General features: G+C 40.3%; 3 protein-coding genes, 1 long non-coding RNA gene and 12 other non-coding genes across 21 annotated transcripts in view; 1 reads left to right on the top strand and 15 right to left on the bottom strand.

The window, feature by feature from the left end:
* Nucleotides 1-46028, bottom strand: part of jcada (junctional cadherin 5 associated a) — a 47070-nt gene extending 1042 nt beyond the window's left edge. Inside the window, exons 1-5 of one of the 5 annotated variants that reach the window (XM_084747492.1) lie at nt 45878-46028; nt 11229-11777; nt 7504-8445; nt 3437-7146; nt 1-445 (exon numbers count right to left, since the gene is read on the bottom strand). The exon at nt 1-445 is cut by the window's left edge and continues 1042 nt beyond it. In XM_084747492.1, the coding sequence (XP_084603618.1) occupies nt 411-445; nt 3437-7146; nt 7504-8445; nt 11229-11602 (5061 nt within the window). In that variant the 5' untranslated portion in view covers nt 11603-11777; nt 45878-46028 and the 3' untranslated portion in view covers nt 1-410. The other 4 variants (XM_084747489.1, XM_084747491.1, XM_084747493.1 and 1 more) reach the window with 4 other exon arrangements.
* A 37216-nt stretch (nt 46029-83244) lies between these two features.
* mtpap (mitochondrial poly(A) polymerase) lies at nt 83245-103410 on the bottom strand. Its single transcript, XM_084710378.1, has 10 exons — nt 103401-103410; nt 103107-103274; nt 101595-101761; nt 101238-101471; nt 100867-101091; nt 98449-98660; nt 96117-96343; nt 90774-90866; nt 90595-90668; nt 83245-83946 (listed from the first exon to the last, which is right to left on the bottom strand). Exons 1-10 carry the CDS (start codon nt 103408-103410, stop codon nt 83614-83616), a joined length of 1743 nt encoding a protein of 580 aa, XP_084566504.1. The 3' UTR covers nt 83245-83613.
* On the top strand, nt 103151-112213 carry map3k8 (mitogen-activated protein kinase kinase kinase 8). Of its 2 annotated transcripts, none has more exons than XM_084747027.1 (8): nt 103151-103287; nt 104142-104516; nt 104625-104795; nt 106379-106640; nt 107986-108092; nt 108979-109131; nt 111022-111268; nt 111363-112213. In XM_084747027.1, exons 2-8 carry the CDS (start codon nt 104169-104171, stop codon nt 111485-111487), a joined length of 1413 nt encoding a protein of 470 aa, XP_084603153.1. In that variant the 5' UTR covers nt 103151-103287; nt 104142-104168; the 3' UTR covers nt 111488-112213. The 2 variants fall into 2 exon arrangements, with proteins under 2 accessions (XP_084603153.1, XP_084603155.1); XM_084747029.1 differs by having other exon boundaries at nt 103163-103291.
* A 2918-nt stretch (nt 112214-115131) lies between these two features.
* On the bottom strand, nt 115132-115203 carry trnag-ucc (transfer RNA glycine (anticodon UCC)). The gene has a single exon. It is a non-coding gene; the product is annotated as a tRNA-Gly (tRNA).
* A 2501-nt stretch (nt 115204-117704) lies between these two features.
* Nucleotides 117705-117786, bottom strand: trnas-aga (transfer RNA serine (anticodon AGA)). The gene has a single exon. It is a non-coding gene; the product is annotated as a tRNA-Ser (tRNA).
* A 58-nt stretch (nt 117787-117844) lies between these two features.
* On the bottom strand, nt 117845-137695 carry LOC146307242 (uncharacterized). The gene is made up of 3 exons (XR_014772687.1): nt 137548-137695; nt 136304-136427; nt 117845-118418 (listed from the first exon to the last, which is right to left on the bottom strand). It is a non-coding gene; the product is annotated as an uncharacterized LOC146307242 (long non-coding RNA).
* Nucleotides 119629-119710, bottom strand: trnas-aga (transfer RNA serine (anticodon AGA)). The gene has a single exon. It is a non-coding gene; the product is annotated as a tRNA-Ser (tRNA).
* On the bottom strand, nt 121276-121357 carry trnas-aga (transfer RNA serine (anticodon AGA)). Its single transcript has one exon. It is a non-coding gene; the product is annotated as a tRNA-Ser (tRNA).
* Nucleotides 122887-122958, bottom strand: trnag-ucc (transfer RNA glycine (anticodon UCC)). Its single transcript has one exon. It is a non-coding gene; the product is annotated as a tRNA-Gly (tRNA).
* trnag-ucc (transfer RNA glycine (anticodon UCC)) lies at nt 125486-125557 on the bottom strand. The gene has a single exon. It is a non-coding gene; the product is annotated as a tRNA-Gly (tRNA).
* trnas-aga (transfer RNA serine (anticodon AGA)) lies at nt 128794-128875 on the bottom strand. The gene has a single exon. It is a non-coding gene; the product is annotated as a tRNA-Ser (tRNA).
* On the bottom strand, nt 129976-130047 carry trnaa-ugc (transfer RNA alanine (anticodon UGC)). Its single transcript has one exon. It is a non-coding gene; the product is annotated as a tRNA-Ala (tRNA).
* trnag-ucc (transfer RNA glycine (anticodon UCC)) lies at nt 131683-131754 on the bottom strand. Its single transcript has one exon. It is a non-coding gene; the product is annotated as a tRNA-Gly (tRNA).
* On the bottom strand, nt 132217-132298 carry trnas-aga (transfer RNA serine (anticodon AGA)). The gene has a single exon. It is a non-coding gene; the product is annotated as a tRNA-Ser (tRNA).
* On the bottom strand, nt 133485-133556 carry trnaa-ugc (transfer RNA alanine (anticodon UGC)). Its single transcript has one exon. It is a non-coding gene; the product is annotated as a tRNA-Ala (tRNA).
* trnas-aga (transfer RNA serine (anticodon AGA)) lies at nt 134314-134395 on the bottom strand. The gene has a single exon. It is a non-coding gene; the product is annotated as a tRNA-Ser (tRNA).
* Nucleotides 137696-144179: the final 6484 nt, after the last annotated feature.

Genomic DNA, 144179 nt, shown 5'->3' with positions numbered 1-144179 from the left:
AGAAGCACTTTTACATTCATATTTCAACACCCAAGCTCGAGAAGGAGCCCAAGTGCAGACGGGAATAATGACATGCATTTTTCCAAAAGCAAAATAAGACGACTTCAAAAGGAGGAAGTCCGCTTGCTCGAGCAAATTAACTTTTGGAGAGGTGGAGAGAATGGAAGGGCGAGGATGCCGAGGTTGAAAAAAGGCCTGGAGAATTGGGCACCGGCGGTGCCTTTTATTTGGCTGTAAAAACGCTCTCGCAGCACCAGGACAGTCAGTTCTGTGACAAGTAATGTGTAACGATATTGGAGGGGGGGTCACAGCTGACTGAGCCGTGAGGTGAGATGAAAGCCTTTGTTGCTGGAAAAAGCTGTTAGCTCGAGAGAGACAGATTTCCACAGTGGTGAAGGCAGTGTCAGAGGTCACACTCTCTCCACTCGACTGGGGTCGTAGGAGTCTGATGAGAAAAGCAGAAAGAAAAGATGAGACGACGCAATCGAAAACAAGTCAGAACAGTATTATTTGCCCTTATAAAGGTGGAAATTAAAAGTTCACTGTGGAGTTTTTGACTACTAGCAAAACTATAGGGCTGTCAGTGGTTTAACACTATTCCAGTGATGAAAATAAACCAAAAAATACAACGATGCACCAGCAAAGGTGGACAAGAAGACTGTTAACAAGTAAACATGGATGGAAACAATGTAGGAGTAAAATACTTTCAAAAAAGGGCATTCAATTACACCTGTTGACAGTGGTGGACGAAGTATTTAAAGTAAATTCAAAGTAAACTAATATCACAATGTAAAAATACTCCATTCCAAGTAAAAGTCCTGCATTTCATTACTGTCAGCAAAGCATACTTAAAGTAAAAGTACTGTTTGTGAAGTAAGATGAGATATGAAAATACAAAGAGTATCAAATGAATGAAAATATGAAGTGTATGAGGAAATGTAAACTGGTTCCTGTCAGTGTTTCACTATTATATATGATGTTTTTGGGCTAATATTACTGCTACAATCATGTGTATGTTGCATCTTACTGTTGTAGTCCATTTAACTACTTTATTATATTTGGTTGTTTAATCTACAGCAATGCATCATGTTCTTTAAGATCATCATATGTTTGCAGCAACGATGTCCTGTGAGAACCATGAGCTCAGAAAAACTGCCTTTCTTCACCTTGTGACAATGCATTTTCCAGCTAATCCGAGAGGGAAAGAGTTGGTTTATCTTAAGAAGAAAGAAAATGATCTGAAAGAGGACAACTAATCCTTCAGTTTATCCCCCTCTGATGTACCTCTAGGCTTTTTGTATTCTATCGTTTTGTAACTGTCTTGCTGAAAAAACAAAATCTCCCTTAGAGGAAAAGTAAAGTTTAAAGTGAAGTGAAGTGACATTCAAAATCACCAAATCTGGTGTAATATGGTTTTCACTGGACAGGGAGGTTATGAAGAATTGTAATCTGAAAAGTAACTAGTAACTAAAGCTGTCAGACAAATGTCATGGAGTAAAAACTACAATATTAGTTTTTATTAGGCAGAAGTATAAGGAAATACTCAGTAAAGAAACTCCACAGAGCACCTTTATAGGAATGTGTTGGGAAATAGTCTGACGGTTTGTTTTTTTTAAGAATATGATGAGAAAGTTGATATCAGTCCCTTGTCTGTCCTTCAAGTACAGAGCTGGAGTTCAAATAATTAGCTTAGCTTAGCATAAAGACTGGAAACGGAAAAAACGGCTCAGTCCAAAGCCATCTGCTAACTTAAAATCTCCTAATACGTCTAAACTTTAATAATGATCCTGTTTAATCCTAGTTGTTTAACACATATGTACGCAAAAATCTAAAAACAAAATAGCAATTTGTAGATACACAGACATGAGTTTGATATCAGTCTTATCAAATCATACTAAAGAAAGCAAATAATAATATTTCCCAAAAAGTTCATCTATGTCAACAGATTATCAAAAAAGTATACATGAAACAATGTATAATTAGTAAACTTATATTATACTAAGATAAGCTGCTTCACTTTGGTGGCAAAACAAGCAGTAGTCCAGGTAATGTAAGGAACCCGATGAGGTGTCCATTATCAGGAATGAATGGATGACACAGAGGCCAAAAAGGCCTTTTGGCATCAATTTTACTCTCCACCACGACCGATACGTATTTTGTGTCATATCTCCTGAACCAAACATGAGAATAAGAACTAAGAATTACAGTGATACCTAATACAACATCATAAAATCTTCTGACGAAAAATTTAAAAGCAAATTCAGTGTTGTGAGACGGAAATCACACGGTGCTTTCCATCTGAACTGAGAACTTCCAGGTTCTCAGTTGGAAGTTTCAACTGGAATGCCCAAATCAGAAAGTCCAAGGATCCTCACAAACCCCGACCTCAAAATCAGACATGACTGCTCCTCACATCAACAGTAGTAAACCTGTTTTCAGTACTTGTGTCTCATTAAATCAACTCTACACGCGGTACTGTCAGTGGACAAGTTGCTTTGGTGTTTATTAGTGCAGTGATATTGAGCTCAAAAAAGGAATGCAGTCAACTTGGGTGTGACATCATTTGAAGCTCTGACTTAAAACCTCATAGGTAAATAAAATGCATCAACAGTATCTGAGAAACTAGGTTAGACTTTAAAATATCATGCCTGTTGCATGCATGTTTTGTATTGTTTTAAAAGTTTAATTTTTTCTTTTGTTCATTAAGCCTGACAATAAACCTTTTTCACAGCAGCCATATTGATATGAAATAGTAGAGTAAAACCAGGTTTTGCCAATAATACCAGTTAGTGCTGCACAATTAATGGAAATGTATCAAAATTGAAATATGGCAACATCCAAATTGCAAACCCTGCTGATAAAATAAAATAAAATAATGAAATAGCGCTGCAGAGATGCCCTGGCACAAAATCCTGTACTCCTGATTTTACGAAAACATAGCACAGACCCCAACAAATGTCACATCATCATGGTTTTAATTGGGTTTTTTTCAGTGAAAATAAAAACTGTGATGCAAAAATGAGCATTCCCACTAATTATATTGTATATCGCAACATCTGTCAAAGTAATCCCAGTATGATTTCTTTTACCATGTCATGCAGCCCTAATTCTAATAAAGGACCTGAATGGAACGGAACACCTGAACAGTTTATGATGTTGTGTATCAATGTAGTCTTTGACCATTAAAACATAAACGTAGACATCACCTTGTATGTGTTATGTTTGTTTCAGGAGATAAGATGCAAAATCCATAATTCAGTTATGATGGAATGTAAAAAAAAGCTGCAACAGGCCCATCTGAAAATGTTAAGGGCCCCAAAGTGTTGAAGTGTGTTAAGTTTTGTGCTTTTATGAAAAAGTGAACATTTCAACTCAAATTTGGCACATACCACGTGGACTATATAAAAGGTTAATGACTGAATTCCTTTGTACCCACCTGAGACAGAGAGCATCTCCTCATCCTCCATATTTGAGGGGCCACAGGTCCCAGTGCTGAAGCTAAGTGGCAGCGTTATCTCTCTCTTGGGAACACTGCGAGGTTTAGGAAGCAGAGGAGGCTTCTGGAGCCTGGTGCGCTGCTTTGGTTTGGGCAACTTTTTTCCCTCAGCGCCTTGTGTTACCTCAGCTCTACCGACATCCTCTGTACTCTGTCCATCTGTCACCTTCTCCACAGCCTTCTCTTTGTCATCCTCCACGATTTTCAGCTCCACCTCTCCTTCTGGCTCTTCTGTTTTTAATTCAGTTTCCACATCTTTACTCCCTTCATTGTCTGCTTGTAGTGCAATCTCAACATTTGCCTCTTCTTGTAGCTCTTGTCTTTTCTCTTCCTCACACATCTGTTCATTCGCTTCATCTTTAGCTTCTTCATTTGTTTCATCTTTAATGTCTTCATTCGCTTCTTCATCCATTTCTCTAGCTTGTTCATTCTCATCATTTGCTTCTTCTTTAGTTTCCTCATTCTCCTCATTTGCTTCTTTAGCTTCTACATTTGCTTCTCCTTTAAATTTAGCAAGGATAGGGGAAGCTTCTTCAGGATCTCCCAATATGTCATGTGTTTCATGTGCATTCTCAAATTCATCTGTGTTTTCCTCCTCCATCCCTCCTTCCTCCCCAAGTTTATTATCCTCTTCCTCTTCTCGTTGCTCCACAACTTCCTCCTTTGTCTCCTCCTGAACTTCACTCTCGTCTCTGCCACCATCCTTCTCCTCAGACTCCTCACCTTTGAGGCTGAGGCGTCTTATTCGAGACACAGAGTCCAGCTCTTTCAGACGGGCCATTCTGTCCGGGGTTGACCTGCCCAGAGATGTGGCAGATGAAGAAGCGGATGAGTTTAGCTTATCTTGCAGGGATTCGATGAGTTTACACGCTCCGCCACGCCCCTTCTTCTCCACGATGCACATGCTGAGTGCTAGCTTCTCGTTGGGGGTGACGGGCAGGGATAGGGGAAGTTTACTGGGTGGGAACTCGGGCAGGTCTAGTACCACCAGGGACTGAGGCTCAGTGTCCTTGTTGTCCTCACCATCACTGTGGTTGCTGCTGTGCTTTTGTTCATCTCTTTCTTCATGGTCCACTCCCAATTCTGTCTCCTTGACCTCCTCTGGCTCTGCTCCCTGGACAACCAGGGTCTCTTCTTTGACTTGCTCACACTCTCCAGTCACCTGCTGTGTCTCTTCACATTGACTTTGTAGTGTCTCACTTACAGGCATATCCTCATCGTCCTGGTTATCGTCTTGTTTGTCAGCTACACCCAAGGCTTCCACTGGAACAGATATACCCAGGATTCTGGCAGCCCTCTGCTCAATGGACTCATTCTCAGGAATACCTTTTGCACATTTGACCTCGTACAGGTTGCTGAGGTCCTCCGCAGGTAAAGAGTTGGCTTTCTCCTGAATCAGTAAGTTCTCCAGGTGCTTATCTGCTATGGTTGACTCGTTCTTATAGGTCAGAGGCTCAGAGATGGCATATCTCGCATCACCATCATCATTCACAAACACAAAAGAAACCTCCCTCATCAACCTGGTGACATGTGGCAAACTCTCTTTCTGAGGCGATCTGCTGTTTTCACTCCTGCTTCTACAGATGCTTAAATTCACGCCACCCCTGACTGGTGAAACATTGTCTGATTTAGACTTTCTCTCAGCTTCTATCTCTGCTTGAAGCTCTGTATATGAATTGTGCTCGAGGCTAACACTATTTTTAACAAGTGCTGTCCTGCTCTCCAACGACAGCTGACTAAGCTCCTTATGATCGAGTGGAGATGGGACTGAAAGTGAGCGCTGCATCGGCTCCCCAGGACCACCAGGAGTCTCTGTGTAGACTGTTAACCCCACGTCCCGCAGCAGGGACTCTTGAGGGACTGGGATGTCTTGTCTATAGAGCCGGTTTGGCTCATTGTGGTGGGGCAGCCCTGGGTTGAGAAGTGTGGATAGCTCATTTGTTGGTGGTATGTTGTTGGCTTGTGGCCTGGAGAAAGCATTTTTTATGTCCATGGAGTCTAGATCAGCGGTGGACGCCAAGGACTTTGATCTGACTTTGATATTGTTGGGTTTTACTGTGTGCATTGGAGGAAGACTGATTGCTTCCCTGCCTGGTTCTGGACCAGCAGTGAAATGTGCTCCTGATTTAAACTGGTCTAGTCTCTTACTCGTCCCATCTAGACCATCAATGGATTGACTGACATTGGGTCTCTTGCTGATTGTGTCTTCCATCTCCTTATTAATGCTCTCCAGTTCACCAATGGCGTCACAGGGTCGTCGGTTCACTGGCTTCAAGAGAAACTGACCAAAGGCCACTTGCTCTGCGCTCTCAGGGGGACTGGAGTTGCTCTTCCTGGGAGATGATGGCTGCTGCTCCCCCTGATCCCGAGCCTTTGATGGAGAGGATGGGTCTTTTGGTGAGGGCTGAAGTGATGATGTTTGTGTTGGGCTGAGGCTGAGACGGGAGAAGGCGCTGTTGCTAGAGAGATGAAGGTTTTTCTGGCCTGCCATGGGGTAACCATAAGAGGAGTTACTGTCTGTCCCCAGACCACTGTCTGTGGTTGTGTCTGAGACTGACTGAACAGGCTCTTGTCTCCCAGGAGGACTCTGGGGTTCTGGACTTTTCACAACTGTCAAAGGTGAGCCAGTCTGGGTTTCCTGGTTACGGTACTGGTTTCCAGGCCAGGACCCAGCATAGCACAACTCTTTGTCTTCGCTGGCTTGAAGGGCCCAAGCATCTATTATCTCCTTCCTTAGAGGAGCCCTCTTGTAGTTCCTCATTGAGGATGTGCTGCTGGTGTGAAAGTGTGAGTAGTGGGATCTGATGGGCATCTCGTTCACCGACTTGCTCCGCACATTCGGGCTCTCTCTGAGGCCCACAGCAAAAGTGTCTGAGGTGACAGTCAGACTTGGCATTGTCTCGTTGTTGTTCTGATCTGCCGCTAAGTCTTTGTTAACGTTAGTCGGTGTGTGAACAGGGACAGACACAAGGCAGAAGATGGTTTCACTCACTCTTCTCTTGGTATTCCTGTTGTTTTCTGGCCCTGAATCTGGGACAATTTTCTTCACTTGGGTGATGGTTTCTGCAAAGACCTGATCTGAGCTGGACCCCTGGTGAGAAGAAGTCCTTGCTAATGGGGCCTGGAAGGCCGAAGAGGGAGATGGAGGAGGACGTTGGTTTTTGGGATATCTGTTGTTGCAGTTTTGGTCAGTTGCTGGGAAGTTATCGACAGTCTCTTTGTGCAAATCACTGTGCCACCTGTTATTGTCATTGTCGAAGTCGCTAGAAGACGTCTGGTTAGCATCATCGGCCAATTTGGCAGCGATGAAAGGCCCCAATGGTGGGGGCAAAAAGGCACTGTCGTCGGGTGCAGGTTCCGACACGGTGACGCTGGGAAGCTCATTTCGGATGTGGCGGATCTTGTCAGCGTCCGTCAGAGAGTTGCCACCCAGGGCTGAGGAAATATGGCGGATGCGGGGGTCATCAAAGGGGATATATTGGATCCCTCCACCGGGGTGCTGCTGGGTAGTGTACACAGGGTAAAGCTGCTTCTGGCCGGACATGCTCCTCTCTCTCTGGGGATCAGGCCAGGAGCCAGCTGGATGTCTGGCGAACCAGTGAGATCCATCTGGAGCCACTTGTATCTGCTGGTACACATCTCCTCTGTACCTAAGAGTAAAAACAACACAGTTGCACTTCATTTAAGCAACAATGACTTAAAAAATGAACGGGACAGATACATTTATAAATATCAATAAATATCACCAGAGAATTTGCCTACAAGCCAAATATTATTAGAATTCTCACTGTCCATTAAGGCACTCTTACACACTCTTTTTTTTTAATTCTTTAAATGTTTGGTATGTGGATCATCTGTACTTTTTGAACTGCCCAAGCTATACATTTCTTAGACTAAATTAAAGACTTATTTTGTCTCGTGTTTCCACTACAGAACATTACAGTATCTTGGGGAAGTCCAATAGAAAATTAATAACAATAAAAAATAAAAGAAAATCAGTACTTTACCTGTAGTCAACAGCAATTTCACCATATCCCCGACGCCCCCCACCCATTATAGGAGCTCTCTTATATGATGGGGGAGGGATGTATCCTGGAGGTCCAGAGTCCTGTGCAAAATAGTCCAGTTGGGGGTCAGCTGTCCTTGACATGGGAATTGGTGTTCTGTCCCTGGCCTGGGGAATCACTGAGTCTCTCCCAGACAACACCTCACAGCTTCCCCTGATCTGCTGGTGCATCTCATAGGAGGGAGGTCTGGGGGGTCGGGTGAAGCGGGGCTTTGGTGTCATTGAGAGTTGGTTGGCACTAGCTGGCCTGCCATTCTCCGGCCAGCGGGGTGCCCTATAAAAGTCGTGGTGTGACAGTGGGTGGCCGTTGACCCGCCTGTACAGTTCCTGACCAGACGAGGCAATGTCCACATATTGCAGGCTCTCAGGCTGCAGCATCCTAGGCAGGGACTGGGATTTGGCTTTGGTCCTGGGGTGGACTACCATGCCCTCTGGTGTCCTGGCATGGAGCCGCTGCTGCTCCTGTGCCCAGCGCTCACCCTCACTCTGTGACAGCTGGCGGCCAAAGCTAACAGCTGGACGCCACTCATCTGTCCCCAGGCTCTGGCACTTCCTCTCAGCCACCATCCTCCACTGATGGAGAGCAGCTTCCCTCTCTCTAGAGCGTGCCTGAGCCTGGACCTGGGCCTGAGCCTGCGCCTGAGCCTGGGCCTGGGCTGCCCAGCGCTGCCTCTCCTGAGCTAACCTCTGACGCTCCTCTGCAGACAATTCTTGGCCTCTTGCTTGTTGAGGCCCCTCCGGCCTGCCATAACCCCCCTGCCCTCCTCCATGGGGCTCTCTGAAGTCAGCATAGTCCAGCAGCACAGTGAAGTCCTGGCCTCTCCTCCTCCAGTAGGACACGTCCTTGGACTGTGGCTGAGGACCTCTGGTGCCATCACAGAACCTGTGAGGAAATATACACAAAAAAAGGCATCAGTATGCTTCAACGGACATGCTTGTTGGAGGGTCAAATAGTGTACTAAACACCCTTCCTCAACACCTCTCTGACATGAGAAGTGGGTTTTTGTAACTCTCCAAACCAGACAGTCTGACAAGCAAGCCCAGTTTACATAGCAATTGCCCAAGTGTGAAGAAGTAAGAGGGGTTTGAACTTCTCTTTAAAGCTTGTTTAAAAAAAAAAAAAGAAAGAAAAACTACTAACTTCTGTCTAAATATGGCCCACACAATCTTCCCCTTCCCAATATCGATTCTGATACCTCAATTTTACGCATTGATCCGATACCAGTGTATACAAATATTTTACCTATTTTACAGCTGTACACCACTAACCCTGTATGAATGTGATAGGATTCAGGGTTAAACCCTTTATAATACACGAAAAAATACATGCACGGAATGAATGCCATAAAGTAGGACTTGGCCATACTGTGGAAAAATGGTACACGGGATGCTGGTGGAGAGTACCATGGTCCCATTTAAGATGAATAAATGCAAAAAACTTATGCACTTGCTGATAAACCACACCACATTTTAGGCTGTATTGGGGACATTTTTTGATGCTGTTATTGATCTCGGAACAACCCTACTTCTGTTCTTTTTTACATTCAACATTATGAATCCCTTCCATGAAAAAAGACAGCCCAAAAGTATCTGCCACTATCCCACTATTCAACTGGCCTAGGAGTATGGTCATTCAGAACAGCTATAAAAATTTTTGCTTTCAGACATGCTCAGACTATGTTTCATACAAACTAGTCTGTTTAAAGCATGACCTGACTTTTAAAATCTTTGGTTTATAGCAGATTTAAAGACAAACTAATGCAATGTGGTAAGCTAAGCACTTATAGCAATCAAAATACTGAAATATAATTGTTCAGAGCCAATAAATGTCAATAAATACATCCCATCCTAAGGATAAGAGGCAAAAAAACACAGTTTACAATGTGGACGGATTAAAAAAGGAGAGCATCTCCCACTAGATGGAGACAGATGACCATGAGTAGCAGCGCAGTGTCTGGTGATTGTGATTTTCTATGGGACATAATGAACACATTACACAATGACACACTGTGGCTGTTAGTCCCGGATGTCCTCCAAGACAGATCAACAATTTAGAGGACGTTTCATTGACAGTCTCTCTATTGCACTGTTCTTTAGCTTCTAATCTGAGAAAATGAGCAGTATTTCTCTGAACCAGTGTCAGGAAAGCTCTTACTATGTCGCCCAGAAGATGTTTGATGGCAGACCTGATGGGATACAACAAGACGCGATGGGTCTCTGCATACAGCCTGATCATTTCAGGCTATTTGTGGAGTGAGTGACTGACAGACAATGCAAACAAGACGCAAGCACATGTGTACAGCCCCTCGAGGCCGAGGCCACTGAGCGTCCTTGACATTTCCCTCCGTGATCATCACTGGCCAGAGATGTTTGCTGGGGGAAGGGGGGGCTACCCATGCCAATCTGCTAAATTTGAGGCCATCTCATGTAAGATGAGTTACCATCATTAGTCTAATTGGGTCTAAGTAGCACTGCCTAATGGGAGTGCCAAGATAGGCCTGTTCCTTATCTAAACTAAAGCTGCCAGGCAAAACGGATTTGGATGAGAGAAAAAAAAGAGGGATGAACAAACAACAGACTGAAATCGCAGAACATATGTCTTAGCAATTCCCACATTCCCAATAGAATGCTCTGATAGCACTGGCAGAGCAGCGACATGAAAATGCGGATTACTGGTCTCAAAGAATAAAACCGAAAAGTGAAAAAAAAAACACTAACACATCCACTGACATTATTCAAGGTCATTTGACTATTTTCAGATGCTCTGTCACTGGCTGGTGGCAAAGGGGATTAGAAGAGAAAAAAAAGAAAGTCAGCCAAACAAAATGTAAGGAAAAAGAGGAAAAAAAATCTGACAAGCCTGCCTAATTGTGTGGACATGAGAACAGCTGTATTGACTTTGTCTCTGTTACAGCAAACTAACCCCCTGAACTGGTGCAAATAGGCAAACTAAACAATCCTGTTTTCAGGAAAAAACAGATTGGCTGCATCCTGGCAATATCTCTGGAAAAATCACATGCTCTAACAGTCCCTACCCGAGAGGGTTTCAATTGCATAAATCCAGACAAAGCTAAATATAGCCTCCCCTCTGTATACATATTTAAATAAACCCTATATGAATCCTGTATTATTGATGGGGCATGCATTATATAAGTATAATGCTTGTGAAACAGTGGAGGCCAGTGGGAATGGAATGGGGAAGGGGGTATCCTCACAAACCTGGCAACCTGTGTGTGTAAGACTGGGCATGCTCAAATGGGGCACATAGGTTTGCCCAAAAGCTGTTTTGATTACAACTCCAAGGTCCCATGAGGCAGATTAAGACTCCAGCATACATTATCCCTCCTCCCCTGCCTGAGACTTGATTGGGAAGAGGAGGATGGAGGGAAACAGCGATGAAATGAGAGGAAGTTATACACAAGGAGGAAAGAAAGAAACAAGAGAGCAGCAGCGTTAGGTAGTTTCATTTAAGATGCAATGCAAAATCGCCGTCCAAAACTCCTTGATGAGTTATTTAATTTCATTAATCAGCTCCAAAAAAGTGCCATTTTAATGACTGATTGTGTCACTTATCAATGAAGGTTAGAGGAGGATAGAGCATGCTGAAGGGTCAATCAGACAGGAGGACATCACTGGACTCCAGGTCCATCACAGATTATGTCTTACCCGCTGTCTGAGGTCAGCGACTCTCCCAAGGAGTGGGTGTCAATTTGGCTCCTGCTCTCACCCTCCCGCCTGGACTGGCTCCTGTCCCTGGTTTCGTTGTTGTTGTTGTTGGGACAGCCGCCACCATACGCTTGGGGCTGTCTACTTCCGCCACCGTTCCCATAGGGCACCCCGGGCCCTCTTTCGTAGCCGTTCACTGTCCTGGGGCCAGGCATGTTCTCCAGGATTTCATGGTGCTTGCTGTAGGATGGCGGTGAGGACGAGGGAGCCTGGCGGGATGAGGACGCGGGGGCCGGGGTAGGGGTGGAGGAGGAGGTGGTATGCTTGGGCAGCTTGTATCCATGAGAGATGAGGAGGTCCTCCACGCTGTACATGGTCGCATTTGTTTATGCTGGTGTGTTTTCTTTTTTTCCTTTCTCTGCGTGTTTTTTCTTTTTTTTTTCTTTTTTTTTGAGAGAGAGGAAGGTAGGTCGGTTGTCAAGGCGTCTCTGCTTCTTCCCTACGTGCAGCGGCAGGATCACCGGCACAGCTGCGCAGCTGAGGCCATCACTGGGAAAAAAAGAGAAAGAGGGGAATGACATGAGGAGCCAGGAAGAGAGACAGAGAAAGGGAGGTGACGGTAAAACCATTATCCCCACTATACCCATGTCCAATTTTTGTCAAGGGTCCCAACCCATGTGGACAGTTGAGGGGACGAAACAAAAACAGACCCCTGAACCCAAATTCTAAGCCGCCACGACAAAACCGAGATCACCCGCCTTCCCAAGCAGCCTGTCCCTCCCTCCTCTCTCCTCTAGTCCTCCTAGCAACAACCCTCTTTCCATCTCACTCGGTGATTACCAGCACCAAAAACCCTGTCCACGTCCAGAACTGAGGAGGACGGGGACGGTAAACAAAACAGCCTCAAAAACAAGCATGGTGATCAGTGGCGACAAGAGTTTGAGAGGGCTGCTGGTGCTGCAGTGAAATGTCACTGTTTGCTGTGGCTCTCCCTGTAGACTTCCATACTGTGGCTGTAAGGTAGCTGTTAGCAGCCACTGCTCATGTTTTGCATCAGTGGGGCGACTGGGGGATTGTGTTCCTCCACATCCTCTCTCCTGACATCTTTTCCTCATCGCAAAAGTATTTTCTGGTTACAGACTAAAAGGATGAGAACATTTTTTTCAGCTATATGCCCTAAAAAAATTTCCGGCTCGGATAAGGGTTTGCATATTCCAAAACTACTACCTTCACTTCTGAATACTTGAGAAAGTTAGAGAATTGAAATCAATATAAAAAGTAGAGAATATCAGAATTGAGAGTGTTGGACTGTTGGTTGGACAAAAGACTGAGGCTGAAACAAATGATTATTTTCATTATTCATTAATCTTTTGATTTCTTGATTGATTAATTAGTTCTATGGTCTATAAACTGTCTAAAAATGGTGACAAATGTCTCCAAAAGCCCAAGATGATGTCTTCTTTTGTCCACAACCCAAAGATACAAAGGACACTAAAGAAACCAGAAAATATTCAGATTTAAATGAGAAATCTGTAAAATTATCATGAAATGTCATCAGATATTACACAAATTTGCTATGTTGAAATAATCACTTCTCTGACAATAGCAATACAGCTAATTTAATTAGAGTTGAAATGAATGATGAATGCTACAGCGTGAGTAAGTGTCTGTTTTTGAGTTGTGAGAAATCATTAATAATCTTTTAGAAGGAGTAGATGTTTATAACTCTTAAACAGAGCAATATGTTAATGGACTCTGGCAGCCACTGAACTCCAACTCCTGAGTGTGTATTTTCCGAGCAGTTGACTTTTGTTTTCAGGATAATGAGTTTAGCTTTTCCACGAATGACATACAATTGACAGTTAAAAATGGCTGATCAACTTACAGTGTAGAACTTGCTTGTTACTGTCAAATTACAATGTTGAGCTTGTCTTGCACTCCTGCAGTGTTCCTGCAGCCTGCAGCCTCAAGTCTGGGAAAGAGGAGGCGAGGGAAACAACTGGCTTCAACCATAGAGTGTATATTAAATAGGGATTAAAATCTATGGCTCCAACTCACTATTTGGACTGATTTTTGGATGTGCACATTGCAATTGCTAAATATTGCACCATTAAGAAGCTGGAAGCTGAGATTTCTTTATTTTATAGACCACACATCTGCTCATTTAATCAAGAATGGTGAGGAACATTGCAGTTACACTGAGTAAACCCTAATAATCTACAAAGGTTGGAAAGGCAAAATAGCTTTATGACGTTTGCTTTCTGCCCAAAAAATGACTGTAAGTATTAGTATCAAGGGCCGGTGAGGAATTGAATTGATGATACCCAGGGTGCATCTGCTTGTGATGTAATGCCCTTGATGAAGTCATGCTTGCTGCCTTGTCAACAGGACAGATGCTGCTGCGGCCCACTCATTCAATACTCTCCACTGGAACAGACTGCCAACAACCTGGCTGTCCTTAATAAGAAATGGCATTCAGGAACAGCAGCGTTGAGCCCCGTTGCCAGAATCAAATGCTGTTCAGACAGTTTAAAAGCCAATCACACTATGATTGTTTAATGGCAGAGCCAAATTGCTTGTTTTCAGTTCTGAAAAACAGACGGCCGACACAGCCTCGCCGAAATGTATTCAGCAGCAAACAGATTAGCATTTGTTTTGCTTCTTAGCATTTGTTTAGCCATGATAGTCCCATGGAGATGAAAAAAATCCATCTATGAAAGGAGTCCTGACTCAGAGGGCAGAATCACTACCCCACTCTTATTCCTCCTGCTCCTTCCCTCCCTCCCTGTACCTGAACCCTAGGATAGCCTACTAGGTGATTAACAGGATCCAAGACCGTGAAATGCCGCTCTCTTTGTATGTCTGGCTCTCTAATACGATTATCTTTTTCATTTAAAACCTTAAACCTGTTAGTTTTGGAGGATTGACTCTTGGCGCTTACCCAGTTAATACTTTTGTTGAGTTTAACTATTTCCATTTTTTCGTTTTGAGTAATCTCCTCATGGAGAGGCCAGCTCTGAGATTGATAGGGAGGTTCTTGTGAACAATAGTGAAACTGAAAAGATGGGTGGTGGTTTGCTTTGTTTGCTTACAGATGCGCATGCAGATCTGGGACGTACACATTTTTTATTGACTGTTATTTCATGAACTGTGGTTGAACTTGCGCTGGGCAGCAGGCCAGAGACTATGTTCAATAAGTCACGTAGCGCCGCTGAAATACTGTAAATGCCAGCAAAATGGAATCCAAGATGGTAATATGTGTGGCCATTTGTCACTACAGAGTATTCAACTCATCTAATGAACAAGACTTTTATCTAACATGTAAATATTTTTGTTCTATACTTTAAAGTAAAGGATAGTATGGATTATTTGAAGTGTGGTTGTTATATGAGGTACTTATACATAGTCAATGTATTACCTAACGTAGGTGACAGTCAATATAACCTCTGCTACGGTGACTGGGTTGACATTTGGGCTGCAACTAACAATAATTTTCACTGTTAATTAATCAATTCATAGTTTACTGTTTTAAAATGTCAGTAAATGGTGTCCTCACGTCTTTTATCTACAACAAAAAAATAGTCATTTTCCAGTCATTGAGGAGTAAAGAATCCAAAAATATTAACACTTAAGAAGATGATATATGAGAATATTGACTTTTTTCTAAGAAAATTACCCAAACTGATTAATCAATTAACAAAATAGTTGGCGATTAATTTAATAATCAATCATTGTTGCAGCCCTAGTTAGCATCAGAACATATTTTAGCCACCTACTGTAAAAAAAGGCTCAAGCTTTTCTTTCTTTTTCAGTTATAAAAGCCACATATTGCTCTCTATAAACCAGCCAGACTCTAGGATTATGTATTGGCAAGAACCTGATGATACGATATTGTGATACAATGGTTATATGATTCAGCATAATCTATTGCAATATATTGCGACAGTGTGAGCAAGATGATTTATTGCTATATTTTAAATGTAATTTGAGGAAAACTGACATACTATAAAGAACATATAATCATATGTATTTGGATTAAAAACATTAACTTTTTTTATGCAATCACAACAGTTAGATAAGAACACTGCTCTTTAAGCGTTGTGGGTTTAAACACAACACAAAATCAACCACTGCTACAAATCTCTACATGCATGAAAATATCCTGTTACAGTGTTTTGAGAATATATAATATTGTAATACTCTTCTTTTTTTTTTACATCCCTACCAGACTCCATTGGAAAAATCAGCAATTTTAGCTCACAGAACACAGGTGTTGCTGGTCTACTGGTGCCTCAGACTGGTTAGTTTGTGTTATTGTGTGATTTAAGTGTTTTAAAGGGTTAATTCAGATTTACCTAAGTCCCACAAACAAACTAATAGATCAAGGCAGCAGTAGACCACCAGCACCCATGTTCTGTGGAGTAAAATTGTTGATTTTTCCAATGGAGTTTGGCTGAGTGAGGTAGAGCGACATTTAGGTTATATAATGAAGTTTCCATCTGTCTGGCGGCACAGTAATTGGAGAAAGTATTGTAAATACGGGGTACACTTAAAGTGATATTGATTTTTTCATGTGGGCCTTTTTCTGGGTGGTTAAAATAGCCTACATTTTGCTTCTAACCAAGTCCACAGCAGTGCATTGCTTAGTTTCCCTGCTGGTACTACTCTCTGCTTTCCAAACTGGGGGCGTGTTGGCCACCATCTGAGTATCAGCAAGTACATCATACGACCCCACTTCAAAAATTCAGAACTTTCCCTTTAAGACCCAACAGTGCTGCAGAACCCTATATCAGATCAAGATCAGAGTCAGATTGCTATCTTTCCCCTTTCCTTCCTGTAGATCAAGCCTATCCCTCCAGCCAGGGAAAGACTTAATTAAGTGAGCCTGAGGTCAGGAGCTCTATTTATTAATATGATAATTCACTTTTGTTATGATATCTGCACATTAACCTGTCTTAACTGCACATCCATATGCTGTCTAATCTAGCTAAACCCCTTAATCTGAGGCAATTTCTCTTGGTGTCATCACTAAATGAGGATTATCTCCATCATCGGTAAAAGTGAGGATTTCCTCCTGTGAAGTGACCCGCCCTCATTCAGTTCCCCCCACCAACACCCCACCCCCAGTCCTCCCTTCCCATGACAAGCTCAGTTTAAATACTGCTAATGCTGTTACGCAATGGAATTACCCATTTTATATCAAATAAAACCTCGGATTCAAGCAACGGTATGCAACAATGGCCGGCTTTCATCCCCCCAAACACAACAACATTGTGTTTCCCCACAATGCCTTCTTGTGTGAAAAAGACTGGCATTAGTGGCTCTTGAATTTGAAAAAAAAGTGCAGATCTGCTGCATTTTAATGGCACGGCTCACTCATAGAGAGAAATTAATGATACAGTTTATGGATAACATATGCTGCAAAGTAAGCTAAAAATAAATAGAACCACATGAGGCCTGGCATTTCCCTACAGACAACCCACCTTCACACCAGCCTCTGCATTCTCTCTAATCAGCCACTGTACCCCACTACTGTTACATCATTTACATTTACTACACAGTCAAATATGTAAGACCTCCGCCTCTGAGGTCAAGTGAACTTTTGTCAAGGCCAAAGCTTGTTTATTAAAAACAGATACAAGCATTTTTTAGCTGCGTGAGGGGGGGGGGGTTGTGCCCTCACTGGTGGCTACACCCACGGCAGGCTGCAGGGGCATGACGGCTTGCAGGTTGACAGTTTGGTGTCAGCTCCTTATTCATGGCCCAGCTGAGATGAGGGCATAGTGGAGAGGTGGGGAGGAAGGGGAGCAGAGGGACAGTATGGGAAGGCAGACAATGCAGGACAGAGACCCAGATCAGGCCTGGGGGAGGACAGAACCGCAGAGTTAGAAGTCCAGGATGCAGGTATGGGTTACAGACTGTGTCAATAAACTTTATAGATAGTGAGCAGTCGCCAAAGTCTACACTCCTAGAAATAAGGGGGTTGAGAAGGTTCTTCCTGAAGGGCTGAGGTTCCACCCAGAACCATTTTATTTTGACGATAATCAAGGATTCTTTGTAAGGACTTTTTTCATCCAAAGAACCCGTTCTGGGAGAAAATGATTGTTGAAATCCTTGAAGTACTCTTTCATCAAAGGTTCTTTGTATCATAATACAGAAAGGGTTCCTGGAAGAACCCCCTCTAGATGAAACCCTTGGACTATTAAATAATTCCCAGTAGAATCCACTTGGTGGGTTCCACATACAGTAAACCCCCTAAAATGAAAAAAAGGGTGGTTTCTAAATAAAATCCTTACAATTTAAGAAGGTTCTCAGCAAAATCCCCAGGCTGGGCTCTAGAGAAAACCCTTGAAATATAAATGGGTTCTCAGTAGAACCACCTGGATGGGTTCTACATAGACTCCCTGGAATATAAAAGCATTCTCTGCTGGGTGGGTTCTAATTAAACCCTTGCAAAGTTTTTTCCCCCTAGGTGGGTTTCGGATAAAACCCCTGGAATATTGAAGGATTCTAGGTGGAACCCCCTATGTGGATTCTAGATAAACCCCCTTGAATATAAAAGGGTTCTATGTAGAAATCCTTGGATGGATCTTAGATGAAATCCTCGGAATGTAGAAAGTTTCTTGGCAGAACCCCATGGGTGGGTTCTTGTTAACACCCTTAGAGGATGGATAGGTTCTGGATAGAACCCCCAGAGAGTGCTGGAACCATTACACCATAGAAGGGTTATCTGTAGAACCTCTCATAAGGGTTCTGGGTGGAATATTTCACATATTGTTCTAGGTATAACCCTTTATAGTGGGTTCTAGGGTTGAACTCTCTGAAAGGGCACCAAATGGAACCTTCACAAAAGGTACTTCCAGGAACCAAAAAGGGTCCTTCTATGGGAACAAGCAGAAGAACACTTTATGGTTCTAGTTAGCACTTGTATTTCTATGAGTGTCTGAAAATATAGTGTATGACAAGCATAAAGTGGAAGAACAGATTTTCTGCCCTGTGGTCAAAACAAATTGAGTAACAGTGATGAATGTTGTCCTGAAGAAGACACAGAGATGTGTTAAAATAGCACATCCCTGCTAAAAGTGAAGACAAAAACAAATCTGGATTTAACAGGCTCCGGCATTAAAACACCACAACAAAAGAAATCTCATACAGCAGAGTCTGGAACCAAAAAGACGATTAGCCTGCTTCCTAAAATATTCCACAAGAGCCGCACCTCTCCAACACATTGTTCCCAGTCTCCTTGGATCTACAACAACTGACCCAAGTGGGCGTGTGCTTGGCTAGGCTCTGGCCTGCATCTGTTAGGACTGTGCACGCACAGGGGTTTCTCAGGGATGACAGCCCATCACATTCAGCAAACAGCAACGCTCCGCAGATTGTTTATCTATGTGACATCACTGTGTCCACCAGAGGAGCCGTCTCTCTTCCTGAGGAAGTGCGTCGTTGTGGGGACGGAGGAGAGCCGACGGTGTCGCAAATGTTTCCAATCAGGCGCTCGGCGGGCTCCTGTTTGTCCCGGGGAAAAAAGTCGGAGGCCTGTTTTTGGCTGGGGCCAGAGGAATAAACAGCCAAACAACCTCAGGCCATATTTTACCCTACACTGACCTCTAGAAAGCACAATGTTCTCCACTTCAGGTAGACTGTAACTCAGCAACATAAAGTGTAGGCATGCTATCTGGGGAGCTATCTGCCCCCTGGACACTCACCATTCATCAGAAATATCCCACTGGGTACAGGAGCCATGCAACTTTAGTTTAGAGTGGTGGTTCTCAACCTGAGGGTTGGGACCCACAAGGGGGTCACAAGATAATTTCTGGGGGTCAGCAGATGGTTGTGAAGAATTAAATAAAATATTGTTGCAAGCTGCACAGAATGACAACCAGGAAGCAGTTCTCAACATCATCTCCTTAAAGTCACTCAGCACAAAAGACAAGCACTCAAATATATGCACAATTCTGCTGGCCTCAAGGAATAAAACAACCACCTCACTGATGGTTAAAACTATAAACCAGCACAAAAATGACATTTACCAACATAAACCGCCATGTTCTAAACAGACAGAAACACTAACAAAAAGTAACATTTGTATTTTGTAAAATAAAATAGCAAACAGATTACTCCGTCTAGCACTAGGCATGATGGGAAATGAGGGTCATATTTTAGACTGAGGAATGCTTTTACAGTTCATTGCTTGCAGTAGTGATGTAATTTACCTTAGAATAGTGCTTGTGATAGTCAAAGTGTGCGTGCACATGAGTTCTGATTGGAAACACACACCTAAAAAACTTAATTAATTTTCGCAGTTTTGTTGCATAGTTTCATGGTTAACCACACTGCAACAGAGAGTTTTGTTAGCTATCACATGGAATGACTACTATGAAGTGATGGCTTCTCAGAAAAACTGCTGCAGCTCAAGACTCTGGCCAAACAGAGACTGAACAAACGGGCGTTTCTAGAGGGGAGGCACTGGCCACCCCTGAAATCCGATTGGCCACCCCAAGTGACAACCCCATCATCCTCAAGTATGACTGGTTATCTGTCCAGTGAGTCTGAACCAAATGTTTGACAATTATTTATTTCCTTTTAATTTTTGACAAGGTTAATTTATTGAAAGTTTTTCATGACAGAGTGTGAAGGATATATTTAAGAGTGTCGCAGCCTGAGGAAAGAGGCACATTGGAGGTACAATTCCTATTTGAGGACTTAAAAAATAAAGTATTGAAGCTTTATTTTACATCTGTATGGTGCTACTCTGGTGTGTGTGACTGGTAGGACAATTTATCTTTTAAATAAAAATTTAAACACAAGAATGTAAGAAATTGTAAGTTATCGTAATGTTAATAATTAAAGTAGATATGGAAATGGTACTTTAACGTGTGCGTGTGAGTAATTCATACCACCCCAGTAGAAGTCAGTGCCCCACTTAGGCCCCCTTGTCAAAAGATTCTGTAAACGCCCCTGTGAACGAGAACTGGAGACTGTGTCTGAAGGTGGATCACCTGAGAGCAGCACCATCAAATGAAAATGGCGAGATACCAACATTTCTAACAGAGCCCTGAGCTCCCACCAAGCTTCAGAAATATCACCCTGAAATTTTGTAATGTTGTAAGGGTCTTAACAATAACCTGATGATTGTTGAGGGTCATGATTCGGAAAGGTTGAGAAGCACTGGTTCAGAGCAATTATTGCCTATTACAGTAATGAAAAATGAAGGTTTAGAAACTATTAAGTGAGCATCTGTTTAAATGACAGTAACAACAAAAAGATTTCACTGGTGATTACAAAAGAGAGCTAATCACCACGTTGCAAACCATGTGCGTTCCCCCAGCATCCACGCCCTCCTGGTAAAGAGAGTAGCAACAGGCAGGGCCCGTGCATTGTGACTCAATTAGCTCATGCGGAAAGGTTTAGCCAAAAAACACCCACTTACGTTATTTTGTTGAGCATATCCCATGGCAACAGTTGTTTTGCTTTTGTGAATGGCAGCTCACAGACAATAGCATGTGGGCTGCTAAGATATTCCCGCTGCATTGCCTCAGTCCAAAACTTATTACAGTCAGACTCGCCTGGCAGCGAAATCAAAGGCAGGATGGGATGAGGGTCGGGGGGGAGGGAGTGGGGGGGGTGTTGTTTTTATTCCACCATATTCCAACACATCACAGTCTCAAACAGTATGGTCTGGTTCTGATTCATTTCAGACTGTCAAAAAGTAGTCCAGCCAAACATTTGTCTAATGCAGCATCAGTGTTTCAATCCAGAGCTGAAAATGTTCAATAACAACCGGTTTATGCATGAGAACGGTATAGCTAATAGCTCATTAATGCAGCAACCAGTAAGAAACTGACGATGTGAGGGTAATTATATCAATGGACTCATTTTCCATTGTATAGCAGGCTTAGCTCAGTTCAGCTGAAATGTAGCGATTTGACGTCATGAGATTTCCTTCAACTGAATGCATCCAACTCTCATATTTGGAGGAAGATTCACATTTGCTCCAGAACACCACAGCTCCTGCCAGCATTTGAAAATTATCATTTCATATGAGGGGGGGAAAAAAAACAAAACATAAAGGAGAGGGTTATTAGGCACGCTAATCCACCGAGGCACTGTTCTGAAGCACAGTAGGCTTCACCTGCACTGAACTATTCCCAACCCATGCTGTTTCCGAGCATGCCAAACTGGCTTCATGGTAATTAGTGTCTGTCAAGGTCCAGGGCTTGCTAGAGATGACAGTGGCATGGTTTATCAGCCAGAAACACAGTGATCAAAGGGTTAGCACGCTCTGGCTTTCTGCTAATCAGATGGACTCTGCATGCCTCTTGCACAGTATTATATAGGGAAAGGTACAATCCAACATAAACATAATAACATGATCACATGGCACTATGCTTTGTCAAGAAAGCTTTAGCATATTATATATAATATTATATACACTCAACAAAAACTGAAATGCAACACTTTTATTTTCGCTCCCATTTTTCATGAGTTGAAGTGAAAGATCTGAGAATTCTTCTGTGCACACAAAAGATTTATTTCTCCAAAATTTTGTTCACAGATTTGTTAAAATCCGTGTTAGTGAGGGCCTCTTTGCCAAGATAATCCATCAAACTGACAAGTGTGTCATATTGAGATAAAATGCCGTGATTATTGGAGAGGTGTGCCTTGGACTGGTCACAATAAAAGGTCACTCTAAAATGTGCATTTTCATCTTTTGAAGGGCACTGAAATATGGATATTTCACATACAGCTACAGATACCAATAGTTTTTCCCAGGACAGCAAGGTCATGATCTGCAGTACTACACCTCTGATTGGCTTACCCCGATATCATTACCCTAACTAGAGCTGAGACAGATCCGATCCAATATTGGTATCAGGTGTGCTGATACTGACGTAATTCACTTATCGGATATAGGACTGGTCAATAATTCACGTACCGATCCAGATGCATGGTCTGATATTTTTGAGTTATATATACATGCATTAATGCAATTTTAAGCACATAGCCAAAATGCTGTGACACAGACTGATTACTTCATTAGATTTAAACAGTTCTATAAAGATATCCATCATTTCCATGTTGTTGTTGTTTCCCAGATTTCTGAGTTTTGAGTTACACGTACAAGTGGAGCTTACGCTGGACCATGAACCTGCTGTGACATAACATCAGACAGTCTGTAACTAAGCAAGCTAGCAACAGTTGGCTAAATCAATATGTCCTTAATTTGAAGATACTTCAGTTTTGAAAGAAAAGCAAGTTGCAATGTTTTATTACGAGAAGATGTATCTCTATGGACAAATATCTAACTTCAGGTATCAGATTTGGATCAGAGCTGAAAAAAAGCCAATCACCAATCACTCCTGATGTCTAAACCTAACCAACCCAAACAATGAGTACAAGCAAAGAAGGGGCAGAGTAGGGCGGAATATGTCTTTACACTTCTGGGAAAAAAGTGGCATTTGTATCTCTGACACAGATTTGAACAAATTTGTGGACAAAATTTGAGAGAAATGAACCTTTTGTGTGTACAGAAAATGTCTTTGACTTTTACTTCAACTCATGAAAAATAGGTACCAAAACAAAAGTGTTGTGTTTATATTTTTGTGGAGTGTATAAGTATCATACCTAACAACATGAAACTAGAGCCCCTACATCGACACTATATTGACTTTCAACTCAGGGAACATGATCCCCAAACTACAGACACAAAATACAGCTGGGATGATGAAATGTACAAACCACTACACTTATGGTTAAAACTAGAAACCAGAACAACAATGACAATTACCAACATAAACCACTATGTTCAGAATAAACACATTACGAACTTAACTACTCAATAATGCATCATGGGAAATGAGGCCCTCTTTCAGCACTATTTTCAGCACATGTGAACATTGCGTCACAGTCCCACAGCGCCCTGATGATTAATTTTTAAAAAGTAATAAGATCTAATAAAACAAAGACACTTTCTTCACTTATCTGACCTATTTTAACAGATGTTAGACTGGATTTGGTGACCTGTCACATCAACACTGCAAAGTGTCTTATATCTCATCATTGGTACAATTAGTCTTGTGTGTTGATCAGAGTTGTGATTAAAGATTTGGGTGGGCTGCAGAAGATTTTTAAACATGGCATTCTTATGTTTGGTAATGGCTGGACTAGATGGTCCAGACTTTTTTTCTGGGGAAGTGTTGCTTGAAAATTGCAATTTATGTTATTGCAATACTCATCATTAGGGATGTCACGATTTCAACTCTGAAAATCGATCAAAAGGAGCTAAATCGAGAATGAATCAAAATCGAAAGCAGGATCAGCAATTCTCCCAATTCTTTTTTTCTCTCTACCCCACCTTCTTGCACATGTCTGGCAGGTGTCCCAAGGAAAAAAACAACACTTTCAAGATGACACAGCATAACTTACTACTACCCTGCACCTGCACTTTCCACTGATGGAGCTGGAGATATATCCAGTCATTTGATTGATTTTTGTTCTAAATCCTTGCTATCTTTTTAAAGAAGAATTTGAAAATGTAAATGATAAGGCATGAAACCAGACAGATGTAAAAAGACTCCTTGGCTGACTCAAAGAGTTAGCATTAGCTTACATTAGCCAGCTACATTTATGAAATCTGCTTGTGAGAGTCATCCTCTCAGTTGACAAAATCCACAGTTGTCAGCTAGAAATGAGAAGCTGCTTTTGTTTATTTCTCTAAGGAATCAAAATCCTAGTGTTTCAACAATTACTCCCGATTTCAATGTTAAATCTGCCACCATAAACTGCATATGTGTGATTGTGCAAAGCTTGACAGGCATAGCAACAGTAACTAAGGAGGGTAAACAGTGACATCTCTACTCATCATATCACATAATACTTTATTGTAGATTAAGTGTCATAATAATATCATATTGTGGGGCCTTTGGATGATTCCCACTATATGATATAAGACAGCTGAGAGGATGTGGCAACAGCATAATGAACTGTGCTGACAGACTGTGATGCAGATTACAGGTGGGATCAAAAGGCTCTCCCACACAATATAACTTAAGTGTTGTCATGATGGACGGTCTGATGAATGTGGAAAACTGCTATGTAAACACATGAAAATGAATAGTCAGGGTTATCTCAAGGGCTTCATCAGAGCACTGGCATAAAACTGACACGCTCAAATCACAAAGCAGGCAGCCCGACCATCTGCCAAACATATGAGCGTCCACCGGCCAGCATCCAGCCTGGACATAAAGATATATAACACGAACGTGCATTTCAGGCCTCAGACTCGCTGGGCTGCATTCTCCCTCCGAGAGGCACACTGGCAGATGTCAGTAGCTTTCACACGTTTCTGGCTGGCTTCATCCACCAGCCTCCTTCCTCCTGCCTGCCTGCGTCACCTCTGCTCTGACATCACATGTGACATCAGGCAGGAGCTCCGAGGGGATCCCTGTAGCCAGGCAAACATCAAATGACTTTCAAAGGTTTCAGCAATAGCTACCCAATGGCAGAAATACTCATTTTCTTGATGCGCTTGGCCTAGAAATAAAGCCGAAGACAGACTGAGAGTGGACAGAGAGGAGAGAGGCTGTCAATCGTGCTCAAACAACTAGTACACGCACACACATGATTACTGGAAAGGGAAATTCTAGCCCCGGGATAAGCAGACTGCCTGCAACACCAGGAAGCCATCCCAACCCACACTTATCGCTGGCTGTTTGGACCACTCCTGAAAGTTGAACTGGTCTGCTATGACTCATCTCACGGCCGTGGAGGGCCCCTCCAGTTTCGCTGACCAACCCTTTCCTCCGCTGCTGGAAGGAATTAATGAGCTGCTTCCCCTCTTAATACGCTCCCCGGCCCACCATACCCTGCCCCCCCCCCCTCAGGGCATCTAGCAGGGCCTTGTGTTCACACACCATCCCAGTCTCAAGGATGTGTGAAAGACCTACCACATAACACACATGCACCCACGCCTCAGATTTTTCTTACCTTTTCCTGTGAAAATGCACATTAGCTCTTGCAGTATTTTGTCGTTTTAACCCGTCAGCTGCTGCTTTCTACAAATCTGCTGCTCACTGTTGAGAAAATGCTTCTTTACTGACATTTACTGACAGCTTCTGATGCAAGTTCAGTGAGCTATGAAAGGTCTTGGCAAGAAAGAAGAAACTGCTCCTGGACAAGGCTGGGTATCTTTTAAAAAATTATGATACCAGTACCAGGTTTCGACATTAAACTATGGTCCATGGCCACAAAAGGTTACTCTGTGGCCACCAAATATTCCATGTATGTGGCCCCCTGTGGCCACTAAGTTTCATCTCCACACCAACATATTACAGTTCTACAAACATTCCTCTGCACTTCTTAGTTCAACAGTCTACAAAAACAGGAAACAGTACTCATTGCCTGGCTAGCTGCTGATATGTCGGGGCTACTGAAGTATGGGTTAACTAATCCTACTCAAGGTGCTGATGCGATTCTTACAGAAGAACCAGCAACACAAAAGGTGGACAATGAAAAAACAAAACTGCAATGAATTTTTTTTTCCTCAACAAGCTGAGACGTCTAGCTCAGTTTTCATCAGAATCGATGCCTTCAGGAAACAGCACGTCGCAATTCACTGGAAACGTGGACCACACATTTAAGGATAATTGTGTTAAGTTGTCTATTTCTGTATTATTTTTACATAAGTTTACATTTGGACCACCAAAAAGGTACTTTGGCCAACAAATTTAGGGACCTGGTGGGATGTGGGACCAATGCTTTAAAATATTGAATGTCTTTCCTTGAGTACCAATAGCAACACAGTTAATGTGATACTTATACGAGAGCCAGACAGATATATTGGTCGGCCAACACTGTCTGCCTGATATCGGCCTAGTACAGCTATACCCAGTCTACACTAGTATTGGAGCATGAATTGTCCAATATATTGTTTTACAGCACAAAGTGCAGATTGATTTTATTTATTTTTAGTTTTACAGGCAGCATTTTATGTGTATTTGAACCTATTTCTTCATTCAAGTTGTTCTGTTTGTGTTTCGTTGATTTATAGTTAATTGTAGATAATAACAGCTAAAGTTTACTGTTTCAGTGCCCTGATTTCATTTTGAATTTGATATATACAAATAATAGGGGTGTGAATCACAAGTTTCATCATTATACAAGTTTGTGGTATCTGCAATTATCGTATCGTTGTTCCATGATCTTGGGACAACGATACGATAATTGCCGATACCACAAACTCTGCCACAATATGATTTTGATTCAGTTTGGAGGTCTAAGATTGATATCAGATAATATCATATGGCCAGTTAACATATTCTGTTACATTTATTTAAACTCATAAAACGAAACTGCATTATGATTTGACAATTTTATGACTGATCTCTTACAGATATTTGTGACAGACATGACATTACAATTCCAAAATAAGGATTTATCTTAAAGATGACAATATAGATTGATATTCTCCCTTTGCATCGATTATTTTGGATCACTGAACACTGAATAAATATATCAGTCCAGATCAATGTCTCATTAGACTGCTAATAAATAAACAACATATCAACACTGATATACCAACATCAGAATTTTTTACTCACTAATATCAGTATCGGCAACAGCCCCAAATATCCAGTTTCAGTTGGGACCTAACCACTGTCAGTGAAGTACTTTATTTGATACATTTGTTTCCTCTTCAGTTGATACTCATCATGTGAACAGAAGCATCCCTGAAATAATCTTTCTGCATTTTAGGCATTTATTTTTATCAGATGCTACAGGCGCGTAGTATCGCCATACTTTAGAATGTTTTGGTGGCATCTCGGCATGTTGAACTACCAACTCCATCAAATACACTGCCCTCGACTTCACTACATCACAGACTATGAATTGTAGCTCTTGTATTTGTGGACAAATCACATGTTACATTAAATCAAAGAATATTTGCAGCAATTTGACTGTGAGGAAAAAATACAAATACTGTTTTTTTCTAGATCTGGGTACAAAAAAGATCTAATGTGGGTATCTTTTGACTGGGGAAGTTCTAAACCTGCTTAGTACTAGGTTATTTAGGTCAATACCTTAAAGGTATTGAGCACCAATACCCAGACCTACTCCTGTAAATGTTACTAACACTCCCATAATAAGCAGCATCACCAAAATAATCAGACCTGGGGGCATAACAGACCAGCCCAAACAGGAGTGAGCTGATCAAATCTTGAGGAATAAAAAACTACACAAACACCTACAGCTGAGATGATGGTGCTCCATTTGTTGTAGCATATTCTTGAACTTGAACATATCAGGTGAAATCTTGGCTTTGACAATGTGGCCTCTAGAGGTCCCTAAGTGACAGTAACAATTTATGAACAAGACCTTCTAAAATTAAAGCCATTAGGCAATTGCTAACACTGTGACATAATTTGAGGTATGAGTAAAGAGCAGAGCAGCAGCGAGTGTTTTATCCATCCAGTCTTGTAGGCTATTAAATATTACAACGCTGTAAAAATCTTTTTAGGTCCAGCATTCAATATTAAACATAAATCTTAATGCACATAACATTATTTACCCATTTCAGCAAACTGACAGCAGGAGAGCTGTTCTCTGACTGTATAGTCATGCAAGGTTATGAGGCAGCAGCATGCAGGAGGCTGCATGAGGGAAGGAGAGGAGAGGTCAAGCAGCAGCCATCATCATGCAAACAGAGCAGGTGTGACAAAGTGACAACATGCAAACATCAAAGCAATCTAAACTTGGCATACCATTTGCCAAGGGCTGTTTGCAGCTCATTTCCATCGCCATTTGGTGCTCCTGAGCGCCCGACCAGGTCTGTAAGCTACACAGTACTGGACCCGACTGTTGTCATCATGTCGTTATGAAATGATTGACAGGCTTGGTATGAAGCTAGCCCTGCTGGTTCTGATGCAGGTTGCTGCTGTAGCATACTAGCCTAGCTCCAATGCGCGCAGAACAGATGCAAGGAGAAAGCACGCCAAATTCCATTAAAACATCTGTCTGTTTAAGATTTCCTTACAGTGAAGGGGAAAAATGCATACCTCACTTAATACTTAAGACCTTTTACGTCTCAGTGGAGGCGCTTAGTTAAATTCGGCTGATGGATGACCCATTATACAGACTGTATTTGAATGATTCCTCTGTTTTGTAACTCCAGCTGCAACTATCGCACATCACAGCACGCTGTAGACGGAATGCCGCTGAGGAAATTAAAGGCAAAGCAATTCAACAACTTGAAATTGTATATAAGTAATAGCTGCTTGTAGTAACACAAAAAGCCTACCGAACACAAGCCATGGTGGCGGTATTTCGCTCAAGTCCTTAATTAGTGTTCTTCCCGATATAAATCTCTGCTCGTAAGCTAGGACATAAAAAACTGCGTAATTTGTACGGAGTTTGGCCTCAGCCCTGAGAACGGCTCATAACGGGGCTAGCGCTAGCCCGGCTAGCTCCATCAGCAATCTTTAACCTTCAGCTGAGAGGAGCGCGTCCGCAAACAGTGGCAGTCGCTTCAAGTTAAAACATTAAGACCGCCATCCTCCTCCACTGCTTCACCTTCTAATGTCGCCTCCACAAAGTGCCACAGTGCGGTCCTAAATCCTCTAATCCCCGGCAGAGGAGGCAGGGACAGCCGGACAGGAGGGAGCCGAGGTGGAGCTGGCTTGCTCGGCTGCAAGTTGAGGGACCGCTGGAAATGTTGAACGCAGAGCAGATGCGACTCTCTCCACCTCTGTCAGCAGCTGCTCTCCCTCAGCCTCCTCTGCCCGCCGACCCGCCGCATGTGTCGGGAAATGGAAAAAGGAAAACACAACTCCGACGAATGCCCGAGTTTACAGACGGTGTGTCGCTCGACTTGGAGCCGCACTTTTTTTTTTACCTGTGAAATGCGTCGTCGCGTTGCCGCCTTAGTCCCCAGCGCTCATCCCCGCCGCTGCTCTGGACGGACTGAGCTGAGGGAACAGCCCCTCTTACAGCACAGCAGCACAGAGCTGAGGAGGAAACATCCCTCTGCTCCAGAGGGGAGGCAGCTGGATGCTGCTCAGCGATAAGGTCACTTCACACTCAGCATTTCAAGACACAGTAATCAAAAACTCATGCTGTCTGTCTGTCGATCTATCTATCTTAACCTTAATTCAATTCTTATATAATCTATATACTGTAATTACCATGATAATCAAATTGATGTCAGCCTATGAAGGGTGATTACTCGCTCATAAATGTGTATAAGCTGACATCACACATCTCTAATCATATGGGCTCGGCAAGAGATCAATATTATAGCAATATCAAAGAAGATATCCTTTTCTTTTGGATATTATTATCATAATATGGGTTGTCTTTGCCTGGTTTTTAAAATTTGAACTGAACTTATCAGACTTGTTCTATTATTTGCCTAATAGTCATCCCTACAATGTTGTTGCAATATTGATAAATATCGATATCAAAATAATTTGGTCAAAAATATTGTGATATTTGATTTTGTCCGTATCACCCAGTCCTATCAGGTATGTTGTGTATCTGTATATGTATGTCATATGCACAGGCAAATTATCTTATGTGTGTTTTGACACTCCACCTATAAGAATATATATAGAGATGTATTATTCTACCCTCCAAAACTGTCTTTCTTTGCATTAACACAGTGGTTCTAAATTAGGAATTCCCCAGGGATCGGTGGCATTCTGCCAAATTATCTTATCTTACTTTAAATTTTTATTAAAGACTACATTTAACAAATATTTGAATTTTAATCTAAAATAATTAAGAGACTATGATCTAATTTAATCATCTGTAACTCTTAATAAACACATACATAAATCTGACTCCTGTCAGTCACCCACACATCAGCCAATAATGGTGGGAACTAGTTCTCTTTGCATCGATATTCTGTCTTGACATGGTGCAAATATTCTTAATGCATGTGTAATATATGTGCCAAGGGCACATGAGGGGGTGCTAGATATATTTTTTAACTTGTTATGGGTCCTTGGCTGAGGCAAAATTGAGAACCTCTGCATTCACAAATGCATACCTTTAACAATCAATCAATTTATCAATTAGTCAATTACCTGACAATTAATCTGTAACAATTTTGATAATTGATAAATTATTTGTCAATTTTCAAGGAAAAATTCCATAAGTTCTCTGGTCTCGAAAGTTGTTTGTTGTTCTCAAAAGTGACAAAACTGTTGCTTTTCCTCATCTTGCATTATAATAAATGGAATATCTTTGAAGTATTGGTCTGGATGAATCAACATTTGTTGTCATCACTCTTTTCTGGTGTTTTATAGACCAAAAAATGATTCTATTGAAAACATAATCAGTAGATCAGTTCAATGGTTTTCAAACTGGGGTGTAGGGACCAACTGGGGTCCACAAGTGGGTTGTAGGGGGTCCCCAGCAAAAAGAGGACTATAATATTCTAAGGGCGGAGATATACTTGCTTTAAACTACGCGTTCGCATACGCACCCCTACGCTTCATGGCTGCCTCGCGTATCATGCATCCATTTGGAGCGATGGTTGTGCGCGTCCTCAGAAATTAACGTGACGCATACGCAAACGCATGGTTAAACAGCAAGTATATCTCCGGCCTAACTTTTATCACATTTGTTGAAAGTTGGGACAACAAGGGGTTGGCTACCTTGACTGATTATAATTTATAGTGATCCTAGATTGAGAATTGATTGACTATAAAGTAGGGTTGCAAATTGTGAGCACTTTCCCTTATCAATTATTGGTAATGTTAACGATCAATTAATCAGTTAATCATTATTTTAAAAACACATTAATGTTTCATAGTCAGATAACATGTGGATTGTGCTCATCAAAATAATCTCTTATTTGACAGTAGATCGATTAAATTTTACTGATCAGTCCAATATTTAACAAATGATAAATTGATCATTGATTAATCGTCATCATCCCCACTATGAGGACTGTATTTCAATGGCAACCATAAAAAAATACTCAGAGGGGACTCTTTAAGGCAAAATCCTCTACAATTGTGGGCCTGTAGTCTAATGTACATCCGATGTGGGGGCCCTTGACATGAAAAAGTTTGGAAACCCCTGCATTATTGTATAATGAAAATATTTGTCCTTTTGTCCCTAAATGATGAATATGAAAATGAACTCTATACATGTATCTGCTATAGATTGCTTCTCCAGCCTTTTCAAAATAACACTGTTCGTATAAAACATTATTTACAGCAGTTAATCAAACTTTAGCCCACTTTTTTTTGTTTTGCTTTTCATGTAAAGTTTGCCAAAACCTACTTTACGCCCATCTGGCTCAGGTCTTTCGGAGCTCAAAGTTGTACACCCTTTCCACCTCTTAAAAAGAACAGAGGACCCAAAAACCTCCATAATATTGACACAGATGTTACATATAACTGAATTCCCCTGAAACTGAGGGAGGCTGGTGGGCTTCTGTCAGCCGTGCCTTGTGTATTCCCACAGTGGAAATCATTTCAGTGGACTGCAGTATGTGACCGTCGAAACACATGCCCTAATTCACTTCTAACTGCCTCTATGTCTGTCCACGTTGCCTGATCACAGCTGTTAACGCGTCCCTTCGGCAATACCCGCAACAATAATGACCGTGTTTACATTAAGTCAGCTTAACTTTGAATTACCTACTCGATCATTATCTCCTTTCCGGTAAAGCCAGCCATTGTTCCAGTTGTTGACTTTACACATCCTGTAGCCACTGAATTATGGAGAAAAACATCCATAATGACTTAATAGAGTCAAACAGACAGTGGTGTTTGCTCCCTGTGGTGCCTGTACACAGTTTGTCCAACAGAATGAAGCGTTTAGATAGCAGAGGTTATGACTTTGGACTACGTGACATATTAAGGCAAGGAGAAACAGAGAAAAGTGAAAGGAACCTGACAAGAACAATAGGAGTGATACGAGATACTGTAAATGCTATGTTACAGTAGTTTGGAACAGGCATATCATGTAATTTGGCCTGTGACTCGCTGGCATCTGCTCAGTATCACTGAAGGTCAACACTTCTGCTGCTCCCCCGTGTTCGTGGAACGCACGCTGCGCCCGACAGCCCTGCCCGCGTCTGTTTCCAATTGTCCCGTACACATGCAGCTCATATGCAACGCACTGAAATGTGGTGCAGAGACGCTGATGTCACCGCTCCGTTTGCCAGTTGTGGTTTTTGAGTTTGAGCGTTTGTGAGCGCGGTGAGCAGCGCTGCCCGCTGTGGGCTGCTGCAGTTGCCGCTCCCCAGAACTCTGGTCTAACATCTTGACTCCGTAGGTACTGGACGAGGGTTTTATGTAGATGTCTCCCTGCTCCTCCCGTCAGTGAGCAGCACCAACCTGGGAGGAAACTCTAGCATGAATTCATGAATCTTAAGAGTGGCACAATACACTGGGCGGTAGCTGGTTTTCTTACAGTGCAGGAATTTACAGAAGCTGAGTCTGGGCACTTTTTATATGTAGTTACATTTTATATGCATGAAAACTGAACTAAAATATCTGGGACATCTTGAGATAGTTGCAGTCCATTTTGAACATTTTCAAAGCTTGAAAATTCTCTTCTGCATTTGTTTACATATCTTCTTCTTTGTGATTGGTGCAGATCAAAAGGAATACTTTGGGGGAAATATGCTTGTTTGCCTTTTTCCAGAAAGTTAGATGAGAAGATTGCTACCACTCATGTCTGTTAAAGATCCACTGTGAAAGATTTATTGGAAGAATGTGGCAGAAATTAATTGTAATATTCATAAGTATGTTTTCATTGGTGTATAATCTCCTGAAATTAAGAATCATTGTGTGTTTGTTATCCCAGAAAGAGAGATTTATATCTACAGTGGGTGTGGGTCCTTCTCCATGGACGCCGCTACATGTCCATGTTTCTTTAGTAGCCCAGAATGGACAAACCAAAAACTGGCTCTAGATACAACCTTTCTTTTTCATGGGTTTGGTCACCGTAGGTTCTCATACAGGATTGGAAGGGGAGGGTGAAGGGAGGTGTCTGCCATCTGTAAGCTCACGACTAGATGCCACAAAATCTTACACGCTGGTTGTTCAAACGAACTGTTAATATCTGCTAGATATGTTAAATATTAGGCTACAGCTAGGACAATGACTGGAAAATGGGAAGCAGCTAGCCTGGCTTAATCCAAATGTAAAAAAAAAAAAAAAAAGATCAAACAGCACTAAACACCTGGCCTAGAAACAGTCCAGTATGTAACCTCCTGTAAAACGACAATTTACGCATACAGATTAAGTATACAACAATACAATGTGTAAATTAACGACATTTGGAGGTGGTTTGGAGGTTACCTGAAGACAAATGCAGACTAGCGTTTTCCAGTCTTTATACAATGCTAAGCCAACGATCCCCTAACTGTAGTTTCAAACAAAACAGAGTGGTATGAATCCTGTCATCTAAATCTCATAAGCAATAAAGGGTATTTCCAAAACAGGGTTGGACTGCACTTAACCCATATTAGTATTAGGAGCAATGGGCAGCTGCTGTGCAGCACCCCAGGGACCAACTCCAGATCTAAGCCAGTACCTTGGTCAGGGGTACTGACTGGAGAATTGACCAAGCATACATGTTTTTGATGGTGAGGGGAAACTTGCGAACTCCACACCCACCTTATTGCTGCAAGGAGTGCTAACCAATGCACCATTATGCCACCATTAATAAGCTATCAGACTTGCATAATTTTATTTTCTTGATTTTCTTCATTTTATTGTCTGAAAACATCATCTGTGTCCAAAACATGCTTCAGTATCAGGCGCAGACAAATTGAAAACATGTTGCATGTTGGGAATGGTGTGCAATTTTGCATACAGTGAGGGTTTTAGCCAGGACTTTATGAACACTTACATAATTAGCCACCCATTAAAATTTTCAGCTCAATTAGATTTTGTCTGTATTAATTTTTTTAGCTTTAACATTATATTTTCTCTATATTCTACTTCCCTATTCAATAGCAGGGAACTTTTTAGGTCTAACACTAAGCATTTAAACTTAGTCTAAAGAATATTTGATGGAGCCTGTAAAAATCAGAAATTTAGAATGTAAACCTCTGCTGCAGGTGACTAAAATTCTCTAAGTACAGAAAGAATACAAAAGAAAACAGAGGACATGAACTCAGTGTCCCCAACTGTAACAACAGCCCTGTCTGAAAAGACTACATGTCCCTGTCATTATGTCCAATCAGTGTATATGGTGCATTGTAAACGTTACCTCTGCTGAGGTGCGGCTCACATCAAAGGTGGCTGTGGAAAGAGGCTTGCTACAGTACCTTTAAATAGATCAGCAGGTAATGGGCTTTGGGAGGCTGTAATTGTAGCAATCCTAATGTAGCGAGTGTGGCCACCTTTTAAAGCTTGGCATGGGCCAGACAGATTACCATCAGGGTGCTACCGTGCCACCTGGCAAACATGCTCCTCTCTGTGATCGGTCTAATTTACGGCTACCGGTCACCCAGGAGCTGGCTCGCAGGCTCAGCATTTGTTTGGAGTTCTTTGGTCCTCTGACAAATGACTGATGATGATTTAAACTTACTTCTCGACAACAATAAAGAGAACTTGCCAGGCCATTTGAAAGATTCAGAGGATTGTGAAACCATTTCCAGATGGATTTTATTTAACATCACCTGGATGGCTCGCTCTCAAAGAGAATGCCAAAGAATGATTTTATACTGCTTCTAGTCTATCTAGATTTTAAAGGTTGGATGCACTTTCATACAGAAAGAATGTGCTAAACTTGGCTCGGCTGTAATAACTGCGCATTTGTGGGCCTCGTGAACCAAAATTGTTCATTTCCCATCAGAATCCATCTGCAGACCTATAATTAGGATTATTTTAGGAACGCCAGAGTATCCAGTGGTCACTGCATCCTCTGAATCTATCTCACAGAGCCACAGGAGCTGCCCTGAACCCAAACAATTGCACCACAGTGTAACGTAAACACAGAACTGATTCTGTGTTACATTCTTCTATCCGTCACCACCGCCTCGACTGAAACTGTGAATCAACAGCAGGAAACCATTGTCAACATTTGGGGTATTGTTGGGGCGGTGATTGTGAACATGTGCTCCCTGTTTACTGCTCACTAACACTGTTGTCTGTCCTTAACAAAATGTCTGAATCCGAAACTCATTTGAAAACAAAACGTGTTATTCACCCATCACATGCTTCGAGATGATTACTTTTCAAATGCACTGAGAAGCAGTGAGGTCATTACATCATATCCCTACACTGGTTATCTAATCTACTCAGTTTCTTCCTGCGGAAAGCTTTTATTTTTCTAGGACATGATCTCACAGCAACTGGTCAGCAACTAGCTGAGAGAAATTTGGGGTAAAAGCAATGATATTCAGGACATTAACAAACACTCCGATGCTCACACACACAGAAGCACTGAATTTTCTCAGATATGATTTTAAGGCCTCTTCCCACGTTAAGCAGCCATGATCAAACCGGCTCTACACCAACAAAGCAAATCCCTAAACAGCTGGGTTTTGACGGAGTAAAGTGCCTACCGTAACTCAGGACAGATGTGGAGAGGGCCTGACTGTATGAGGTCTGAGCCTCCCTGGCGGTATCGCACCACCCACAAGCATCTGCTCAGGAGATCTGAGGGACCGACCGGGGATTTTTTTTGTGTTTTGGTCCGGCTGCGGATTTTGGTTATTGTTATAAGGTAAGAGATCTGTGGGGAAGAGGGCACGCAGGCCACTCTCAACACATGAGGATCATGTAAAGCCCCCTCACCTCTGAACCCGCAGTGTGAACAGCTGCCTCGTGTTGATGCAGAGATTCACTTTGATCCACCTTGATCTGGATTCATGAAGACAACTGTGTTCATATTGTGTCAGGGATTGCATGTTCATCTACCTGTTTTTATTATCTACCTGTTCAGATGAAATATTCTCCCACCAGGGCTGGATTAACCTGCTGCAGGGCCACAGGGCAAGAAGTGAGCTGTTGGCCCCAACTAGCCTCCAGTGTTCCCCAACTTAGCTTGTTTATAAGCAAATTAAATGCAGTTTTTTAAGATGAAAATGCACCATATAAGCATGTTATAAACTAAAATACTAAATCTTTTAAAAGAATTTAAAAGGCTTTGACACAAGCCTCCTATAAAACAGGGAAGTACAAATGCACAAGGTTTGCATTCCTGTAAAATGTTGTAGCTTCATATTACATATAAAAACTGCATATTGCCATTTTTGGGATTTAATTGGTTATACAAGATGCCAGTCATCAGCACAATCTGTTTCAAATGACTCCATCTTTACACAATAGAAAAGGGGCAGGTACTTCTTTTCAGTGTCAGGTTTCATTGGATATTGCAGGCTGTGGACAGGACATGGAAGCTCCTATTGGCTTGAGTGAGACGTGAATCAAAAGGTCAGACTGCAGTCACCATTTTGATACCAAGACATCGTTAATATCTACATGCTAACTCAAGTTAACATGGATAAAAGTGGAAGATTAGAACATTGACCGGCTAATTCGTGCAGTGTGTGTATTTATCAATGTAATAGTGTGTATTGGACTAAATATTTTAATGGTTAGGATCAACTGGACCTTTGCTGATGTACAACATAACAAAACCATTTCTGTTGGAATTATATAGATTGGTGGATGACTACAAGGCTTCAAAGATGTGTTGCCTCAGGTTTGTAAGTGCTTGTTTGTAGCGATGATTGTATCTCATAAATCGAAACACAAGAATCTTCGCTTTTCAAAGGTATGTAGCATGACTATACCCTTTAACATAGCAGCTGTATACTCCCCACATTACTTAATGTTCCAAAAACCCATGGGTAGGCTGTCAGAGTCCAGGGCTCCTTCCTATTTTAGCCCAAACTAATAAGAAAATTAAATTATTGCATGGTGAACCTCTCCAGTTAGCATTAATCCTTGACACTCAAAGATAACCTTACAATTGCATAACAAATTTCAAAGGTTATTTGGGGTTTTACAGTTGTATTTCACTCCTCCTCTTTCCCCAGAACTGGCTATTTCTACATAGTAAATAGCTTCCTACAGTTCCCAGGAAACCTTACAACAGTCCCCTTAAGCAGAAAGCAGTGATTCACAACCAGAGGTATGTGTAACCCAGCTGTCACATTACTGTAACAGTGTACATCTGAAAAATATATCAGTGCTTTCTGGAATATAACATATGTAATGGAGACACTGTTCCTCAGCAACCTCAAACATATCTATGGTATTTCTGTACTGAAATTCATGGGCCAACATGTAAACTGATCCTGATGTAATGTATCTGATAGAAGCTAATATCAGTTTATATATTGGTCCAGCCAATTTATCTGCTTTGAATGTCACAATAACCAATGAAATACCAGCTACAATAGGCTGACCTCAAAGGACACACCTTTAACCAACACCTTAACACTGCAATTAAGTCTGTGAAAACTAGTAAGCATATGAACAGGGAAGCTGAAGTAAATATCTAAAAGTCGTGGACAGAAGAATGAAAAGCCAACTACTGTCAGCCTTAATAGTTTTTTGATCTCTTCAGTCTGGCATGTGGATCAGAAATCTACTTGCCCATTTTTTTGCCCTCTACTTGTCAATTTTTACTTGTCCATGCACAAATTGTTTTATTTATTAGCGGTTCACAAATAACAAAAAAGACTTAAATTAATTGGCATGTTTAATCTAGGGCTGGGCTGTCTGTAACATGTAAAAAAATAGTGGGGTATGTCCATCTAAGTTTGTCAAAGTCCCAGGTCATTAATATAAATGTCTTGTTTTGTCAGTCCAAAATGCAAATATATTCAGTTTAAAGGCATAGTTCAGTCATTATCTACTCGCCCCCATGCTAATTGAAGGTCAGGTTTAATTTTTTAGTCCACAAAACACTGCTGGAGTTTCACAGGAAAACAGTGCTGTAGAATCTCCCTAACAATAGAAGTGAATGGTGACCACTTTTCAAATGGAAAAAACAACTAAAAAATACATGAAATGCCTCCATACTGCTCGTCTGGTGTAATCAAAGTCTCCTAAAGCCCCAACATACCAAGCTGACTTGAAAGACGTCATTTACACCGTGTTTTTAGACTGAACCTTCACTGCAAATCCTTAGCTTGTAGCCACGTTCATGTGTACATGCACATCACCTGAACTGGGTGTGTGTGGTGTGATGGTGTGCAAATGACATGTCGGAGCTTTAGGAGACTTGGATTACCTCAGACGAACAGCATGGACATATTTCATATATATATATTTTTTTTTTTGTTTTTTTTTTTCTATTTGAAAACTGGTCATCATTCTATTGGTTGGGAGATTCTGCCACACTGTTTTCTTGTGAAACTCCAACAGAGTTTCGACATGAGGGTGAGTGGATAATTTTCATTTTTGGGTGATCTATCCCTTTAATATGGAATATTTCAATGAAGAAAAGTGGAAAGTCTCTATACTTGAGAGGCTGAAAACAACAATTTCTGTTATTTGGGGGTAAAAATTGCTTAAAGAATTAATAAATAATTAAAATAGTTTTAAAATAGTTTTTAACACTTGTCCGATTGGGCAAGTTAGTAGCTAAATTCATATTGTTGAGCCCTGCAAGGTGTAGTAGTAATTGAAAACTAAACTTAGACAACTGCAGGATCACAAGGCCTATGCTATGTTTGAAGAAGAAATTGTAACAATGTCCACGTTTATGTTGCTAATAATTATGTTAAATAACACCCACTTTAAAATGAATTGAAAAGCAGACATTTGGAACTTGATAGATGGCGTCACTGACGAGGTACTGGAGCTCATCTGTTGATGGGGTACGGGAATATTTTCTATTTAGAGAGAGAAGAAGTGAAGAAGTATTTTCTGTCTGAATAAAGTGACTGCAGCAGTATGTCTTGTAGCTTCTTTGCACTCTGGTCTAATTTCTGCTCCTGTGGGTGGAGAACGTGTTGTGTCAAGAATGCAGGTACTGTATATCACCAAAGCTGTTTCTAACATTTGTTACCATGTTTATTTGTCTTAAGAAATTCCATCAAGGCAGCTTTCTGTCAATGGACGGACCTTTGAGAATGAGGCTCGAGGTAAAAAAAAGAGACTGCAGTGCACTGAGGAAGCAGTTTGCATCAATACAATCCTTGTAGTTAATTGCTTGTTTCAGTGGATCTCAGATATTTAGCCAAGCACTGCAAAATAGTGAGCCATCTGGCTGTGGACCTCATCAGCCCCTCTCCTCTTTGCTTTACTAAGATTTCATTTAATCTGGTTTAAGCTGCTTGTTTAAAAGTGGTGAAATAATTGGTGGGAGTGGAACCAATGAAGTAATGATACACCCATTCTCTCTTTGCGCTAATTGGTAAATGAAATTAATCCACCCCTCATGCTGCTGTTGCCAGCCTGAGATCTCCTTAAAGAGACTGCAAGGTCACAGTAGACCCCACTCGGAGAAAACGTCTCGTTTTCATTCTGTTTGAGCCTTTTGCTGAGGCTCGGGGTGATCAGCAGTTTGGTGTTTATGCTCAAAGCTACAACAGATAAAACTTGTAAGAAATGGTGGAAAGAGTACTGAAAATTTGTGCTCAAGTAGAAGCACTTTACATTACTGAAGTATTACTCAACTATAAGTAAAAGTACTGGTGTTTAAACAGCCCACTTCTTCAACAGCTCTGGTTCTGGAAGTGACTTTCCCTTTAATTCAATCAACTTATGTTTCAGAAAATCTTTATATAAAGAGTTTTAAGACTGGAACAAAACCTACCAACTGTGAGATTAACTTTTTTTTATACAACAAGACAGGGACCAAAGTTGGAGACAAGTTGGAGTAATTCCAGTAGATTCTAAAGTACTTCTGGTTGATTCTACTGCAGAAAGAAAATAGTTCCTAAATGAGCTGAATCAGAGTCTGGTAACTGAGTCATGATTTTTGGAAAGAGATACTGGTTTGGAATTTTTCAGCTGTATTTCTAGGTGGTTTCAGCCCTCAAAGTCAAGTGCGTCTACAGATATCTGCATAATTCTGCAACTCACATCAAAAAAATCTAGATGAATAAACAGCACTACAGGCCAGGGGAAAAATGTATTTTTGATTTTGGGGTGAACTGTCCCTTTAATTATAATTACAGTAATCTGAGTTGTACTTTGTTCCTTCCAGACTTGCTTGTAACCCACAGCGAGCTGCTGTCTTTGTGACACGTCACATTGTTTGAATGCAGGAGATAGAGTCTTCCATTATCTGAATTAGATAAGATATAGATGTTTTGGACATGAGGTGCCTATGGGCGAGATATCTGACCCCAGTTTGGTATATGAGTCATACAGATAAGTGCTTTCATGCAGACATCATGGCTAATTTGATATGTCCACATCGGGGCGGCTCATGCCAGAGATGACATCAGTACACTTCGCAGAGGGACGGCGCACAAGAAAGTCGGTGTGACTGACGGCTGTCGTCCTTTCTGCTCCCGCGGATGAAATATGGGAGGGTAATAGCAGAGTCATGCTGATCCAATTCACATTAACCGTCTGCAGCCGGGATACTGAATCCCACCGCACGAAACAGTCCTTCATAAATCGTTATGTTTAATTCATTTCACCACACGTATCATTCGGATGACAGATCTACTCGGAGTCTGTGCACTCTGATGGATCACTCTTTCAGAAAATGCTTGCCAGACTCCGTAGACGACTCAGTGAATCACTCTGTGTGTGTTTTGCCACACCAGTGTGCTGTTTGCACTCCTTGCTCTTCTAAGTATCACTAGGCTGTTATATGGCAAAACACACAATCCCAGTAACACACACACACACACACACATGGTCAGAGCAATACAGGCTGTCCCTGATTTCTCATGGGATCTGACTGGAGTGCAGCAGACACTCAGACAGCCCCAGTGAGCCAGACATGGAAAAGTGAGGGAAGAAGGATGGAACAGTGCCAGAGGGAAAATACAGGCTTATCGTGTAGACGGCCCAGTGTTTCCAATCTGCAAAAAGTTTTTGTAAGTTTGCAGTAATGTGTAATTACACCACAGCTAGACTAATTACCAGTCTGACAATGCACATTGCATAAGTGCATTATTTCTGGGTTAAAGGGCGGATGATAAAGAGGTGAGTTTTTAAAGGGATTGTTCACCCACATTACAAAAAACCTCCACATTTTCTCACTTAACTAACTTGTTTGCGAGGTCTAGCCTCGCAGACAACTTTTGAATTGTATTTTGTATTTTTATTATTTATTTTAACATACAGATGAAATGGCATTTGAGTATCTAGCTATCATACCACAACATATTTCCAAGTCAAACAGGATAGACAGGTGGCAGATAACGTTGGGAGGAATTTGATTTAAGCCTTGAAAAGTTAGCATGTCATATCAAAAACTGAGAATGCACCACCTAGCTAGCTAGTCTGACTCACCAGATGTAGATTGTCATTGGCTTATTATTGTTTTTGCTACCTGCATTTCCCCCTCATGACAGGAAGCAACAACAGCCTCTAAGCTAGCAACCTATATGCTGGAAATGGCAAGTTAGCACCTGGGTCGCTAATGGTAGAAATGTAAACAAGCTAACAGCTGTTGCCTTTTCTTTTGTGGGGATTTGAACATTTTAATGCCAGGGCCCACTTTCCCATGTGCATAGGTTTGGCTATGCAGGACTACAAACTAGCTAACCAGTTAATCTCTGTACTGCTTAAGTTTGAAGACTGATGGACGGGTGGATTTCATGATACTATTGGTTGAAACTGGTTGGTACAAACCTACATAAGCACATAGATTTTGTTTTACAGGAAGAAAACATTTAGACTCTTTTTTTTGCATATTTTGTTTCATAGGTGCACAATAAGACTGGGACTGTGATCTAAAAGGGTTAAAAAGGCATTTTTCATTTAATCACTCCTTTCAAAAAACAAGAAGAAAATCAACAGCAGTAGTCCCACAAACAATGGCACCACAAAATACATTGTAAGCTGTTTTTATTGGCATTACCAAGGAAATACTTACCATAATTGTTTGTTAGTTCCAAAGGAACCAAAACGTTTCAGAAGTTTCGAAATATGAATTTTCCATGCTTTCAGTTCTACAAACCAAATTCCAATCATATTTTATAGACAGCTGAAGTCCTGAGGTCACCCTTTGTATCTAAAATAATCTGTGTGTGTTATATGTTGTGTGTTATTGACATTTTTACAGCAGCCATTTTAACATGAAATAGTAAACACAGGTGTTACCAATGGTACTAATTAAGGTTCAGTTGGAATGGGATCTTAATTAGTGTCATTGGTAACATCTGTGTTTACTCTACTAATTCAAATCAATATGGCTCTCATGAGAAAGGTCTGTTGGACGGTATTCATCAAGAATATGTCAAAGGCTGAATTTCTAGTCATTTGTGTTTTTGCAAACGTTACTGTGATTGAATTAGTTTTTCAAATTCTTTTTTTTTTTTTTTTACTTTTAGGACAAAACTCTGGCTCTCTGAATAAAGATAAAACCCTCAGACGCAGCATTTACAGAAATTGTAAAGAAGATATAAACATGTGGCTGGTACGCTTTTATTGTTACATTTTTTCAAGTTAACATCTGATACATTGTTATTATGAAAATATTACAGCAGCTTTAAAGACCAGTACAAACATATTTTTTATTTTATTAAGGTCATGTTCAAAGACTGATTTTTTAGCCCTTTCCTTTAGTTTAAAAAGTACAAAATTCTCAAGTTGCTGTTTCCCTTCAGCTCCCTGTTAATGTTAGTTAAACAACAGTTCTAAAGCTGATGAGCTGTGTGCTGGGAGGATGATGCAAGTCCTGCCTGACCAGTACCAGGCACTCATCTCTACCCATCAACCTCCAGTTCACCCTTCTCCCCCCAGCAGGGGGGTGATGATGAGCATGCTGGGGCCACGGATGAGATAACTCACAGCTGGAGCCACAAACAGGGTCTCCGCTCAGCCTTCACTGGAGTCACTAAGGCACCGGAGAGAGGACAAAACCTCTCACTTGACTCAGCTGTAAAGCTTAGACTGTCTCTGAGAAAAGCTCTCCATCCAGTTTACTACTCTGTGCCTCTCTATTCATTGTTCAGCGTGGAAGTAGCAGAGCAGCGGTTCAGTTAACAAGAGGCCGAGAGGGAACATTGAAACTGACCAAAACCACAGGATTGCAGAATGTCTGTAAAGTCTTTCCTATCAAAACTAAAATGGAATTCCAAAATAGCTGAGGGTGATGATAACATGTTTATTGAACTAAAACCTGCACTACTTTCCGTGGTGGTGGCATGTATGCAAAAGTTATGACTTACTCTTAAGTAGAGCCTGACTGATACTGGATTTTTGAGGCCCATACTGATTTTTGTGAGTAAGAAAAATCATATATATTCTTATAGTATTATATAATTATAAAATTATTCTATATTCATATATATTCACATGGCATACGTAACATACTTATTTTTACTCCAACTGCACAGTTTTTATGGTTGAACCTACCCAAACTTCCAACGTTTTACAACCACATGTATAATGTAATGTGAGGTATGTAACATGGTTAAGGTCAGCTAAGCCTGTTGCAGCCGGTACTCCACCAGTAAAATATACTGTTTTGGGAATAATTCATCATGTTCAAACAGTGGCCACTTTCCTCAGACCTCACACACAGGGTGGGAAGCTCAAATGTCGCACTGCTGTTTTCTGGGTTGTGAGTCATAAAGTCTTACGAAATCTGACAATTCATCATTTCATCGCTTCCTGATTGATCTACAGCGAAGAAGTCATTGGACAGTGAAAACCTTGGGGGGACATAAGACCACATTTAAAACTAAAATAACACATTTGATAACATTAATTAAACATCTCCTAGGTGACATTATGGTTTGATAGTGTCAAAGGCATAAATTAATTTTTCCTTTATTTCAGAATTTCTTTTTGCCTTTCCTATCATACATGTAACAGTATCAAACAGTAACGTTAGCTAGGAAATGGTTGAGCGCTAGCATTAGCTGTTGTCTAACAAAGCTACAGGGTTGTTTCCCTTGAAATATGGCACAATATCCCTTTGGATTTTCCCTTTTCATTGTCTTTTCACACGTTTATTATCAGGAAGTGGTAGCATGATAACGATTTGTCAGATTCCCTATGTTTATATGACTTACAACCTAGAACACAGCAGAACAACAAGCTGTGATGCCAGAGAAACATGACCACTGTGTGAATGTGGTGAATTAACAATCTACCAAGGAGGTGTCTATATCTATATCAATACAGCTGTGATAGGCCATTATCGGGTTGATAATAGCAGTATGACAAGCTTCAAACCCTGACTGTGATGTCACAGGAAAACTGCCACCGTGTAAATATGGTGGATTACTCCCAAAATGACATATTTTACCAGTGGAGAGGACCAGCACCGACAGGCTTATCGAACACCAACATTACATAAGTCACGTGACATAATACACATTGTTTACTATGTAAAATGTTCGCAATTTGTTTGGTTTAGCCATAAAAACTGCTGGGCTAGGTTTAGAAATAAACTGTAGAGTAAATCCTAAAATAAGTTGTAGAGTAAATTGAGAGGAAGTCCTAAAAAATCTGTATATACCACCATCACAGAAAGCACTGCAGGTTTCAGTTCAATAAACATGTTCTATCAATACCGATATAGCTGTGACAGGCCAATATTGGGCCAATAATATCAGTCAGCTGATATATCTGTCTGGCTCTGATCTCAAGCGCACGCCATAGAGTCTCCATTATCACTCACTCAGGTCAGCAAGAACACAAACATACGTAACAACATCCATCCTTCCCAGAAGAGACATTAGCAGTATGATTCGCTCGGTGGGGGCCAACAGGCGTGAGAGATGGATGAGCGACAGAGGTTGATGGAGAGCACACACAGGGTACACATGGTTGGGATTCCTCAGCAGGTTCCCTCCCTCTCTTGACATGTTGTTCAGGGTTTAAGGAACTCTCTTCCTCCACCCTGAGGACTCACAGCGGCCACTGTTAGCTTTTCACGGAACCCTTCCAGTGACTAATTATAGCGTCAGCCTATCTGCAGCCATTCCTACACCCAGCTGTTCCACATGCTCCCAGCTTGGCCTTTTCCTACAGCAGAGAAAACTCTTACTAAGATGCAGGAAACAACTCATATTTCTTACCAACTTACTTTATTTTAATGGATGGGTTCTGTAGGAGTGGAGCAGGAGCCGATGGCAGGAGAGGCACTTCCGAAAACGTTACATAAGTCCCATTGCACTTAAAGAGGCTTACCTGTGTGCTCTCCTCCAAGGGATATTGTTTGGAGTTCTTGGCAAATGTTGCTTGATCTGATGCAAAAATATGAGAGGAACTGAGCCAAAGAGAGAAAAATAGAACTGAAGACAAAGAAACGAGCGGAAAGACGCAGGGAGGTACAGCGCAGGGAAGGAGTAAGTGGGAGAGGTGTGTCGTGAGTGTATCAAAACAGAACCACCCGCCTTCTTCAAGCTCAATTGAACATTAAATCACTTTGGGCGAGGGAAATATGACACAGTGTTATTTTTGCTGAGCTCCAGTGCAAGCGCTCTTGAGAGGTAAAGACTGAGCGCAGAAGTTAAGCCAAGAGGACTGAAAAGCGTTTGTTGTTTTTCGGCATGTTGATCCCGAGTGGAATCTAACCTCTCTGTGCTGCTCTGGGCAACGCTGGAGGTCTGCGGCGAGGAGTCGCTCAAGGATGAAGTTAAAGGCTCAGTCCGCAACTCTCAGCGGCCCGGGCCTTGCCTCATAGTGCTGCACGCTGTAGGATGGAGCTGGGGAGGGTACACTGTAAAAAAAAAAAAAAAAGAGAGAGAGAGAGAGAGAGAGAGAGAGGAAAAACAGTTTTAACTTAAAAAAGTTAAGTGTCCAGGCTGTCTTCAAATTTTAAGTTGAATGAATGAAAAGACAAATCTTTTAATGATTCAAAACATAATATAATCTTGGGTTTTGTCAAACACTGATCAATATTTTTCACCATTTTTGGGACATTTTATGGATCAAACAACTGGTTGATTAATTGAGAAAATGATCAAAAATTAAAGCAATCATTAGTTGCTGCCCTATTTCAATCTATAAAAAAAGAAGGGTCTCAGGAGAGTTATAACTCTCAAACAACATTCATCATTTAACTAGCAACCATCATTGTTGAATTCAAAAGACTTCAAATTATAAGAACTCATTCAACTTTAAGTCTTCTGAAAATAAATACTAGAATTTTTAAGTTGGCTGAAGTTGAAAAGACAAGTTGACATAATTTTCTAATGATTTAAATCAAATAAACCTGGTATTAATACAAAATACTGCTCCCAGTGAATAGGGACTGAAGTAAATTCAAACCTTCATTGTGGTTTGCACTTTCAAGTAGTGTGAAAACAGCAACCATATTTTAATGCTTATTAGCAAGTTTTCATCAAATGTGTTCAAAAATCAAATGTTTCCTTCATACTGTTGGTCCTATCACCAGCTATTTGTCATATGTATGCTTATAATGTTGCGATTTAAACAATTCCAATCATAAAAAAGAGGGTCTCTGGAAGTTTAAACTCTCAAACAATGCATGCTGGGAAAATAAAGAGTCAAAATTTTAAGTTTAATTAACTTGAACAAAATAAAACTTGTACATAAATGTTACTTGATTCCACTAAATTTCTGTGTGATTTTTTTTACAGTGTGTCGTTTGTGTGGGATTTATAATTCATGTGTCTGGCCAACTGCTCCTCACCACTTGTTAGTGTTTGTGTAAACAACGTGACAAGGGACAGCAGGACGCTCTGGGACTAGTTGTGGATGCTCCATTGTGCTGCGAGCCCCGCCCGATTAGCTCTGCTTCCAATCAACGTGGTGAGGACCTCCTACGACGCAGCCGCGCGTACGCACGCAGCGCTCGACACGTCCCACTGACTCCCAGCAGCTCATTCATTAACATTATCAGGCGTTTGCCCAGTTCACTGCGAGCCCATTGACGCAGACCGGAGGCAGCACGCACGGTCAGACACGGTGCATCACCACTGAATCATTCTTCCAGAGTTTACTCAGAGCCATAAGACCGAGGCTGCTGCATACAGATGTAGCTGTAGTGAATTACTGCTGCCCAAACTGCTCCAACCTCAAGCTGAACTCTGCACTTTTAAAGGTGTATATTCAGTATTATCTATGCACAAGTTAATTGGGAGGCATGAGTTTGTGTTAAAATATGCCTATTCAGCTCTACAATATAATGTAGAGGCACTTGAGCAGCCCTCATTTTAATCAGCATTATATATGAAACAGAATCTGTAATACCAGAGGTCATTAATTCAGCAAATTAATGCGATAATTAGCACACATGTCCAAGTCAACATACTTCACATGACCGCGATTAATATAAATGGATCTTAAAGCATTAAGAGGGTATGGTGCCTTCATTAGTATGCAAATGTATGCATCTAGGTGCTCCAGTCTCTAATCAGTTCATCTGCTCTATATGTGGGTGATGTACTGTACTGTACCGTGTTCCTGATGTGTATTGTTCTTCGACACATTCAGAGGTAGGCACCGGGATTACATAATGTACCGTGGTGGAGGGATGTAATACAAGAAGAGGCTGTGATGACTGATGCAGAACAAATGCACAATGTATTGACTCCCACTAAATGCAGCGCAGGTTGTGTTTATGAACTGTATCTACATGAAGTTGTCTATGGCTGCATTCACACTGCAGGTAAAGGTGGACCAAATTTTTTTCATGCCACTATGAACAGCACAAGTCACACAGAATCTGATCTTTTTAACTCTGATTTGGATCACTTTCACATATGGTCCTAAATCACATGTAGGTCTGATTTTTGCAATATGACCTCAGTCTGAACACTTATATCACATTTAACGCAACTTTTATGCCCGAAGTGTTTTGCTGCAAGATTCCTGCAGAGCAGCGCAGACAGATGGAGTTAAATACAACCCATTCTGGACTTTTGGATGAAATCTGTCTGTGAAACCATTTATGTCACAATCCAACCACTCCTGGGTCCAGTTGCACAAAGACAGACTTAGATATAAGAGAAAGTCAGACTTCAGATTGACGTCTAAATTTTGTGCTGTTGCACAAAACAGTTTAGGTCTTGATTATCTTAATTAAGATTATCTTAAACAGGGCTATGGGCCAGTGAATGCTGGGTAAATTAAGACCCTTAAAAAGAAAAAAAAATGGCTGACAGAGTGACCGCATCCAACTGCTCAGCTCTGTTTTACCCCAGCAGAAATTATGTGTCTTTTCAAACATGTTTCAAGACTTACAAGGACATTTTACTTTGAAAGTTTGGCATAGAGGTAACAATATCAAAAAAATCTGATATGGAAAACATAAGGGTTTGAATTGTGCTCAAAACTCAAATCTACTGCAGTACGTTGCCTTGAACACCTAATTTGCCTCAGCTGTTTTTTACTGTGTAAAGTGATTCTTACATTTGCCAGATGTAAAAATATGTAGTCTATACACCAGATTAAAAAAAAGTTTTAATATTTCATCAGCTAAAATGTGAATCATACCCTATAGTATACCCCTTAGTGGTGGCTAGTCTTTTTGAGTCTTTATATTCTAGCTATGGATGCCAAATAAAAAAAAAAAAAAAGTCTTAAGGGAAAAGAGAGAATTTAACAGTTACGGCTCTAGACATATTTGTTTTTCCTTTTTTTTTTGGCCAAAAATAGCTCTTTTAATCATAAAGGCTGCAGACCCCTGCAACAGACTAATCTATGAGCAAAATGAAGACTAGTCTAACACTACAGACAAGTCTAAAATAACCAGTCCCCCCATCCTGACTCCACATCCACACAAACCTACTTACAGAAATAGCAGCTCCACAAAAAGCCATAATTAAAAAAATGTCTCTTTCTCCTCATCCTGGTGCACATTAACTTAGAAATCAAACCATAATCGCCCACTTCAAGTTTGTTCTTTTGCACATGCACATGTTATTGTCTAATCTGTTGAATGTGAACTGTACAATGTTTACCTGGTACTTGGATTTGCATCAGTATCCCAGAAACAATGTGTTGTCATGTATTAGTACAAACTGACCTTGCCCTGTTCACTTTGTGCCAACTTCAGTCTGATTAAAATTTGACACACAACGCAAAGTCTGCAAAGTCCAACCAGTTTGAGTGTGGGGTATTTGACTGACCTCTCATTTGGGATTTTATATCTTTGTTTATGTAACTGCATGAACAAATAATCTAAAAAAAACTTTTTAGGTTTAATTCCTTCTTTATGAAAAACATCTGGACCATTTGGTGCTCCCTGTCCTGTAGTCCTTACAGGCATGTCTGTACTTGCCTCAGCCAGTACAGACCAGCCTGGGGAGGGGTCGTGTTTAGAGGGGAACCCCGGACCAGTGAACGTTACAGTGGGAGTGATCATTTTAATCCAAACCATGATCTTACCCTAACCCTAACAAGGGTTTTTGTCCCAAAACCTAGGCCAATCTTAACCACATTGTTGTTTCAATGTGTACACTGAAATTTCGTGAGTTTGGCAAATCAAGGGCTCTCGTGTTGACATGACTGTATGAAGGACAGAGATACATGCTAATCTCTAAATAGATATCAGCATATGAATGCAGAATGTGTCAGAGACCAGATTTTAGGGATTGGAAGCTTTCTGGTTTGTGTTTGTAATCTGAGTAGCGTAGACTAAAGTTTGAGTGGGATTTGGTGGCATGTGTCTAAACAGTCTGTGAAGAGAGCAAAAGAGGCAGAACGCATCAGCCAAAATGAATCCTCAGAACCCATGGCCTAACATTGAGACAATGGAAATTTATCTGCATTCATATGCAGATACAATGCAGTTATAGATGTCATCTCTTTACTCCATTCTTGTGTCTGAGGTTGCTAATTGGACTGTGATAAATGACTGGTGCACAGAAGAGTAAGTCTTGACCCGGACATCCGCTAGCCTATGCTAGAAGCCCTGAAACATGTGCCGTTGCCCCCACAGGCTAAGCTGATGACTTCCATGATTGGATCCATGCAAGCATACATTGCTTGTAATTACTTTGTTATGTGAAATCTGTATTTCACAGTTTATCTCATGATCATCGTGACTAAAGATTGTGACAAATTTCCAGGGTTGTAAAATCCTGTCTGGGTATTACCAAATGTGTTTTGGTGTCTGATAAGTCTTATAACGCATCAACTCAAACTGGACCATCTGGATTGTAGTTCACTGTCTCACCTTAAATTAGATCAATGCAGCCCCTTCAACTATTTTTTTCTGCAGTTGTTTCTAAATGACCACAAAGCGTCATAACAGCAATTTGGATGCAGAATAATACGTTCAACATTAAAGAGCAATTTCACAGGAACTGAAAATGCCACTTGAACGCCAACTGAAGGTCAGGTTTAGTTTTTTTTAGTCCACCAAACACTGCCACAGTTTCACAGGAAAACAGCATCTCCCAAGTCTCCCAAACAATGTAAGTGAATGGTGACCAGTTTTCAAACGTAAAAAAAAACAAAAGAAAAAAATACCTCCATTCTGCTCGTCTGGTGTAATCCAGGTCTCCTAAAGCCCAGACATGCCAAGTTGACTCGAAAGATTTTGACCATGTTTTTATCCTAAATCTTCACTCTAGATCTTTAATTTGGAGCCATGTCCAGGTGCACATGCACACCGCCTGAGCTGTGTGTGTGTGGTGTGATGGTGTGCTTTAGGAGACTTTCTGAGGTTTGTTTTGTTTTTTTTTTTTGGCTGTTTGTTCTGTTTGAGAACTGGTCACCATTCACTTCACACTGTTTAGGAAATTCTGCAATGCTGTTTTCCTGCTAAACTAAAAAACATAAACCCGACTTTCAATCAGCATGAGGGTCAGCAGATAATGACTGAATTTTCATTTTTTGGTGAACTATCCCTTTAATCTACATACAGTAGTATAAATGATTAAAACTGGTTTACACCTTGCATCTGAATGGCAGGGACATACATAGTGCATGTGAATTAGTAATGTAAAAACTGTGTGGGAAAACTGGACACCCCATACAATACATTTAAAGGGTATCGAAGATAAAGTGTTTTATTATCATCTGGTGAGCTCTGCAAAAATAAAATCCTGTTCTTGCCCTTCCTGTGATGTTTGAAACTGCAAATGATGCTTGTAGAATGGTAAGAATTTCATCTTTTTAAAAATCCAATTTGTGAAATACATTTTCATAGCTATAAGGTGCGTCACAGAGAGATTAGAGCCAGAAACTCACGCATGCAATGATGTGTGTGCTGGAAAAAAAAACATGAATGGAGCAGTGGTGCAGGTTAAGAGCGCTATCATGTTGCGGGGCAGATCTGGGGCCGCCTGGCACGGCTTGTTTAGCTCTGAGGTTTGAATGCACACAACCTGTGATCTGAAGCCAGCAACCAACTATCCAAGCAGCCACCTGCACCACCTCCCTCTTCCTCTGTAAACAGCCGTAATCTGCAGTCCAGCTGCAGCTCAGGGACAGTGGTGGGAGTCAGGGACACAAGGCGGCCATGGAGCCTCGACACTGTAGCCAAGGGGAGATGGGATAACGTATAATGTGGCTAATAATTTATTACAACTATGCACTCTGCATCCACTTATCTAGCATTATCAACAAATCTTCTTTTTCTTGGTTTTCTTGACCTTCATCTTTTAAAAATGATGTTTAATCCCACAGTGGCTGGCCCTGTGTCAGCTGTGAGAAGCTTTACGGTGGGCTCTGGTGCCATCATTCTTTAAGAGAAGAAGAACAGGCCTTCATACACATCAGGGTGCTTCCCCACATGCAATACATTACAGCATTCCACTTCTACTTGCCCCTTTTGCCGTCCAAGAAAGCCCCGAAAGCACTGACTAGACTAGACTGTGCCATAAAATGTGAGGCAGGGAGGACCACCAACGTAGCGAGGCCCTTCAGAGGGCCCATTTAGTGGTCGCTGTATGCCGCCTCCCCACCCTCCCCCGGTTAGTTGGTATTACAGGGCTTTTACCGTCCAGCCGCATCAACCTCGCTGATGTCTGCGGAAATGAGACAAGGTAAAAGGCAACTATGAAAATATTGACCCAAGCGGTTTGGTGTGGAGGTCAGTGGTGAGGTAGATTTTGTGATAACGCTGTTTCCTGGAGCTGTTTTTGATGCAGCGTGGTGATGAACACTTGGACACCTGCAGGTGAAAGAGTGGATTAAATACTTTGCTGCTGTTACAAACAGCTGTTGGTGATCTGTGTCTGTATTTTGGTCCACTCTCTTTTAATCCAATTTAAATGAATCAAAGATCCTCTCTGTTAAGTCACCATAAACACCAAAGTTTAGTCATTATAAAGGGGGGAAATCCGTTGTAGAAAAGGCAGAGATCCCACTTTCTCAACCAGCTGTGGCCTCAGTAAACCATGATGCAATGCGCAACACATGTTGCTTTGAGTAGGAACAGCTCTCACCTGGAAAAACTATCTCCTCATACACACAAGGAATTTGGGGATTTTACCGTCTTGGGGAGCAGTGTGCAGTTTCACAATTTAAAGGTCAACTTTATTGTGACATATACAACTATACAAAGTAGAATTACACAGTCAAATTCAGTCTCTGAATTTAACCCCTCCTAGTGGGAGCAGTGGGCAGCTGCTGTACAGTGCCAGGTTCTAACTGACTTTGAAATCATTGCATCACACCTATAAAGAGAAACTTGACAGATGTTCCCCTATCTAATCTTAAACACTTACACACTACAAGATTTAAAAATATTGGCACATCACACACTACAAGATATTATCAAGCTTGTCATGCCAGAGGAGAGAGCGCAATCTAACATGATCTTGTATGATTTCATGGGGAAACAGATGTTAACAATAGAGATGGGCGCAGCAGAACAACCTGCTGTAGTAACATTAATGCTTTGCAGTTACAAAAAACAAAAGCAGAAGTTAGACAAGTGGAAGAGAAAATGTTTGGGTAGAGACGTGGTCAACACGGCTAGCCTCGGGGCTAGAAAGTTTACCACTGCTTGGCAACAACTCTTTTTCACTTCGGTATTGACAGAATCAAGATTATAACTTGTAATCCACTAAACATGTTTGAAAATTTTCGGGGTGGCCTCAAAAAGTCTATAGGAGCAGTTTTGGGGGATTTAAGATTGTATCTGTAAACTCTGCACAGTACCAGATAATCTGGGCTGAACATCAGTCCTGGTACAGTCCACAACGTAAGTGTTTAGTCTCACCGCTCTCATCAGCCAGCACCTGTTCAAAGTACTACCTGCCCAGAAATAAACAGCAAACACACAGCAGCTGGTGAACATAGTGACGCATTTAGCAGCTCAAGAGCCAGAATTTTCCCTCAGAGACCAAAATCTAAGCAAAAAGGATTTATGTTCATCACATGAACACAAAAATTACGTTAAATGAATGTGAACAGTTCTGTACTAGATATGTAAAAGTTGTTACAGTTTGCAGTTTATTCCACTTGCACCAAGTGGCAAAGAAATTAATTAACGCGGCTTTCAGCACTCACATAGTATTATCTTCTGAGGCTGATACTCATCCATCCATTATCTATAACCGCTCATCCTTTGCAGGGTCACAGAGGGGCTGCAGTCAATCCCAGGAGGGAGGGAGGGAGAGAGAGAGGGAGAGAGAGAGAGAGAGAGAGAGAGAGAAAGTGAGAGCAATCTTAGATAATACTGTAGTAATTCTAACAGTAAGCTCACTGATTTGATTTTTTAAGACAAACAAAACAATGTTATTCCCAGAGAAAGGGGAGAATGCTTTTAGAAAAAAAATGAGGGAAATTATACACGACTGCTTTTAATGAACAAAAAATTACTAATTAACTAAATTAACTGTGTGGCAGGATGGGAATCAATTCTACTATTCATCACGGGCAGAGGAAGTAACTAATTACTAATTAAAAACTAGATACATGTACTTTCATGGGTAGCTTTTCAAGTCTGTACTCATTAATCTATGTAATCTACTTACTTACAACATTCTTGTTACTTTTAAAATCATAACCGAGTACTGAGTACAATTTGAATTAATATCCAAACCTTTCATGTGTATTTTTGTGGCCAATAAGGCGATCCGATCACAAATGAACCAATGAAAACAAAGACATACAAACAAAAAAAAAACAAAAAAAACAAGCTGCAGCTGCAGGATTGGAGTAAAAATGAGTAAAAAACAAGTGTTTGTACCTTTAAATTAATAATGTTTAATCAAAAATGCACAAAATTTGACTGACCACTGAGGAGAACAGTTAAACGGTTAAAAAGTAACTAATATCCTGAGTAGTTTTTGAGACAAATACTTTGTAATTTTACTTAAGTATATTTCTAACACCAGAACTTTTACTAGTAATTGAGTAATATTTTAGCAATGTAACAGTACTTGGGAATCACAATACCAATGGGATAGCTTTTTATAAAAATGTGTAATGTCACGTGTGGACTGGATTGACAGGAACAGGATGGGACTGGACTCATTCTTCCAGGACTGGGACGGTAACGGGACAGATTTTTTTTATTCTGACATGGAACAGGTGTAAAAATCCACTCCCATGTCACCCTGTTATCTGCTGGGGTTGTTGGTCGTCCTGACTACTGAGGATTCAAAATGAACTTTATTGTCCAGCAGCCACACAGCTGATGAATGTTCAAATTTTAACATCATAAATTTTAACAAATAGATGACTACTGTTTCTTAGGCTGGTATTTTAGCAGCATCTGGCTGATGGATGGTGCTAATTTTGGTCCCTCTGGCTACTTCTGAAATTATATTATTGAACATCACAAACTGGAGAAAAATTCAATATATTAATAAGAATGCAGTTAATTTGTCCCGCTCTTCCACTCTCCTGTCTTTATCTCACACACTCAGTGGAGTCGCCCTCTACATCCAGATGTCAATGCCACTTCTAGGTTTCCACATGAAGCGTAATGTCTGCTGCGTCCTCACCCGCTCTGGACAGCGTCTCTGGTGGGAGAGACACACCCATCCCGTCTCCCGCTGGGAACCCTGCCAGTGACAGTCCACATTCCGAGAGATAACTTCATGGGAAAGCCGATAGCACGTCTTTGTGATAGAACTCCAAAACAAACCTGATAACGCACTATAAATACGAGACTTCAAGACGGCTTGATTCCATCAAAGAGCGGTTTTTGCCTCCGAGCGCTCCGCTGACAGCAGCTCTGGAGGAGTACAGTAACAAAAGGCATCCATCTTAATTATAGCATGAGCTTTTTAAGTTTACACCCACATGCTGATTATTTGCAGAGCGAAGGCATTCCATTTGTCATGTCGGTTTAATAGGCTACCATGTAGGTCGGAGGAGGGAGCATGTTGTTTTGGGCCGATGCTCTAATCAACTTTCTTGGAAAACACTCGCACACATTATTCACATTCAGTCTGACTTCAGGAGTCCCAGCTACGTGCCAAGTCCAAGTTGGCAACCCTATGCTGCATCCAGTGTCCCGGCGATGAAAAAAAAAACATTTCCGTAAACAGCGTACCAGTCCCTGACAGGCCGCTCTGTCTCTCAGCGAGCCGTCCACAACAAACACGCTGCTCTTCAGATGGGGGAGAAACTGGATCAGCTGAGATCCGCGGCTATGTTAAGCTACGAAATGAGGGGAGTTTGTCGTCCCAGAGGTGGAGAGGAAATTATACTAATAAATTGCTGTGGGACAAACAGAGCCGAGTCAAGTCTCAAACACTGCGGCTCGTGCATGCTGGAGTAAACTGTAAAGTGCGTCTCAGGGTAGCAATCTGAAGTGCAATGTTTGGTCTAGGACGACTGCGAGCCCACAGTGTGTGTCTGTCTAACGAGCAGCCGGGGAGTCCGTCATCTGAATGGGGCTCTGTTGTGTCTCCGCGGGGGCTGGACGGGGGTCAAATATTAGTGAAGGTAGAGGTCAGGGGTTAATCTCGCGGTCACTTTCATGGGTCAGGGCTCAGAGGCTCTCCAGGCCTCGGGGAGGAGGTGGTGGTGGTGGATGGACTCTGAGGGATCAGGGTCACCAGTTTGTGTGCTTGCGCAACAGAGCACTTTACACTAATCTGGGCATTAGAAGAACAAACAAACAAATAGGTTCTCCGCAGAGAAATCTGCCTTTTGTACATTTATGTTCTACATGGAAATCAAATGAGATTTAGAGGAAAATCTTTCCCTGCAGATAAGAGACAAATAGACTGACGCAGGTTTTAGACCTCTGCTGTGGAGGACCACAAGTGTCATGACAAGAGTAACAAAGATTTCTTTTGTTGATAAATAATTGCACTATAAAATAGTCATTAACAATCTATTGTGTGTTAATAATGTATAATATATAAATCTAAAAATAAGTGTGAAAAATTACAAAGTAATTCATTATTTAATATTTTAGTGGGCAATAACAAACAATAACAAAACAAACAAATGTTCCCAGAATGTTTTTAGAACCAAATTGTGCTAGCTAGGGTAGCTTCAGCTTTTAGCCTGTATTTTCCCTGACACTTGGACATGCAACGCAAATTGGCCATGGGATGTATCAAGTTCTCTGATTGGTCAGAGAGCCACTCCTGCCCCATACCCGAGGTATGTTTTATAAAATAAATTCATTTGTTTACTAATTTATTATTGGCTATTTTTATTGTATAATTAGTTAGCTTTATAACTGTTTCCATGACACTCGTGGTCCTCCGTACTCTCCTAGCAGCAGACGGCACTTCAAATTGAAACCTCTCATCACCAGCTCTCTACAGGAAGATTGCGTGTACGCAGCTAAATGCAGAGCGACATGGAAAGGTATGATTAAGACGTGATTACACAGAGCAGGTATGGCAACCCCTCCCCACCCTCGCAAACACACAGCACCCCCAGCCTCCACACACACACACACACACACCCTCCTCGACTGGTCTGGCCCTACAGATTGCTCACACATGCTCCTGGCTCCTGGCCGCCTGCCACCCGCCTCCTGCTCTAACTCTCTTTCCCGAGCACAGGAAGCCCAGCAGGCAGGCGAGCAGTGAGGGTCTGGTGAGACAGCCAGAGCACGGATCAGCAGGCCCAGTCTGGACTGAACCAGCGCAGTTCACACTGGGTAACTCCGGATTCCAAAAACAACAGCAGCAATGGACGTCTCCGCATCGCCCGCGGCAGAGCACTTCTTCAACTTCAGTCCGGGACCTGAAATGGGTCATGGGCCAGATTCTGGATGGACGCCACGTGGAAAGATGAACTGTACGCTTCAGTGAGTCTGGGTGCCTAAAGACTTCACTTCTGATTTGGACTATGTTAGTTTTAAGAAGTGCCCAGAGATATTTGAGTGCTGAAGTCCCTCACTCCCCGAACCACATGCTTTCACTAAATCCTGCCTTTCTCCTGAGTCTGCTCCAGCCTTCGTACATCTCACTTTGCCTCTGTCTAAACGTACATTTAAATGTAAGGTGAGCAGAGTGACAGTTCCACTTCTAAAAACACAGTTTGTTTTCTTTATCCAACAAACTTACAGTCTACCTTTTTCAGCCCATTTCAGCTAACCTACTTTGTGATGAAAACAAGCAAATTCAGTCATTTGCAACGACTCAACTTGGACTTTAACGCCAATGACTCGTGACTGCACTTAAGCCTTTTGACTTGCAAATACTTGATACCGTTCCCAGAGACCAAAGATAACAAAGTCTTATTTAAAAAGTATGAATCAAATCAACAAATCAGTTCATTTCCTGAATCAATTTATGTTAACGCTATTAACTCTCAGCAAGCTGACACTTAATTCTTCTCCACTTTGTTTCAACCAAACCGACAGCATTCAATCAAGTCCCTGGAGAGAACCATGAAAAACTAAAGTTGCGTTGCTGAGCGCCAGTTGGAAAAACTGATAACAAAGATAACTGCACAAAAACTACAAGGTGGTCAAAAAAAACCTAAACTGCAGTATGAAAACCGTGCAGGCTGAAAATTACAGAGTTGCCATTCCAATTTTGTTCGACATTTGAAGTTGCACAAAGAACGTAAAGTCAAGACTAATTTTAGCATAGTAAGCTAATACTTAGCTAACATTAGCTTAACAGCAAAGTAACTTTGTAAATCAATGATTATGACTTATTGAGGACTCCACACTCAAAGTTTGCTTGTGACTTGCAAAGCAATGACTGAATGAAGGAAGGCCAGATTGTAAAAAATGAGAATTAGCTTCAACTATATCTGATGAACTGTATGTACAAGGCTCAATGTTTTAGGCTTTTATGGATTTTCACCAAAAATAAATTGCCCACAATTTAAAGCTGCACTAATAGAACTTTTTAATTTAACAATGGGTCAAATGATGATGTGTCATGTGAAAAGTGATGATGAACCCATAGAGAATTATCACCCAACTCAGCAGTTACCTTCAATACAACAGAGTGTTACAGTGTCGTTGAGCTTGTTGTTTTGGTTGAGCAACACATCTGATGGCAAGGACAGCTAGGAAAATGATTTTACTAACTGACAAGACAAAATAGAGTGAATGTCAACTATTTACACAACAGAGTGAAAGACGTCACACCGTGTCCAACCTGAATGTGAGCATTAAACTACTGCATTGCATCGTGTAACATGGACATTCTCAGCTGAACGCTCCTGATCAGACTGGTGTAACCACTCAGGTGAGAGATGGATGAGTACTTGTTATCTTCCTGTCATATTTAGATGTGTCTTTACTGGAAATGACAAAACTACATGCATATAGCCAACAGCAGGTAGGTTGCTGTAGGTTATTAGTGATGGTCAATCACCTTGATAAGCAGCTCCCTGGTGATCTTCCTCCATTCAGCTGACACCTTATTTAGGTTTATATAGTTAAATGAGGAGGTATAGTATAGATACTCCTCATTTCAACTTCAATCAAGCCTTTTGCAGCACTTTTAATGTGAGCAACAGTAACAAATGGAAATGGTATCTGACCAAAACATGCTGCATACTCACAAGGCCAGTTAGGACATTCCCATAGAAAACAATGCAATCAAACTGATTACAAGGTCTTCAGACATATGTTTTATATACAACTATGAAAGGAAATTAAATACGGGCACCACAACCACTCAAATAACAATGCTGACGATTTGCAGTGACATGTATTTTAGAGACATTTTTTAGAGTTGATCATAACAGGCAATCAAAGACAACGCCATGTATTCTGAATGCTGGGAGATCACAAGTTGCATAAAAAATAACAGATTCACCACACAAATCAGACAAGTCTACTGCTGTCTGAAAACGACACTGTTCACTATCCCAATGAAGCTCCAAGGTCAAACACAAAACATTTTTTGTGTTTTCCATGCAAACTTGCAAAATAGGATGCAGGTTTTTCCTTCTGATCCAGTGCAGCTCCTTCACAGATTTTCTGCCAACAGTAGTCCGTAGTGTTTTTGTTAAAGTCTAATGAACTGTGCAGCGCTGCTTGTTTCTTGTTGTAGCACATGGGCACATCTCCAAGGGCGGGTTGACACCAGCCTTTTTTAGTCCAGTTGAACGAACCCTGGAGTGTTTACCCCCTTTGTGAGTTTTGTTTGGGTTGGTGAACGCCGGCCTTGAACTACAGTGCAGACTAAACAGCTGCTCTCTGGTCTACCCCAAAGGGATGGTTTCAGAAGTGGTTAATTACTGGTGTGAACACAGTTTAAACCAATCACACAAGTGCGGAAAATCGATCATGACACAATGGCGATGGCTTATGTGGACAGATTGATCTGAAGCCACAGAATCCAGGAAATAAATGTTGTTTCTGAGACTTAGGGATCAAAAATTACAGGCCAAAACATAAAGTTTGTTGTTATAGCACCACCATCTGGCCAAATTGTGCCAAACTCAACACTGCACTCCCCAGGGTCCTTAGCAATACACCTCCCAAGTGAGAAGTTCATAGGATGGACAGTTCTCGAGATATGCAAGGACCTATATGCATACAGACAGAGAATCCTTCATTTAGTTGTTGATGTATCATCCTCACATTAGTTGGATTCAGGAACCAAGCCTTTAGGTGTAAACCCATCCTAAAATGCCTTTTTTCTTACTTTGGAACACCAAAGCCAATGACTCTTTAGTGACAGATGGATGATTTTGGTGTCCATGTTCTAAGTCAACAGTCTGACCCCCGTTAAACCTCCTCTTCACAACTTGACAAGAATAGAGAAAGTGGGTTTCACACCCACTACCCAACCCACAAAGAGCATCCACTCCTTCCTCCTCAGTTCCTCTTCGTGTGACGTCTGATGCAGTTATTGATATTGACTGTTGAGAGGCAGACAGAAGTGTCACCTCCTTGTGTCTTGGGTTCAGGGAGAGGACACTGACTCTCAGTGTGCTGCTAGCTGGCCCAGACAACCCACTGCACAACTGCTCACCTCTCCCTCCTGAAAAGACTATCTTTAGTCTCGACTCTAAACTATTCATCCATCTGCTTGTTCTTTTCCTGTCTTCACTCCTTTACTGTCTTCTATTTCCTTTCTTACTGTCATCCCATTCTCTGCCTCCCTTTCTGTCTCCATGATCGTACGTGATGAAAAAACTGGCCTGTCATCACATTGTTTTAAATCTCTGGATATCCTCAATAGCCAGGCCAAAAAAAGAGGTTTCAGAAAAAAGACAGATATTTCTTCCTTCCTTCCCTCTTTCTCCGGCACACACCCATGTTTTCATTTTGCAGCACAGGGCGGAGAGCAGGAGTTGGCTAGACAGCAGGGGTGGGTTTCATGTAACTGAAACTGGTGCAAAGGGCTCAGAGTCGTACTCTCTGCGCTTCCTGCTAATAGCTCATTGCAGCACAGTCATACATTTTCCCGACTACAGATGACGGAGAAGATGACTGACTGCCTGCCAGAGAGTTGCTCTACCCTGAGGATCCCCTTCCTATTTGTAACATATATCAGTCAAGATAGACTTCCTTTTGTGGATCCAGTACACTCTTAAAAAAACTAAACAAAAACTATTTGTGTCCAGGCTGCCTTAAACTGGCGTGGACAAGTTAACTGATTATGAAAAGACAAGTTAGAGTAATTCTGTAATGGTTCAAAACAAATTAACTTTTCTAGTCAAGGGGTCAAGGGTGTCCATCACTCCCCCATGTGCCCCAATGTTCGAAAAACACAGTAAAAGTGCCCCCTTGGATGCCCCCTATGTAAATAAAAGATGATAAAGTACCCACTACAGTGCACTTCAAGTGGACAAACCATGAAAAAGTGCCCTCTAGAGTTCCCTTGAAGTGGCCAAAAGGTGAAAAAGTGCCCTTTGAGTGCACAAAAAGTGACAAAAGGCATTGCGACTTTAAGCTGGTACCCTTTTTTTTTTTTCGCCCCTGACCCTCAGACAGTCTGAGCCCGACCCTGGGAGGGACTGATTTCAATACCAACCTTCACTGTGGCTCGCTGTATTTTTCATTATAGCGAAAACAAGCAACTTTGACATATTTTAAGGCATATTAGAGTTTTCATCTGTTTTTTTCTGTAAATCAATAAGGGTCACAGGAAAGCTTTAACTCTCAAACAATGCATGCTGGGACATCCGCTAATATGCTGATCATATTTCTTTAAAATCTTAAATTAATGAGTTGACTGAACTCTGTACAGTACATTCATTCTAGTCATCGTTTCAGGTCAGAAGACATCATGTTAGAAGAACTCATGTTTGTAAGTTATGAAATGTTGAATAACTTGAATAAATAAAAATTGTAGATTTATGTTAAGTTAAAAGATTAGTTAATTCCACAGATTTTTTACAGTGTTATTTCAGAGCTTTTCTAAGATTATGACCTGGACAAACAGAAACTAGAGCAGCGCCTGAGCATAGCCTATATTTCATACGATGCTGATTTGTGAATTCTCTTTTTAGCTGTGCAGCGGGCGTAATGCCATTAACCGAGAGAGAAGAAGAAGAAGCTGGTCATTAGATTCAATATCAATTAGCGCTTGAAAAGGAGGTTTTCTCTCAGATTTCTGGAGAGACAAAGAGCAGCGCGAGTCTCTGAAGTCACTTTGGAATAAAGATCTTTTCTGAACATCAGTGTGGTTATTATTCAGGAGAATGGGAAAATTTTCTCTCTATTACAGCTCTGAGAATAGGAGGCTTGAACGTGTGCTCCCAGTATCCAAAATATCAAAGCGTTAGCATAATTACTATTTCAAGTAGAAGGGACCCAACTGTTTCCCCACTCCTCTCCGCAATTTCTCGCGGAAAAACTTCAAAGGCCTTCCGTCACTGTTCTTTTTATAACCCGGCTTTTTTCTTCAGCAGTGAGACAAAAGGAGCAGAAACCAAACCAAGGACGTGAGTACAAAAGCAGGCCAGGCGGTCAAACACAGGATCTAAGATATCCCACAGATCCATCACGCACTCTGTGATTGGGTTACTCATGGCTCGCAGATTTCCCCAGACGAGGACGGGTGAGAGTTGTTTTGTGGGATGTAGAAAATGTTGTCTTTTCCATCTTTATGTAACAGTGGTCATTATTCTGTCTGTCGGGGCTGGGAAGCCTATTAAAAAGCATGACTCAGTCGAGATCCAGCTCATCATGCGAGGGGTGATGGGCAAACATTTTCTGAATGAGTGAGGGGAGAAAGTGAGATAACGAGCACAGGTCACGGAGGTTAACATAAATATTCTTACACCCATCCTCTTTCAGTTCATCCTCTGCACTCGTGGCCCCTTTAGCGCAGAGAGGACTGCAGTATTTATCCCTCCGTCACCTCTCAGCTTCTCATCGTTATCTCTCCATCCTGCCACTCTCGCTCACGCTCTCCGGTAAACACTGGCCTGGACAAACAGAAGCGAGTGCTGCCTGCATTTGTTTTCATTCACAGACAGCCATCGCCCCACTTTTTTTCCAGGCCGATAATACACCCCACTCCTCTTTCTTGCTTAATTGCTTCTGGGCTCACGTCGGAGGCAAGAGTGGAAAATTCCACAGCGGTAAGATAACTTCACTCCTGAGCTGCCTCATTCCAAATTAAAGGCATGTGTGGAATTTCATGCCAGAGGTCTGACATGGGAGAGAAGACGATGGAGAAGAGGGTGAAGATGTAAGAGGGAAGAGTGGAGAGGAGCCTTCTACCACTTATTCTGTCACTGCAGCTCTGCAGAGATGGTGACCTGAGTTTGTGACTTGAATCTGCTCACACTCCAGTTGTACACACAGTGTTTTGAGACTTGACTGAAGACGTCCTAAAGACTCGAGACTCCTCCTGGACTTAAGATTTGGAACTTTTTTTAATGTGCTTTAAAGCTATATCATATTTCTGCATTAAAATGTCTAATGTCAGACATAATTATATATTTTGTCGAGCTGTGTACTTTCATTATCCCAAATGATTCCAACATTAGTCAAACCCAGAGAAATTCTTAATTTATTCAAGGCAAAAAACAGTGGATACGTCAAAGAATGAGGAAGGAGGTCAGCAAAGGTGACTAAATGTAAAGTGGATAAAGCTTTAATATTACTTTGTGGATAAACATAATTTCTGCTTGAGTCAGGTCAGATCAGGCCTGAGCAATATAGCTGAAACACCTATCACAATAGTTTCATAGCAGTGGATATCGATAATTATTGATCATATAGGTTGTGACTGACAACATGTTGTATACTCTAAGGGTTTGAAGTAGCTGAAGTGATAAAATTAGTAAATATAACAATATTTTTGATCAAATACCTCAATATTGCGACAATAATATAGAACTGACCACTGGTGTATCAAAGCAATGAGATTTTCTGATAAAGAATCATCTGTAATGTGGATATAATGGCTATGTGGGTGAAGCCAAATAATAGAACAGCTAGAACAGTTTGGTAAGTTCAGAAAATTACATCATTTTACTGTAATGCAGCCTTTAAAACCAGTGAGAGACAACACTTGTGCCACATCAATGCTGGTCATTTAATCATGAAGAAAACAACTCCCATGATGCTCCACTACTTTAAATGTCATCAGACTGTATCTTTTGTTATTGTTTTAATATGAGAGCCCTCTAGCCGTAGATCATACATATTGTGCGTTTAACTAAAGGAAATGTCATGCTTAACATATCTTAACATATATCTGGTGTGCACGGCCACGGATGACCGTAAGCTGTGACACCATAGCGAGCATATATGTAGCTGCTGTGTCATTTGCTATAACATAACAAGTTTTTCACACAAGGCCCAAACAAAAGAACTGCTATAGGTAAATAATATAATAAATACAAAATAAAAGATGCTGGATCCACCTCATGAAACTTAATCAGGCATCTGGAGACGCAAAGGTGGATGAATCACTTGGTAATGTGAAAGTTAACATTAACTTAGTGCCTGTGGACAGTCACGGCAGTAACTACACAGCGTTAGCTTACTAGTACTAGCTCTGTGGACATGGCCACGCTGGAGGAGCTTGTAATATTGTACAAGAAAGAGGCAAAAGCTGAGGTGGCGTTGTAGATGCCGGGGGTCTGTGTGGTCATTACCCAAATTAACAATGAGTGTCATTACCAATACTTTTGGATTTTTAAAATGTTTTTGTTCTGTCTTGTGGTCGTGTCTCACTTCAACCATTGACTACACTGCTACACTGCACCCGCAACTACAGGAAGCTCTGTTTCGTCTGTATCTGAAAGCTTTCAGGAAACGAGCAGAAATGCACAAGAAATGAACGCAGAGTGTACACAGCATTAAGCATAAATGAGCCTTACTATGCTTACTGAAAAATAAGTTATTAATGCATGTCACTGTTGGCAATATTATAGACATATATCCATTTTTAGCTGCCCTGTATGTTCAGAACAAAGATTGATATAATTAATGCTAATACTGTATGCTAACAGACTGATCGTAATTCAGTATATTATGGATTCTTTACATATAGCTATGCAGTGTTATAAGCAGACTAGACTGCATGCAGTACATGACAGAATGTTTACTAAAACTATAAGAGACTTGACTTGGACTTGCAAAAAATGGCTTGTGGGCATCTCCACGTCTCCCCTTATCCGGCTCTTCTCTCACCTCGTCTCACTCCCCCCGGCGAGGGCCTGTAGAATAAAGGCATTATAGAGGCTCAAACCCGGCTGCACATGCCCCAAATGCCTATTTAATCAAAAGAAAATAAACCTGGCCAAATTCACATATTGGTGTCTGCATATGTTAACCTGCCTCACTGGTGGAGAATTGAAACCTGCTGTTGGAGCGTGGAGGCTTCTGGCCCGTGTCTCTTTACCCCCACGCCTGCTACCTAAACACAGCGGAGGGAGGCACGCCCTGCACTCCGCTCCTGCGTTTTGTTGAGAAAATGAGCCCAAATGAAAATATGACTCGTGACTCACATTCCTATCAAAGACAATTTTGAATAAATAGCTTTACAGAATTGCCTTTTTTCCCCTGCATTCAAGCAAGTGGAAGGATAATGAAATATGATAAGAAAAATAATCTATTTTGGGTGCCTTGAAATAAGCAAATGTTTTTCCTGCTGTAGCAATTGAGCTTTCAGCTCACTCTGACTAACTGCTTTCCAAGGACTCCTATCTGCCTCCACATCAGCTGAATCTGTACAAACCCTCCATCCCCGACACAACAGCTTTTGGGGCTTTCTCTGGACCACAACACAGCTCTTGTTACAGCGTATTTGAGGCTGGATTTTTGCGGAGAACGGCCTCCGTCCAGGAAAAAAGCATCAACATCATGCTGCTCTCGGGCCCTCGCCCGCATGGCCTCTTCCTCTCCTCTCCGCTCCATTATCCCAGACAGGGCTATCGTGTTACCATAATGAATCCCTTTAGAGGAAAAGGCCCCCAGTCAGGCTCCGTTCCTGCCCCCCCTCACTTCTCATCTAATCTTTGTCCCTCTTCTTTTCTTCTCACTTCTTTTTACAGCCTTGTCTCTGTCTATTTCTGTTTAGAGAAGACCTCTAATGAACTCCACCCGGCAGCAGAGGAAATGCGACGTCTCAACCAGCATCACCCTCTTCCGAAATCCCAGACAATGACGCTTCTCTTTCAGGGGCCCCTTCAGACGGATGATGGGATGACGGGATGCTTCCTCATGCAAAGGGCTACCGGGCCAAAAGGTATTAGACATGCAAAACCTAAACATAACTTAAAGCAAAGACTAAAATGAGCAGTAACAGGCTGGTTAATAGGTTTGCTTGACATGAAAGCCCCAGGGAGCGTGACCCTCATAACCTTTCTCGATGTGACCTATTGACTTTGCTTGAGGGGAGCACGCGAGGCCGAATTATGCACCGGATTGATTGCAGCTATTAAACATAGCAGCGCGTGGAGTGAAATGTTAAAGTATAGTGATATTACAGCCATATTTAAGGGTTTACAGCGATAATACCGAGCACATAAAATGCTGAGTGATTCACTGAGTGATTCATTGCTGAGGCATAATCTTTAAAGAGCAATGTTCCTGCACTCGCTTTCTGAACTGTTGGTTATTGAAGGGCAGCTTCACCCACCTCAGGGAGTTAAAGGAATAATTCACCTTCCAAAAAGCTGTTAGAATGCTCAGCAGCTGATAATCCATCAAAAAGGCAGATATCAGCGTCTCCACTGTCAGAAGTTCTGCAGAATATGCAGTCATATGACATGTTTGGGGTGACTGGCAGGACTCTCACTTTTCCTGCGCTGGAAAAATAGTGTATGCTTGCACTTTTTTGTGTTATTAGCTCTCTCCTCCTCCGTGTGTACAGTAACTCACAAATGACTTTTTCATACCCATTCATTGAAAGGTATTCAAGGAAACAGGGAAGTGCAAAAGTCACATTTTTCAAGGTTGACTAGTGTGTCTCAAGGTGTGCAAAAAGAGCATAAAGCTGATTTTTAAGATTCAATCTGTAAGGTTTATGCAGTTTTTTGCAGAACATGGCAGAAATGGAGTGTAACAGTCATAAGTATGTTTTCATTAGTGCATAATCAGGACACAATGCTGCACTGCCGTGTTTCTAAAGAAGCTCTGGTCGGACAAATCAGATATATACTCTAGATTGGCTTTAACAGTTTGCAGTTTTTAGTTTCACAGACATTTATTTTGAAAATGTAACTGGATGTTGCATATTTATTGTCGCTACCTTGACCATGATTCCTTCCGATAATACATTAATTTTAAAGTCATGAAAAAATAAATGTAAAAATCATGTCTGTGTACACTAATCTCATAGATTTAAGGGACGAATAACCACAAAATCAAAAATACATATTTTCCTCTGGCTTGTAGTGCTGTTTATCCATCTAGACTGTTTTGGTGTGAAGTTGCTGAGTGTTGGAGATTTCTGCCTTGATGTGTGCCTTCTCTTAAATATAATGGGACTAAATGGCGCTTGGCTTGCGGTACTCAAAGCACCAAAAAAGTACATGTGAAAAATGCTAAACCAGTGTCTCTTTTTTTAAAATCATGACCTGGTTGCTACCTTCTTCTTTCTAGTAGCAAGAAGGTAGTTCTGGTATATTCTGAAGTAGTTCAGGTAGATTTTACAATAGAAAGAAAGTAGTTGTTACATTAAACTACTCACAGCGAGGTCTGTGGATTATCTTGAGCAATAATGTCATGATTTTTTTAAAGAGACACTGCTTTTAAATTTTTCAAATGTATTTCTTGGTGCTTTGAGCACCACAAGCCAAGTTTCATTTGGTCCCACTGTGTTGGAAAGAAGGCAGACATCTTTACAGCCAATATCTCCAAAACTCTGCTGCTCGGGTGGCTTGTGTCACCACCAAGCTAAAGTATCACTCAGAATCACTCACGTCTTCAGTGATTATACATGAGAAGCAAAGTGGAGCTTATATGTCAGATGTAGCTATGGACTTACTGACATTAAGGTTTGTCCGTCCAAAACAGGGCAGAGTTCTAAGGTAAACTGCAAACTGTAGAATGTAGTTATCTTAAAGCTGCACAATCAATATTTTTCTACAAACAATGGATCAAATAACAAATAACTATATGTAATGTAAATTTGAAATTAAAAGTCATGACGCAAAACATCAGTGCTGTTTGTTTGTAGCTTTTTACCTCTGCCGATTACATAGACTCTTCAAAAATCATAAAAGTGGTGTTCATTTGTGAAGATTATCTTGCTGAACAAATTTTATAAACTTTTCCAAAACCAAATCCAAAATCCAGTGGGAAAATCCCATTCCCCCTTTGTGTGGGGAACAAGAGTGATGCTATCTTGCACACTGGCCTACAAAAATACATAATCACTGCAGCATCCTGGTAGGAAACTGTAATCTCCCCTTTGATTCCAACCAAAACTCTATCATCAGATTGACTTTAAAGAAGCAATAATCAAGTGAAGTCAGGTTCCACACAAAAGGGTTTTAATAAAGCTGTCTTTGTGGACTTTTGACTTTCAACCTAACTAGGTGATCCATATTTCAATCCCTAGCTTGAAAACACCAAGAGAAACTCAAGTAAACAAGGCACATTGAGAGGAAGCAGATACATTAAGAAAGTACGGGTCAATCAGTCTGGTCAGCCAGTCAGCCAGCAAGTCTATCACCCAATCAGGTAGTCAGTCTCCCATGTACAGTAAGTGAGCCGCTACAGATGCTCTCTAATGAGCTGGGAGCCTCTGATCCAGTGGGCCTCGCCACATTCCACTGGCTCTAATAAGACCTTGTCCTGCTCTGTGAGCTGATAGCGGCTTCATTAACCACACTATGAACCTGCACAGGAAGCCGATAGGGGGTTTTATTAGGGTTTTATTACGCAAGAGGAACCAGGGCCAGTTTAATTGGCGCCAACGAAGAAGGTGGGAGATGGTGGGAGAGGCGGAAAGGAGAGAGGGGAGGCGGTAAACTGCGTTTCATCTCTGCCTTTTCTACTATTCTCCCTGATCTTGAGGAAATCAGAGGTGGAGGCGAAGGGAGAGATAAATAGAAATGTGCCACAAAAATAGGATAATACTCCTGAGGACGAGTTTATGTTTGTTCCCTTTCTCTCATTCCTCCACAGCTAACCTCAATCCTGTTGTGCCGATGGCAGGCATCAGGAGCTGTTTGAGGCGAGGAGTTCTGATGTCTGACAGAAGCAGGCTTGGGAGGTATTTTCAGATGTTTTAGGAATTTGGGTTGATTCTAAGTATGGATACCTCCATAGTTAGTTCAGGGCCTATATTTATCCAACCTCTCAGTGTAGATTTTTCATGTCAGAGTGCAAGAGGTGATGCGAGATCTGCACTGCCAAATTTAGCAGCAGAGATAAATATTAGGTGAAGGCCTTGTTCCCTGTGACAACAGACTCGTAGTGATGCTGAGATAAGAGAGGTACAGTACTATTGGCCTATTTTTGCATTTTTATTGCATAAAAATGTGATTCCCCTTTCGTCATGCACACTCCACACATCTGGATGAGTTCATGTGACATTGTGGGGGCGGGACTGAACTGAACACTGGGTCCCATGGATTACACACAATACTGATCTATGTGTGTCTGCCAGCAGAGCCACTCGGAGCTCACGCTGAAACACAGAGCTGCCTTTGTGGCTTCCACCCTCACATCCATATTGTCCTGAAGTGAGCCCAAGTTAAGTGTTTGTTTCCGTCCTTCCCTTGTAGCATCTCCACCTTCCAGGGACACCAGGAAAAAAACTGATTCATGCTGTCCTACAAAGCAAAATGCAGTAAGTAGTCTAAATGTTTCATGCCACAGAAATGCATCATTTCAAAGAAATCAGCATGTCTGATGTGTAGTTACAAGAGGATACAGCTTAAAATCAGTCAACTACAAAATTAAAGGACTAGTGTGTAGTATTTAGTGGTGTCTAGTGTTGAGATTGTACATCACAACCATCTGAATGCCGTCTGAACCGTCTGAATCACCTCACCCTTCCCTTCCAAGCTTGAAGGAAAAACTACTGTGGCCATGAAAATCATTTAAGTCCTTCTCTTGAATCTCCTTACACTGATTCACTCAGTATTTCTTTCTGGGGATTTGCATTTTTAAGGACCAGTGAGCAGGAATTAGCGGCATCTAACGGTGACCTTGCGGATCACAAGCACCTTGCCTCACCCTCCCCTCCCAAGCTTGGAGGAAAAACTATGGTGGCTGCAAAACTCACAAGCAAGCCTAAAGGCCCTCTCTAGAACCAGTGTTTGGTTTGTCTGTTCTGGGCATAGACTTATAACAGAACTAGATAAGGTACTGCCGCTCAGTCTTGCCAACAATTTTTCCCAGTGGCCACTCGCGGTATTGCAATAAAATTTTTTGATTCATGTTGTTTTTATATTTGTAAAACCTTCTTTCTGGACAAAAAGCAATTTAAAAATCTGTGGCATCATCACAATGTTAAATCTATGGGCCAAGCAGGAACTTGTGGGTGGGGGCAAGGGGGGAAACACTACTGTGAATATTCAGTGACCCACGTAACCAGGAAGTAAACTTGGAAGCTAAAACTTTTTCGTCTTATGTGCCAGGTGAGCAACTCTCATTGGACTGAATGGACGCCAGCTTTGCATCTTTGCTTTTCACAATAACGGCTGCACCCATGGAAGTGCACATTGATGGTATACCATCAACTAAAAGGCGATGAAAAGTATATTTGCCCGTAATTAATTAAAATAATACACACCATCATAGAGTAGACTGTACTGCATGCAGTTTGTGGTCAAAATATGTTGCCAGTGGTGTTATGGAATGGAAAATGTACATTTCCCATTCCAAAAGTGCTATAAAATAAATTTTAGAATGACATCTGTTACCTAATGACTTGCTTTTCCTCCTCTGTTTTGTTTATATATGCACAAAGGCTGCACAGCTGAGAGTTCAATACTGTAAAGGCCTACTTGCCAAAGACACATCACTTTATGTTTGGCATTGAGCACCTGGACCCCTTGGAGGTCATAAATTGGACATTTCAACTGGGACATGACCACCTCTGAACATACTTATGAATATTATGTTCCATTTCTGCTATAGTCTGCAAATCGATCCCCCTAAGTCTTACACATTGGACGTTTAAAGCGTCAGAGTCAAATCCAGTTAGAGCTAGCTGGAGTTAGCCTTGACTATAGCTGGCTACAGACCAAGAAACATACACTGTGCTTATTGTGTTCACTTTAGCAGAATGTAGAGATTCTTATCCTACAGACAAAAAGGTGTAAGGTTCTCTTCTCTGTGTGACAAACAATGAATATTACACTATATTGTTCCACCATAAAAGAACATGTGATGTCAGATGGTTAATAAGACATTACAAATGATTGTTACTTGAAAATGTTAGCTAATGGTTAGATTTAAGCTAATGGCTAAGTTAGGTTGTGGGCAAATCAAACAATATTTTTGACTTAAAGAGGATAATTTATTAAACTATAAAATAATTAGTTACATTCATTTCACAGTGATTATTAATGGTAGATGGAAAGTTGAAATATTGTTTGTGGATACTGTTTTCCCTTCATTTTCCACAGGTTTATGATAATGATTTTGTGACAAGGAAAAGAAGGCATTATATCCTGTCCATTTGTTGCAATTTGCCTATTCAGCTGGAAAACCTCAGCTTTTCTGTGGTTACTTGCCTTTAGAGGCCAGCATGGACATCTGACCACCGTGTCTGAGTGGCTCTGGATGGGATGGCAACCAAAATAATGTCAAATGTAGCTTGAAGTTGAGCGTGGCATTTTGAATAAGTCCCTCTCTGTAGGGCACCAGCAGCACAAGGCTTGTTTTCAGTCTGTCTCATTTCATTTCCGTCGTTCCCTCTGATGCACAGATCTCCAATTTGTACTTACTGGAATACAGTGAGGCGGAGAAAAAAAAACACTCCAGTATTTCAGGAATTCACCAGCCACCTACAAGTGACATCTGAAATTAATTGTGCATGGAGGAGTAGAGGGAGCAAAATGTTTTCCGTAGAAGTGAAACGCGTGGAGGTCGCAGACTACATTGCAGGGGCAATACCACTGAAGGAAAACAATCTTTTACACTGAGGGGGAATGAAATACTGCGGCTTTGATTGGAAAAATAATAGAAAAAAGAGGAGCCCCTAGTTTCTGATTATAAAAACAGAGTCTCTGAATTGTATCTTTATGATTTCCTGGAATGAATGCCATTACGTCTAAATGGATGGAAGCCAAAGGAACCCAAACACAGAAGAGAGTCTGGCCTGAAATGATGTTAAAGGGGCATGCCACCCATTTTAACAAATGCACATGCTTTATTTTGTGCTGCGACACAATTCAGTGTTTATGAATTTTACACCAAATTGGAGTGAACCATTTATTGTCTCTCACTAGGATATAAAATCAGAGGCTTCTCTGCAGAATCGATGGAGCCATGAGCTGCTAAGATGAAGTGTCACACCAAATAAACTTTATAGTCTAGTTTTACTGACATAGAACTGGAATAGAACACATTTATTTCAGTTCTGAGTCATAAAACAATCTTATGTTTCAGAGAATTTCAAACCACATTTATTGGTGAGGGTGATTTTGAAAACCAGAGGGTTCAAACCTGGGGTTTGTGGCCCCCCAAAAAGGTCACAAAATGATCAACAAGACAGAAGAAAAGAAGAAAGTAGAGATGAACCAAAACCATTTTTTCCTTCCCAATACCAAATCCCATACCTGAACTTTACGTATGTTGTGATATTGAGTACAAAGCCGATAGCAACACATAAAAAAAGAACAGCTGTATGATACTCACCCTATTTAGATGTGATATGAGTGCTGTCATTGTGCGGCCTGGCACAGGTTAAATCCTCTGCAAAACATGAAGAAATATATACAGAGAATGAATGCAACAGAACATGACTTCACCAAGCTGAGGGAAAAATGCTGAATCTAATCGTGCATGGACTTGTGCATTCACAGATAGTGATATCAGCTTGTTAGACAGTGTCTTCCCATCAGTACCAGAAGAAACAATACTAATGAACCATTTACACAAACAGACACAAAAGCTGAAACAGCAATAGGCTGCTATTTATTGTAAATGGTACTTTGTGTTGAGGCCAGACGATGCCCACTGAGCTACAGAGATTTAAAGGGTGTCCAGCTTTACTACTGGGGGAAGTTGAGAAAAGTGCAACTTTATGCAAATGTCCTCTGATGCATTGCAAGCGGCAGCCAGGCGATAGCCAGTGGCACTCGTTTTAATGCCCACAGAAACAGAATCACAAAGTTAAAACTCTACTCCACCAGTGGAGTAAGGATCACTTTCAGCTAATCGTTCTTGCCAGCTTGGGTGTGACAGGAGATGAACGACTTCAGTGCACAACATAGACATACATGAATTACATGCTCAGCACAGCACACACAAAGCCACAGCTTCATGAGGCCAGACACTGCATGCTACTTTGTATCTGTATGTGTGAATGCAGTAAAGAGATCTACAGCCACGCTAACAGCTCTGTGTTTAGCATGCTAGCACGCTAACATTTGCTGGATGATGGCAATGGTAGCGCACGTAGATGCTGTGTCCAGTAAGTCTTTCAAACTTGATGACATTTACATTTTAATCTGTTTGCTTAATTGCTGAAACGTCTATTTCCTGACTGAATTACACTCATAGGGATTGGAAAAGGAAATGCAAGGTTTGGATTAACTACTTGAACTATTGCACTTGACGACCAGTTCCAAGCAGATAACTTGGATGACTAGTGGAGGAGGACTTTGTCTTTACATCAGTGATGCTTTGTGAAAGAATGCAGTCACACTTGATGGACAATGTTCCCCAGATGTCTAACTTTTTATATGAAAATGTCGACCATATTATCATCACTATCTTGTTGCTGCTGTTTACATTCCCCCAGATGCAAATGCAAAAAATTAACTGCTGAATTTTTTCCAGGGTATGTATGTTTTACACGTGTATTTTATACTTTATCCTGTTCTACTCTGAATCTAATTGTGACTGTAGTTTATTTGATTATACTAACTCTGAGAGGAGCACAAACGTCTGGATGAAATTTCATGGAATCCATCCAATAGTTCTTGAGGTATTTCAGTCTGGTCCAAAGTGCTGGACAGACCGACAGAGCAGTGCTGTAAACTATTCAGGAATTTAAAGCTGACACTACTTTTTATTCTGCAGCCTTCATGCCTTGTGAATCTGCTCCCCCTGAAACAGTGCTGTAGTCCTCTCAGAGCTGACTGTGAACTTGAACTAGCCTTGTGGCTGTGCATATGCATGTCCATAAGAGTGTGTATCTGCTCAGCCAGGTCTGTTCAGTGAAGGGAGCCAAGGCTGGAGCTGACATGCAGCCTCTCACACAGCTGATAAGGCCCTCTCTGGCTGCGGTGCAGACTGTAGATTAAGCTCTTATAGAAAAGGGAGGAGAAATCTGGCTCACGAGGATGAGGAGGGAGAGGGGGATGTTAGTGATCAACCCCCCAGCACAGAGCCAACATTATTATCTCTGCAGCCCCAACACTGTACCCCCAACCCTCCTTCCAGTCCTGATGTCCCTGGAATAGCCTTTTCTATACTCTCCTTTAAGGGCCGTCCACAGACGGCCAAACACTCTGGACACAGGCTGGTATGCTGCTCGATCCAGGGTCTATATCCTAGACATAAATGACTTTGCCTTCAAATGTAGTGCAGATGAAGGCAGTTTAGATACAAATTAAATTAGTTAAAATTCTGTAGGAATTTACAAAAGCTGCCTTCACATAACTATTGTAAGATGGAATTGTGACATGGACTCGTTCAGCCAGTCCACTGGGTGCAAATACAATATAGTAGTGTGGCCACTCTTGGAGTAAATAAAACCCATGAGGAATAAAACTGTAATACTTTGTATGGAATATTATTTATCAGTCATTTTGTGAGCTCACAGTCATGACATTTAGAGATAAAGGACAGTTCTTGCCCAAGGTGAGCTGGGATAAGCATCAAGGCTCCTTCAGCCCTTCATGACACAGAGGTATAGATAATGAATAGATGACTTTGTCATAAACAACTTAAAAGTATCATGACATTTTTTTCAAAGCATTATAACTTCTCAATATCTGTGATTTCTTTTAACTGATGGATGCCCAAACACCTCTTTGTAGCAAACTGTCCCAACTTTAATCCCTTCATGATGCTCAAAATGTGCTGGCCTGGCATCGTCTTGAACAGAGGTGGATTTTTGAAAATACAATAAAAGTTAAATGTAATGTTTCATTTAATTTGTTCATGTTTAAGTTCCCCATCATTTAGTTTAGTAACAATGCTTACCAGTTCCTAGGAGGTTTCGTGGAAAAGACTATGTAATTTGAAACGTATTAGTCATACCAAAGAAAGTGAAAACGTACAGTACATGAGTGACTAGTCTCCATGTTACACTAGCAATTACAATGCGGTTTCAATTCTGTCACTGTAAAGACTACAACTTCACAAAAACCCTCTCCCACACAGTCATCAACACTCACATTGTTAGACAGATTGTTACTCACCGTACATGTTAGCACTGGGAGTCCTTTCGTTAGTTTGTAGCAGGTCAGCTGAAAATGCAGAAACAAGACATTTGTCTACATGAAAGTATACAGTATACATGTAGTTTATAACTGAAGTATTTACAGAAGCTGAAAAAGGCTGTACTTACCCTTTTTTTTCCTGTTATCGAGATCACGGGATCACAAGTCAATTATTTTATTATCTCAACACAACAAAGCTTGTTTTCTCATGATAACAGGTAATTATTTAGGCATCTTGAGATAACAAAGCTTATTTTCACGATAATGGATTAATTATTTCATTTTCTTGTGATAACCAGTTAATTTATCTTGTAATTAACAAAATGAGCTCTGATATCTCGAGGTAACAATGTAAATAACTCGAGATAATGGCATTAAAATTTTCTAAGTATGGCCATTCTCAGCTTCCGCAGGTTTTCAGTAATAAATGAGCAGTTACTGTTATTATTGTTATTATTGATATTACTGTAGGTGGGAAACTACTGAGAAACTTAACAGTGCTGACTCAGTTTTAATTAGAAAAATGCTCATAATTTTTTTCTAATTTTTCCTGTAATAAGTACCAAATGACTTTGTTGTACAGGACCCTGCTTTAGAAATTATTAGGAAAAAACAGACCTGTAAAATAAAGCATTACCATGATTAGGTTTGGTGCAAAGTAAAACTAAACTCCCACCTCGTGTATATAAATACTGTACATCAAAAGTGTTTCAGCCTTTTCATGGTTCTGCACAGTGGCAGCTTTGACAAAACAACAAAGCACATGTGATGGTATAAACGCAGCTGCCTGAGCTCTGGGGACTTGTGTCACATGTCTATACGTGGTATCACACATGCATTCTCCAGTCACAGAGCAAAGGTACCCAGGAGAGCTTGGTGGAGCGCTGTAGACGAGCGGGGTGCGTTTCCATGGATACCCACCCATGTCCCGATCGCAGTGGCACAATGGCCATGTGTGCTTGTGTGTGGTGTACCCATGTGACAGTTCATCTTCCATCACAGCGTGTCTCAACAGGGGCCTGATCTGGCCAGTGCTGAATGGAAGTAGCCTCTCTACTGTCCAGTGAGGGAAAGAATGTGCAAACCTCTGTGGTCGCTGACACTCAGCAGCTTTGGTTGCTAGTAACTCTGTGCCAGGCTCCAATTAGGCAGCCATGCGTCCTCCACTGAAACAATGGTACTGTTGGTGGGTACAGTAAGTCCCAGGCATTCCCATACAGCGTAAACACAGAGTTGGTCGCCAATAGTTTACCTCATGATTTCACTGTACAGGGACTTGAAGACATATAGTATGGGCTGCTGCATTTTGATTGGCGTCACTTGTATGCAGCTTTCAATTCTCTACTTACACTATACTAACATCATCTTTGTCTACAAACTTAGGGATTTTTCATACTTAACTTCTTTACTGTTAGCTTGGTACATACTGTTAACAGTATTTATCATTCATTTTGTATGAAGTGTTTTGAGCATTTTGATAATCCTGTCTTACCAGTTGATTCCACCAGGGACCGCTGCCTAGCATTACTGCTGTGCCACATCTGCTCATCGCAACCATTCTACACAGTGCTTGTGGTTCCACCAGTAGCACTGCAGTGCGTCCCAAAGGTGGCTCTCCGTTCTTCTCTCTGCGCAGAGCAGATAGAATGGGCAGGAAGTCAGACACAGTAAAAGCAGAGTGAGTCCAATCAATTTTCAAAATACAAGACCCACATACAGATTCACACTAAAAACTGTGGTAGCATAAAACAAAACAATTAAATGTGAGCAAGTCAACATAACCAGGCAGACAAAATGCTGAAAAACTGCTGGGAGTTGCAACAGTTTGGAAGACGTCTAAACCGTGGCACAAACATACCGTAACCAGTGGAATCAACAGGTAAGATAATTCAATATAATACCCCAAAATCATCTTGAACCGTGATTCCCGTCTCAACAATCACCAACCTTTGTTTGGTCAAACTAAATTCTTAATTTCCAGAAAATATTCTGGCTCTATGTGCTATTTCTCCCACTCCTTCTCTGATGTCCAACTTCCCTCACATTCCTCTCCTTAGATTTTCACATATTACAATTTGGACAAAACCAAATTTAGTGATTCTTGGAAAAGTCGCAAGATGATGATGCTAACTGGCTAACTAATGTTGCTAACAGTTATGTAAGACACTGAGGTGATTATCAACATGGTCAGAAATGCTATACATATGAAGTGAACAGTAAATACTATTAACAATATACAAAGCTAACTGTGAAAAGTGAAAACGTTTGCAGGTGATGTTACTCTAGTGTTATCAGGAAGTAAACAGAAATGCAGCTCACAACACGTTTATATGTGATAACACATTGTGCAAGTGGAGAATACCAGTGCCAGTACAGACCTCTACGGGCAGAAATACACACAGTGGTAATGTCACCTGGTAGCAAATACATTCAGGCTCTTCAATGCAACCTCTTACCAGCTCCTATTTAAAGCCAACTGTTGTGTTGATGAGTGGGAACTCTGGGAGTAAGAGGGAGGTTGGGTTCCCCAAGGGACTGCCAGGACACTTGTCCCTCAACCACGGAAAGCAGCGTAATGACCTTTTACAATGTTGTAGGGACAATTCATGGAACTGCAAGGGGAAGTGTTTTTCCAGATTATGTTCTCCATACTGCTCTTAGGTCTTTGTGGAGTCGGCTGAGGTAAGCAGAAGGCGTGGCGTAGTGATCGGATGGCTTGATAAAATAACTTTTGAAAGTGCCCCAACTGATAAGGCCTCCACATCAAACATCATGTTCTCCAGGAGCTTTTCCTCGGATGTTAACAGCAGTCTATGAGAGGTGCTGCTAAAGAGCTGGGGCATTCAACCTCATGGATGCCAAGATCCTTTTCATTTATTGTTGTTTTTCCTACTTTCCTACCCTCACCGTGTTTCCTCAAATCCCTCCCATGTTTTTCAAACCCTCAGGCCACCTTTTTACATTCTTTCAGGCTCTGAAGGCGCATTAGGAGCCAAGAAAAAGGCAGCAACATAAACTCTGGCCATCGCCCCACTGGACCTCTGGACTTCCTGAGAGAGAGCCCAATCCATCTTGGACTTTTCGTCAGTTTTCCCAATAAATCAGAGCCCACGGTGTGCCGCCTGCAAACACCCCGGAGGAGGGTCAGTGCTGGGCAGGTTAACAAAACACAACCTTGGTCCCTTTGCAGACTTGGTTCGGAGATGTTCACATAAAACCTTGACAGTGCAATAGTTGGTATGAGCTAGAAAAAGATATAATTAACCTTGACATTGACCTGTGGAAACCTTTTGGCAAGTGGCCACAGTTTCTATCTATCCTGTAATTACCCCATAAACTGTTCAATAAATGGAGAGAGTGCCATCAAAGAGGGGTCCATAAATTTAAAAAAAACAGCACAGCACATTCTAAACCACCAAATACAAATCAGAAGATCCATAGCGCTGACGTCTAGCTCCTTCAAATGAACCCTACAACATCCAGCAGTCCCATTTCATCAAATTCTCCTGAGGTGTTGATTTCCCCACCCAATGCCTCTCTAACCACGGCGTTTCATAACCACTCTGTTGCTCCACCAGAGCAGAAACTCACTCATGGAAATAAACAAACTCCACAAACCTCAAAGAACGCTGCCACTCTGAGATGAGAGGAAAGAGATCGCTGAGATAAAGAGAGGCATGATGAATCTGAAAGAGAAATGCACTCTTCGAAATAAGGGTAACAAAACAGTCCTTCCTGAAGGACTGAGGTTCTAATCAGAACCATTTTTTCTGCAGAACTCTTTTTTGAAGAAAGGGTTAGTCAAAGGTTCTTTGTAAGACTAAACATTGGATTAGAAAACCCTTTTCATCCAAAGAACAAATTCTGGAAGAAAGAGTTCTTCAAGGACTGTTGATATCCTTGAAGAACTCTTTCATCCAGGGTTCTTTGTACCACAATATAAAAGGGCTGTCAGTAGAATCCCTTGGGTGGCTTCTAAATAAAACCCTTAGAATCTTAAAAGGTTCTCAGTAGAACCACATGAGTGCATTTCAGATAAAACCATTGGAATCTAAAAAGTGTCCCAGTAGCACTCCACTGATGGGTGCTAGGTACAACCCTTAGAATGTAAAAAGGTTCTCGATAGAATGCCCTTTATGGGTTCTAGATAAACCCTTGGTATCTACAAAGGTTCCAGAGAAAACAACCTGCATGTGTTCTGGATAAAACCCTTGGATTATAAAAAGTTTCCCATTATCCTATGAGTGTGTTTTGGATAAACAATTAAAATCTAAAGAGCTTCTTTGTAGAACCCCCTTTGTGGGTTCCAGATAGAACCCTTGGAAACTAAAAAGGTTCTCGGTTGAAGTCCCTGAGGGTGTTCTAGATGAAACCCTTGATATCTAAAAAGGTTCCTAGTAGATGCCCCTGAGGGTGTTCTACAAAAAAATCCTTTAAATATAAAAAGCTTCTCAGCAGAACCCCCGAGTGGGTTCTTGTTAGCACCTGTTACAACACAGAAGGGTTCTCTGTAGAACCTCTCACAGATGGTTCTAGGTATAACCCTTTATGTTGAGCTCTAAGTAGAACTTTCTGAAAGGGTTCTAAATGGAAAAAGGGATCTACCAGGAACCAAAAAAGGTTCTCCCATGGGGACAAGCTAAAGAACCCTTTATGGTTCTAGTTAGCACTTTCATTTCTAAGAGTGTAGAAGCTGGAGGAGAGGAGGCAGTGAGTGAAGTTCAAAACCAGGGGGGTGTGAGGCGGTGATGGGCTCTCTTCTGCCTCAGTCCTTTCTTGCCCCCCTGGCAGAGGGTGGACGGGTGGTGGGAGAGGAGGAGGGGAGGGGAGGGGGAGGTAGTTAAAAGTCTATCCTCTCACCCTCCTGACCTCCCACAGCAATGAGCGGAAAAACAGCTGTGGGCTGCACGCTCCCCGCTCCTCAGACGCCGTCCCATGGGCCTGAAACACACACACACACACAAACACACTCAGGCACACTCATAGGATGTGAACCTGAGGATGCACTCTCAACACGTGCACCCGAAGGTCTTTTCTATTTCCTATAACTCACAGACACATACAAACACTCAGGTTATGTAACTTTGAAAAGAAAAATTGGATGTGAATGACCTCTTTGGAGTTTCGACTTCTTTCCATCTTCAGTTTGGAGCACATTTCAAACAATGTGATTAGTGGACAGAGACATTATGAGCTGGAAACTGAATCAAGAAGAGTTAAAGTGACTTTGTGTCTCTTTTTACATATTCAACATGACATATCAACCAGTGGGTTTTCAAAGAGGTCAATTCATTCTACAGACTTCACCACAAAGCTGGACGACTTTGGTTCCACTGAACTGGGTGACCAAACTGATGGGCCGTCTACTTGCTGTATAAATAAATTTAACACATGCTAGCACCATTATGTCACTGTTTTACATCACTCACTGCTAAAAACCTTAATCCAGATGTAACATTTGAAGAAAATGCTGTCTGACTGTTCTTTGTACTCATTTTACAATCATGTGTTTAAATAATGACAGCTTATGGAGCCGTGTTTTTCATGTCAAAGACCACTAAATTGAGATCATGGACCTATATTTGATAAGATGTAGTCTCAGGGATTCCTGTCTGGTAAGATTTAGTTATTCCAGAACAGTCTATACTCTAGACTGACAGATTAACAGTGAAGAGTGTGAAAGCTGTGAAAATAACAGTCAAAATGACATTATCATTGTCATTATTTCATTCTCTCATTGGGCTAACTTCTAGTTAGAGAAATAACAGTGAAATTGATTTAAATTTCCCATTTGTCTGGGGACTCCCTCAAGCACTAGTGGGGGTGCTCAGACAGATTGAGAACTGCTACTATAGAACCCTGCAAGCAACAAAAGGCAGTATAAGGATATAGGCCAAATCAAAACTATAAGTGAATTCATTAACAATGCTGTTAGTTACACCGTTCAAATGTAATGTAAAAAGATATACAAAGCTTTATATTTTTCTTGTAACTTCTGTGGCAATAAAAAGTTGACCTTTGACCTCCTGGTGTATTTGGCCTTGGCACAAATCTAATCATAAATCTACAAGCTATTTTCCCTTGAACACTTTTGCTTAGACATGCACCCAACTATAGCAATGAATAACTGTGTGGCTAGCTAACTTATCTGAAAACACAGGCGGCTAAACACACTGAGAAACAGCATTTTCAACTAACTAGCTGAAGCTAATTCAGTCCTAAAACTGCGCCAACAAGCGCAGGTTATGTCAATCATCATCCATAATGCATACTGCTGTAACGTGCTGTATAAAGTCCTGTTACAACAGTTAAAACGCTTTATCCAGCGAGCTACCAATGACAAAATTAGTGAGCTTCTGATAAGAATATCAGTTATAAGTCAATTAATTATAAGTTTGTAGTGATGAAGAGAAAACGGACACGGACTTAAACAAGAACTATATTATCACACAAGGAGTACCTTGAGAAGTTTTATCATAATTGTTCATGCAGCACAGAAATGGATAGCATTAGCATCTTAGTGCATTTTGGCTGACTCTAACTTTAACGACTCAATTAGTACAAAGACAATAGAAGAGGATATTATGGACACAGTGGTATAGAGTCTGAATGGCTGATTAGCATAGAGGCTTGTTACCGTAAACGCTTTAGTTAATGTTAAATGAGTTTATACAGTGACGTTACAGTAATATGTGGTATGGATGATTAGCTTCTCTTATTGAATTAATTATGACAGTTAGCTTCAGCTGGCTGCTGTAGATGAAAATGTTCTTAGCTACCAGTGTTTTCCAGTATGCTAGTATCATGTTAACACACAATGAGCTGGTCACAGACAAAGGATTAAAATACATAAAACTTTAATTTATCCCATGAAGTTAATTGGAGGTCAAGGGAAAAGGCTTAAAATCCTTAAGGCCTTTCTCTTTCTTTACTAGATTTCTTTCTGCAACCCAGATTCCAAAAAAGTTGGGACCCTGTTTAAAACGTAAATTAAAAACAGAAAGTAGCCATTTGCAAACAAACTGTGTTCACCAACAACAGTTTTATGAAGTGTTCACAAAACCATGTAGTCATGCCCACTATACAATTGTGTTCCACAAAGCAGTAAATCTCGGTCCATCCTTACTTGTAAATAACTGAGCCGGGAGAGGACGCCCGTCATACTCAATAATACGATCACCAATTAACCTGTTTATCTGTGGAACATTCCAAACTGTTTGACTTTTGAAGCATTCCACAACATTCAGTCTTTCCTTGCTGATGTTCTGAAACATGTTGCTAGCATCAAAATCAAAAGCAGCATATATTTACAATTTAGAAATCACTGAAGCTGATGAGGTAAAGCATTAAATATTTTGTATTTGGACTGTTTTTAATTGAACAAATATCAAAAAGGATTTGCAAATGATCACATTTTATTTTTTAGGTTTTACACAACTTACCAACTTTTTTGGAACTGGAATTGCACACCTCTTTTTAATTATTTAAATAATACTGTTGTTGTATTCAGTCATAGTTTGATGTGTCTGATACCTTTTTACTGCCTTTTGTCAATATTGTGGTGCCGTGATAACCAAACCAACAGTCTGCAATAACATCTTGATTATTTCATCTGTATTATTACATTAGTACAAAAAATATATCCAGAATAATTTAATGTGAAGTGTAAAGAGATGATATTGTTTAGCAGTGTAAATGATAATATCCATGTACAACAGATTGAATGTGTGAATCTACAGTCTTCTGAGCATCCGGCAGGACTCGACTCAGTTTACACAGTATTGGCTTTAATTACAACAGAGTAGGTCTATAGTAAAAGACAAAGTAATCACTCCCTTATTGTAGGTCCCAAACATATGCACACACAGGCCTCAGTGACACCCTCCAGTGTCCATGTTTGGAACTATCGTCCAGTGCAGAAGCTTCTCCTCAGTGAGACATCAGACATGTCCACCAATGAATGAGCTGAAGTAATAGTAAGAGGATGGAGCTGGTTTCTGACATGAGTCTTAGCTCTTCTTTGTCTGATTGTTATTCTTCAAGGATTCCAGCAAGCTCTTGATCCTCTCGCTGGCCGGCTCCCGTCTCCTCTTCTTACGGCTTTTGATCCCTGCAACCTGGGACGGCAGGAGGAGGGTAGCGAGTCCCCAAGGTTTGGGAGTGTCTTTGTCACCTGTGGGGGTGTTGGTTTCACTCTGCTGGAACAGCCAGGAGCTCTCCTGACACAAAGCCACGAAGCGCTCGAGCTGCGTGGCGTTGACGTTCTTGCTGACGTTCAGAGAGATCTCGAACGGGTTCTGGATGTGTAGCGGGGCGACCTCCGGCTTGTTCTGCTCTTTGCCCTGGAGAGAACGGAAGGGGACAATGCTGGCAGATGAAAACACATTCTGGAGCAGCAGCAGCCATAAGCGCAGTCCTATATGCAGAGGGTGTTATGGTTCATCTATCTCCTTGGTCATGGATTTAGCTCTTAGCTGCTGTATCTGGGGCACTTATAGCTGAGTGGAACACCTCTCTACAGGCTAGCAGATGGGAAAGGGAGACAAATGGGCACGGCTCTGGAAGACATTTTGACATGAGTCATGATAACTGAGAATAATTCAAAAGAGGGGAACCAAAAAAAATGACAGGAATGTCCTCAACTGATATGAAAACCTGCTACGCACACCGAACGTTTTAGCAATGGAAGCATATATGATCTGTACCTCTGTCTGGCAGTCATGGCCATCAAATGAACCATCAATATGTGGGTCAGAGAGAAGTCAAGAACCTTCTATAGTGCTTTGCACGGTGTATCCTTCCTAAAGCCTGACAGTAAAAGGGCGGGAGGGATAGAAGACGGCAACATAAAGCCATCAGTCAGAAGAGAGGAGTGAAGCGGAGAATTGTAGCACAGTAAAGGAGATTTATGGCTGTTGCTCCACCAGTGAAAGCCTGTAGGCACGGGTCACGGCCACAGTCTACCTGCAGGCTTCCTCTGCTGTGTCAAACCTGATATTAGTCTCATATATTAGGCCGCAGGGTCCCTCAGTCCCAAAGGCATCAATTCATTAAACTCCAAGCACCAGCAAGGTCTCTGCATCTCATATGATGAGCAACCAAAGCATGAACACCCAACACCTAATTTATCAACTTTATTTCTAGGGGCAAAAGTAAAGGTGATAAATTATTTAAGGCTGCAAATGTTTAGTGGGAGGTTAATTAACTGATTTGTACAGCTTAGGTGGGAAAATTAGCCCTGATCCCCCCTGATGTTACCTTTTTAGAAAAAGTCATCAAAAAAGATTTCCAAATAGGAATGCACATTAAATACTGGCGCTGATAAATTCATTTATATTGCTGTATGGTAACATCCTGCAACATGGCAGCCTTTAGCAGAAGAAAGTGCAAAAACGGGAGTAAAACAAAATTATCTGCATAAATTAAAGGCACCTGGACTTAAAAGTGATCCTTGGAACTTACCAAAGACACAGTGGACATTTATATGGACCTGAGTTAGATGCTGGTGAAATACACAAAGCAAAGAAAGCAAACAAAAGCCTGGACGCTTGGTCAAAACGTTAAAGCTGGATTTGTGGGTAAAATTAAAGTGACGAAGACACCAAAGGATATTCTGGTTGTATGGGGACAAGTCTTTACATATATTTTTAATTTATTACATAATTGGAGAGATGTTTGTGCATGATGCAAGGCAAGTTTGTAAAGCTGAATATATATAGAATATAAATGAAAGATGCTAAATAGTTCATTGATGAGTAACATTAGTCAATACAATATATATTGTAAGGTATAAATTTAACTAAAAATCCAACATACATGACGGGTTACAATTGATTAATGATCAATTATTAAATTAATTCTCGACTATTTTGATAACTGATTTAATCTGTTTGAGCAAGTTTTACGCAAAAAAGTTGATTTCAGCTTCTCAAATGTGAATATTCTCTGGTTTCTTTCCTCTGAATATACACTGAATATCTTTGGGATGAAGACAAAACAAGACATTTGAAGAAGTAACCTTATACTTATGGAAACACTGATCAATGTTTTTGCACCATTTTATGAAAAAACAAATCAATTACTCTAGAAAATAATTGACAGATTAGCTGAAAATGAAATAATAATATAAATAACAATATCTGATTTGACTGATTATGTTAAAGCATTTAGTTGAAATTTTAGTTTAGTTTTTAGTTTCAACTGTTCTGTAGAATCCAAGGAATATTTGTTTAGTTGTTTGAACTTTACTAGAAAAATGAACATTTGAAGAGTCAGAACTGTTCTTTGTTCAAATAGTGTTTGGATAGGAGCACTTCCTGGATTCAAAATGAGTTTGTTTGAGGTGTTTTTGGATAGGGACACCAAAAATTTCCTAAAAAAAAAAAACCCTAGAAGGCAACAATTAAAATTCCTTTAATGTCATGGTATGGTCATGTCAGACATTAAAACAAACAAATTCGAGCATTCCCTTTTCATTGGGGAGTCAAAAGATAGAAAAAACATACCAAAGATACCAAAGCGCTTGTTTTAAAGGAGTCACTGCACATGAAAAAATTAGTACTGCTGTCCAACCAGCAAGCTGGAGCCACAGACTGTACATTAAACATGTTAAATATGAAATTCCTATTTAATGTATGATCTATGGCTGAAGCAAATTGCTTCCCCCTGCTCGAAGCGTGAACTGACCGCAGGATTGCTGCTGGAGTTCAAGACAAGCGCAACATCATAAATTGAAGATAACAGTAAGCTGATCAGCTGTTTATAACTGTTGGTTGTCTGTCAATGTAAATTTAAGCCCATTATCCAGAAAACAGAAGCCCACTGCTCTGAAATAAAACTCTGGAGTTTTTAAATAAATATCTACTCCTTTTAAAGATGAATGATTATTAATGATTTCTTACAAATCATAAACAGACACCAACTCATTCAGTGAACACTGGGCATCGATTTGAACTCTTAGTAACGTGAAACAGGCAAATTAAAACCGCTATTCTGGCCTGGAATAGAAATATCAAAGGAGGGCACAGCAGCTGCTGTGAGTATTCCTTGATCTTTGATGACATATCATGGTTACTTTATGAATTATTACAGTAAATATATTACAGACTTCTCCTTTAAGGTCCAACATGACCACGTTGTGACAAAAAAGACGTTTTTATTGTTGTAAAAGAGAGTGCCTTAGAGGTGATTTTTTTTCCCTTTTTGCTTTTGTTGTAATAGTGATGTTTTGGTTTGGTTCAGTCAGAGCTATGGAAGATTAAAATCATCCATCTTTGCTCGCTACATCTGAGCCTTTCTTACCCTCAAGTGTGTATAAACTATAAGTTATATTCACTTTGTTTTGAACTTCTTTTGAAAATTATTTAAAATTACATGATTATCAGTTATCTCATTGATATCAGCTATGAGAAGCAAGTAATTATCAGTTATCGGTATCTGCTAGAAAAATCCATATCGTGCAACCCTTTTTTATTTTTTAAGTTCTATTGCTGACACTCTTTCAGCACCTATCAAAAGCATTTCACAGGCACAGACAACAGCAGGCTGAATGTGGCTCTAAATAGAATAAATATGCATTTGTTTACACTTAGCCTGATGGAGCTCCTAATTGGGATCCCAGCTCAAGGGCGCCAGGCCCTGTGGGGCCGGCATCAATCACATATGACAAGGACATCTGTCATCTGTGTGTGTGGGAAGAAGACGCCATCCACCAAACGCTGCCTTTATTACCAACAGATTCTGTGCTGGAGCTGAGCTCTGAGGCAGGGAGGGTAAGTTGAAAGGAGGCTGATCTGGGTTTCCTTTACTGCTGAAGCTCTTTAATAGATTTTTCTTTATGCTCTGGTTTCTTGGTGATGCAACAGTTTGATTTTCAAACTAGATTACAAGACGTCCAAGCAACAGTAAAGCCTAAGGGCTGGACGGACCATTTTGTGAGTAGAGCCTGACTGGTGCTGCATTCTGAAGGCATTTATTATTAAAGGAGTAGTTCACTCAAAAATGAAAATTCAGTCATTATCTATTCACCCTCATGCCAAAGGGTTGGGTTTATTTTGTTAGTCCACAAAACACTGCTGAAGTTTCACAGGAAAACAGCATTGCAGAATCTCCCAGACAGTGGAAGTGAGGGATGACCAGTTTTCAAACATTAACACAACCGGAAAAAACAATACTGCTCGTCTGGCATAATCCAAGTCTCTTAAAGTCTTGACATGGATGTACAAGTGAACCTGGCTGAAACAGTGAAGATTCAGGCTAAAAACATGGTGTAAATAACATTTTTTTAGTCAACTTGGTATGTTGGGGCTTTAGGAGACTTGGATTAGACCAAATGAGCAGTATGGAGGCTTTTTATTCTATTGTTTTCATATGTCTGAAAACTGGTCACCACTTCCATTATTTGGGAGATTCTGCAACACTGTTTTCCTGTGAAACTCCAGCAGTTTTTTTGTGGCTAAAAAGCTAAATCTGACCTTCACTCAGCATGAGGGTGAGTAGATGATGACTGAATTTCATTTCTGGGTGAACTATCCCTTTAAGATCTTTGTAGGTTGGGTTTAGAAAAAGTACTATATGAATAAAGATATATTAAAATGAGGTATATTAAAGAGTAGTCAGCGCCCTCTTGAGGAAAAACTTAATAATACTGACACAGTTTCAAAATTATATCAAACAAACGTGCTGCAGATGTATCTGCTACATGCTAATATCAGCTTATAACAGTCTGGGTGACATGTTGGTCTGGCTTTAGTTTTGAGGACAGTTTCAGACAGCAACCAGTGACCGGTTCCAGTGTCCACAGCAAAACTACACACATTCTGTACTCAAGTAGAAGTCTAGTAAAAGTACTAATTTAACTTCTTTACTCAAGTATAAAAGTAAGAAGTAGCTCTCTGAGGGACATTTCTACAGGCTGCTGTTACAGGCTGCTTCTGTGCAAAGCTAACAGAACCTCACCTTTTCTGTGGTCAAGTCTCCCTCCCTGTCTTTTTCGTTTTGTTACGTCTTTTCCTCTTGTTCCATCTTTGATGTAATTTTTGTCTCTATACGTCTTTTTCGTCCTATTATGTCTTTTATGGTATTTTTTCCATGTTATGGCTTTTACATATCGTTACATCTTTTCAGTCTTGTTGCATCTTTTCCATCATTTTTGTCTCGTTATATCTTTTACATCTTGTTACGTCTTTTTTGTCTTCTTACGTCATTTTTGTCTTCTTACGTCATTTTAATCCAGTTATGTCTTTTGCCTCATTTTTGTCTTGTTACGTCTTTTACATCGTTTTTGTCTCACTGTGTCTGTCGCATGACAGGCACTGATGGATACACCAAGGAATTGCCTTTTCTATGCTTTACTGCCCCATCCACTTAGATTGAACAAATTTAATCAACAATTTCTCTCAAATGCATTAAAAATAAAAAGTAAGAAGCCTGTTTTGAAAATGTAAAGAATAGAAAGTAGAGATATTGGTGTTAAAATGGAGGAAGTAATAGTAAAAGGCTGTCAGAAAATACTAGATATTATATATATTAGATTGTGAATGATTAAAATGTCTCCATGATTTGCCTTTACAGAGAGATCCTAAGTATGTGCACATTCTATCAGGTGCTTCTTCTTTGGTGTATACACACATCCACATCCACACAAGTCAAACCTTAAATCACACTCTCTGCTGGTCTGCGTCACACTTTCCCTGGAGACACACCAGTAAACCAATAACAGCAAACAGTAGGTGGTGCCTCAGATTTCTTCTCCTTCCCCTTCTTATTTGGCAACATAATGAAATGGATGACAACACAGAGTTCTACATCTGCGATATGGAACCGGTTTGGATTTTCCAAAACTGACGCAGCACAAACAGTTTCTCGCAAAGAATGCAAAAAACAAGGTTCAGATGTCGGTGAACATACTGCTTTAAGGATTTATATATACACCAAATATATGTGATAAGTGCTAAACTTGCTGTGACAGAAAACAGCCTTGTTCCAGACAAGAATTAACAACTTTAAACAATTTTAAAATGTGTTAAAAGCTTTCAGATTCTCAAACTAACAACACCTACTGATAACAAGTATAGATGCGCTGCTATAATCATCTTTGTTTTTACAACCTAGGCATAAAGAGGGTTAGCTCACTTTTGGGTTTAAAAACAATGGGAATACCGCTCAAGCACTGGTAAACTCTGTTTTTTTTTTTCCAGAAATTCCTTAAATAATATTGCTATCAGATGTGTCTCAACCATAATATGTCAACTCCGTAGCCCTTCTAAATCAAAGCTAAATAAAATTTTGATTGGAAATAAGAGAACTCTGAGCAACTTTAAAAATTATAATGGCTGCTCACTATGACTGTGCTGTGAAATTAAAAAACGGAACATTTTATCAACTCTGTAAGACGTCTGACAGAGCTGACATCTGCATTTAATAAGGAAATTAATCACTAGGAGGTTGGCCTGTTAAAAGGTTTAATAGCCAAGAGTTCAATCTTTTTAAAATATATTTTCCAGCATAATTGAAGAGTAAAAATCAAAAACCCTCATAATACAGTTTTGTACCAATTCTCAATAATGAGTATTATCATATTATTTACAGTTAATCTGCAAACTTATTTACACATCCAGCTGTTACAGAGAAACATTATCATTCATTTGACAGCATGTTTTTCACCACCTGATGAGTATTCTGGCAATATTCACTCTTTTAGCTCTCTGTTTGCTTTCTACCAGCTGTTAAGTGATGAAAACAAACATTATGAGAGCAGTCACAGAAACAAAACTGTAAAGTTCCAGCCAGCCAGACAGCTAAATGATGATCTGAAACTCCCTATAAAGCTCTGTGAAGTTGATGTGAGCTGCAGATTCAGCTGATAATTCATATTGTCGTATTGTTTTTACATTGTCATTATAATTAAGTTTTAGGATTAGCTAAGTAATCAAAAGATAATGTAAATGGCCATCATTGGGGTTATTATGGCTATAAATATTAATACATACCTTTCTGATATTTATGGACATTCTGCTGAAAGGAAAGGTGGCGTAGAACTCAAAGAACTCACGCAGCAGTTGCTCTGAGATAAAGTAAGGAAAGTCAAGTTAGCCGCTAACACAAAACACCAGTATCAATCAAAGTGAGTTGTGGGTCTGCAGCCGTGACTCTTCACTCTCGTGCTCACCTAGTGTTTCTGTGTTGCTCTGGAGCTGGATCTTGCTGAAGTCGCTGACAAACGTACAGTCGTTCCCCTCAATCACGCACTTGTCCGCGGGACCTTGTGAGACGAGAGCGGGGATACAAGGTAAGTGACTGCCTTAACAGGCCTATGATGGTCGTAAACAAGACACAGATGGATGGCGTCGCTGCGTTCATGAGAGGAAACACAAAGACACAGAGGGGAAGGAGGGAGAGCATGTACATGTGTGTGTTTGAAGCTGGTCAAAACAGAGAGAGCATGGACCATGTCCTTGCTTGGCTGGTTTACGTCTCCAGCGGTGCCCTTGTTACCAGTCTCCTTCACCACGATGAGGTTGCTGCTGCTGCTGCTGGTGTGTGTGTGTGTGTGTGTGTGTGTGTGTGTGTGTGTGTGTGTGTGTGTGTGTGTGTGTGTGTGTGTGTGTGTGTGTGTGTGTGTGTGTAACACTGCTGTTTAAATAGCTGCCTGTATGCTCGCGTGTGTGTCCGGTGGAGGCGGGGTCATCGACCTTCCCAGAGTGATGGGCCTTTTATTGTCCTGTAAGCACTCTGTGTGATAGAGTCTGAGCTAAACGGGGCCGAGGAGGAGGAGGAGGTGGAGGGAGAGGAAGAGGAGGTGGTGGAGGGGGGTAGATTGCTTTTGGAAGGCAATTATCAGGCAGCCAAGGTGACAGAGATAGAGGAGCTGCAGTAGTGGACTGGCAGGCAGACGGGTGTGCTGCTGGTTCACATTATCACAGGACACATTCATTACAAATATATAAAAGGTAATGAGAAGGTAAGGTATGTTCTAATGTTATCTACAGAATAGAAACAATTGGTTTGTGGAAATAAAGTAAAACAGCTGCAGACAATCCGGGACTGCTGATGAAAGACATGCTTAGTAATTTAGGTTGGTGCCAAGGCAGCTGGGTCATACCTGACATCAGAGATTGGAAGGAACTAAGTACAAATACTTTGTTATAGTATTTAAGTAGTGTTTTCAGTTATCTGTCCTTTACTTGAGTATTGAACTTTTTACTTTCCCCCCCAACATTGACAAATCTTTACTTTTAACTTGTTACATTTTCAAAACAAGCTTATTACTTGCTTATTACCATGTATTTGAGGGGAGTTATTTATTAATTTTATTTTTGTGTTGCTGCATGCCATCTTCAAAACATCAAGTATGATTTCAACCTACATGGAAGGCACAATGACACACAGACGGGTTTCAGTGCAACATCATCACAGAGATGTGCATGCAACTAGGCAGCAGAAAACATGCTTGTCCACATAGCACAACCAGTGTTGCAAACAGATTTAGCAACTATTTAGACCCTTTTACTTACAGAAATTGAGTAGTGACAAATTTAGTGACTTATTCTGCAAACAGCATTGAGATCTCTCTCTTCCTCTCCCGGGCCGCTCATTACTGACATTAATGTTACATCTACGCTCCTGATATGGTTAATAAAGAGAAGATTAACAGGCTCAATAACCTACAAAACCAGGTAAGTTGAGAAAAATTAATAGGACAAGTCAGCAACACAAAATGTTTTTTTTTTGTTTCAGCTCCTTTTAGTGAAACATTTATTTGAATAACAAACTTGGAGGGGTGATTTCATTCAGAGACCTGATGACCAAACTGATCCTCAACTATTGTAAGCACAATTTAACATTTTATATAATATAGTAATATGATACGAAAGACTATGCTAAATGTTATGCTGATTACAACAGCTGACTCTAATCTTTTGACCAGCTACCAAAGCTGTTTGTCCCCTGAATGCACGTGTACCCTGTAACTTCTGTAAACAAAAAACTTGTCTAAAGAAAAGATGATGTAACAAGAGAAAAAAATGTGAGACATCACAAGACAAAACCAATGTAAAAAATGTAACAAGACCAAAAAAATACAAAAACAACCTAACAAGACAAACAACACAAAAGATGTAACAAGATGAAAAAGACGTAAAAGGTGACAAGATGAGACGAGACTTGAGCGCAGACAGGAATTACCAATAGAAACGTCCTTCAGAAGGTGACTTTTTACTTTCATACTTTGAGTACATTTCAGAGCCTGTACTTTTTCACTTTTTCTTGAGTAAAGAAGTTGAATCAGTACTTTTACTTTCACCAGTCTTTTTTTCCACAAGTATTTGTACTTCTGCTTGAGTACAGATTGTGCTTACTTTCACCACCTCTGCCTGATATTGAAATGCTGATGGCCTAAGTGCTGTCTTTTGCTTTTTTTAAAGGCTGCGTTAAAGTAATGTGAGTAATTTTTTGAACTTACCAGACCGTTTTACTTGTTCTATTATTTCTCTTTACCCTCTTAGTCATTATATCCACATTACTGATGATTATTTATCAAAAATCTCACTACGTTAATATTTTGTGATGGTCATCCCTACAATATTGTTGCAATATTGATAGGGTTATTGGTTTTATCATTTTATCTGATTTTGTCCATATCACCCAGTCTTACTGTTGGGTAGTTTCATCTATAGCAACGCATCATTTTGTTTAAGATCATCATATGTTTTTACTATTTGAGAATTTTTGGTCTGTTATTTTAGAGAAAGTTTATATCAAGATATGAATTGTACAATTGCAGTGTTGCCTAAAAATATCGATATATCAAGAAGCCCTGATATTATATTGATTTGACACATTTTGCCATATGCTATAAGAGTACTGCAATAACATATATTGCAATTTAATACCTTACTTAATACATAGTCCATTCAACTTAAACAAATGCAAATGTGTGTGGTATTTGGAACAGTGATAACTTGTACAAAAAAGTTATGCAGTAACTGGGGAATCTTATAGTAAACTACTGAAACTGTAATAGAAATAAAATAAAACCTGTACTCAAATTAAAATTAAATGTTAAATTGCAGTGAAATTAAATAAGCCCCACTGACTGTGACATCTGCTAAACTCACCAGAAAAAAAGTCAGCACCATCTAGTGGACTGAAAGTGCAATTGATATTATAATTCAAGTGCCAAAAAGTTTGATTTATATTTGCAATAATATTTATTAATATAACAAAAGAACCCAATCCATCTGCTGGTTACATGGACAGGTCAAAGAAGGATTGATAAAGTCCTGTTTTATCACTCTGCATGTAAGGAAAGGAACAGCAAGGTAGGAAAAAGAAACAAAAAAACAGTTTTTCCTTTAGCAAAGACTTTGTTTTTGTTTTCCTTTTTGTAAAATTGTTGGTTAATTTCATCTTTAACAACAAGGAAAAATGTCACTGGTCACAAAGGACAGATGTGTAAAGATATTGCGAGTAGCCATTAATTCATTTTAAGTAATAAACTGCAAAGCTGGAATAATTAACAATAAAATAATTTGTCAATTACCTGTCATCAGAAACTTCATTATCCCTGATAAATAGTTTAAATTATTTTTCAAGCTAAAATATTCAACATTTCCTGGTTCCAGATGTTCTTTGATGTGATAATAAAGTGAATATTCATTTGTTGGAGTAAAAAACAAGACATTTGATGACATGGCCTCAGCCTTTGGCAAAATCTGATTTTTGACATTTTATAGGTTAAACAAGTAATCTGCAGATCAGATGAGGATTTAATACTTTTCTTTGTCTAAAGTGACATAATATGTTCTGTTGGTAAAACAAATAAGTTTTCAGGAAATGTCATTTTGAGCTTTAGGAAATTGTGATGGGCTGCTGCTGACAATCATTATCAGATTAATCAATCAAACATTAAAAATAATCATTAGAGCACTTACAAATTGTTACATTTCAAACTCATATAAAAAATCCAAGAATCATTATTTTATTAAACTCTTCCCACTGTGTGAATTTGAGTGACCAAATTAGTACAGTTTGAAGAGACTAAAATACCTTATTGCTCTTATAGGGTTGTTGATTTGACTGATGACTCTTCTCTGAGCTGATCAAATCTACAGCAGCATACTGTACGTTATTTACTGGTCTGAGCGTAGCTGTATCGTACCGTGGAAAACCCCACACTAACCTCACCGTTATCGGTGGTTAAATGCTGAAATTTCTTGACACACTTTCCTGAGAAACCTCAATCAGTTCAATGCACGGTGCAAAACAACACACCAAAACCTGTGAACTCTCTAAGAATCGCTGCATCTCTTTAACCCACTGTTTTTTGTTTCCGTTTTGTTCCTATGTGTGTACAAGCGGTATGAGTTTCTCTTCCCCTCTCTTTCTTGCTCTCGATCTCTCTCTCTCTCTTTCTCTCTTTGTGAGGCCTGTCCTCTTCCAGAGGAAGAGAGAAGGCTGTATGGCTCAGGTCCCACCTGGTGACACTTGAAGTTGTTCAACATCTTCCTGGATACTCATTCTTCACATACATTTTATCATTTATCAGAAATTCTATCATCAAAATTTGAATCATTTCATTTAATGTGATTTTTCTGGTCTTCTCTGTACACACATCTACTGCATGACTGTCTGTCTGCTGAGGTTTCCTCTATATACCCCTGTTAAAAGTTTTTTAGTTTTAGTTTTTCCTCACTCTGTTAGGTGTTTTGGTGAGTATTACGTGATGAAGGTTACAGAGGACGCTGCATTCCTGTGGAATATGTCACAGTGATGTTGACCTTTGACTTTTTGGTTATAAAATGTCATCACTACTACTAGACATTTGTATGACATTTTGTCATAATCAGTATAGTGTTTCTGTGAGGACATAATGATCTTGACCTTTGATCTTTGACCACCAAAACCTAATCAGTTCATCCTCGAGTCAAATTGGACATAGAAACAAGTTCACTACAAAGATAAAAATGTAAACATTATGGCCTTATAACTATTTGTAATATTATGTGGAATTAATGTTACATACATATTCAAATAGCCCAGGTTGTACTGAAAAAAAAAACGGTATAGGTTACTTGCTTATATGTTAGAGTACTGAATGTACACAGTTCTTAAAATAGTAAGACAGTCAAGGTACCAGTACCTTTAAAAAGTCCCTAGAGGGTTAACGTAAAAGGTAGGGCAAAAACATGAAATGAGCATGAAAATCCAATGTTTACAAGCCAGCAGTGGTGCTAATAGTTTGTACCCCTGCCCACAAAGATCTCATAAACAGACATTAAGGAAAAACCCCTCGGTGTGGTTTTAGTAAATGTCACTATGGTGAGAATGTGGTTTGAAGAATGAGGACACTGTGGTGAGGGAAGGTGCACGTATGTGTTTGTATATGGCACCGTGACCTTATCCTGCTGGACCTCCACAGTGTCTTTTAAGAGTGCAGGAAAAAAGCAATAAAGAGGCTGATCACAGAAAGTAAGGTGCTCTCGGCTGAGTGACAGATGGTGCTGGGTGGTACCTGCAAGCTCCTTTAGGTGGTCCAGGGTGGGGATGATGGCAGGGCTCCTCCTCTGCAGGAAGAAGAGCACCATGACGGTGAGGGAGAAGTTGGTGATCCAGGCCCCAGGGATACTGCTGGTGACGCCGTGAGCTCGAGCCCAGCAGCGCACGGTGAACACCAGGAAACGCACCCGCGGGTCCAGCTCTCCGTACAGGTACAGCAACTCTGTGCTCTTGACCGCCACCCTGTGGAGAACATACGGAATCATCACTGGGCTTCTGCATGTTTAGACAGGGCTTCAATGTGCCGTTCATCTCACCATTGAGAGTGTGGAGTATTCCAGCACAATATAAGCATGAGAACTGAAATTTTTCATATGATCTGCATTTAGTAGCTTACTCTGTAATCGTAAAAGACCTTTAAAGGATGACTAGATAACAATTCAGTGTCCGAACCGCCACCCACCATTATAATGAATGTATATAATCAATAATAATAATAACAAATAGGAAACAAGGCAGTTAATGGCAGAAAATTAAGTAATATCCCAAACATTGTACAACTTTTACACATATCCTTTGATATCTCTGATGCTGATGATGTAAAATAAGAGGGAAAAAATACAGGGCTGCCCTCTGAAAGCCATTGAGTTGAATCATTACAATAACATGATAAAACAGATAGAAGCTTACAAAAATGCACAGTGATAACATGAGAAATTATAAATAAGGGGAACCATAACTGTGTTTTTATATTAGCTAGTGCACTTGGTAAAAAAAAATCCACATGACAACATGCTGAGGTAAAGTGGTTTTTAACAAGTTTCTGCTCTTGATTTTTTAGCTGCTTCATGCTGTAAACTTTACAAACTGAGTCTCTAATCAGCACAAACGACAACGAAGTGATAGAGATGGAGGGTGGTGTTAACATCTAACAGCGCTCAGAGCAAGAGACAGACTCCATGGTGGGCTGGGATTTTATACCTGACCTATTTACTTTAGGCATTAAAACGTGAGGTAGGCTACAACGTGAGACAAATATAGGCCGATACAAGAGTTCAGTGTGGCCCTGAACTAAGAAGAAAAGGAACAAATCATCGAATCTCTGTATTGAACAGTCAAATCTGATTCAAATGTCAAAATTCAGAGTCGGGTACAGCTCTAGAAACTACTACTGCAGCTGCGTTATAATGTTCGCCTGAGATGTTCTGTAAATTGTTTGTGTTAAATGTCATTACATACGAGGAACAGATTTTCAATCCCGCTTTACAATTATGTCAGTGTCCCACTATTGTTTTCTACAGTATATATTTCTAGAACAGCATCAGTAAAACCTACTGATGTGTTTTAGCGTTCTTCCAGCCTTAAACTGCCTGTATTTGAGGACATATTTAGCATTGTAACTAAATCATTTGACACTTTCCACAGATTTAGTGGGTAGTGCACTCTTTGAAATAGCTGGTTCACTTTTCTGTTTGTTCTGTATTTGTCTATTGCAGGCCTATAATAAATTGTCTGCAGAGTGTATTTAACACTGTCAAAACTGAGATTTAAAAATCCTAAAAATAAAAACTTAAAAAAGGCCCATGAATATGTAAATATGAGCAAAATTTGATGATGAGCATCCCTTTCATCCAAACACTTCACAGCCTCCTGAGTTCAGAAAGTAAAATACTGTATTATGCTGAAAGTGAAGGGTCAGTGAAACTAAACCCACATCATAGCCACCACTAGAGAGCAGCCTTCAGCCTGTCACTTAGACGGCCTCAGTCGCTCTCAGCTGCTGTTAGTTTTCTGTTTCTATGACACACACACACGCACACTGATTGCATATCTGAGGCAGGAAAATGCTGCGCTACAAAGATCTCACGGCACGATTGGAGAAAAGTCCCCCTCACATCCACCCACAGTGGGTGGTTCGCCTCCACTGCCTAAGAAACTGCAGTGTGGTTTTCTGTACGTTAGCAGGTGTGTTACACCATCAGCAGAGACCACGATAAGACCAAAAAGGCTGCAAGGAAAGAAGTGAAACACAAACAAGCCCCCTGTTTGGCCCTCCTGTTCAGTTTCGCTGTGGCAGCATGTGACTGAAGCATTGCAGCACTTCCTGCCTGAGGCCGGTTTCTGTCTGGGGCTTTTGCAACGCCAGTGCGGCCAAATGGCATTCAGGGCAACAGAAAATGAGCAGTTTCTGCGAAATAAGAGAGCTATGACCTGAGTGACATTTCGAGACATGACCTTCAGGCTATATGAAACTGACCACTGCAACACCAGAGCCATGACAAATAACTGTTCACAGTGTTTATGCATGGAAAATAGACTAATATAATACCTATGCACGGGATGAATACCTGTTGTTGGCTGTGAGGTCGCACTGGAAGCCAGAGGGCTGGTGGGCGAACCGAAGCAGGGGGCATCGTGCGTTGAGAATCTTCTGCACCCCAACACAACCAGGCCCAAACTGATCCACGCACTCCCCAATGACAGACAGGATGCTCTGGGTGACAGCTCGCTCTGAGTTGGCTCTCTTCAGCTGGTACTCCAGGGACAGACCTGATTTTGGCTGCACACAGAGAGTTTAGAGATGTCTATGATTCACACACATACTCTCATTATTACATTACACAGCTTTTTATTTAGGTTTCTAAATTCTCAATGCACCACTTATGCACTATATTGTTCCCTTCAAAGTCCCCAAAATGGAACAAAAATGTAGAATCCATTACAGCAAAATAGGAACTATCAGAGGTACTTGTTTGAAATCTGAATAATGTAAAGAAGCAGCACCAACTTGAACTGGCAGGAATCCAGTGGCTTCTTATCAGCAGGGATTATGACCTGAGTCCTGTGTATTAACTGTTTCACTTTGAGAATCCAACATAACTACAAAACAGAACAACTGATCGCATACATAAGATTAAGGCACCTATTATTTTCACATTCAATTTCTTTGCGTGTTTAAAATGTCATAAATTATTATTGAAAAACACTGCTCAAAATTGTTCAAAGTATTAAGTTCACAATATTAAAGATATAAAAGCAGCAGATCCTCAGAACTGTTTGACAGTTTTGCTTGAAATTCCACTTAAAATATTAATGAATTATCAAAATACTTGCAGATTAATTGACTAAGTGGTATATGGCTGTGTTCATATTAGCGCTTTATGTACCATGCAAAGTGCTGGCCTGACCATCGGAAGAAATCTGGGCTTCGGTGTCTTGCAGAAAGACGCCTGGAGACACTGAACGCTAACAAACTGATGAATTGTTTCTACTCTACATTATACAAGGCTATAGAGTACCAAAAACAAATTTTGGACCATTTTGATATGATGTAATCACAATTCACATTTTTGTTTACTGTATTCTTGCAGCAACACCTCACTTTAACTGCCCTATTTAGTATCCATAGGCCATATACAGACATCTACTACATGTTTACAACACACTACAGTTTTGTTGATTACTAGCTTATGATCAGTCAATTACAGCATTTGATGTTCTGTTACTTCTGAATAGCAGGCCGCTACTATGAATAACAGACCATTGCTATGGAAATAGTTCTCCTCATAAACTCTGAAGGACTTAGAAGAAGCAATAAAATCAATTTTAAAATCAACGTTTTGTGTATTTTTGTACTAAGTAGCCAGTGGGATAATGCTGTTTTATCTTTATTTTGCAATAATGATCCGTTCACTGTATATTATCCTTTACATAATGTAATTGTACACAGCTATATGCACTTTTTAAGTGTTCATTAATGTACAGTATGTTTTAGCAGTTAGAACTTGTACTACACTATAACATACATAACTAACTCTAATGAAGACATATTTCATCTATTACAACTGTGTTTAACTACTGTATGTTGTCATTCATCTATTTATGTAACAGCATCCACCCACAGGACAGGAATATATATAGTTGATGACAAATTTATAGTAAACAATTATATATACTAACGACTACATTATAGTGGCTTTAAAAGCCACATATAAAATATATATACAAATATATTTACATATACTGCATGTACTACTTAAATAAGCTAAACAGGGCTGGGGTGAAGTAAAGTGTTACCATCACTGTACTTCTTCCTTCTTTGCATTTGTATGACACCTTTATAACAAGACAGGAGAATAAATCTATGAACTAAAAGTGCAACTAAGCTGACAATGATTTTATTACTTATTGCAAGTTCTTTATAAAATATGAATTTGATACTAATAGAATGTAATTAAGTGATTCCAGGGAACAGTCACTTATGTAGTAGTGACTATTCATTTAAACACTCTTTACCAAGATGACCTTTGTTTAATTTCAAAGTAAAAGCTTCAAGGATTAAAAAAAATGCTTTGATGCAACAGCAAAGTTCGTCTAGCATTTTTTAAAATCTCTTTTGGTCTTTGCTGTTCACAGCAGTCTTCAGTTTCACTGCGTAGCTCACAAAACCTAAATGGCAGCAAATGACTGTGACCACAGCAGCTGGTAGCTGTTTCTTTTTTTTTTTTTGGAAAGGGCTAGATCTTGCAAGTGGAAAGAGGAGTTTTATTTTGTCCAGCTCAGTGTGATGCCAATCAATTTTAGCAAAAAATATTTTTCATGGCAGATGTGTCACCCCTGTTTTATCAAGCACAGCGTTCTATTTTGTAAACTGAAAATATTACATCTGCCAATATTCATGTAATCATCCTCGGTCAGCTGATGGCTTTCATTTTCACATTCAGTCCAAAGGAAAAAAAAAGGACAAACCCAAACCAAATTATTACCATCTTTGTTTTTCTCCCAGTGATGCCATCCAGGTCCAGAATCATGTCCAGGTCACAGCCCAGCTTGCCAAAGCCATTCACTGATGAGCCAAATGGCTTGATGGTGCATTCTGGGAAATAAGCAGCAGCAATGTCATTGACCAGAGAGCAGACGAGGAAACGCAGCCGACTGTTCTCTTCTGTTAGCTGATAGGCTTCAGTCAGAGAGGTCACCTGTTGGTCTATCTGAGGGGGAAAGAGTGGACAGGCCATAATTAACACAATATCTGTTTTAGACTTTCACACATGGTTTGATCTTTTAAGTTGGATCTTAACTGAATCAGTCCTTCAATCTAAACTGTATATCTGGGTGTGATAATCCAACCACTTACACTTTCCTCTCTGGAGAGTCTCTGTATGAGCTGGTTGATGGGAACAGTGGTTTGTGGCTGGCACTGTTGGCCTGACTGCTGGTTTGATGACTCCACTGAGCCGAGGTTCCTCAGTGTCAGCAGTCTCGATTTAAAGGGCACCAAGGCTTCATGGTTAACACTGGGGATGGCTGCTTCTTCAAGTAATGACGCAAGACCATCCTGGTTGGCAAATTCCACTACGGCATACACGCCCTGGAGAATAATACCCATACACACACTTTCATCATGCAAATCCTAGTATGACAGTCAAGTTTGTCTATGAATATGTTGGAAAAATAATGCTTATTTATCAGAGGAGCTTGGTCATTCACATACATAGCTTTCATAAAAGAAGTACTTGTTGATATTTCCATGTTTTGATAAATATTTGAGGATTTTTTTCTCATTGGTTCTGGAGGGGCAGCTGATGAGAACAGATCTATGTGCCTGTTCTTGCCTCTCTGCCTGGAGAGCGTACAAAGATTTGCGTCCATCCTTTTCATCTGAGAACAAAGAAGCAGAATATTTATCAATAATATAGTTTTACTTTGAAAAAGACATTTATTTGTTGTCATTGTTCACCCCTGTGTAGTAAGCATGATGTTGCAGCCAGAAACTTTGCTGCATGGTCAAAAATGGTCAGCACAATTTCCCAGAGCCCAAAGACTCTTCATTTACAAAAAAGCATAAAATCTGTACATTTAAGAAGGTGCAACAGCAAATGTTTGATATTATTGCTTGGAAAATGACTGAAGCAATTAATCGATGATCAAAACAGCAGCAGCAGTCAGTTGATTAATTTATTTAGGAGCGAATCATTCCAGCTCTGGGGATTCACTGTTGAAGACTTGAGCATAACTTGTGGTGAAGTGTTGTTATCACAAAAACTGACACCGTTAAGCAAAATGTATGCAAGCCACAAATCACAACACAGCACGTTTTATTAACTCCTAGAAGTAACTCTTCTATTCGCCATACATATCATCTATAGACAAGCAGTTCTTAAAGTCTAATCTTATCTAAAATTTAAGATAGTGGCACTTCGGGAGAGGATTTTACTAAACTAGGATTCCTTGGTAACATAAACTAATGCCGAATTTTACCGAGACCTTAATGATTCCTAAAGTTTTTCATTTTCTATGAAATACGTCGCTCGTTTTAAATTTTCGCCAGGGCTACCTAAAATATACAGATTTCTGAATGAAGTTTGGCGTGGCGAGCACTACGTGGGGTAGCTCGTATCAAGGCTAGTAAGCAGGCTAACTTGGTTTGTTTGACAGCTTGACAAAAGTTACGAACCAGTTTCGTCTTTCTAAAGTGCTTCACCTCGCGCAGCAACAACGTTTGTTCCAATATTTCTGTGAAAAAACGTCTCCACCTTCTGTAAGCACTTCACCAGGCTGCCCCTTCCCTTCATATGTAACCTGCAGACTGCTATGGAGGACGCCATTGCTACTCAGAAAGAAGTGGAAGGGCACATGCGCGTGGACATCAATACGGCAACTCGAAGGTACCAAATTAAACGCATTGCAGCGATAAACATATGGGTGATAAACACACGTATGTATGGTGGGTTACACTTCTACTGTGTCCTGGGTAGCTATTACAGTTACACATACAACGTCCCTATTTTGAATTTTTATATTATGTCTTATTATGTCTAGTTTACTTACACGTCTCTAACGTTGTTTGACCTACAATAGGAGTTCCTATTACAACAAGCAACAATTTACCGCAGGAAAACACCCAACGATTCTGAAGAATGTGATGTCCTTTGTTTCACCTATCAATTGATATGAAATTTGTTTTTCATCTGAGAAAACAAAACAAAGGGAAAACGAAACCTACAGAGAGCAAAGCTCTGGCACCAACATCGACGCCAAAACCACCCACGCGCTGCTCGAGTGAACTTCCTCTGTTTACTTCCTTCTAAACACCGACCGACCCTTTCTGGTTCAGTCAGTCTGACAGCGAGCGCTGGAGACACACAATGGAGGACTCTCCTTAAACTTCTGACTCAAAGATTACGGCAAGTACGGCATGTTTTTTACTATCTCATCTGAGGTTATTTATAGCTAATAAACTAAACAATCTGCTGACCTCAAAAAATAGCAGCCAAATATTTTATAGACTGGTTGTGACTTTTGTACATCTGGAATTATTAGTGTTTTGTTAAATTTTAACAGGGGAGAGCAGAGATGTCCGTCTGTCTCTAAAAAACATGCAAATGATACGCACAGTAACTACTAATGAGCTTTTATAGTTATTTGATTGATGATGAGCAGTTTGTGTTTTAAAGTAGGGCTGCAACTAACGATTATTTTCATAGACGATTAATCGGTTGATTATTTTCTCTATTGATTGATTAGTAGCTGTTTGGTCTATATTGTCAGCAAATGGTGAAAAATGTTGATCAAACCCTAAGATGATGTCCTCAAATGTCTTGTTTTATCCACAAACTAAAGATATTCAATTTACTGTCACAGAGAAGTAAATAAACCAAAAATATTCACAATTTAATAAGCTGGAATCAGAATTTTGACTTTTTTAAATTAATCAATTATCAAAATAGTTGAGGATTAATTTAAGGACCAGTTGGTTGCAGCTCTATTTTAAAGATGTAAAAATAAGGTCCAGGCTTTCCGAGGGGCTTCCCGGGTTTACTGTGAAACTCCCTTCATTTGCTTGGAAAACAGTATTGTAAGCTCCTCCCAGCAGCATGTCCAGCCAGCTGAATCAAAGCCTCAGTGCTTCAGTGAAGTGTCACTGACTATCCGGCGCTCCAGATGAGCTTTTCGAGTCATTCACAGACAGGATCTCTTGCAAGTCTGAACTGATCAGAAAAAAATGTCCATAAACTGACCTCCTGATGTTTTATTTTAGAGCGAGCAGCACAAGCGGACCATCAAGATGGATTACAAATATAATAGTGGAGTAGAACTGCTGTTGGCTCATATGAATATAGAAGACATCATCAACGCTGCAGAGAGACTGTATCAGCTGGAAGAAGTGGAGGAGGAGGAAGGGGGATTGTCATTCGAAGAGGAAAGTCTGTCCCAGGAGGAGATGGATGAGAACGAGGAGGCAGTAGACCTGGAGGAGTCGGGGAGTCAGCAGAAGGAATATATGAATGGGGTTGGTGGTGTTCGGTATGGGACAGTGACAGACCTCCTGTCCTTTGTCAACCTGCTGTCCAACATGCAGGCAGCAGACCGGCTGCAGCCCTTGTCTAAGGAAATGGGAGTCCTGCTGAACAAGGTAAGAGGCATCTTATTGTTTGTGCACGGAAATGAGTCTTTAATTGTTTAGATTTTGATATGATCAGCCTTCAAAACTGTTTCCGTGTTTTTTTAAAACTGTTTGCAGAAGTACATGGCTCTAAAAAAAGGCCGCTACCAGATCAACATGGACGTGCTTCTGTTTCCATGGAAATTGACCTACAAGAATCCCGGCCCTGGCCTCGTGCCTAAGGGCTCATTTGGGAAAGTCCACTTGGCTCAGGACACCACCACCAGGAAGAGAATGGCTTGCAAACTGGTGAGTCTTGCTGAGCAACGACTGGAATTTGGAGCCTGCGATGGCTTCTCGAAACTCTTGACCTTGGTGCCAAATAATTCACCTGCCAAGTACTGTTTGTTACAGCAGCTAGTCCCGTATTTGTCAACTGAATGTTCATGTCAACATGACATTTGCTGTTTTCCCTTCAAGTAAAAGAGAACAGGAACAGCTCACTTAAAAGAAGAACTAGGTCAGACTAACAAAACAGGCCAAGATTAGAGCAAGAATGGAAATTTAACTGTAACTTCCCACAGCTCCTCAAGCTGCTTGTGACAGTGTGAAATACATAATAAAATCAATATGTAGGCATGCTGTGATTTAACTCAGGTAGTTAAATCTAGCACCCTTTTACGAGGCATTCTGTTCTTTTCTTATCTGTCTGAAACTGCACTTTACACCTGCAGAGGGTGAACAGTGTGTTTACTCTTTCCTACATGGAAAATATTGACAAATGAAGTAGTTTCCTACTTATCATAAGAATGCTATGTCAACACAGCACACACTGTACACAGAGAAAGACTTACTGGCAAAAATGTCACAGAGTACTGGTAATTTCCTGCAGCTCAGAAGCAAACCTAGAATTAGTGTCATCATTTAAAAATTGGTCCACTGTGTAACAAAAATGTTTTTAAGGAATAGTTCAAGATTTTGTTTTCTTGCCAAGAGTTAGATGAGAAGATCCAAGTCTTTCTCTAGTTAGCTTAAATCAGCATGAATATTGGAAGCAGGGGGGAAAACAGGTAACCTGTCTCCGTCCTAAGGTAAAAAATGTGCCTACCAGCACCCTCTCAAAACCACAAATCATTGTTTTTAGACTTTTGTTTGTGTACAGATGAAGCAGAGTAGACCTAACACATTCATTAGTGGGATTTAAAGGTGCAGGTGGCTGATTTTTTTTTTTTTTTTTGGTCACTTTTGGACAAGGCAGGCTTGCTGTTCCCTCCTGCTCCTAGTCTTTAAGTTAAGCTAAGCCTGGCATCTCCTAGCTCTGACTTTATTGATACCACTCTCTTTATTGTAAAATACAAAACTACAGCGATTAGCTACTTGGCTCAGCTTAGCATAAAGGCTAAACTAAAATCACAAATGATTGTTTTTACATTTCTCTTTGTGCACAGATGAAACAAACCAGATATAACATATTAATTAGTGAGCTTTAAAGGTGCAGGTGGCAGATTTTTTGTACCTTTAAACAGGCTAACTGTGTCCTTCTGCTCACAGTCTTTATACTAAGCTACGCTAAACTAAGCCTAGTGTGTTCTGGCTCTAGCTTTATGGTTACTTCTCTCATGTCTTTATGGTAATTATGAAGCTACAGCCAGCAGCTTCGTGGCTCAGCTTATTGTTTTTTACATTTCTGTTTGTTCACAGATGGCACAAACTAGAAATAAAGTGTAGCAGTTTGCCTCTCTTTGCTAAGCTAAACTATATAGCTGCTGGCTCTAGCTTCATGCTTATCATACAGATGTGAGAAGTGTATCAATCATCTAAATAAATGATTCCTGAAAATAGAGCAACTGACTTATGATGCATTTATTTACATCTCATCATCATCCTCACAGATCCCTATGGAGAACTTTAAAGCAGCAGACGTGGAATTTCAGGCCCGGTTCCGCCATGAGAACATCGCTGAGCTCTACGGTGCTCTGTTCTGCGATCAGAACGTCCACCTGTTCATGGAGGCAGGAGAGGGCGGCTCTGTCCTGGAGAAGCTAGACAGCTGTGGGCCCATGAGGGAGTTTGAGATCATCTGGGTGACCAAGCAAGTCCTGCGGGGTCTTGAGTACCTGCACTCGCACAATGTCATCCACCACGACATCAAACGTAAGAACAAAACAACAAAGGCTTTGTCACCTGTGGATAGATGTACTGCATTGTACAAAGCTAGAACAAATTGTTCAGGAAATTATGTAATGTCAGTTTTTTTTTTACCCCCCTTGCGTCAAAGTCAAGCCACAGACGGATACAGTTCTTGTGAATAATTCTACTGAGTCTTAGATGCTGAGCAGGAAAGAGGTGAATCAGTCCAGACAGCCACAAACCAAATAGATCACAAAAATCAGGCAACCTTGGCAAACATGTTTTGAGGAAGTCTTCAAGGGTAGCAGGATAGACTGACAGAAAATGTGGTAGCTAATGACTTAGATTACAAGAAGACATGCTGGTTACACTGGGTGGGGCTGAGCTGAGGTTTGATGTGAGGTAGTTTCATGTCGGTCGGACCACAGCAGCGCTGCTGGAATCAAAGCATTCTCCAGAGCCGTCTGTCAGCCTCATGGCCTAAAGGCTGTTTGTGCCTGGAAATTCCAGCCCTCTTCTCATGCTCCCCCAGGGTTAAATGCAGGGTCCAGAGAGGCAAATGACTTACGACAATGGCCAGCCTGGTCCTCTGACACGTTGGCTGTGGTTGTCACTGTTTCCTGCCTGCGATCAAAATATGTAATTAAACCTCGGTGTGGTTTTTAAGTGGAAGGATGAGACTTTTTCACGAAAGGCTTGCCCTCAAATTATCTGACAGATTCCTTTGGTAAAAGCATGAGATATGCTTGACTTCTTCTTGGGAGGCTTCAATGGCTTTGTCCAGTTGAAATCAATGCAAAGCCAGTTCAGTACCTAAATATGAAGGAAGCAATCTCTGTCTGTATGAATATATGCCCTTTGGCTATTTCCAAGCCATTCATTTGATCTAAATCATCACTCTTGGCAGCCATCCCCATTTGTGTCTAGATCGATTTTCTGCCATTTTGAATTTTATCCAAACATGTCTGGATTTTTTTTATATTCAATACTTTTTTGCTACAGCTTGTCCTAATAGTTATCTCAAATGCTGTGGGCAGTGTCTCTATTACAAAAAATATCATATCTCCTGAACACTTGCTGTTACAGCTTGCATGTGCTATTACAACTACATTAAATGGACATGTAGGTATGACGTCTGAGTGCCATTTGGCCAACAGGCACTGCTGTAGCAGCATCAACCTACTATAAAGGAAGGAATCTCTGTCTGTATGAATGTATGTGTCCTTTGCATATGTCATGAACCATACATTCGATTGACTTAACACTTAACACTCTAAATGGCCACAAAAGTCATGAAGTTTTACCTTGAATGTCAACCTGCACACTGCAACATCTGAATCAAAACTACTGTTTTCTCTGTTTTCTTTAGCCAGCAACATTGTCCTGATGTCAGACAAGGCAGTGCTGGTGGACTTTGGATTGACGGTGCAGATGACAGAGGACATTTACATTCCCAGAGACCTGAGAGGAACAGAGGTAAGAAAAATACGCCAGAGATCTGATAAGAGTCTTGCAGGCTGTGCAATGCAAAAAACCCAAGTCTTCTGTTTTTTTGTAATTGCTTAGTCCAATCAATACTTGTTTTTCTATTCTGAGAGTGTTTTTCGTAGAAAAGGCAGCACTCTTGTTGACTCTCGAGTCAGGCTAGACTCCCCCAAGGTTTGAAAGAAATGAGTCTGAAGACTTGTCAGCACTTGTCTCTGTCATTTCCGAAATGATTATAGAACGTTTGTGATTGGCAAGCATTATTGCAGAGCTTTCAGTGCACTCATTGACCTCCTTGATGCTAATAATAGTCTGCTTATGCTGAGGGGTCCCAGTGCAGATGCAATCAGCACTTGGGAAATTTTAGGATTAATCCAAGAGATTTCTCACAAGCCTTTTCTCCCATCGTGTGTCTGCCCAGCTTTCCCATGTTTTGACCTGTTTGTGTGTCAGTCTAGATAACAGTAGGTTTGACTACATGTACACTGGGCCTCTCATGGCTTGGCTTGTGGAAAGTCCCAGGGCAGACACCCAGCAGTAATAAGAGTGAAGTACACTGGGCTGTTGAGGCCTACATTGGAGGGCAGCCTGGAATTTCCAGCAGAGAAAAAGATGAACTCTGCTAGTGTGTTTACTTTTCACACTTCAACGTGCTTCTGCACTGCCCTTACCTCGACACAAACAGCGTGGGCATAAAGGTTATCATGTTTGTTCAAACAGAAAAACCCTTTTAGTGCAAGAGATTGCTTCCTATTTGTTGTTAAGCACTGATGCATTCACTTTCATGTTAAACCATAAAGAGGAATCACTGTCACACCTTGTCCTCTGCAGCCCCCCTTATGTTTAATTCATGTTATGTTACCCTTCTGTCATTTAGATGTATATGAGTCCAGAGCTGGTTCTGTGTCGAGGACATAACACCAAGACAGACATCTACAGCCTGGGTACCACCATCATTCACATGCAGACTGGTAGCCCTCCATGGGTCCGGAGATACCCACGCACTGCCTACCCATCCTACCTCTACATCGTAAGTACTCTGCAATTTTTATGAGCTATGCTAGTACCATTCTTTTGCTCGGTTGGTTCTTTAAAAACCTTTTAAATGATTGATTGCAAAGAAATTTGGCACAGACATCGTATATGGTCCCCAGGGGATGAAGCTTACTGACTTCGGTGACCTCATGACTTTTTCTTTACTGCCACCATTATTGATGGTTGACATTTTTGTTTTTAGAGAAATGTCTCATTAATTATCAGATAGATTTCCACAACAGTTCTTCCAGACAGTGGCTTGAATTTTGTGGTTCTGAGAGAAATGTCTGCTTGATGGGTTGTCATACAATTAGTACAGGCATTTCTAACTTTGATTTATGACCAAATACCGTAGCTCTATCTACAGGGTTACTACTGCGCTCTGGCCCGCTTGTGTGTTATCCTAGTTGTATATATCCATGAATTGAGAAAAGAGGGTTGCACTCAGAGGTAATAACCAAATGCCCTAATAAAAATTAGTGACAATCCCATCAACTTTTAACTCTACTTTGTTTTGAGTGCTATTTCACATCATAGCAAATGTTAAAGCACCACCAATCAATATTAATCTACATATGTATTATCTCCCCTCAGGCCTATTCAGCCTTTTAGTGTCTTTCAGCTCATTCTTTTGGTTTTATGGACAACAGCTTTACTGTTTCAGTGTAGTCTTGTCACTCTCTTAGTGTCACTTTCAGCCCCAGTAAGCAGCTGGTTTAATTTTTTTTAGTGAACATAGTTGAGCATTTTGCAGCTAAAGAGCTAGACATTTTCCTCAGGACATGGTGAAGACCTAAACAGAGCTAAAAGTAGAGTAAATATTGGACCAACAATCATTAGGTGGACACAAACACGACTCCAGATGAATGTTTTGATCTGAGGTTGCTGGATGGTTAAATAGATAATTGTTAACGAGTGTCAACATTGTTTTAACAATTTGTTTCAGCTGCCATAAAGCATTCAAAAAAAAAAAACTGTTTATCACAGGATTAACATGCTAACAAGTACTGAATTAAAAATGAAAAAATCTCTGATTCCAGCTTCTTAAATGTGAATATTTTTTGGTTGCTTTTCTCCTTTATGACAGAAAACAGATTATCTTTGGGTTGTGAGCAAAACAAGACATTTGAGGACCTCACCTTGGGTTTTAACTGAAAAAATAAAGAAAGAAATAAACAGATTAATCAAGAATTATAATAATCATTAGTTGCATCCCTAGTTACATTAACTTTACCACAATGACTACATCAAAGTCCAAATCTAATCTGATAGTTTGACTTTCACTGCATTTTGCATTACACCCTCACAGAGCCACTAGCAAAGCCACTGTATGACACTTAGATGTTGTGAGATTGACACTATCTTGTATACTGCTGCATTAAAAAAAACCACACACACTTTTCCATGACCCTGATCACATCCTCCACAGCCTAGCCCTAAATGACAAATGCTTGACGTGACTGATTTCCATGTGTGCTCTAAGGTTCATTTTGTCAGTCTCTACTTCTGTTTTTTTGTTTTCCATGACATGGGTTCTTTGCTAACACGAAGTCCTGTTTCTGTTTTTTAAATGGCTATCAGCTCTTTTAATTTAGACATTTACTCACTTCCTCATGACACTGCTGTCATGGAGAACTCGTGTTGCTTAAGTCAGTTCTACAGGTCGAGCTTTCATTGCATTTTACTACCATCAAACTTGTTTTACGAGCTTTTGCTCATAGTAATACTGAAAAAAAAAAAAAAAAACTGGGCCACAGCTGGTGGGGGACTTCTGTGCAGCCTGTTGTTTTTTGGTGATCTGGAAGTCTTGTCTGTCTTTGTAACTTGTTGTTCTCTCATGCTGCAGTTTTCTAAGGCCCTTTTTGTCTTATCTCTCTCCCATCAGATCCACAAGCAGGCTCCCCCTCTGGAGGACATACCGGAGGACTGTAGCCTGGCCATGCGCTCCTTCCTGGAGCGAACCCTGGAGAGGAACCCTGCTCTGCGGAGCACGGCATCCGAGCTACTGAAGGACGAGGCCATCAACCCATCAAGGGAGGATCAGCCGCGCTGCTGGAGCCTTGACTCAGCCATGGAGGAGGTCACCCACACCATGCTACGGCAGCAGAGCCAGCACCACGACACCACACAGGGTAAGGACCTAGGCGCTGTGGCGAATTCAGTTCCACTGCTAAATAATAAGATACTTTCCCTATTTTAACACATATTCTTTTCTCTTTTTTGCAGAATCTTCTCTGTACTCTGAGGACTCTGGCCACATAAGGAGAAAGGGTTCCTTGTACATTGACCTGGGGGCCTTGTCAGGTTACTGTAAACTGGTGACTGGACCCCCAGCTTCAGAATATGGCTAGCACTGGACCACAGCTCACCATTTATTTGCCTGAGTCCAAGTCGAAGCTAGTTCATTACTTTTGTAGGCTTCTAAGTGTGGCTCATCCTGCACTGTTGGAGGACTGACGAAGAGTTCAGACTGGTGCACAGCTGCAGGCGCCATGGCTCATTGAGGAACTGCAGTTGTTTACAAGATTGTATTGAATGGAATTAGCTCAACCTTGATGCTAATATGGACTGATGTGACTCAACAACACTGCAGGACAGTGGTAGGAAGAGAAGCATTACGTAGCAGTGAGCATTAAATGTGAGCTAATGGTAGAACTCTCTACGGAGTTCTTGTACATGCTCTATTTCAGTGTGCTAGTTAACACAGTAATCAAATATATGTTTTATTCTCATGAAACTATGTATAATAGTCTTTAAAAAGAATATATTTTATCACTAAAATTTGTAAGCTATCTGTTATGTGTGCACCATGCAGACGTGTGATATGTAGTTCTTTTTGGACTTCCTCTTGTCAATTCCTGTGGAATATTAATAGCATTGTGATGCTGTGCAAATGAGGCTTCTGTGGAATGCATGTGATACCTAACTTGTGTTTTGTACATCCTGTGAGATGAGGACTGCTGTGCTTTTTACTGAAAAAGACAATTGTCGTACTTCTGTTTTCTTTAGTGTTGAGCGTAGAAATTGCCCAAAGTTTGAAAATGTGTCATTATGCAATAAATGAAAATGAAAATTACTGCCTGTGATATTTCATTTCATGACTACATTTATTTAATTTGGATTTCCCACTTTACAACTAAGAGAGGTTCCTGAGAAATTTAAACATTCAGTATGTCAGGATGTTTCACATTCAGTCTGCTGATTACTTTCTTTTTCTAACTTAATGCCCCCGACATTACTTCTGTATCAGCAATGCTGACAAATTACGCTATCGCTGAGCAATACAGGGTTTTTGATTGAATCCTCTCATGATTTCCAGCTGTGACACTGCGAGCAGAGATTTGGTATTTGATAATGAAATGACAGTCTTGATCAGTGATTAACTTTAATGGAAAGGACAGAATGAGTTTTGTTGGTTAGTTAGGGAACATGGTTTCATGGTAGCAAGAGTGGGTGGGGGACACTTGAGTTCCTCTCTCTCTCTCTCTACTATCAAAGTAAATAAAGACATCAGGCCCAGCCTACTGGAAAGTGCAGCCTCTGCACTAACTGCACCCACGTGGGCTGTTACTAGACTATGTAAGTCGCATGACATATGTATATAAAATAAACGGACTATTTAGAATAAGAGTCAACAGCCATGGTATCTGCTATGTAAGGCTGTACAGCACAGTGGTGCTATGAGTCAACATGCTAAAATCCTCACTGTAGTATGTTTAACCTAGCACATTTTTATCTGGTGTAATGTCTACCATGTTTACCATCATAATTTAGTTTTTTAGCATGCTAACATTTGCTAATTAGTAATAAACACAAAGTTAAGTTTAGGCTAATGTGAATGTCATTATTTGTTTTAAGTATTTGGTTATAAACTACTGGAAAAATTAGCCAACAGGTGCAGAGACATAAAACCACAAATGTAAACTTCATGGTGGCTCTAGACAAAATGTCAGTGCATCACCAAAGACTGTGGGATTGATTCTCTGGAGACCAAGAACGCTGAAGCTAAAATAGTTTTGCTCCCGTGAGTAAAGAGGGATCACAAACCATCTAAAACCTTTTTTTTTTGGTCCTATTGAAAAGTTTCACTTTCAGATCTCTTTTGAATTCCCAGTCCTTTGCTTTTAGTTTACTCTAAAACTGTACTTAAGTACAGTACTGAAGTACTTATATTTTTTGTATGCTACTTTATGCTTCCTACTTCTTCTATGCTATTTATACTACATATGAAGTACTTCATGTAATTACATTCATTTGAAAGCCGTTGTTATATTTACTTTGCTTATAGTGCAAAAAGTCATTAGAAAAATATAACCAGCTTTTAAAATGTGAAATATTCAGTGAAAAACCCTCTTCTCAAGTCTGTTAGCGTGGAAATAATCCTTTAAGTCTGATTCTCATAGAGAGTGAAAAAAACTAGGGATATTCCAACCTGTTTTCACAGCAAATGAGAAACTTTCTAGTCAACTTTTTCATTATTCTCATGCAACACCCTGCCTTATTCTTTCAAGAGTCTTTTCCATCACATTTTTGAATGATGATTTAGATTAAAAACAGCTCTTCCTACTGCACAAAGGACAGAAATATCTTTACTAGATTGAAGGTTTTTAAAATTAAATTGTCTACAGCTTTTAGTAAATTTAGTTAATTACAACAAAGCCACTCGAGTGTAAATAATCCTATAGTATATTCCATTGGGCAGCATAATGCACAACTAGTACTTTTACTATTTTAAGTACATTTTTCAGATAATACTTACATGCTTTTGCTTGTGTCAGATTTTCAGTGCAGGACTTTTACTTGTAATTGAGCATTTTTACAATGCTGCAGTAGTATTTTTACTTAAAGAATCCAAATACTTCCTCCACCACAATTTTTTGCATAGATTTCAAATCAGGCATCCAAATAGTTTTGTACATTTAGTTGCTACTAATGACGGCACATGAAGCAAAACTACATGACTGATAATATATATTCCACAGTATGTCAGCAGACAAGGGTAATAAAATTGTGAAAAACCCCAGAGTAGCATTTCATTGGAAGCCACTTCATGTGGGCCTGCTTGGATTCCCCAGCTAGCAGGTACATCACATAGATGAGGCATGAATCAAGTTTTAGTGAAGGCCTCTACTACATTATATTTGATTGTTCATATTTAGTCACTGGCAGTATCTACTACTGATTTTGCATCAGGGAAACCCAAGTGGTTGAAATGTGTGAAGCGCTTTTTTTTTCAGCCAGCTTTTTAGCTCAGGCCCACTCTTCCTCTTTCTAAAAGTGTTACATGTGAGTAGGCGTCAAGTTCTGCTGCAGTGATGGGGTTTGCCTCTGAGTCTGATCTGAAACAGGCAGCATTTACAGTGATGTTCATTGGTTCCTCAACGAACATGAAAGACAAATACTACCATCTGCTGGTAATAGTAGATAGAGCTCTCCACAAGTACTAGTGAGTACTTCTTGCTGTTCAGTGAAGGAACAAACCATTTTCCCATTGTGTGGTTGCTGAACAGATAAAAATAGGTTCATTTTAATCAGACTTTATTAACTGAAGGCCTGTTTTACATACCTACAACAGGTTTTGATGTAAAATTCAGTGTCTGATGGCATGCCTGCAACATTAAATTGGTGCATTATGATGATCTTTAATTATATTCTGTACAGTATGTATGTTTACATCTTTGTTACATCGTTGTGATTCAACATTGTGGTACAACCCTAATTTTTCATTGCTTCCAAACATTCTGCAGGGCTCTTAAGAGGACTTCAAGGGGCACTGAGGCAATTTAATAGAAGAGGTTGACAAAAACCGGAGCTATACCCCATCTGGATAATGAGTTTTGGACATCAGAGATGCAAAGCAATATTTGTTAGAGGTTAAACCTGCAGAACATAGATGTCATTAAAGCCTGTAAAAGGTAGAATGGACTGAGAAAATGCCTAACCAGTCTGATAAATGAACACATCTATCAAAAAAACATTATAATTAAATTATATCTGCGATGGCCGGGAATCGAACCCGGGTCAACTGCTTGGAAGGCAGCTATGCTTACCACTATACCACCATCGCTGTGGAAAAGGAGGAATTTGGCTGCCAACTCATCAGTCCACGTCAGTGTGAGAATTTGGGACAGAGGGAGGAGAGTGTGAAGAAAGGCGGGGCAAGAAGAGAAACAGAGAGGCAGAGCAAGAGAAGAGAGGAGAAACACTTCAACATATCTGTAACAAGCAGTAACTTGAGAGATCAAAATAGAACCAGTGTTGAACAAATCTAAATGACTGAACAACTAACAGATAATGACTCCAACAATTCAAAACATTATAGAATATCTAGAAGTGCTAAGTTAAAGGCAGAAGGATTTGCAGCTTTAGATACTTGTGGCATTCTGTATCTGGTATAAAGTGAGCACACACATTATGTACATTACCCTGAAATTACTTAAGAGTTGAGTAACTCTCAAGATGAAATGAGGTCCATTTGAAACTGGTTAACATCTACACAAGATATGCCACTTATTAAACTGCCGTTACAATTTAAAGTTGTCCAGCACAGTTTTCTTCTTATCTTAACAAAGAACTAGTTTACATTAATGAGTGCATTTTCTACCTCAAAAAACATTTGTAACTCCAGTACTGTTTCCATCCATGAAATTTGATAGCAGTTTTCTTCTTCACGTAGCTGGTCACAGAGTTATTCTTACTTGTCCTGATTTTCACTCTAAAACTGTAAGTAGTAGTCAATCTGTGCTAATGTTATGTCATGTTGTTGCAATGTTAAAAAGGCACTAACTGAAACCCTGTGTCAGTCTGATGTTTCTACCTTTGGTGGTCAGTGTATATATCTATTCATTATTTATTATTTTATACCTCAGTTTAGTGACAAAAGTAAAGAGGCAATGAGTGTCATATTGGAGTCTCAGCACTGTTATGAACGGGCTAGATTTCTTCTATATATTTGAGCAGAGGAACAACTGGTGTATTTCAAAAGCAACCATATGTATATGTATAAATTTAAAACTAATTGGTCTCAGAGTCAAATCAAAGTCAGCCAACACTATGCATCTCTCTAGTTCGCTACAGGTCTAAGTTGGGCTAGTTTAGCTCGTTCCCCAGGTCACTTCCTGAGGCCCAACTGGTCCAGCTGGATGACCAAGTCAAGGTCAGCTGCACTAATCTAATATTCCTGCCTTTCATTTCACTTCATTTGCCTCTTTCAGACTTTTAGTAGTAACTAGGGCTGGGGCAATTTGTCGACATAATCTATTATGAAAATAAGTCAGAGCACAGATTCACCTGGAGAACAAGCTGCAGAGAGCAAGTCTCGCCATGGTTATCTACAGTGTGCGAGCATTATAGACAGAGACACAATAGTATGACTCTCTAGTTGTGCAAACAGGACATGGTTTATCACAGCAGTGCAACTACTCCGCACGAGTGCTGACAGTGAAGCACAGAGTACTCTGTCCTTCTTCTGCTGCAGAAGCAGCAAGACAGCAGCATCATCCTGTCAGTACCCAAGCACGATATATGAGGATTATCAAAACATGAAACATGTTTCTCTTAATAGAAGTCACTTAAAATAGATTTTCTACATGTTTCTTCATCACTCGCGTTAAAAATCATGTATGCACTGCTGCTGTTAACTTTCAGTTCACTTTATCAGCCAGTATGAGTGAGAAATGGCTAAAACTAATATTAAAAACTGTCTGTAATTCATTTCAGTTATCCTCTTTCCCCCAAACTGATGCAAACACACATTGCCAGTAATAATCATCACTCCAGTGATGAAATTACTCCATGTCACAAACAGTTTAGGTTTTAAGGCAAAATTCTGATTGTCCACTTCAGTGAAAGGCTTGACACAGTGATTAGTTATTAAATTAATATGCATCACAGCTCCTTTTGAATTTGTGGTCCACCACATTTGTGATCAGGCATCTGACATGGATTCTATTAAATAAAGTGGAAATTAGACAAATTTTAAAATGTCATTATTATCATTATTCTAATCTTATTTATGTGACTTTTTTCAAGATTATGATTGAATAAAATATTGAAATATTAATGAGAAAAGTTTTTGATTTTTTTTTCAGTAAACTAATAGTTAGTTTAACTAAAATAATCATTACGTGCATCCCTAGCACTAATATTATATCATGTATGCAGCTGTTATCATGTATGCAACTTAACACATTTAATGCACTTTCAAAGGGATCTAGTTTTAAAATTTGTCATGTAGAAAAATCAAAAAACTCAGCTGGAGATGGATTTCTTGGCTGACTCAAGGTAGCACATAAGCTTACATTAGCCAGCTACACTTATGAAATCTGCTAATGAGAGTCCTCATATTGGCTGACACCAGGATCGTCACCTAGAAATGAGAAGCTGCCTCAGTTTTCATTCTCTGTGGATTCAAAGACCTCATCTTTCAACAATGCCTGCCGGGTTTTATGTTAACTCTGGCACCATTACGGCTGTAAACAGTGTACATGTAGTATATGTGTTATAAGCGACTGAGATGTTTGTAACAATCAAGGTTCATCAATGCAACAGACACAACATGAAAGCAATCGTTGTTGGCAGGATTCGAACCTGCGCGGGGAAACCCCAATGGATTTCTAGTCCATCGCCTTAACCACTCGGCCACAACAACACATATTTGTGGTAAAATTCTGAAACTTGTGTGACCAATCATGACATGTGCAAACTTTGATGCACTTTGTCATAATCCTGTTTGTCTTATCCACTGAGAAACATGGATAGCAATGTTATGTGTGTAGGGCTGAAACGTTTTTTAATTTGATTACAAAAAAGCCTTGAGGCAAATTATTTGCCTCGATGCTTTGTTTATATCTGGGCAACTATACAGAGTACTGTATAAACAGCCCAGAGCTGAATTATTAAAGACCAGAATATTGCTAAACTCTGACATTTAAGGTTCGATGTAATTTATTATCATGCAGCTGCAGCATCTGTTCTCTCTATAACCATGCAGCTCCTCCACACACACATATGCACACACATGGACCAAGGTCAGTGCAGTGAAATAAAACAGGTAAGGTAACAAGTGGCCAGTTTTTCACCATTTTAACTCCACTTAATTCTTTATCTTACTGTTCAGTCACAAACTATCTTAATCTGCTCACCTTGCTTTTCTCCTCATTTCTCTTCTCTTCTCATCCACACACCTGATTGATCAGTTGACAGTCTTCATCAGCAGGATGATCATCCCAAAAGTCAACTCACGTTTTGGCATTTTTCTATAGATGCCGTCATCCTCTCGGGCTGATTAGAAAAGGATAAAAATACCAAAACTGGTCACAAAATATACCTGGGTGTCTGCCCAAATAAAGCCTGTGTGAGAAACACTGCAGAGTGTGACATCAAGCTGTTCATAGACAGGTCTGCTGTCATGTGTTTGTCTGTCATGGGACAGCTAATGTGTGACGACGGAAATCGGTTGAGATGACAAATGAATTGCGATGCCGAAGAGCAGAGCATGTGATCTACTTTCATATCTGACTGCACAAAACGGTCCCGACCAGGAGAGAAAAAGGTATGGGTGCTTCTGACAGAGCTGGTTGGATACACTGTGCGTAATTTTGTGCACTTCAAACTTCAGAAACACTTAAAAATTCAGTTTTGTACACCCACCGTAGTGTTAGTGGGACAGAGGAGTGAGGATGTGAGGAGGAGGAAGAGGAGAGGAAAAGAGGAGCACGGTCAGCCAAGTAACTGCTCCACTGAGGTGGCTGGATCAGTTCACCTCTCCTCTCCTCCGTACCCTCTCTCTCCCCCACTCCTCAGACAGCAGAGTTGCATAATAATGACGATGATAATAATGAATTATAAGGTACAACACATTTTCAAGGTGCTTCAGTGTAAAACATAACCAGACACATATCTGCATGACATTTGTGGTTCATTCATTATCTTACTTTTCGCAAGCCTTCATTTAAAATAAACTAGACATCCTGCTGTCTCCGCTTTCACTCCTCAAACCAGATCGAGATGCTCCCATCACTTATGCCCCTGAGACACCTGCTTCCTAAAGGTAATGAGAGCTGACTTTCAGGTCGGCTTATTGACTGTTGACCTTAACTCAAGGGTGAATTAAAAAGAGCACTTGGGCACACCTGATAGGTGTATCCCGCAAGGGGCAGGACAGGGCGGGATACCCCTGCACCCAATACGGCAAAAGTGGCTTGAATAAATTAAATCCACTGCTCCTTGCACTTTCCACTTGCACTTTAGACCAGCGTAAGATAGGGACCCTGTGTTCAAAAATGAAGAGGGCAAGAAGATCAGAAACAAGACTGACAAACCTGTGCAAGGAGACCACAAATCACCGTAACCACTCAGTTATGACAACACAAGCTGCAGTATTTAATAGCTTTGCACTGAGACTGATATTCATCTTAATTGTTCCTGAAATGTGCAAGCAGGGAACTGCAGTGATTGACTATTTAATCCTACAGCAGTAAATTAAAGCACGCGTTGTCGGCAGGATTCGAACCTGCGCGGGGAAACCCCAATGGATTTCTAGTCCATCGCCTTAACCACTCGGCCACGACAACACATTTCATACATTTCATTGAGGTGCTTATGGGTCAGGCCATTATACAAAAAAGTAGGGATGTCCCGATACAACTTTTTCACTTCCGATACAATACCGATATTGCAGCCTTGAGTACTGCCCAATACCGATATCGATCCGATACGATATCAGCACGAATCATACGTACTTTTACTTATTTTGTAGTGTGGAATGTTAGAAAAGGCTTGATCAAGTGATGTTACTCAAACAGAGAACAATAGTCAGCAACCAGAGTCACCTATGGATAGAAGTGCTGGAGCGGAAAATGGACTGCTTATCGGAGCGCTTATATCTGAGATTTTAGATGCAGTCTGATAAAATCCGATACTTGTTTTTTGGCTGATATCGGACCGATATCCGATATCAATTTTGGATTGGGACACCCCTACAAAAAAGTTTTGATGCACTTAGAAATAGTCCCGTTTTTCTTATCTATTGAGAAAGGTGGATAGCAATGTGATGTTAGCATGGCTAATACTAACAGCTGTTGCAAACAAACAAGCTGTCATTATTGTAGTTCAAAATCCATGGTCATCAGCTGGAAATGAGAAGCACCGTTTGTTCAATCCCAATTTTGATGTTAAATCTGGCACCGTAATACAGAGAAAAAAGGGTCACACTGAGGACTAACATTATCCAACAAGCTTTAGACTTGATTATGTCTGCTGGAAATCACACGAAACATCTTTAGCAATCAGGGTTTCAACAGTGTGTGCCACCATTATCAATGTTAACAGCATTTGTGAAGTGTGAGAATGGAAAGATTGACAGGTGTAGCAACAATAACTAAGGACAGCAGGGCTTGGCAAAGGGTCAATTATCAATCATCATCACCACTTGTAATCAAACCTACCAACAACACCACCTTGTACATGACTGAACTATATGGAACAATCAAGAAGACACAACATGAAAGCAATCATTGTCAGCAGGAATCAAATCTGCACGGGGAGACCCCAATGGATTTTTGTAGTGCATCGCCTTATCTACTCGGCCACAACAACACAAGAGTCACAACTAATTCACACGTTTCTGTGTGAGGTCATCATAAGCTTTGATGCACTTAGTAATAATCCTGATTCCAATCTGTGTCTGTGTGTTCGCTCCTCTTCCCAATGAGATTCTAGGCTACTACTACAGTCCCAAAGTTCTGGAGGCAATGAACACTCCTTGAGCTTACAGCAGAGGAGCAACTTGAATATCTATTCCAAAAGCAACCAAAAAAACTCACATTGTTTTAATAAGCAGGTCAGTCAACAATTGGTCTTTTTCCAACTTCCCTTGAGCAACCATGATCTGATGCATGCCGCAACGATTTGCAACCCTGCTGCAACTCAACTCAACCACGTGTATTGTATTTGTTCACAGACCGGTCTTGACCAGATGTCAGCATAGACTCTGGCTATCAATGCTATGTCAACATAGATCTGTCCAGGGTTTTGCCAACAAGTCTGACTTTTTCTTAGCTGTACCTGAATTTATTACTATTTTTTATTACTGTCATCAACCTTAATCAGTCCAGAGCAGATGCAACATGAAAGAAACCGTTGTCGGCAGGATTTGAACCTGCGCGGGGAGACCCCAATGGATTTCTAGTCCATCGCCTTAACCACTCGGCCACGACAACACATTACAGTCACCTAATTGAGGTGTTTATGTCTCAGATTGTTATGTGCACATGCTTTGATACACTAAGAGTCCTGTTTTCTTATCCATTGTATAGCAATGTTGTACATTGTTAGCAATGTTAGCATTAGTGGCCGTTGCACTGGATGAGCAATTGTTCAAAAGGGCAGTCAGTCAGTGATTCTTGTTATGCTTAATTCAATAAAACAACAAAGCTGATTCCAAACGAGTTGTGCTTGTCAATTGTCACTGTGACAGCAAGTGGACTTTTAAACTGAAATACTGAGTGATTTAGCCATACTGTTTCAAACAGCAGGACAGAAATAACAAAAAATGTGGATGTATTTTACCAACATTCTTGGCAAGGAAGATGAATTACATGTGTCACATCCAGGCACAGGAGAAAAGACTAGAGATGCACCGATCGACCAGCCAGAGACCGGAACCGGCTGGTTTTCAGCATGACCGGCCCTGACCGGTGACCGGCCAGTCAGCATTACATATCCGATTCTGTGCCCGTCATTATCACACACGTTTTGCACAGTAGTCATGTCATGCGTGCAGCAGACAAACTGACCGTGATATCAACACAGCGCTGATGACAGCTACACACACTCAGACACATGCTTGCTTGAAGCTGGTGTCAGCGACAGATTCCAAGAACAGGATAAAGAGAAGACAGACAGTCTACAACGAGACAGAGCAGCTGACAATGTTGCAAAACAGTCGTAAACATTCTAGCCCTTCATGCTAACATTAGCCAGCAGAAGACTGCTGTTTACAGAGGGACAGTTAAAATCTCACCTCCTGTTCTGGCTGAAGAATAAACAACCTGTGTTGATGTGTCTCCTCAAACATTTTCTCATCCAGACTCGTTTAACTTCTGCATCTGTTTTTCTCACGGCAAAGTTTTACCGCAGCAAACTGTTGCACCGTGTCTGTCTGTGGTTTGTTTACATCTGCTTCCACAGGCGATCACGTGAAATCGTGTGCCGCAAAATCCCGCAAGATCATGGAATCTCGCAGGATTTTGCGAGTCATCACATTCAGCTGATTCATAATCTTAATGTAAAACTATAATAAGCCCTGGCTGTCTATCTAATTTAATCTAATTTAATTTTTACAAGAAAAGTTGCAAAAATGTTTGTGAATGCTGTCAATTGTTGTTGTTGTCGTTGTTGTTTGGACAACCTGTAAATTAACATTAAGTTGTTATTAGCAATCAGCTGTGGAATCAGATAACATCTTTGTCTGTGGTGGGTCTGACATTTCTTGGTTCTGCTTTAAAATAATAGATGAGTCAGATTTGGGTTTGGATCTGGGGTTTCTAGGTTCTGCATGGGTCTGGGTTGTACCTTTGAAAGGTCCAGTTTGGTTCTGGGTAGTACATTTCTGTGTCTTTTTGTGTTTGGGCACAAATATTTGGACTCTTGAAGACCTCCTCATCTTCATCTCCTTCTAGAATACAGTACATTCTTAAACATTTTCTTACAATGCACATTTCATGCTTCTACAGAAAAAGCACAGCATTGCGATGGCCGGGAATCGAACCCGGGTCAACTGCTTGGAAGGCAGCTATGCTCACCACTATACCACCATCGCAACACAAAGAGAAAAAAAATGAGAAAGTTTGGCTGCCAACTCAGCAGTTCATGTCAGTGTAAGCCTCTGACTGGGGAAAGAGGGTGGAGGGTGTGGGAAAAGGAGGAGCAGAGGAGAGGAAGAGGGCGGTACATAAGAATTAGAGGAGAACACCCTATAGTAAGTTCTGCAAATGCTGCTCATTCATTGGTAACCCAAACTAACAGTATTGCTGACAGTATATCTGTATGATATGTTACCTTTACGTCACTGAGTAGGAACATCAGAAGGTTGGCATTATAGCACAGCAGCTGTTTTACAGTCCTTTGTGTAATTGTGTACTTGAATGAAGATAAATATACCAGCAACTAATAGGTCCAGTGTTACTACCATTAGAACATATGCTAAAAATCTGCACTCAAACAATTTAAGAGTAAAAGTTGAACATCTTGGCATCATGAGAGATGAGTTCAAGTAATACACATTTCTTCATAGTTAATGCTGCTTGTATGCAGCCCCATGTAACAATTTGCATTACTGTACTAAACCAAAAGAATCCGAATCAATTAAGCCATATACAGCAGACATACAGAGCAGGCTTACTTCTCCAATCTTTGTCAGTGAGTGTGTGAGAGTAGCTTTTCACTGAGTGAGGACGAAAACTCAAAGTTCTGTTACATTTTTTGTGCAGCTTTTTTCTGTGACTAATTCAGAAGGTTTCAATTAGCATTTTCCATAACCTCCAAATACCAAATACTTTGATGTGTAAAATAAGGGCAGTTCCCCTTGGAGTTGAAGCATACTGAAAATTATAGCGTGAATGTACCTTGTTTTCACATGCAAAAAGCATCTTCACATTTCAGTCTATTCACACTTCCTGCTGTCACTGAAACAAATCAGTTCTTTCAGTTTTGTGAGTGAAGATCATTCTATTGTTAATTCTGTTGAGGCTGAAAGACCAAAGACTCTGATAACTGCTGATAGTACAATCCGCTCCAATAAATGAGTCTTTTACAGATGAGATAATAATAATCATCAAAGTTCTGTGGTGTGTTTGGATTTTTATAAATAATATAAAAAATATAACATTATTTTATAATTACCCAATTTCTAGTTGGTTATTTCTTATATCAGTATTTTTATTTTACTTCTCCCCTTTATTTTAGCATTTAGTCACAGCCTACTTTAATCTGCTAAACTTTCTTTTCTCCTTGTCCCTTTTCTTTTCCCTTCTCACACACCTACACTCCTGGTTAATCTTACTGCACACACGTATATCGGGGCTTGCCCCACCCACCTCCCTCCTCCTCCTTCTCCTGTTCCTTTGTGTCTGTGACTGTTCTGTGAACCACCATCATCAGCAAAATGTTTTGCCCAAAGTTGCCCAAAAACACAAGTACTGATTTGGATTTTTTTCACCCACGATTCTGTTTTTACAGCAGCAGCTGAGCAGCAAGGACAAGGCTCATTGTTAATGATGCAGCCTATTAAAATTATTAAAACCAACGTGGCATTGAATGGTTGCCACCAACCAGGTGCAATTACAAGCTTTTACAAAACAAGTGCCTAAGTAGACATACACATAAAAGAGGAGACTCTGTGTGTGTGTGTGTGTGTGTGTGTGTGTGTGTGTGTGTGTGTGTGTGTGTGTGTGTGTGTGTGTGTGTGTGTGTGTGTGTTTTCTGCCAAATAAATGCATTTGAGATGCCCTTGTTTAACTCTGAGAATGAATGACATTACATTTACTAATTAACCTATATTATTACAGTTATTACAGTGGAAAAAATAAGGACCACCTCTATGTGTAACATAATATCTACATTGGCAAAAGCGTATCTTTGACATAAATACAAAAGCAAGACAGACAAGATAAACCTGTGACAGCTGAGACTTGAACCATCATCAACAACTTGTAAAGTAGCCATGATTGCCACTGGCCCTGATTTGGTATTTTTCAACACTCCCCCTGATCAAGTGGCAAATGACAGCTTGTTACGTTTTGACTCAAAGTTCAAAAGCCAAAAGACTTTAATTTAGAATGACATTAAACAAAAAAGAAACAGCATATCCTCAAATTTATAAGCCCGAACCAGCAAACATTTGGCAGTTTGACCTATAACTGACTTTAGTAATCAATCAATGATGATAATCTTCCATCATTTAGCATTTGTCCACCTATACTACACTATAGTACAACTGTCACCGTTTCTGCTCACAAACAACTTCACAAAAAATAAATTCTTGCAAGCAGCCTTGTGTTTATACTGCAGTATGACTCCTGTATGACTTCAGTGAGTCAAGTGATTTGAAAAGCAGTAAATCCTTTCAATTGAGCATCTATAAACAGTAAATATTTAGTACGTTACTCCATAAATGACATTAGTGATTAATATCTATAAAAAAATAGTTGATCCCACGATGGAAGTCATCAGAGTGACATGAATTGAGGTGTAAACTGGTGCAAAAAATAGGAATTTGTGTCAATCCTTACATTCCTACAAAAGTAAATAGCCTATGAATTTTGCCGGAGAAGAAAATCACATCCATATGCGATGGCCGGGAATCGAACCCGGGTCAACTGCTTGGAAGGCAGCTATGCTTACCACTATACCACCATCGCTGTGGAAACTTCAGAAATTCCACTGCAGAGTCAGCAGTTTATGTCAGGAATTTGACAGAAAGGAGGGAGAAGAGGAGGAGTGGACAAGAGGAAGGAGGGGTACATCAGCAAGAAAGGAAAGCGCTGTCACTGCTTTTCACTCTGGTAACTAACAGTAACAATATCACTGACTGTATAAACTGTTTCTACATAGACCAACCTCTGCTTCATTGGGTTGACATCATACAAGACAGTAACCAGGTCTCACAGACACATAAATCACATAAACCATGTCCTCTAACAGTCTTACTGTCTTGACTGGCCAGTGTGACCTTATGAGTTATATTTGCACCAGAAAATAATTACAGACTGCAAGTCAAAACATTCAAACTATCACTGAATTCCAGAAACCATCCCACTGTTTTTCAGTGTGGACTATTATCTTATAATGACAGACACCTGACAACAACTGCAGAGAAAGTAAATTCTTCACTTTAGATGGACTGTATGGCCTGTCAGTTAGGCTAAAAGCAGATATTCATCTGTGGATGTCTGTTGTTTTTCTAAGATAACAACAACTCATCCACAACATAAACCACATGCTCCTGAACAAAAGAAACATTTGCATTTTGGGACACAAAATAATAAAATGACAAAAAAAAAATACTGATTAGTTTGTTAACTTTGCTTCCGTGGCCCAGCACAAGAAGGCATCATGGGAAATGTGGACAATCTCAGCAGCACTTCAGTGTGCATCACAGCTGACTGATGAACTAGCTTGTGACATACATTTATACATAATAAACAACGACCCCATTATTTTCCCTTTTCAATGTACGTCTGATAAAGCCCTGTCCCTGACTATGTTAGCAAGGTCACAACAAATGTAGGGATAAATACGAAGCCTTGTTTTTACCTACTCCATTTGTCATATTAAAGTTACTGCAATACACTGTGAATACAAACTCAACACTTTGTGGGTCTGTTTCAAATTAATAGCTCTCTGGCATGAGGGGACAGAACCCCCTGATTTCTTCACACATCTTTTATTGTACACCATTTAGATAAATCTGTTGTAATAAATTTAGTAACTTGCAACTCCACTAAAAACGACATTGTTTACGGGCTCTCTTTATCCCCGCATTTTATTAGTAGTTCCACTTCCCTTTATTCACTTGCACTCTGCCCTTGTTATGATGTATCAGTTTATGTTGCGCAGAGGCAACTTAGAGAACAGAGGGTGGGGAAAAAGCAGTGGATTAAAATGGAACGCACCTGCCCTTGTACACTTTCGGCTCAAATGGAACAGCACTTCTGATGGTAGCAGGGATTCCCCCGAGGGCAAGTACCAAGTGGAAGTTAACGAGGCTGTGTTGAATGACTGATAAAATGCAGCGGATGTTCCACTTGAGAGCCACTGAGTCATGTGCAATGCAAAAGTGGAAAAAGTTGGTATTACTTGTCTGGTCTGGATTTGGGCTCAATATCAAACCAGTTTCAAAATTTCTAAATCAGTCAATCCTTAGTGTGCACTGGAACAAAATTTCACCACGATAGTACCATCGCTGAAATTCCACTGCGGACTCGCAGTTCATATCAAAATTTCAAGTGTACTGACAATAAAACACAGCAGATGCAAACGCATGGTGTAGGATAAATAATTATTTTTTCAACAGGTAAGATTCCATCCATCTGTGCCCACTCTGAATAATTGCATAACAGCTAAAACCACTACAACCCCTAAAGTTAGTGGTTGTAGTCATTGGAAACAAGCATTCATCCACATTTGCTTTTGGCAACTGTCTTATAATTTGAACTCAATGAACTTTTGTTTTTTGTTATACCTTACCACTATACCTACACGTGGAGGACTCAGCCTCAGTGCATGCTCTACCAACTGAGCTGCCAGACCACCAGCTGTACAGACTTCTGATGGAATTTGTCAATACAAATGACTCTGTATAAACCTGTTACCTTTATATGCACATGAATAACAGACTGCATCACGCTGTGCACTGTGTCCTGCAGGAATCATTTCTACTGGCAGAGAGTGTTTATATTATTTAGTAATTATATGTATCGGTATGTATTAATATTTCAATCATGAATTCATTATTAAATAACTCAGAATATGATTATGTTGTATTTTGAACACTGGGCATTTTTTAAGCTATATATTTCAGGGAAAACTGAAATGGACTCATATTCAACCTGACTCCAGATTGATCTGCCTCACCTGTGACTGAATGAATTGATGAAAAATGATGATATGAAAAGTGTTTTTCACTGACAGACACTCCTACTCTCTCTATCTTTAACTGTATCCATAACAAAAATATGATGGGGAAAATTACAGGTCTTTAAACAAAGAATCATTCTAATAAATGAAGAAGGTTGTTTTGTTTGTGGTGATTATTTTATGAATGGACCGTTTCTGACTTCATCTCCATGTGTGCATAAACTTGCTCATTACTATCCGAACAAATTATTATCTCGGATTTCAGAACAGAGCCCCCAGGTGTTTTCTTTCTGGTGAGTTGTACTGATGTCTGAGTGTTTTACTGATTTAGCTCAATGATTAAAGCGACTACCACAGACGTTGCAGGCACACAGTAACCGCAGCGGCTGTGCCAAATGCGTAAATGCACACCGCTTCTCTCTGCTGGAGGGCAGATGCTTCTGTCCACAACTCATCAGCTGTTAATCGCAATGTTAATTTTTATGATCTACAGATTATCAGCGGTCTGAGCAACACAGTCCTACAAAGGTTTTTAACTGCGTGGAGAATCAGAAAACAAATAAAATCTACAATTTAGAAGTGTTACTTTAGTTTAATCTGTTATCTGTCTTTACTCCAGTATGAAATCAATCAATAATTGATATCCAATGAAGAGGCATGTCAGCTGCTTAAAAGATTTCTACCAAGGCTGTTCTCCTGTATCCTTGCTCATCACTCCTCTGAGCAGAATAAGAGACTTGGGCTGGACTGCAAATGGTAGACCATAGGAATTACTGTTTTAAGTGAACGTCGAGGATTGAAACAACAAATAACAGACTTTGGATGTCCCCCAGTGTCCACTCTAATTTTCCTCTACCCGTCATCCAACGAATATACCGCTAAGGATTTCAGTCACGCCGAACATGAATTATCTGCGTCTCGGTAAACCAATGAAATCTTCGTTAGAGCTCCACTTTATTTTCCCTTCATAGTTTTTTTATGATACAGAAACTGAGTCAGACTTCTCAAAACAGTCCCTCGTTGTCGGCAGGATTCGAACCTGCGCGGGGAGACCCCAATGGATTTCTAGTCCATCGCCTTAACCACTCGGCCACGACAACACGTAAAACTATTTTCAGCACAGCTAACTGTGAATTATTAGTAGTCAATATTAACACTTTGTTTGGACAATTAAACACCTGATAAAGACACTGAACAAACTCATTACTAAATATATGCACTCATATGCAATTTGTGACGTATTCTATTAGATTACTCAAGTTAAGTAACATATTCTTCATACTTTGGACTACTTTTGGAAAATCTCAAGGTCATCTTGCTGAGCCCATTTGTCTGAGGTTAACAGTTGCTTTTTATTCACTGTATCAAGTGCCCTGGATCAAGTGCATTTGATACAATGCAGTGTTTACCAGACATCCATTTATTTGTAGCAGCCCGCCACAGTAAAAACATGGGCCTCCACATACTGACTTTCTATTTCTGCCTTTTTCAGTCATGTCTAGAAGGAAACCCTTGATTTGCAAACCCTTTGCGGGATCTGTACAAATTTCTGTTAATTCTGCTATACTTCAAATACACACTGAGTTTATTTTTGACAGATGCTGTCAGACACAGAAAAAGCATAGAGAATCTGGTCAGTTATGAAAATAAAACACCCTTTTCAGATACAAGATCCTAAAAACAGGCAAAAAAGAAATTACTTCACTATTAAACAATGTGGCCTACATACCCATGACAGCTGCACAAAAATCAAGGAAAAAGGGCCAAATCAACAACATCTGAGGTCACCACAACCAGGCAGGCAAAACGCTCTACTTCTAAAACACTGTTAGTGGGACATGCAGCTATGACAAGTATGGATCAAAACAATGGCGCAGACATGCGGTGTCCAGTGGAATCAACTAGTGATGCTATGGAAAGAGGAGAGAGGTTTTGCAGGGCAATGAACCCTTCTGCTGCCATTCAAATGTGTGGGTTTGGTGGGTGGGGCTAAGAGGGATAATACAGGCAGTACAGAGGAAGGTAGGGAGTTATGCATTATACTGAATTGATGTCTACTGCAGCTTTAACAATTTTCTGATGTTCAGTTGGCCTCATACAAACATGCATACTTACAATGTCCCTGTATTTGGTGTTGTCAGTATGAAGTGCTTTCATCTGACTAAAGTGCTGCTAACACACCTTCATTCGCACAAACAGATGGAGATGCCGGGGATTGAACCCGGGGCCTCATACATGCAAAGCAAGCGCTCTACCACTGAGCTACATCCCCTCTCTCTATTACATCATAAACAGCAGAGACAAAGAGAACACATATAAGAACAGAACTGACAGAAGGGTGCAGGTTAACTTGCTTTTGACTATATTTCACAGTAATTGACCTGTGACTATAATTCAAGTATTGCATTCCTGATTGCTGTGGTGTTCATATTTGTTTATCTCTCACAGACCATGCATAATTCACTTCAGTTGTGGCATGTAAAGCTGTGACAGTAACCATATAAGGGGACTCATGCAAGAACCACTCATATAAACAGATTTGCTCTTAAGTGGTGCATACCAGCGATTTGAGAGAACTTGTGGATTCAGGCTAAAAACATGGTGTGAATAACAGTTTTTAGTCAACTAGTGATACTGTCACTGGCATGTTGCAGTGTTAGGAGACTTGGATTACACCACACAAGCAGTATGGAGTTTTCTTGTGAAACTCCAGTGGTGTTTTGTGGATTGAAAAACTAAACCTGACCTTCAATCGGCATGAGGGTGAATAGATAATGACTGAATTTGTGGGCAAACAATCTATTTGAGCATATCAAGTAAAAAGGATCAATTTCTTATGGTGATATGACCGTGATTATGATGCCAATTTCCATTTGCACATCAATGGGAATTCCCATTATGTGTAAGCACTGACTTTAGAGGCTAATGTCTAGATTTATACATATTTATATATGAAAAAGGATTCAGGATTCGTTAACAAAAACATCACGATACTAAAGGAGGAGAATTGTTTTTTTTCTCCAATCCCTAATTACAGCATGTACTTAATATCAGCGTTACTTTACAACTCATCTGTGGACATCAGCTACATTTATTGGGGTAAGTGTGGAGGATGTTTGATAGATTATGGTAAGTAGAGACTAAACAATGAACCTCCCTTCTAAGCATTTGTTTCTGTAAGGGGAAGATCTAAAGGCCTAACGTTAAAGATCAAACTAAGTGTACCACAAATACTGAGTATAATAAACAAATACCTTTTCTAGTAAAATGTCCAGTGTAATCTGTAACACCAGTGCTGTCACAGGGTAATTAAGTTGTGGGAACATTTCCACACTGTGGCATCACAAGTGCAAATACATAGATTTCATCTTTGTTGTTTGTCCAACTTAACTTCACTATAGCACAACCTTTACTTTTCCTCTCATAAAACAAATTATTCCAAACATCCTTGTGTTTGTACAGGCAGTATAATGCATCTGCTTTTGTTGTGTGACTGTATGACCTCAACAATTGAACTGATTGATGAGTCTAGACAGTGTTAGAAAATAGAACCCAGAGTGATGTCGCCAAATTGCTTGTTATGTGCAATGCAATGTCCAAATCCTGAAGATATTCAATTCACAGTGACATCAAACTAAGAGAAACTGCAAATCCTCACTACTGATCAGCTAGAAACAGCAAATACTTAGCACTTTATCTATAAATGACTTCACTGATTAATAACTATAAAAATAATTGCTGATCCCATGATGGCCATCCTCACTAGTCAGAGAGTGATCATGGAAGTCGACAGAGTGACATGAATTGAGGTATAAAGTGGTGCAAAAATGGGAATGTGTGTCAACTTTACCCTCTTACAAAAGTAACTGCACTATAAACATTGGCCGTGAAGAAAACCATTGCCAATTGCGATGGCCGGGAATCGAACCCGGGTCAACTGCTTGGAAGGCAGCTATGCTTACCACTATACCACCATCGCTACGGAAACTTAAAAAATCCTGCTGCCGAGTCAGCAGTTTATGCCAGGAGTTCAACAGGGAGAGGAAGGAGGGAAGAGGAGGAATAGAGGCGAGGGGGAGGTTATCTTAGCAGGGGCAGAAAGTTCTGTCAGTGCCTTTTAATTCTCTGATAACCAACAGTAACAATATCACAGACTGTGATACATAACATTGTATAACAATACTTAAGAATCAGCACTCATGCTAGACCATAAGAATTACTGTTTTAAGTGAAGGTTGAGGAGTGAAGAAACAACAAATAACAGACTTTGGATGTCCCCCAGTGTCCACTCTAATTTACCTCTACCTGTCATCCTACCAATATACCGCCAAGGATTTCAGTCACGCTGAACATGAATTATCTGCGTCTCGGGGTCTCTTTATTTTCCCTTCATAGTATTTTATGATACAGAAACTGAGTCAGACTTCTCAAAACAGTCCCTCGTTGTCGGCAGGATTCGAACCTGCGCGGGGAGACCCCAATGGATTTCTAGTCCATCGCCTTAACCACTCGGCCACGACAACACGTAAAACTACTTTCAGCACAGCTAACTGTGAATAATTAGTAGTCAATATTCATCAACACCTTGTTTGGACAATTGAACACCTGACAAAGACACTGAACAAACTCATTACTAAATATATGCACTCATATGTAATTTGTGATGTATTCTATTAGATAACTCAAGTTAAGTAACATATTCTTCATACTTTGGACTACTTTTGGAAAACCTCAAGGTCATCTTGCTGAGCCCATTTGTCTGAGGTTAACAGTTGCTTTTTGTTCATTCATTTGTATCTGCTTACTGCTTCAAAATTCAATTAAAATTTCCAATACATTTGGACTGAAACACTTTGCCACACATGCATGTGTGTGCGCTGGATCAAGTGCAGTTGATACAATGCAGTGTTTACCAGACATCCATTTATTTGTAGCAGCCCGCCACATAAAAAACATGGGCCTCCACATACTGATTTTCTATTTCTGCCTTTTTCAGTCATGTCTAGAAGGAAACCCTTGATTTGCAAACCCTTTGCGGGATCTGTACAAATTTCTGTTAATTCTGCTATACTTCAAATACACACTGAGTTTATTTTTGACAGATGCTGTCAGACACAGAAAAAGCATAGAGAATCTGGTCAGTTATGAAAATAAAACACCCTTTTCAGATACAAGATCCTAAAAACAGGCAAAAAAGAAATTACTTCACTATTAAACAATGTGGCCTACATACCCATGACAGCTGCACAAAAATCAAGGAAAAAGGGCCAAATCAACAACATCTGAGGTCACCACAACCAGGCAGGCAAAACGCTCTACTTCTAAAACACTGTTAGTGGGACATGCAGCTATGACGAGTATGGATCAAAACAATGGCGCAGACATGCGGTGTCCAGTGGAATCAACTAGTGATGCTATGGAAAGAGGAGAGAGGTTTTGCAGGGCAATGAACCCTTCTGCTGCCATTCAAATGTGTGGGTTTGGTGGGTGGGGCTAAGAGGGGTAATACAGGCAGTACAGAGCAAGGTAGGGAGTTATGCATTATACTGAATTGATGTCTACTGCAGCTTTAACGATTTTCTGATGTTCAGTTGGCCTCATACAAACATGCATACTTACAAAGTCCCTGTATTTGGTGTTGTCAGTATGAAGTGCTTTCATCTGACTAAACTAAAGTGCTGCTAACACACCTTCATTCTCACAAACAGATGGAGATGCCGGGGATTGAACCCGGGGCCTCATACATGCAAAGCATGCGCTCTACCACTGAGCTACATCCCCTCTCTCTATTATATCATAAACAGCAGAGACAATCGAACCCGGGTCAACTGCTTGGAAGGCAGCTATGCTTACCACTATACCACCATCGCTATCGAAACTTGAAAAATCCTGCTGCTGAGTCAGCAGTTCAGGCCAGAAGTTCAACAGGGAGAGGAAGGAGGGAAGAACAGGAGTGGAGGTGAGGGGGAGGTTATCTTAGCAGGGGCAGAAAGTTCTGTCAGTGCCTTTCATTCTCTGATAACCAACAGTAACAATATCACAGACTGTGATACATAATGTTGTATCACAACACTTAAGAATCAGCACTCATGCATCATGATAGTATTAAATCCTGAGACAAGTGTATCGTCCCAGCCCTAATACTTTTTTGGCTATTCTAACCAATAATCCTCTGTGCTAAGAAAGCTGTAATACCTTACATCAAGTAAACCACTGAGAGAGCACAGACAGAAAACAACTTGTTCACTGTGTTTGAAATTGCATACTTTTTCTGTTTACTTGAAATTAGGCACTAAAGACAGTGACAGATGTATAGGCAAGAGGGTTTCAGATCATGAAACTGAACTGGGCCCCGTTTCCCAGAGCCTTCGTAGCACTACGTGCATCGTGAGTTGTATCTTAAGGTCACCCATAAGCTTAAGGGAGACCTTAAAATACAACTTACGATGCACGTAACGCTACGAAGGCTCTGGGAAACAGGGCCCTGTTAATTACAAACAGGCTTCAACAGTCCAGCAGAAAACAACATCAAAGAAACCGTTGTCGGCAGGATTCGAACCTGCGCGGGGAGACCCCAATGGATTTCTAGTCCATCGCCTTAACCACTCGGCCACGACAACACAAAAATATACTTTTCTCTAACAGAACTCAATATTTACATCTTGATTACAGATGATTTCAACTCCTGAGGAGTGCACTACGACGATGAATGGGTTAGCTAGGTATGGTGACAGTAACACTAGTTCAAAGTTAAGACAGTGGCTAACTTTTAACTAGAAGGCTGTACTACGAAGCAAGCTCAACACAGCCAGGCTTTCCTTGCATGATCTGGATCAACAAAGCCTAAAATCGCAATCACAGATAATAGGTACCACGACGGTGGTTATCAACTCGCTTTGTTAACCCAATGCATGCAGTTTGTGCTGCTGTTACATTACATTATATTACATTTTATATTATATGGATTTGTTCTGTGATATTATGAACATACAGCTCAGCAATTTTTCACTGTTAATGCTTTCCCTCAGCTTATAAGCTATATCACTCATAAACAACCTTGTTAGGACAGTTAGGATAGTTAAAGAACAGCACGTTTTACAGACGATTTAATCTGAAATTCTGAACATAACCTGCTCCCGACAAGGTTATGAGTTTAGCATAATTTACCATGGTGATCTAGCCAGGTTAAAAGAGAGCCACCTTCGTGACAATGAAAACCTTGGCTTTAGACACAACATAGCTTGCTAACCCATTAATTTCGCTTCATAGTACATGCCTCTGGCTGGGTCACCATGATCACTTATGCTGCAAACCTAACCTGCTCCACAGAAGGTTATGTTCACAGTTTTGGCTCAATAAGCTGTAAAAAAGCACCTCCCTTTACCTGATTCTTCTTTTTCATGTCAATATTCTCTGTGAGCAATACAGATTCTCAGCTAAAGGAATATATGCAAGCTTGCTGAGAAGTACATTAATCACTGAACAAAGCTGGTAGTAGCCATAGTGCAAACATTATGCATTGTGTTGCTGCAGGCTACTGCTAACAACATAAATTCAGTTGGTGATGCAGAAAAAGCATACTTTTATTTTTATGCTTGATCCTGATTACTGCAAAGTCTGTTTCACACTGCTGTTTCACTTTGACTTTTTTTTGGCCACAAACTAAAGTGATTTCCATGAATCTTTTACATCATATGGTACATCAGAAAAGGCATTTCTTGACTCCCATGCATTAAATATCGAGTTTAAAGTGTAAGAGCTCCAATGTGTCAAGTTAGAAATAAATAGCAGCCATTGAGAGTGCACTTAGTGTTAAAATTAACTTACAAATTCACACAATCAGCAATTTTCTGACAGCATTCCTATTGTGCCTTATTTGCAGCAACAGTCTTGCTTTTTATTGGAATAATTTTTTTTAATACTCTTCATAGATCACAAAGACCTGTTCCTCTTGAACAGGTTCTCCTGCTCCTCTTGACTGCTCTTTGAGAATGGAGCCAAAGATAAGATGCAAATAAAACAAACACTGACTGTCCAACTTACTGAAGATCCCAATGACAATTTTAAATTAAGTGAAAGGAGTACAAAGTACTGCCCCCTTTGTGTTTTTCTTTATCATTCAATTTTATTCTACCTCTACTTTTCAATCCTTGAGCTGCCATAACAAGTGAATTTCCACGGTGTGGAATCAATTAAGTTTATCTTTTCTGATCTTAAAAGAAGAAATTGTAAAATGAAGGTAAAAACACAACAACAATCTCTCTACCTGTCCTCCAGTCTTTGTATTATCAATTGAAGCAAGTATTTTAATTTTTTTATTTATATGAAATAAATGTGAGCTTGAGATATGACTGAATTGCGTTCCTTCTAACATAGGAAGTTTATCTGTAAAAAAGGCACCTCTGTTTTAGTTTCATAACTTGACCACAAGATGGCACTGGTTTGCATGCTTCTATTGTAGCCACCTCATGCACTCATACAGTGTAATGCAGGAAAAGAGACAGTGTGTGACACGTAAGTAGACGTACCTCACAGGGCTGTGGGATGAAGCAGTTACATGTCTTCCATGGGCTCCATTGGTGTGTATATCCCTCTCCTCTCAAACAAATTCAGGGGCATTTTCCACAAGTCTGCCATGCTGACATTACTGCACTGCACAGAGATGGGCATAAATACATCAAAAAGTTACACTTGCTCATCAAATATATCAAAACAAAATACAACATAGTGAAATGAAAAAGAAAAAAAAATCAAGGTCAGATCCATATTGAGGCCACTAAATATAGCTTTCATTTCTCTTCTCTTCTATTGTATTTACCATGCAATATCTGATCATACATGTCTTTTTCTTCAGGGGGAGTTTGCACTTAACACCAAAGCAGCTTCTTTCCTCAAGCTGCTGGTGACAATAAACAAGAATGAAATATATAGTTCACAACAGACCTTTTGCACAGTAGCCAGACTGATATGAAACAGTCGGGTAAACACAGGTGGTACTAATGATACTAATTAAGGTCCCAAACCATCACCCTAACTCTGTTTGACTTAACAGAACCTTATTTAGCATCATTTGTGACACCTGTTTCTATGTGACTATTTATGTAAAATGGCTGCTGTAAAAATGGCTAGGAGGTCTATGAGGGATCAACAGGACATGTCACGTGGTACACTTGAATTTAGCTACAGACGGTGAAAGAACTGATTGCTTTTTTCTACAGTTTACATCTGCGGATAAAAATGTGTCTAATTGGAGAGTAAAATTCCATATTAATATATGTATTTTAAGTATTTCAATTACTAACTTTTAAAGAATTTTGTAACAAATTGCATCTTATATTTTCTTCCCAGCAAAATACAAAAATGTTCAAAAGTAATTAAATACGTGTTTTAAATAAATGTAATTGAAATACTGACCATCTCTGTGTGCGCACGTACAAAAAATGGGAAATAAGAAAATTAACTTAAAAATGTTTGTGGTGTGAAATAACCTTGTAAAACAAGGTACGCTTATCAATGTTATATTATGCTCAACAACAATAATAAACTAAACCTTGTTTTCTCTCTTATTCTCTTATTCTCCAAACTGTTTCCGTTAAAGCACTTAGAGCAAAGGTTTCAGGAGATAACAGGCGGAAATAAACCGCAGTTAGCTTTAACTAGCTAGCTAAAGCTGGGCTTTAACTTTAGCTAGCTGGCTATAGTTAACTTTAGCTAGTTGGCTAAAGTTAGCCTAAGTTAGCTCGTTAACTTTTATTTTGCAGTCTTTACTTACCTGTGGACAGCTGAGAGTGAGCGGGTCAGCGGCCTGTCGACTGCACAGACTCCTGCGTGTTGTTTTGGCTGCTGACTTGTGTATTTATTTGTTATTTGAGTTTTGCTGCAATTAGTTTCAGTAAACTAGATAAACTGTCCGCGTGAGATGCGCCGTGTTAGGGGGGCGTGTCTAGGGAACCCCACATTTGTGGCACTCTCGCGAGATTGTACGCGTTGTTTCGTCATTGCACATGCTGTACAGAGCAATTATGTTTCATAATATGACAACGCTATGGTTAAGACCTTCTTAGGTTTAGGGACAAAAGTATGCGAAAGTATTGGGTTAGTGTTGGGAAAAGGTCGTGGATTGTGTGAAAATGAAAACTCTCGCGAGATCGTTAGCAGGTCTCAGGTGGTGTTTTAGATACCACCGTGTCAGGGGGTACGGACTCAGCTAAATCATGGTGTTATAAATGCTTTTAGTCCTTAAGTCGTGACATTAGAAAAAATTACCAGTGTTGACATTGCCTCATGTTAGGGGAGGTTATAGTTACACTATTTGTATTTATTAGGTACTTTGATTTTGAGCTCACATATTTGTTCATTTTAAAGTTCCCCAAGTGTATTGATGGTTTAATTACCTGTGTCTTGCATATACATTTTTAAATAGACGTTATTAGGCCTACATTATTTTGTGTGTCACAAGTGTAATCTGAGCAGGACAAGTCTGGAGAAATGGATAGGTTTATTATATGATTATTTTATTTATTATGTCTTTAAAGTTGGCTTTAAAATCATAATTTAGTTTTTTCACTCTTTCATTGACATTTGTAATTATAATATGTAATAAGAAGCCTTTTTCACAGTAGACTCATCATAGCAGGTAAACCACAGGTATAAGAAATAATGATGATGTTATTCCATTTATAAGCATTCATACTGAGCCAGAACACGCAGTACCAGCAGTAGTGGAGTACTGAAAATCTGTGCTCAACTACAAGTATTATTACATTACTGAAATATTACTCAACTACAAATAAAACCATTTATGTTAAAATAATTACCATAAAATAAAAAAACAATACTATGTAAAAGTACAAATTATTTTTCTCAAGAACTTCTCACAGTATCAGTCAGTTTTTAAGAGTTGATTTATAATGCATTATCAGTACCAGACATTCAGTTGAAAGGGATTTCTGTTTCTCCAAATTTTCAGTCTAAATTGCTCCAGACTCCTGCACTGTTCTGCTCAGTGGTCATGATCAAATCATGATCCAAACCTGGGCCTGCTGCACCGCCTTTTTTACCCTCGTCGTATGTCCTGGTTTTCATTGGCCTGTTTGTAATCGGATAACCTCATTGGCTACAAAAATGCAGATGAAAGATTTGGATGTTAATTCAAGCAGACCTTTTTCACAACATCCATATTGATATGAAATATTAGGGTAAACATAGATGCATAAACCTTTAAAAAAAAACCTGAGATGATGTTAGTGTTAATTGCATTAAATACACAATAAATGCTTTACTTAACAGCAAACATTTTGATTTTTCATGCAGGTAAACCACAGGTGTAACTAATAACATTAATGATGGATTTATTCCACTAATTGTCCAAATAAGTCATGCCAGTAAGCCAGCACACACAGTAGTCACAGGACGTGGTAGACATAAGAGGAAAATTAGGCCTAATATTATTACAGGTGGACTTTTTCTGCAAACTGTACAAATATTTGCTGTGAAAGAGGACTATGTTCCATCATAAATGAACAATTACTACCTTATCTGTCAGATGAGCGACAGCAGTAGGATTACAAGTTGAGAAAGAGTGCACATTATTTGAGTATATGGTGAGATTTTTGAAAAGTCTGACAGATTTTAGAGAAAGGTTCTGTCCTGGTGTCATATAGCTCTATAACTGACACGGGTATGCAAAGAACTGAACAAGCAAATGTCTGTTTAACCCATTCAGAGCTGAATCATTGTACTGTAATGTGGCAAGAAGTACACCCTCTAATTTCAGTTTGTTAGACTATGAAGGGCTAGGGCTTTCACAAAAATGGAGATGATTAAAATGCATGTGACTGGAAAAATAAACGTGCAGAAGTGGATGTGAAATGAAAAATGAAGCTGATTTGATTAAAAAAGTTTCAATATGATCAAAAACAGAGCCATGTTTCATCATGTTACCTTCACAACACAAACTTGACTAACTGCATCCACCAGGTCAAGTTAAAAGCTCACAAGCACTGTCTAAAAATAAAGAATGTGCCAATCAAGTTTATCAAATCGATTGAGAATTCATCAGTCTAGTTTTGAATTCACACTTTCATCTGGAAACAAAATGCCAACATCTGCAATGACAGATGGGTGGAGTCAAAATATGATTGGAAACGGAGATTTCACCATTTTACCCATCTTACATTCCTCAGTCATCATTCACAACACAAAATTATTATTTAAGGAAGGTGGCCCCAAGGGTTGGGGTAACAAAAAACAGTGGAAGGGAACTTTGTAAGACAGTTAGAATGAAGAAACATGGCTCTGTTTTGAATCGTATTACAGCTGTTTTAATTAAACTAACTTTAAACTCTCTTTAAACCACTCTATTTTTAATTTCACTCCATTTTTACTCCTTTACTTTTCAATTCACATGCACTTTCATTAACTCCATTTTTATCAGTTAATTTTTGTTACTTCCTCCCCTCATATCAATGAGTATGAAAGGACTGATTCCATCCATGTGTCCATGCCGATGTTGGCAATTTGTTTCCAGATGTAAATGTGTGTGTCATCTGGAGGCTGAGAATCAGTGAAAATCAGTGAGAACTCAGTCAGACTGCCAAACACCTGGACAGCAAACATCTGGCTTTAAGTCCACTTGTGGGAGCACTGATGCTGAGGCCACGGGGGGAAATTTTACATTACTGTTTGTAAAGGCTGATATTTTTCAGCCAGTAGCAGGATCCACTCCATTGTTCCTCAGTGTGACACAATACGATGCCGAGATCCAGCTGTTGTCAAACCACTGCGGTCTTTCCACTGAGGAATTTGACAGATTGTTTCCAGCGTCTCAATAGTAGGGGTCAGGGGCTTGGGGAAGAGGATATCCAACCCCTGCAACTGACATCATCATCATCCTCTCCACCCTTTCTCTCACATGCGGCCAAAAATCAGAAAGCTTGTTTTTGTTTGGTCTCCATCACGGCTAAGCAACGCGACACAGAGTCTGTTGCTCTGGTGAGAAGGCCTCAGAGAGCGCAGAAAGCCACATTTTTTTATTATCTGGACATGCTGAGGAGAAAATGCGGAGTGAGGGCAACATCTGGCACGGATCAAACGAAGAAAACGAAGGACGGGGTTGTTTCGATTTTCTGGAATTAAAGCTCGCAAAACAAGCCCACTTGAAATGACATTGCAGAATTATTTGCTCTGAGAGGTTTGGGATTGCAAAACATTACCTCACTTAGGAAAAGTACACCCAGATGAGCAACACGAACGCCTGGCCAGCTGAGAAACTTTACATAACACAGTGTGTACCAACACCAGCTGCCACATTCTTAACAAAACAGTATATGGTAGCTTCCAAGTCCTGCAGCCAGCTGCTATTTTGTGAGAACCTTCTCCACCTGACTGATTATGTAAATTACAAAGGTACACACTGTATGGCAATGAGAGGAAACCTCTGTCTTTAATTATTCAGCTTGGCTAACAGAGGGCCACAAACAGGACAAGACCTTCCAGCCTTGCAGCGCAGGCTTAACCGTGAATTATGGATGAACTGGAGAGTCCTCAGTGGCAGCACAGTCTGTTTAGGGAGACGGATCACTCAGGTTTGTCCTGTCAAAACTTCAAATCTCTAAATAACCTGCAAAGTCCTGACAAGCTCAGCTCACTCTGTTGAGTTTTACTATTGGCCATTTTCACATCTGTTTCAGTGCAGGCATAAGTCACAGCTTAAGGAATTTCCCATAAAGAAAATAATGTGGTTTCCCAACACTATATAAGTCATAGCTTTGTAAATTAATGTACACATATTCCAAAAGGACAAAGTCCCATAGCAACATCCTCCCATAACCACACTAGAACTTGAGCCTAGAAAAAGAAAAACCAGAAACTTCATTGCATCAGTGTTGTACTATGCTGCAACACGACATTTCACATCTTTTAGGTCGATCATGATACTCAGGATGATAGAGACGTTCTGTGAGGGAAATCTGTTTTCCTAAACCCAGAGTTACGTGTATAGATAGACCTGTAGTTTGCCTTCTTTTTTTCTTTCTGTTAGTTGGGAAAATGTGATGTGTTGGAAGTTTTTACAAATAATATAAACTATAGACACTATAGACTACCCGACATAATCAAACACCAGCATCAAATACTTTATAGGACCAGGTTGTAGGATTTAGTGGCATCTAGTAGTCAGGTTGTAAATTATAACCACCTGAATACTGCTCACCTCACCCTCCCCTTCTTAGTGTGTAGGAGAAACTACAGTGGCCATGAAACTCATGATAAATGTGAAAGGTCTTATCTAGAGCCCTGTCCACCATGGGCTGCTGTACAAACAGATATGTGCATGTAGATACAAAGGGCTCAATTTAAGATAATAAAAACACAGTGATTCTTAGTTTGGGGTAATTATACACAAAACATACTTAGGGATATTATATTCAATTTCTGACATTCTGATGACAGGCAGCATATTACACAAGCATAAAATTGTGAAATAATTTAATTTGTTCCAACTCTTAAATCTAAATCATAATTATTATAAATCTCTCTCTCTCTCTCTCTCTCTCTCTCTTTTTTTTTTTTTTTTTTTTGCATTTTGAGAATGAAGTTGAAATGTCAAAAATATGGTTGAAATTCATTCTCAAAATTTTAACATTATTCTCAAAATAATTTAAAAAAACAAAGATTTTTTAACGTCTGGGACTAATACTGAAGGTATTGACATTTCAGTTTTATCGTTGACAAAAAATGCTAAATTAAAATGCAAATCTTCCTCCTCTCATTTTTCCTGTCATGCCTGGCCCTAATATTTTTCCTTGAAATTATGCTTCTTTCTTTAGTAATATTAACGCAAAGTCTAGACAAACAGATTGACTACCCTCAGCCAATCACATAACTTCCCTGTTTGACTTTGTTATGAACAGTTGGAGTAAGAAATAAAAAAAACAAAAAACTTGTAATAAAAAAGTGAAAATAATATATTATTGTGAAAGGAGATGGAATAACATTGGAATAACATTGATTCAGATTTTTCGGCTTTATATTTTGTCTATATTTATTTATGTGACTTTTTTGGAGCACTTTATGTCTCCATATAGGTCCTGTGTCTTAGTGTTGATTCATTCAGCATTGAGCAGAATGTTATTTAGGTTAACTCCCCCCTGTGAGACACTACAGCTCACAGCCCACTCAGAGCTCCAGTCTGCTGCACACTGAATTCATTCCAATGATTCTTCTTGACAGTGTCCACATTTCTTGCACATACAGTCTGTCCAGCATGTTCTGCACAGTAGTCTACTGTTGATGTGTATCATGTGTTCATGTGGGTTGTTTGCATTGGACACTGAACCGTACGGACCATGCTCTACCACCAGCAAATTCCATCAGCTGCGGCTGTGTGGTCTTTAAACTCGGACTTGACTTCTTTCCACATAACTGGCCAATAAGCGGGCTGACCGTCTGAGCCGTCCTCAGGTTGATCACATGACCTGTTCCTGTCTGCTGCACTCTAGAAACAACTCACGTATAGCAAAAACGCTCGAAAAAAATCCTTCTGAGCAGATGTAAACCTGAAGATGGTTATTTTGACCGGGAGCTTTTGTAAGAATGTCAAGAGTGAAGAATATTGTTTTCTCTTTCTGTGTATACTTACAATTAAATGTTCTCTAACTGGCAGATTCAAGTGTTGTGTGTGTCTGGCCTCAGGAGTTGGCTAAGTTACAATTAAGTTACCATGATTTCTAGTATTTTCTCAGCCAGAGAAACAGACCAGCCACAAGTTTGTTTCTTTCCCAAACCCTGAAAAACCTTTCCTTTAGTTAAAATAATTTTGTGTTTTTAACTGTCCCACATGAGAGTTATAGCACTACTGTATGGACGATTTAACATGTCAGGGTACAGCAGTCAGTACATACATACTAAAAGGAAATAGGCACGCTGAAAATGCCAATTTGTTCACTCAACTGCACAACATTTTAATGTGCACAATAAATAATTTTTGAGATAATTCAACTGAAGAATTTAAGTTAACTGACCTTAAATAATTAGTTAACGTGCAAATAAGTTAACTGAGCTTGAGAAAACATCCTCAACAAGCCTACATCAAGTTTTCTTCAAACTGTCAAAAAAGAAGAGTCTCAGAAGAGTTTTAAGTCTCACGCAGTGCATGCTGGGAAGTCTGCTGCACCTGCACTCCAAAATAAACACTACTTTGATTCATTTTAATCGACTGTGTGCACAAGGAAATAATTAGTTGGTAAATTTCTGCAGGTGTATGTTTAGAACAAAAACGTGTTCAGTGTAACACTGCAACTCGTGCTGTAATTATGTGTTTTTGTTATTTTAAGTGAAAACAAAGTATCTGTTTTATTGAAAGTAACTACAAGTTATATAAGTACACTGTAAAAAAAAAATGTT

The sequence above is a fragment of the Lutjanus erythropterus genome, chromosome 21 (genome assembly GCF_056507025.1).
Source record: "Lutjanus erythropterus isolate fLutEry1 chromosome 21, fLutEry1.hap2, whole genome shotgun sequence".
NCBI classification, from domain to species: Eukaryota; Metazoa; Chordata; class Actinopteri; order Lutjaniformes; family Lutjanidae; genus Lutjanus; species Lutjanus erythropterus.
The sequence above is the reverse complement of the archived record's forward strand: the minus strand, read 5'-3'. Positions and strand labels throughout refer to the sequence as shown.

Bases quoted from the DNA above. Each gene is read 5' to 3' on its own strand.
- mtpap (XM_084710378.1), bottom strand. The intron at 96,344-98,448 runs GTATTCATCCCG...TGTTCTCCACAG, and splicing joins GACCTCACAGCCAACAACAG to GGTGGCGGTCAAGAGCACAG. The intron at 90,867-96,116 runs GTACCACCCAGC...TCGTCTCACAAG, and splicing joins CCACCTAAAGGAGCTTGCAG to GTCCCGCGGACAAGTGCGTG.
- map3k8 (XM_084747027.1), top strand. From the start codon at position 104,169: ATGGATTACAAATATAATAGTGGAGTAGAACTGCTGTTGGCTCATATG. The intron at 108,093-108,978 runs GTAAGAAAAATA...TCTGTCATTTAG, and splicing joins GAGACCTGAGAGGAACAGAG to ATGTATATGAGTCCAGAGCT. The intron at 111,269-111,362 runs GTAAGGACCTAG...TCTTTTTTGCAG, and splicing joins GCACCACGACACCACACAGG to AATCTTCTCTGTACTCTGAG.